Raw genomic sequence first — 142,372 nt, 5'->3', positions numbered from 1 at the left:
ATTACCAACTTATCTGAGATCTTCAGTGAGTTTAGTAAAATTACTGAAATGGATTATTGTGTTTTTTTAAAAAAAGATTTTTTATTGATATTAAAAGAGAGTGGAGAAAGGAAAGGGAGAGCGAGAAACATCGATATGAGAGCAAAACATAGATTGGCTGCCTCCTGCATGCCCCCAACCGGGAATGGAGCCCACTACCAAGGCATGCACCCAGACTGGGAACTGAATCAACCAATTAAGCCACACTAGCCAGGGTTGTATTTTCAATATCTGTAATTTAATTTAGAGGGAAGGAGGAAAAGGCATATTGGAAACATCAATAAATAAACATCACCAACATTTTTATCTAAAGAAATATGCAGAATCAAGTTGTCTGGAGAGACCATTTGAGTGATACCATCTGGAACATGGTCTTGCTTTATTAAGGCGGGGAGGGAAAATATTTGTAACCTTTTAATTTTTGAATGTCTAGGATTACAAAGTACCAAAACGAACACCAGACAGTAATTAAAAAATAGTAATCATTCAGGTTTGGTGAAATGAAATCTCTTATTTTCAAATAAAATTGTTTTCCCTTATTTCCTTGTTAGCCACAAGCTAACATGGTAAAGGTGTGGTTTGAAGATGTCAGTTATTAACTTTTTTAAAGAAAATATTAAAATTCCATTTCAATCGAGTATGCATGTTATATGTTCCTCTCTGTGGTCTATCATTGCCAAAGATGCTTGTTGACACAGAAAACTGCACTTTTATTTTTTAGTCATTGAAAACCACTGAAGACTTTTAATCAGGGGAGTGAATGAACAGGTTGTTTTAGGAAATAAAAAACAACCTCCGGGAGCAGTAGAAAGGAAAAACTTAAGGATCAGGGTGCTGAAGGGATGGAAGACAGCTGAGGAAAAAGAAGTGTACACGTGACCGTGAGATGGAAAGAGCAGAAGACGTTCTAAATGACTGATATCTTTTTTTTTTTTAATGAGATGTAAGAGATAATTGGAGAATAACTGTGAGATTTCAAAGTTGGGCATCAGTGTATGAGTTAGAAAAGCAGAGAGAAAAGGCATTGGATGTACCTGCAAAATATTCCAGGGGATGTCCTATGGGACAATGCAAATTGCAAAAGAGCAGTCAGGTATATGACTGCACAGAAGTGTGACTGACATGACGCGGCATTTGATGCTTATAGAGAAGAGACTTGGACCCTGTCCCACACTGCTGGTAAGTTTCATACAATCATTCTTGAAAGCAATCTGGCCACAAATATCAAAATCCTTAAAAGGAGCAAACTCATTATACCAGGAATCATATTTCAGGGACTGTATAGTAGAAAAGTAATGGTGAATGGTTCCAGAGAATGAACTAATAACATTAACTTAGCTTGTTTATGGTAGCAAAATAATAGAAAATTACCAAATGTCCAGAAACAGGAAACTAATAAACTAAGATCCTGCCCGGAGCAGTGTGCTCAGTGGTTAGAGCGCCGGCGTATGCCCTGAAGGGGCGCGGGTTCGATTCCCGGTCCAGGGCCTGCATCTGGGGTGTGGGTTCGCTCCCCACTCCGGGTCGGGATGTGTGCAGGAGGCAACCAGTGATATATTCTCTCTCTCTCTAAAAAGCAATGGGAAAAAATATCCTCTGGTGAGGATAAACAACAACAACAACAACTAAGATCTTTGCATACTGGAACACTTTGCTACTATCTACACTAATAAAAGAGAAAAATGGTAATTGGCGTACGACGCTACCCTTTTCATTGGCTAATCAGGGCTATATGCAAATTAACTGCCAGCTAAGATGGCGGTTAATTTGCATATGTAGGCACAATGCAGGGAGGCGAAAGGGAAAGCAGGAAGAAGCCCCCTGCCACTGACAGTGATGGAAACCCAGGGGGGAGCTAAGAGTTGGGGGGCAGGGCAAAGGCGGCCCTAGGCCAGTGATAGCAGGAAGTAGGCGTGGAGCCAGCGATGGGAGCTGGGCACGGTCGAAGCTGGCAGTCCCGGGAGCTAGGGGTCCCTTGCCTGGGCCTAAAGTGAAGCCCACAATCACGGGGCCGCTGCCACTGCGGGTCCCCGCTGCCCGGGCGGACGCCTAGGCCAGAGGCGTTAGGCCTGGGCAGGGGCGGAGCCTGCAACCACGGGGAGCTGGGGGTCCCCTGCCCAGGCCTGACACCTCTGCTGGAGGCCTCAGGCCTGGTCAAGGGGCTGATCTGGTGATTGGTGATCGGAGGGTGATGAGGGTCAACTCCTCTGGCCGAGGTGTCAGGCTTGGGCAGGGGGTGGAGCAAGCGATCAGAGGGAGATGGGGGTCCCCTGCCCAGGCATGATTCCTGGGCCAGAGGCCTCAGGCCTGGGCGGGGGTCAGAGCCAGTGATGGGGGGGGGGCGGAGATGGGGGCCCCTGTCCAAGCCTGACACCTCTGGCAGAGGCGTCAGGCCTGGGCAAGGGGCCGATCGCGATCAGGCGATCGGAGGGTGATGAGGGTCAACTCCTCTGGCCGAGGTGTCAGGCCTGGGCAAGGGGCAGAGCCAGCAATCGGAGGGGTCTGGGGGTCCCCTGCCCAGGCCTGACGCCTGGGCCAGAGGCATCAGGCCTGGGCTGGGGGCAGAACCAGTGATGGGGGGAAATGAGGGTCCCCTGCCCAGGCCTGACACCTCTGTCAGAGGCGTCAGGCCTGGGCAAGGGGCCAATCCTGCGATTGGAGCGTGATGGGGGTCAACGCCTGAGGGCTCCCAGTATGTGAGAGGGGGCAGGCTGGGCTGAGGGACACTCCCCCCCCCCCCCCAGTGTACGAATTTCGTGCACCGGGCCCCTAGTTTAAAATAATGTTATAAAAATTATTCCCATATATGGGATGTGCCCTGAGACGAAGGGCGAGTAAGAGGAAACAGGGCCGCGGAAAGACCTCCACGCGCGTCCGAGCCTTCACACAGAGCCTGCGTGGCAGACTCGGTGGAGGGGCTGAGCGCGGAGGCGGGATCGGGGTCACAACTCCGCGTCAAGAACCCACCTGCCGCCGCCGACCCCGCACGGCCGAGAGGGGGGAAGACTGATTCCGTGCGGTGGACGGGGCGCTAAGACCGCCTCAGGCGAGGGCTTGAGCGTCCTCCCCTCCGCGTCCCGTCGGCCTGGCAACGAAGCGACGGTTCAGCGCTCGCGCTCAAACGCCGCGGGACTCGGACGCGCCCCATCACGCGCCGAATCCCGAACGAGGGGAGGGACAAGAAAAACCATAAACCAATCATAATGTAGAGATGAAAGGCGTTTACCTTTCGGACCAATAGGAGTGCTGGAGGGCGGGGCCGGGAGCGCCGGTTGGTTCTAGTGATTTAAACCTCGGCGTCCGACGGTTGGGGCGTGCGCCGTGCGTGAGCAGGAAGTGCGCCTGCGCAGGCTGCGGGACGCCAACTGACACCTGCGGAGTTGAGGACCCGGGTGGCGAGCGGACCTCGGCGGGGCGGGTAAGCGGGACGGGATGGGAGCGGTGGAGTGGGGCCCGGAGGGCTGCCCGGCTGCTGGGGAGAGGTCGGGGCTGAGTACGCGGAGTTGACTTCCCGGCCCGGGTACCGATGCCTTGGCGCGCAGTCCGGAGCCCGGACGTACCGTCTGCCCGAGTTCGCAGCTTTCTCAGACGCTCGTCGCGGCGACGCAATGGACCCTCGGCAGCCGGAGCCCCCCGATGTCACGGTGGCCGGGGTTCAGCGAGGTGGACGGGCCAGGGGTCGGGGGCCGGGCGCAGCGAGGGAGCCGGCCTCCCCCGAAGCGTCACAAACAAACGACACCCAGCGTGGGCCAGGTGGTGGCGACTCGGTCTCTGTAAACTTGAGTGTAAAAGGCTGCTCACCCCCTCGTCACCCCTTTTTTGAACCAATAGGTGTCGCCCTGCGAGAAGCTCTTGCCCAGATGTATTCGGATCTGAAATCCAACCCTACAGCCCTACCCTAGCATGAAAATAAACCTTCCCTCCGCTCCCGATGATACAAACTTCACAATCTCATTGTTTTCATAAGTAAATCAAGCAATATTAGGTTCGTATAAAGAAGAGTAGAAGAAGATACTCGAAATTCCATCAGCCAAAAACAAAACAAAAAGCCTCACCTTTGGGTTTATTGCAGATGTATTCATTATGAATATATCTTTACGTGGCCATCCTTATGCAAGTATTTTTATGTAACTGCATATTTTGAATATAGTAAAGCATATTCACTTAAAAAGCAGATTGCGCCTTAGTAATGTTTTAGGAACACGTGTCCGTCAAATGTAGACATGCATTTTCCCCTTTGATGCATGCGTGGTAACTCTTGGCGTGAATTATGTAACCAAATATTAAATAACCAGTCCTGAAATGATGGACATGTGCTTTTTCAGTCTCTTCATCGTCATAGGATGGCATGATTATTCCTACATATACTTGTTTGCATCCTTATCCCGTGTGTGGCCTTAGAATAATTCCCGGAAGTGGATGATGGCTTAGAAATTATGGTGCAATTTAAATTTGGATTCATAATGTCACATTTGCCCTCTAGAAACATTGATATACCCCTCCCCACCCCACCCAAACACATACAGAGGGCGAGGTTGCTTTTTTCTATCTACACTGACCAGCACTGGGTACTGAAAAATTTTCTAGAAGGATGTCTTTTAATTGCATTATTAATGAGACTAGGGGCCCATCCAGCTGGGCTGGGTGGAGAGGGGGAGCATGGTAGGTTGGCCACCGGCCCTGCCCCTGCTTGGGGTGGGGGGGGCCCATCTGGGGCTGGGCCAGTGGCGGAGAGGGGCCGATCAGGGCCCAGATTGGGCTGGTTGGCTGCCACAGTGCGCGTTATAGCGACTGGTTGTTCCAGTTGTTCTGTCTTCTGGCCGCTTGGCTTTTGTATATATAGATTAAACATCTTTTCCTGTGGTTATTATTTTTTTGGTAAATCATTTATCTTATTTTGCTGGTGTATATACCTTTTTATTTATTAGCTTTCTAGAGGAATTTCAATGAGCAATTTTGAACCTGGTACAAATATTTTCCCCAGTTTGTTGTCTCTCAATTACAGTTCTTTCTTAGGGTATTTTTTTGTTTTGTTTTGTTCTAATTTTGTGGTACATAAAGCTGCATGCTTACCTTCCCGAAAGGTAGAGGAATTTGATTTAACTCTGCAGTAGCCTCCCTGTAATAGTTAGAATACTGACCCAATGTACCCCATCCACCCTTGGAATCCTTTCTCTTGACATTAGCTAAACCTGGGACACCAAATTGCTAAAGATTTTTTAAGAGACGATACCTTGGGGTATTCTGGTTAATACTGTCTGTGATTCTCGTCCTGGCCTATGCTTTCTCTGCTCGACTGTGCTCAGCTGTAACAGGGGAGTCTGGCAGGACACACAGCAACCTCCTCTCAGTTTAGGAGGGCTGTCCTGAGTATAGGGCTGCCCTTAAAGGCACGAGAGGACAATTTAAGATGAAGAAAAAAATATATAGTCTGTAATTTTTCAAAATATAGGGTGTCTGGCCTCTATATAAGTTTCCTTATAAGAAAAAAGATTATCAGGTCTTTATATTACAAAGAGTTTCTCTTTGATATAAAGAACTGGCAGTTACCTGTGGGCCTTACTAAAGTTTGATTTTATTATTTGCAAATACCTACCCTCATATGTTCAAAAGGAATGGGAGTGTGGTATAATTAAAATGCAAATAAGGTAACATGTTAGTCACATGTTAGTTAGCAGTGATTTTCAACTGCTGTGCCACAGCACATGGTGTGCCACAAGAATTTTCAAAACATGCAATACTGCTTCCTCAGGGGCACTGACCTCTTTTCTCTTAGATTAAAAAAATGAAAAAATGACAACAGCCAACACAATAGCAGTCCAGTGCGAATGAATAAAAATTAGACCTATTTTTGTCAGATCAGCAAAAAATATATTTTTTGGTGTGCCGCAGAATTTTAGTAGTTAATGTGTGCCAGGAGATGAAAAAGGTTGAAAATCACTGCTGTATAGTATAGCACACAAAACAATCTCTTTGGCCCTGACCGGTGTGGCTCAGTGGATAGAGCATTGGCCTTCCAACTGAAGGGTCCCAGGTTCGATTCCGGTCAAGGGCATGTATCTTGGTTTCGGGCACATCCCCAGAGGGGGTGTGCAGGAGGCAGCTGATCGATGTTTCTCTCTCATCGATGTTTCTGACTCTCTATCCCTCTCCCTTCCTCTCTGTAAAAAATATCAATAAAAGATATTTTTTTAAAAACCAACAAAAAAACCCCAACAATCTCTTTGGCTTTAGTGTTGGAACCCCCCTCACCGACTCCTATCCCATTTCTGCCCTGCTTTATTCTCTGCGTATCTTTCAGAAGGTAGGTCTGTATTGCATAAACGTTGAGATGGTGTATTTCTCACAAAGCCCCATTTTGTTTATGCACTTAGTGACATAAAATCTCACTTAGAGCTCAGAACCCATTGAAATATTCCTTCCATTTTGTAGTGAAGAAGGTAAAATCTAAGCCCCACTTGACTTCTGACATTTATTTCCCCACCATGGGTCAGAGACTGAATTTATGCAAACATTTCCTTATATAACTGAAACAGTTCTGCAAAGTTACAGTTTGGGATTTCTCTCTTGCGTCTATGATGATTGTCCTGAGTTTTTTCCCTGTGGGAACCACCTAAAATAATGTCACTAAAAGCTTATTCTAGATTTGATATAGTATCACCTACTGGAAATGATTCACTTAAGACCCAAGACCTTGATCCTCTACTCTTTGCTTCTATAGACTCTCCCAAACATGACATTTTATTTACTGCTTTCTGTCCCATGTATAATTTCTTTAGAGTTGATTTTTAAAAATAAGGAGTAATTTATTTTAATTTTTCTTTTTGTTTTTTGTTAATCTTCACCTGAGGATATTTTTTCCCATTGATTTTTAGAGAGAGTGTAAGGGGGTGGGGAGAGGGAAGCATTGACTTGTTGTTCCACTTACTTATGCATTCTTTGGTTGATTCTTGTATGATCAAACCTGCATCCTTGGCGTACTGGGACAACACTCTAACCAACTGAGCTATGGGCCAGGGTTCTTTCTTTCCAATTGCAATTGATGTTCAATATTATTTTACATTTGTTTCAGGTGTACAGCTTATTGGTAAGGCAATTATAATTTACAACGTGATCCCCCTGATAATTCTAGTGCCCTCCTAGTACCACCCATAGTTATTACAATGTTATGGACCATATTCCCTATCATCCCCGCAACTGTTTTGTAGCTTCTTAGCCCCTTCACCTTTTTCACCCCGTTCTCCCACCCCCTTCCCATCTGGCAACCCTTAGTTTGTTCTATGCATCTATGAATCTGTTTTCTGTTATGTTGTGTTCTTTAGATTCTACATAAAAGTGACATCATATGGTATTTATCTCTCTGTTTAACTTATTTCACTTGCAAGTAGTAAGATTTCATTCTTTTTCTATGGCCGAGTAATATTCCATTGTATATATAATTTTTTTAAAATCTATTATTGATGGGTACTTGCATGGCTTCGGAATTTTGGCTATTGTAAGGAACTCTGCATATATCTTTTCCAATTAGTGTTTTGGATTTCTTTGGATATATTCCCAGAAGTGGAAATACTGGGTTATGAAGTAGTTCTATTTTTAACTTTTTCAAGAACATCCAGTTTTCCATAGTAACTATAACAATTTGCAATCCCATCAACAATACAAGTTGACATATACTTCACTTTCTTATACTATTTAAATTCTAAACCCGGGACTCTTTCAGCGAAGTCTAATATGTCTGTAGCCTACCCACTACTAAGTTTGTGCACTTACACAGCATGTTTACTATTTATGTCAGTATTGTTTCTAATTGTCCCATATGTTAGTTATGTTTTAGCTACCAGCTTGAGGATATAGAGCATATTTTTATACCTGGAGCTTTCAACATAGGTAGGAACATGCTATTTGTTGGTTGGTAAATAAAACGTTGGATCTCATATAGTATAATCATAATTGTGGATAAGTAATACACTCTGCAATGATGAAACTTGTTATACTGAGGCAGACGGTCTGAGTTCATTTACTTGATGTTTATTATCATTTTGTTAATTCTCTGAGGATATTCTTTCCCATTGCTTTTCAGAGAGAGGGAGGGAGGAAGAGGAGAGAGAAAGAGAGAGAAACACTGATGTGGTGCCATGTCACATATAGAAATTTTTTGATCTTTGCAACCATAGTAAAACAAAGACTTATATTTTTGATATTTATTTTATATATTTAAATGCCATTTAACAAAGAAAAATCAACCAAAACAATGAGTTCGCGTGTCACCGATTTGCCATTGCTGGTCTAACCACTGAGCAAGGAGGAGGAAGAGAGAGAGATAGAAACATCAGTGAAAGAGAAACATCATCAATCGGCTGCCTCTTGGGGATCAAGTTCGCAACCCAGGCATGTGCCCTGACCGGGAATCGAACCTGTAACTACCTGGTTCATGGATCGATGCTCAACCACTGAGCCACACCAGCCCAGCTCAACTCCTTATTTTTGTTGTTGTTAATCCTCACCAGAGAATATTTTTTCCATTGATTTTTAGAGAGTAGAAAGCAGGGGGTGGGGGGGAGGGGGAGAAACACTTTTGAATAAATATTGTTTATAAGAAATATTTTGAGGGTTAATTATCAACTTAGAGAACAAGCAAAACCCTGCCTCATTTTCATGTCCCAGTGTGTCTTAGATGTGCTTTACATCTGAACGCTGGGAGTTCTGGCAGCCTCCCTACTTGTGAACCTCACAGTCATTCACCCAAAGTCCTTGTGCTTCTCTTTTCTTAATCTCAAACTAATGTTCTTCTCTCTGTACCCCTTACTACAAATCTAATCTAGGCCATCAATTTCCTTGATTACTCCAACAGCCTCCTAATTGGTCCTACTGTCTTGCCCTCTTCCAGTCCACAGTATACATAGAGCAATATTTGTGCTACATAATTCTGGCTTTTTAATTCCTCCCCACCCCCACCCCAGTGGTTCCTCAAGTTAAAAATCTAAGCATTTTTAGGAAGGCCTACAAGGCTCTGTGGACAGGACCCTTGCTTACCTTTCTAAACTATGCAAATGTCATCTTAACTCTGCTTCCATCTGTTCTACACGATTCAGCTTGGAGATCTCTATCAGAGCTTTCCTTAAATGTCTAGGCCAGGGGTTGGTAAACTGCATGGCCTGTTTTCTTTATGGCCTGTGGGCTAACAATGTTTTATATGTGTAAAATATTAAAAAAAAATACATACAGCAAAGACCATTTGTGGCTCAGACAGCACTAAACTGATAAGCTTTATAAGAGATGCGGTGCCTCATTCAGTTAGGTCACTGTCAGGTACTATGGTGCCTGGCAGTGCACTCTGCACCAATTTATCAAATATTTGACTAAATTTTATTTTTTTAATTTGTCCTAGAAAACAAGACACCAGGGCATGCTCTTCACGCTAATTCCGATGGGTAGTGAATATCTCATTTGCTTTTAAAAAGGATACACACTTGCAGGATCAGGTTTAATAAATTTGAACATGAGGCACAGGTTTCCAGGTGTATGTAAATACATCTTTATTTTCCATCTCTTTTTGCTTCTTCCATCTCTTAATCCTTTTGGACAGGAATGAATGTTTGATTTCCAGTTGAAGCTTGAACATCCTTAAATAGAGCGGAAGGTCTTTTTGGTTTCCTTTTAAGAGCTGATCATCAGAATTCTAGGACTTATTGCAGTAAATATTGTATTTCCTTTTTACCCACCTACCATTAGCTAGTTGTTGCCTCCTAGGTCCTGGAGAGTTTTCTGTGGTTAAAGGATGCTTTTAATTTCTGTATCAACACAGACTCTCTTTGTTGGTTTCTCTGAAATAGTATTTTCTTCTTCTAGTGTGTCATTACACTCCCTTTTGGCTTTTGTTTCTGTCTCATTGAATAAACGTGGGTATTCAATGCGTCCCCTACGTACGCAGTGCTGGATCCGGGATTCCAGTCCTTGGCATTTAGGACGATCCATTAGGGGCTTATATGTGCGCATTTTCACTCCTTCTACAAAGGCACTGGTCTGCTTTATGACAGAGGGCTTAACATTTCTCCATTCTATTACTTCATCCGTCTCTGTTCCTATAATATGTACAGTCAGTCATTACATGAATACTTTACCACAATAGAATCACCTCCAAACTTTATATAAATCTACCTCCCCATAACCATGTATAATTTTGGCACTGATAATTTTACCCGTGGATTTCCCTATCATACCTGTCCCACGGGGCACAGCAACAGACTCGAGTCCTTGCAGCATACTGTACAACACGTGAGTCTTAACAGCTTGATTAGCCCACTGCTGTTGTAGGTAGGTTATATTGAACTCCTGAACCTCCTGGTCATAGAGCCACTTGATATTTTCAAACTTACAGTCATACAAGACTAGAGGAAATTCTACAGCCATACTAGAGAGGAGACAAAACAGCATGAGAATACATAGCAGCCATCCAGCAGTTCTTGAAAAACAAGGTTAGTTGGGTTACAAGGAGGGGAAAACTCTGTCAATATTCAGTATCTAATAGTTAAGAAAATACAGCACTATCCTTAACCTTTCACAACATTATAACTAAAAAACAAACAAACAGCAAACCATGGGGCAACTGCTTGGTCTGTACTGGGGTGCATCTCAATGGTAACAAGTCACCTACAGGTGAGTTCCCTTGGCTCCACCATATGGCTATAAAATTTAAAACAGCTGGTGGTATTTTTCCAAACTAGTCAATTCTGCATAGTATGAAGAAACTTAAACATTTCACTGCTTAGGAATGAGTTATTGGTTTGTCTGACCTCAGCCTGTTCTCAAAAGGAAAGTTAGCTGTTTTTCCTACTTTTCCTACCATTTCAGAAACTGAAAATTAGGAAAAATTCCAAAGTAGTAGTATGATTACTCCATAATACAAAACAAGCAAGATTTAAATAGGAATAGTTTGAATGCTTAACTGTTTAATGTTAGCAGAACCTAACAATACTTCTTAACATAAATTCAATGGGGGTGGGGGATATAGAAATGAATGTGCTTTTATTTAAGAGGCCTGCTCCAAACACCTATTTCTTATTCCTGGGATAGGAGTGTAACAGGAGAAAATTCAAAGATACCACTCCCTCTTACATGTCCATAACATTTTACAAGTTAGACTAAAAACTTCATGAAGAAAGACTCAGTGACTTAGTTATTCAGACAATTGTGGGAATAGAAAGATACATTAGAATATATTTCAAAATAATCTAAAAGCAATGGCTGTTTTTTAATATATATTTATACTTAAATTTACCTGTATTGAGGTTTCTGGGGATTTTTCTCTATGTTTAGCAGCTCATCGATAATCTCTGGCTTCTCCATTCCTTGGCCAATCAGAAAAAGGATAGCCATCATACAGCGGACTTGATGATAAAGGAACGCCTGGCCAGTCACTTCAAACTGACATAACTGAAAAGGTTCTTGCCATCTGTCCTCGGCCAGACTCTGGCCCACTAGCTGTACTTGAGCAGACAGAATAGTCCTCTGAAAATTAATCACGCCATTGGCTACATCCATTTTACATAAGTTCCTAAAATCATGTGTGCCGACATACTTCTGAGCTGCACAGTTCATGGTTACAATGTCTAAATCAGCACGAGGGAAAAAGTAGCGGTAAGTCCGCTCAAGACAACTGAACCTAGCACTGAAGCTGGGCTCTACAGGGGCCCAGGCCAATACCCGGATGTCTGGAGGGAGCACCCGATTGAGAATGTGAGTATAACGGATCTCTTTGGCATCATCGTTGACTTCATCTTTCAAATTAAAATCCTCTGAATCCCTGCCCTTCGGAAAGTGAGAACGAAGGTCAAGAGAAATCACCTGTGGGATTAGAGAAAGCTAATCTGTTAGAGATACAAATAATGAGTCCTCAGTGTGTTCACCTAGAATATATTGGTGTTGCTTGCTTTGAGAAACAGTTCAGTGGTCCTTACCTGTCCAAAGGCACTAACTCCTTTGTCTGTCCGCCCACACCGGTGATACTTGGATGTCTGTCTGCTTTCTACTAGTCGAGTCTTCGTTAGAGCCTCAAACAGTTTCTCCTCAATAGTGTTGTTTGTGTTTTCCTGACTGGCAAAGCCCTGGTATCCCCAGCCCAGATAGGCTACCTTTAGGGCTACATGTCTTTGACCATGAGCACTGAAGTCAAATGCACGCTTAGCTTTTCTAGCTCCTGAAGAATTTTCTCTAGCATTTGAGATCTTTGTGTTGGCCTGTTCTTTTTTAAGTCTTTCTATCTCCTGCTCTAGTTCTTGTACTCTTTTTAGGAGTTTGTCAGTCTGGGTTCTGTCTCTGTCATTTTCAGCCATGATAAGACAACTCCAGGAATAAATGAATCATAAGGGTCCGCACTACCTGAAAAAAGAGTAAAAAGGATACAGTTTTAGTGTTGGTTCCTTTGATCATGTCAGTAGCTTTCAATTATGTTCAAATAGAATCTAAGAGTTAATTTAATGCCTTAAGTAGACTTTTGCTTTGCCCAGGGATACAAGATTACCTTAATTATTAGGGTTGACCATCCACAGATATTCTTTTTCATCTGTGTAGCCAATTTAAAGGGGAAAAGGAAAGTAGTATTAATAAATGTTTGGCTAGCATTGTTAAGGTTTCAATCGTCAGAATTTAGGGAAAATGACTGTAAATTTCATATCTCTATTCTGTAGCTGAGATGATTAGGGACTGTTGTTACTGATATTTTCCCCCTTAAACATTTCCTTTTGACTTCTCATTACATGTGTTGAATCTTTCCCATCAAAATCTGTTGATATGGCCCTGGTGCTGTGGCTCAGTTGGTTGGAATATCATTCTGTACACCAAAAATGTGTCTGGTTTGATTCCCGGTCAGGGCACATGTCCAGGTTGTGGGTTCATTCTCTGGTCATGGCACATGTGGGAGGTAACCAATCAGTGTTCTCTTTCTCGCCCTTCCTCTCTTTAAAAGTTTTTAAAAAGAGAGATCTTTTGATATGGAACATATGTCTACTGTGAGTGTCTATCGCTTCCCAGTATCAGATAAAACAAGTAGCTTACATGTCCTGTCATCTAATACGAATTTCTGTCTTAAAGGTGGTACAGTAGAAGCTAGCCTGATTGAAGAAATTTGTCAATGATTGTATTTATATTGGAAGTAGAACCTGGAGTCAAGATTTTCCCACTTTAAACCATTTTGATGGCAGAAAGAAGGTAATTAAGCATTGTGATCCTTTTTTAAAGTCAAATTTAATGCATGTTCTGAAAAAAAAATTATCTGAGGACAACTGTACTACATCCTTAAAAATGATACTAGACCAGGGGTGGGCAAACTTTTTGACTGGGGGGCCACAATGGGTTCTTAAACTGGACCGGAGGGCCGGAACAAAAGCATGGATGGAGTGTTTGTGTGAACTAATATAAATTCAAAGTAAACATCATTCATAAAAGGGTACGGTCTTTTTTTTTTTTTTTAGTTTTATTCATTTCAAACGGGCCAGATCCAGCCCGCGGGCCATAGTTTGCCCACGGCTGTACTAGACAATCTATGACTGATGGCTATTTTAGGCAGTAGAAGATCATCTACACATCTGTACTAAGGCTGACTATGTAATTTAAGTCTGGGTAGCTCGTTTTGTTTTTTGTCCTTTGAGTTTCTATATCTATGATAGATTAAAAGTTTACATTTAAAACATATAACTATAAAAGTGCTAGAAGAAAACATGAAACAACTCTGTTAAAATCTTAAGAGTGGGAAAGGGCATTTATGCTTGCACAAGTATGTAAAAATGTAAGATACACATTGTAACATTCATTTTTTAACAACAAAAGACTGTAAGCCTACAATAAATCTATCATGGACTAGCTGAAAGATTACAGTACATCCATACATTGGAATTCTATGCAACGTACTAGCTGTGTAATCTTGGGCTAAGGTATCTCATCTCTCTGACTCTGTGAAAAGATAATCAGAGTACCTACCCAGTTATGAGGATTGCATGAATGAATACTAGTATAAAGCACACAGAACAGTGTTGGATACATAAGTGTCCTTCTCAGTACAAGTTACATAATGGTCATTGAGCCCAATGCCCATTATCATGTAATCTTAAGCTTTTCTTATCCTAAAACTCGCCTGTCCTGTCCTGTGAGCTACTAAAGGTGGCAAGGGCTAGCAGGCAGTAGAAAGTAGGAGTGAATAAGAGGAGGGTGGAAATGAAAGCAGGATTCTCCAGCCCAGCTGGTGTGGCTCAGTGGTTGAGCGTCATCCTATGAACCAGGAGGTTAGGGTTTGATTCCCCGTCAGGCACAAACTGGGGTTGTGGGCTTGATCTGATCCCCAGTAGGGGGCCTGTAGGAGGCAGTCGACCGAACATCTCTCATCATTGATGTTTCTCTCTCTCTTTCCCTTCCTCTCTGAAATCAATAAAAATGTATTAAAAAAACACACAAGAGACCAATATTTGAATGTTGTAAAAAATAAAGCAGGATTCTCCAGAACTCAGTTAATGTCCTGCAAACTGTTCCCGTACTATCTTGTACTAATCTGTAATTTATTATTTAACTATTACAGTTATGATTGCCTTAGCTATTTTTCATTTCACTGACAAAAAGGGAGTGAACAGTTTGTGAGATAGAAATTTATTATTAGAAAACTGATCAGTGTTTTCTCTTGCAGAAAGCCCTCCAATGTGAGGGAAGCAATGGAGGAACTCATGGGACCTAGTGGACAAAACTGGGCCAATATGGATCCAGAAGAACAAATGTTAGCGGCTGCTACAGCTTTCACCCAGATCTGTGCAGGGCAGGGTGAGGGAGATGTCAGGAGAGAAGCCTGGCCTACCCAATATGATCCTTACAGCAAAGCTCCAGGAACCCAATATCCCTACAGCAAAGCGTCAGGAACCCAATACGATCCCTACAGCAAAGCTTCAATAACCCCAGGAAAGCAACATGCTCTTCCCATGCAACTGCAGTACCCACATGCGAAAAGTAACGTCACCTCAGAAACAGTCTCAGAGGCCTCCCAGAGACTCCGCAAGCCAGTGATGAAGAGAAAGGTGCTGCGTAGGAGGCCCGATGGGGAAGTATTAGTGACAGATGAGTCCATTATCAGTGAATCAGAGTCTGGTACAGAAATTGATATGGATCTCTGGGCTTTAAGACAAAGGCTGATTAACCTTCAGTTCCCGAAAGACAGTGAGTCCCCTGTTGATACTTCAGAAAAACTTCATCTACCACATGAATACCAAGATGAGCTCAATGGCTATCTACAAAGAGAAGGAATGGGCCCTCCAGCTTATGAACAAGACCTGATAGTTGCCAGCCGACCAAAGTCCTTTATTCTCCCAAGGCTGGACCAGTTAAGCCGAAACCGGGGCAAGATAGACCGGGTAGCCCGCTATTTTGAGTACAAACGAGACTGGGACTCAATGCGATTACCTGGTGAAGATCACAGGAAGGAATTACGCTGGGGTGTCCGAGAGCAGATGCTTTGTCGAGCAGAACCCCAGTCCAAGCCTCAGCACATATATGTTCCGAACAATTATCTAGTACCAACTGAAAAGAAAAGATCTGCCCTTTGTTGGGGTATTCGTTGTGACCTTGCAAATGGTGTCATGCCCAGGAAGCTTCCCTTCCCTCTTTCTCCGTCTTAAGTCTTTTTTTTTTAAACCTCTCACAGGATTGTTTGGGATAACATGGCATTTTATATCTTTTATTTAAATAGAAACAACTAGAAAGACCATGGTACATTATAGAGTAAGGACTTCACCCATCATTGGTTTTTCCTAGGAATATATCACACTGGTGCCAGGTGCCACTTAACTGCCAAATTACCACTCTCAAGCCCAGCAATGCAAGAGAAGTCACACCAGAGGAAGAAAACACCTGGTCTCTCTACTGCCAGATTAGTAAGCAAAGTCAGCTAACACTGTTTCTGCTCTGTATTCTCTTTACCTTTGACCAGCGTGAGTTGCTGTTTTTAATAGTGTGTTTTTAAAGTTGCTGGGCATTAAGCTTATCCATTAAAGAATTTTGGAAATTTGTGGACTTGACCTCATTTTTACTTAAATACTTGCCAAAGTAAGACGATCTCAAACCTGAGTGACGAGTTTGCTTCCAGTTGTACTCCCCATCATACTCTCATCGCCTAAACAATGCGAGCCAGAGGGAAGGAACAAAACCTGCCCTTCACACACAAACCTAAAGGGAAGAAGAAAGGAACAGCACAGCTATCCTCTATTAGTAAATCCAGAGAACTGTGTTAAATATCTTAATAGGTGCTCAACAGCTGCACTATTTGACATACAGGATTCTAGCACAAGCTTTGTTTCAAAATTATTGAAATGTTTTGCCCAAACTTTTATAAGTTGCCATTGAGGTTGTCTTAGAAATATGCCTGTCACTTGAAGGCTATTCCCACTCTGCAACAGAACTTCAAACTGCTAACATCTGGAACTAGATGCAGACAAAAAAAGTGAATCTGACCTATCTGGGTACAAACCAAAACACTAATTCTGCTCGCTTAAATTGGATCTTCTTGTTCTTATTCTAATCCAATGAGGAACAACTACAAACTGAAGATTGTCCATTTTAACATAAGACAAGAGTAGTGATAGCAGGAATAGTTTGCTCGTTCCAAGAAAAACAGCTATGTGACAAAAATGAATAACCTCGACCTATCTGCTAAAATACATTTTCTCCATAATGTTTAAACTACACCATTCATTCATTCAGTTCCATCTCTAGGGCATTTTTCAGCAAAATAATCAGTAACTCAAAGACGTACTGCAAATAAGTAAAAACTAGTCACAATGGTGAGGTTATTGAGTAGAACATTAGTCATTGAGAATCATGGGAAGCTAATGGGAAATGCAAATTAAGTGAAAAATAGTTTGCAAATTATGCAGTAGAATCTCAGTCTTACACTCTCCCTCCTTTCCCCCCCACCCCCACCCCCACCACCACACACCCCCAACAGACACAGCACAAGGAAAGATCAAAACCTAACATTGGGTAGTGAGATTAAAGGTAGTTTTTATTTTCTTTAAATCTATATATTTTTAAGAGTTAAAAGCCACATACTTTTATATGCAAATTACAGCAAAATGCTCAAATGATTTACTTTTATTTATCTCAAAGCCCAAATCAGAAAGTTTTCGAAGTGATTATCTAGTTCAACCCTTTATTTAACCAAAGAACCAGTCCAAAGGGTGTAAGGGCGGAGTAATGAGATTTGTGGCTAGAGAAGGAGGAGAGCCCCAGTCTCCTGAGTGAGTACAGCGCTTTGTCCAGGACAACATACCCTTCTCTGGGTGAAGTGCAGTTCCCGAGCGGACACCTAACACCGGGAAGGGGGCTGCCAAATGACCACACACAGGTATTCGTGCGTGCGCCACGCATTGCCAGTAAGCGGTAAAGCAGTCATTGTGTTGAACTTTTTTTTAAAGTTAAAAAGATTTTAATCTCGAAAATATTAGTAACTAGTGGAGTAGTAGAAAGGGCATTCCCATGATAAATTTAACTCTAAACCAACGAGGGAAGGAGGGGTAATGCCCACAGGATCAGGAAACCGGAACCTCTGATCACTAATATCGGAGAGCAATCCCCCAAACGACCCGAAAAATGTCGCCATGCCTTCCTCCCACCCCACAACCTACCGGGATGCCGCCCAGTACCAGCAGTTTGTTTTATGAGCAAACAACTCTCACCGAGGCAGCAGAAGCTTCACTCCACAGTCCAAGGGCCCTCCAAGAATCGAATTCAAGTAACAGCTCCTGTGGCGAGTTTCCGCGAGGAGCTCCAAGAAGCACTAAACACACACACAGGTCCCACTGCCGTAAACCGGCACTTTCCTGGAAAGATCGAGGTATGAAAAGGGAGCGGGGAAGAGAGAAAGGTCCAACTACCTGTCCATTCGTCCGTTCCTCTTCTGTAGGACCCAGAAAAAAACCCACCCCCAAGCCCCACGTTTACATTCCGATCTTGGGCCAAGAGGCTTTTCGCGAAACAGGAAGCTGTCAATTTGCGTTTCCCGGGCGCGCTCCGGGGCTCATGGGAGTTGTAGTCCAGCTTTGTGGGAAATGTAGTTCTAAGAGCTGGGGTGCAAGCTTGACGTGGAAACCAGCCTAGTGTTTCCCAGTCTGACCACCGTTTCTCCACCTCAGGCCTGGCATAGTACAAGAACAAAGAGACAAATGGTAGTGCGCTAAAATAATAGATCAGTAACTATTCAAAGGTCTGCCACCTTTATACGAAAACTAAAAGAACCTGGCTCTGGCTCAATTACATACCTATTTAAATTCGTAGAAAGTTACCACTGCGAGACAAAACAAGAGGGGGAAAAAAAAAACAGACAAAAAAAAAGTTTACTGCTAGAACCCAATGTAAGAGCTGAACAGGATTTAACAGCTGGGAATCTGGCTTCAGCACCACGGAGAGAGTATAACTAGAGTTTTGTAGGTTTTTCCAGAGACTGGTCCAAATCTCAAGATTCCAGTTAGAAAAAAAAAAAAAAAAAAAAAAAAAAATCTGGTTCTTTTGTCAAAGTCCAGCAGTCAGTAGAAGGGTTATATCCCAGATTATGCGGTGCCGGGAGGAGGTGGTGGCTGTACCACGAGGGACAGGTTTCCCAGGACCGCTTTAGCTAGGGCTCACATCAGAATTAGCCGGTCTGTGCAGGCATCACAGGCATCTAGGAGCAGAGGCGGAAGTTAGGACCTGAAGGGCTTTCCTTCCCCCTCTGCATCCACCGCGCTGGACTTCAGTTGTCAGATGAAACGTACCCTTTTTGACTATCCATTTTCCCAGCAGTTCGCAGCCTTTCCGACTTCTTGTCACCTAGAAGCGGAAATTGGGGGGAGGGGGGGTGTCAAGGGAGGTGGTTGGGAGCTTGATGCGGGGCGGGGGTCCAGCCTGACCACCTAGGAAATGACCTGGGGAGTGAGTGGTGGGGTGAGGGACGTAGGACGCCCCCATCAGTACGAAGATTGTTGCTGCTCAGAACCTCAAGCCGCGGTGACCCTATCCGAGCTCAGCAGCGGGCGCGTGTCCCCTGCGACGGCGCCCCTCCCCGGCTTCAGCACCCGGCGCGGTGCGGGGCTGGCCAATCGGCACCCGGGCTGGCACTGTTCTCCCGCGGCTCCTCCTCCCGCGACCTCCCGGGACCCCCCAACAACCCCGCTCCTCCCGGGACACCGCCCCCCGCTGCTCCCGGGAGCCCAGGCGCCTGCGCCGGCGGTGGTCGCGGCACGTGAGCCGGCCCCGGAGGAAGCCCATTGGCCGCTGGGCGCGGTCCGCCCTGCCTCCCGCGCTGGACGCACGTGCTGGGGTCGGAGCGGCGATCGCAGCCATGGCGTCGTCACTTTGGGGAGGCGAACAGGGGGCGGCAGAGAGCGAGCACCTGAACAGCCACGTAACCGCCACTGACCCGGAGGGCAGAGGGGCGGGGGCCGGGGCTGCACTCCCAGGGGAGATCTGCGGGGCGGGGGGCGGGGGGCGGCGGGACTTGGGGGAGCTGTGGAGTGTCCAGTGGTGGAGGGGAGAGGTGGAGTGGCAAGGACTTGGAAGAAGACCCCGGAAAAGGAGACCCAGAGAGAGACAAGACCTTTGGATTGAAAGGGCAAAATGAAGACACCTGGCAGCCCCGGGAGGGCAAGCAGGTGGTAGTCCCAACCCGACCCCGAATTTTCTCCTCTCCCACTTGGATCCTTAAGCCTCGCCAGCTTCCTCCCATCCATCCACCAACGCGCTTTCCTGCCACCATCCTTGGGTCGGGTGCGATCCCCCAAGGGACTGTCCCATTTAGAGTGGAGGGGCCGCAGACAGTCTCCCCCAGTTTTAGGGCAACTCATGCAGAACTGTTCCTGAAAGGAATCTGCACCTACCATTGCACAGGAAGCAGTATTGGGTGGTCTTTCCTGCGGCCCTTCCAGCTCCTGTTAGGGTTAGCATGGGGCTTCTTGAACTCCTGCTTGCTAATAGCGGTTGAAATCCGTGTCTTTCGCTAGTTTTCAAACCTCATCCACCCCCGGAAGAACCTTCGGGGAGTTAAGAATACTACAGTCCCAAACCTAGGTAAGTGCTGTCGGGTAAAGCAGACTGTTCTCAGTGAAAGACAGATGCGTTCCTCGTGTCCCTGGCAACTGGTATACATTTGGCTCCCTTAATTTAGCATTCCAGCCCTCCAGTCTTTCTTTTTATGTAAAATTTTTTTTACTGATTTCAGAGAGGAAGGGAGAGAGAGAGAGAGAGAGAGAGAGAGAGAGAGAGAGAGAGAAACATCAGTGATGAGAGAGAATCATTGATCAGCTGCCTCCTGTATGCCCCCTACTGGGGATCCAGCCTGCAACCCCGGGCATGTACCCTTGACTGGAATCAAACTGGGACCCTTCAGTCCATAGGCTGACGCTCTATCCACTGAGCCAAACCAGCCAGGGCTTTAGGTGCTCCAGTCTTTTTACCAACTCCTCCCCTGGACAACCCTTGCTGCCGGCGCACGCTGTGGAGTCGGCAAGAGAAGTTGGGATAAGAGACTTCACATTTCTGCTCAGCACTTAACCTTTACACCTGTTGTTTCTCTTCCATCCTTTTCAGATGATTCTATGAATAACACAGAAGAAGATGAAGTAGATGTAGGTAGGAGATAAATTCATCTGCCTGTATCCACTGTCATTCTGCTTCAGCCACTCATGGCTGTCATAATGTGAACAATGTATTGGAGAACTGTCGTTACTTCTCTGTCTTTATAAGGAGTGAATAAAAGGAGAAATACTAGATTAGGAGCGGGGTCTATTTCTAGAGGAAGCTGCGATGGAAAATGTAGGAATGGGCTAAGTCTTAGTGGTTGGCAAACTCATTAGTCAACAGAGCCAAATATCAACAGTACAATGATTGAAATTTCTTTTGAGAGCCAAATTTTTTAAACTTAAACTATATACAGTGGGGTCTTGACTTACGAGTGTCCCGACTAACGAGTTTTTTGAGATACCAGCTGTCTCTCCGCCGATTTTTTGCATTGAGTTGATAGAGTAATTTGAGTTAACGAGCTCGGTCTCGGAACGAATTAAACTCGTAAGTCAAGGCCCCACTGTAGGTAGGTACATTGTTATTAACTTAATTAGGGTACTCCTAAGGCTTAGGAAGAGCCACACTCAAGGGGCCAAAGAGCCGCATGTGGCTCGCGAGCCACAGTTTGCCGACCATGCGCAGTTAGCCGCTAAGACTTTCCAGCTGGCAAGGAAAAATTAGGTCTGGTGTTGAGGGCTGTAGACTTGCTTGAAGTTAGAGGTTGGTATAGCAGCCGAGCATAAGAAATTGGGTCCTCGTGAAAAAAAGGAATTCTCAGTGCTGTGTCATTTTTTTTTCTTTTTAGAAGAAAGAGTAGGAGCAGTTGCTTGATATCCACTGAATGGAGGGAGCAATTATTAGCTGTCATTTAGGAAGCCTGAGTCCCCCCCTGCAGTATCCCCTTTTTCATTCTTGCTTTTGTAGTGGATTTGGCTTCCAGTTCACTCTTAAACAAGTTAATCCGACAGTCCTTAGTAGAATCCAGTCATCGAGTCGAAGTCTTACAAAAGGATCCCAGCTCTCCACTCTACTCAGTGAAGACATTTGAAGAGCTACGTCTGTGAGTACTTTCACTCTGGGTGGGGAGATGCTGGGAAGCATAGCACAGAACAAACTCACCTGCTACTAATAAACCCGCCAGGATCTCCTTTGTGTTTAATCAAATATTAAAATGAGACGCATACATTTTGAGTGCAACTAAAATATAGCTCAGAGGGGAATACCTGCATTGTTCAACAAATGGAGAACGTTTGTTTTTTAAAAAATATATTTTTATTGACTTCAGAGAGGAAGGGAGAGGGAGAGGTAGAAACATCAATGATGAGAGAGAACCATTGACTGGCTGCCTCCTGCACACCCCCTACTGGGGTTCAAGCCCGCAACCTGGGCATGTGCCCTGGCCGGGAATCGAACCCTGATCTCCTGCTTCATGGATCTGCATTCAACCACTGAGCAACACTGGCTGGATGAGAACATTTCTGATGGTAAAACATTTTCATCTTGCTGTGCTAAGGGAGACAGCTAAGCCATATTACTGCTTCTCCATAGCAGAATACAGATAGGGGAACACTGATGACCCAGATACCCTCCCCCACCCCTTTAGATGAATTATAAGCTTTTCTCTTTCTAATTATATTTAGTTTCAAATGGCATTAAAATGAATATCTTTCCCAAATGGGTTTGCATTTCTTAGGGATTTGTCAGTTGGCATTAAGGAAATGTAGTTTATCGATATGGACTTACGTAAAGAGGAAAACTCCAAAATTCCAGTGTCCAGACATTTTCTAAACGAGAGGAGAAGCCTACCTATGATTAAAAGCTGGCTGCCAGCCCTGGCTGATGTGACTCAGTTGGCTGAGCATCGTCCCGTGCTCCAAAAGGCTGCTGGTTCGATTCCCAGTCAGGGCACCCAAAAGGAAAAAAGTAATCTACCGACTAACCTGCCAGTTAAGCACATCAAACCGTGTGTGCTATGGAAGATGGAAGTGTTCCAGCCCACTCCTCTTTTCCTCTCTCTAGCATCTGTCATGAAACTCCAGGGAAAAAGCACTTAAAAATACTGGCTCAGAAGGACGAGGTGATAGTGTCTTCTGCTCTGAGACAGAATTGACAAAAGAACCACGTAAATAGCTGGCCAGCGTGGCTCAGTGGTTGAGCATTGACCTATGGGCCAGGAGGTCACCGTTCGATTCCCCACCAGGGCACATGCCCGGGTTTCGGGCTAGATCCCCCCTGGGGGACGTGCAGGAGGCAGCCAATCAATGATTCTCTCTCATCATCAATGTTTCTATCTTCCTCTCCCTTCCTCTCTGAAATAAATAAATATATATATATATATAAATTTTTTTTTAAATCTTTATTGTTCAGATTATTACATTTGTTCCTCTTTTTTCCCCCCCATAACTCCCCTTCTCCCAGTTCCCGCCCCACCCTCCGCCCTCATTCCCCACCCACTGTCCTCATCCATAGGTGCACGATTTTTGTCCAGTCTCTTCCCGCATCTCCCACACCCCTTTCCCCCCCAAGAATAGTCAGTCCATTCCCTTTCTATGTCCCTGATTCTATTATAATCACCAGTTCATTCTGTTCATCAGATTATTTATTCACTTGATTCTTAGATTCACTTGTTGATAGATGCATATTTGTTGTTCATAATTTGTATCTTTACATTTTTCTTCCTCTTCCTCTTCTTAAAGGATACCTTTCAGCATTTCATATAATCCTGGTTTGGTGGTGATGAACTCCTTTAGCTTTTCCTTATCTGTGAAGCTCTTTATCTGACCTTCAATTCTGAATGATAGCTTTGCTGGATAAAGTAATCTTGGTTGTAGGTTCTTGGTATTCATCACTTTGAATATTTCTTGCCACTCCCTTCTGGCCTGCAAAGTTTCTGTTGAGAAATCAGCTGACAGTCGTATGGGTATTCCCTTGTAGGTAACTGAGTTTCTTTCTCTTGCTGTTTTTAAGATTCTCTCTTTATCTTTTGCTCTTGGCATTTTAATTATGATGTGTCTTGGTGTGGTCCTCTTTGGATTCCTTTTGTTTGGGGTTCTCCACGCTTCTTGGACCTGTAAGTCCATTTCTTTCACCAGGAGGGGGAAGTTTTCTGTCATTATTTCTTCAAATAGGTTTTCAATATCTTGCTCTCTCTCATCTTCTGGCACCCCTATAATTCTGATGTTGGTACGCTTGAAGCTGTCCCAGAGGCTCCTTACACTATCCTCGCATTTTTGGATTCTTTTTTCATTTTGCTTTTCCGGTTGGGTGTTTTTTGCTTCCTCGCATTTCAAATCATTGACTTGATTCTTGCGCTCCTCTGGTCTGCTGTCGGGAGTCTGTATAATGTTCGTTATTTCAGTCCGTGTATGCTTAATTTCTAGTTGGTTCCCCAATATAACATCGAGGGTCTCATTAGTTTTCTTGTAGATCTCATTAAGTTTATCGGTGGCTTCTAAACAGTTCTTGAGAGACCTTAAAAGTGTGGTTCTGAACTCTATATCTTCCATTGACAATTTTGTCCTGTTTCTTTGTCTCCGCATTTTGTTTGTTGTAGCTAATACCAGGGAGGGTTTGACCTCCAGGCCAAGTGGCTATGAGAATCAGCTGTGTCAGCAGTGAGAGAACTTCTGTCCTCTAGGGAGGTGCTAATCTGGCCTTTGCCTGAGGCTATCCGGCAAATGCCTGTGTGCAGGGCTTGGGCGGGGCGGGTCACACAGGATCAACAGGGTGGGCCAGAGAGAGCAGTTATGGCGGCTCTCAGTCCTGTCTCCAGGGGCTCTGTATCTCTGAGTCCCAGCACCCGCTACAAAGCTCGGAGAGAAAGCTGCACTCGCTCTGACCGAAGCCAGACAGTCCCGCTTCTCCCGTTTGAGTCTGGGTCCCTAAAGACTCTCCCAGATCTGGAGCTCAGAGTCTGCGACTCCCTCCCGATTGAAAACGCCAACCTCGCCCTCCGCCGCCAGCCCGCTCCGCGCACTCCGCACCTCAGAATTTGACTTCAGCACTGCGCCTCCTCTGAGTGTCCGTATGCGTTTCTCTTTCCTCCTAGTTGTAGGACTTCCACTCAGCCAGCGTTCCTGTGGTTCTGGGTGACGTCTGTTCCGTCTTTTAGTTTCACTTTTGAAGTAGTTGTTCAAGGCAGCAAACTCCGGCGTTAACCTATGCCCCCATCTTCATAAATTTTTTTTTTAAGAATCACCTGAATAAATTTGTCTTCTCTGAAAATAGCGGTTAAAGCATCAAAACCTGTCATTCATTAAGAAGAATTAAATAATAAATGTCACGTAGTTTCCTGCTTATGTGGGAAAGAAAACTCTTTCTGGCAGATTGACATACTTCTGTCAGACCAGTTTTTTCTCTTTCACTTGTTTCAACGGAAGTCCAATATTAGGTCCTATGACTGTCCTCATCTTAGGCGTATGGCAGAGCTCCCTATTTTGGGGGGTCCACCTGTGCAGGCATGATTGTATATGTTTGGGGGTTGAGGTGTAAATGATATATTCCTAAATCTTTCGTTGGAAGCTCAGTTACCAGGGGGCTTGCTTTGAAGGGCACCTCTCAAGTTTGCATTTCTGAGGCTACTCACCGATCCTGGACTGTTAAGTGTTAGATTTTATTTTTTTTTGACAGAAAGGAAGAGTTGCTAAAAGGGATCTATGCAATGGGGTTCAATCGACCATCCAAAATCCAAGAGATGGCGCTCCCTATGATGCTGGCACACCCGTGAGTTTCCGGGTGCCGTGTTCCCGCTGGGTCATTGTTAGTCTCTGATAGTCAGTCTGTGCCCAGTTGTCTCCTCTTTCCTACAGACCTCAGAACCTCATAGCCCAGAGCCAGTCTGGAACAGGAAAGACAGCTGCCTTTGTCTTGGCCATGCTGAGCAGGGTCGACGCCTCGGAACCCTTCCCACAGGTAAGGAGAGGCTGCGAGAGAGACGGGATTGCTTTCATTGTCAACAAGATTTCAGTAACAGATGATATTGCTGCAACGAGATGATAATTGAGAATAGACATTCTTTCATAACATTACAGAGTATTGGGACAGCGATTGAGAGCACAGGCTTTGTAGTTTGGTTCCAATCCCAGCCCCTCTCCTTACCAGCTGAATGTCTTAGACAAGGTAGCACATCTCTCCGAGTCTGTCTCGTCTGTGACGGTAACATCTAGAAAGGCCTGGATCGTAGTTCTGTTCACCCTGAATCCCAACACCATGCACAGTGCCTGGCTCAGAGAAACCACTCATTAAACACCGAATGAGTTGAGCGAATGAGTGAGTGAGTGAGTGAATGGATGAACGAATGAGTGAATGAATGGATGAGTGAACGAATGAATGGATGAATGAATGAGTGAATGAATGAATGAATGGATGAACGAATGAGTGAATGAATGGATGAACGAATGAGTGAATGAATGAATGAATGAATGGATGGATGAATGAATGAGTGAATGAATGGATGAAGACTCACCTCACAGGATCATCATGCAGATTAAATGAATAGTTGCATTTTTAGCACCGTGCTTGGTAGGAGGTGAGTATTCTGCCAGGAATGTAGTCAAATCCAGCAGGGAACATTCTGGAAAGTGGCAGAATTTTCACAGCTGGCAGGAGGCAATGAGGACCCCACGCAAGCTGTGATTTGTTGTGTCACCCTCTTTTTTGATTGCCAGCCTCCTTGCATTCCATTCTCCCCCCACCAAAAAAGTGTGACCCCGTAACCCGTGTGTCTTCATGACCCTTCAGGGAGGGGGACCTTAAAGGCAGCCGTCTTTCCATCCTTCCGCTCCTTCTCCCCTCCCACACTCAGCATTCACCTCACGTCTATGAGTCGCTAAACTGGATTCGATTCAAAATATTTGTATCCAACACAAACCTCCAGTTTCACTTCTGTGCCCCTCTCGGTACACATTTCAATTGTGCGTGAAATTTGCGTGACGGCCTACAGGGACCCCCTTCGCTCTCCCTCACAGTGCCTCTGCCTGGCTCCTACGTACGAATTGGCTCTGCAGACTGGCCGTGTGGTTGAACAGATGGGAAAATTCTGTGTGGATGTTCAAGTGATGTACGCCATTCGAGGGAACCCAAGTATGTGCCTTGCAGCCGGCCTTGGCCGGTGGTGTCAGCCCCGAGTCCACCGCTAACCAGCACGTTCTATAACGTCTCTGCTTCCGTATCTCTAAAGTGGGGCCCGAGAGGCACCTGCTCACCGGGCTGGTGTCAGAGTGGAGCGCAGGGATATGGACAAAGCGCTGCGCACACGCCTGGCGCCCGGGGACCCCCGTGTCCGCCGTTCCCACCTCCTGCAGGAGGACGCGTTTGCATAGTCTTTTCTCTGACGTTCGCTTGTTTGGCGCAGGGCAGCTTTTACTGTTTAACTTTTTCGTTAGAGTATTGCATGTGGGTAAGCAGGAAAAATATCTTTAAGACACAGATTAGGTGGTAAAAGTGTAAGTTGTTCTTTCTTCCTTGTTCCCCAAAAACTTGCTTCCAAAGGGAACTACAGTTCTGTTAACTGTCCTTTGTGGTGGTTTTCTTAATATATTTTTATTGATTTGAGAGAGGGAGAGAGAGAGAGAGAGAGAGAGAGAGAGAGAAAGAAACATTAGTGATGAGAGAGAATCATTGACCGGCTGCTTCCTGCACACCCCCTCCTGGGGATGGAGCCTGCAACCCCGGCATATGCCCTGACCGGGAATCAAACCGTGACCTCCTGGTTCATAGATTGATGCTCAACCACTGAGCCACGCCGGCCGGGCAATTGACCTTTATTTTGTGATTTTTTTTTTTTAGAGTGATTACAAAAACCGGGATATTTTTTTCATAACAGTCACACACTTCCATGTTTTGGGCATCTTTCCATATCAGTCCATGTCGCCCTACTTCATGCTTTTGACCAGCTGCATAATATGTCATCATTTATGAAACGTGACCTGCTGATAGACAGGGTGGTGGTTTTCCATGCGGGGAGGCTGCGTAGGGTTTTCACAGCTGTGCCAGTATTTCTGCAGGGTGGGTGGGCTTGCTGCGGGTGGCTTTTGAAATGAATCAGATATGCAGGGTATTATCATTGCCATAAAACCCGGGAACGTACTTAAAAACTCTGGGCATTTCTAAAGCACAGTGACCTCAGGGCTCGCGCTTGGACAGCCCTTAGGCCAGTGATGGCGAACCTATGACACGCGTGTCAGAGGCGACACGCGAACTCATTCTTTTGGTTGATTTTTCTTTGTTAAATGGCATTGAAATATATAAAATAAATATCAAAAATATAAATCTTTGTTTTACTCTGGTTGCAAAGATCAAAAAATGTCTATATGTGGCACGGCACCAGAGTTAAGTTAGGGTTTTTCAAAATGCTGACACGCCGAGCTCAAAAGGTTCGCCATCACTGCGCTTAGGGCTCAGGCAATGCACGTGGGGTCAGAGTCCTGTGTGGCCTTGCCCTGCGCCATGGGCTGTGCCTCTGAAGGAGCCCCTGCAAACCCTCCTCTCCCAGTTCCCAGGAGCGTGGACATCACCCAGCAGATTATCATCGGCACTCCCGGGACTGTCCTGGACTGGTACTTCAAGCGGAAATTAATTGACTTGAGCAAGATCCGTGTGTTTGTCCTGGACGAAGCAGACGTGATGATCGCCACACAAGGGTTCTCAGATCAGAGCATTCGGATCCAGAGGTAATCCTCACCTCCACCCTCCCTCCCTGCGTCTTGTGTCCGGAGGAGAAACTGCCTCTGTCTGCTGCTCCTGCTTGGCTTGCTGCTCGGTTCCCCACCTCCGTCACCTTCGAACAAAGTCCCCGCCTCCTCAGGGCCTTCCGGCCGCTGTCATTTCCCACCTTCCTTCCCGACTGCTCTCCTTGTGCGCCCAGGGCTTACGTTATAGATCAATCCATAGACAGGGCTTTGCTCCAGAATTTGCCAGTATTTTTTTTTTTTTATTATTGGGAGCAAAGTCCTTAAGAGAATTTGTTGAAATCTGATAGAGCTACTGGAAGGTTGCGGTGGGCAGGTAAGGGCATAGAGAAGACATAACTGGGATCGGGAGCCTAGTAGTCTCGTTCCGACTTTGCCTGTAATGTCTGCGCTCTTTCTGCTACAAACGCAGTTGGTCGTGGCTGCTGCTCTTTCGTTGCTGAGAGCTGGAGGCCCTGCATGGATGACCAGCCTCTGTTCCCTCCGTCTCGTGGAAGTCTGTGTGAGACGAGCCCCATAGCGGTGCCGGGACTCTCACTCCGGGCTCCATGATTCTGCTTCCCCTAAAGAGAACATCGGTGTGAAAAACTCAGAAAGCACATGTAAATTTTGCTCTCGAGCCCAGCCGGTGTGCCTCAGTGATAGAGCGTTGACCTGCACCAAGAGGTCACTGGTTTGCTTCCCGGTCAAGGCACATGCCCAGGTTGCGGGCACCATCCCCGGCTGGGGAGGCGTGCAGGAGGCAGCTGATCGATGTTTCTCTTTCATCGGTGTTTCTATCCCTGTCTCCCTCTCCCTTCCTCTCTCTCTAAAGAAAAAAAAAATCAATAAAGATATATTAAAAAAATTTTTGCTCTTGAGCTTCACGCTCAGTCTACGTGGTTTTCCAAATTCTGGGTAGCAAGGGGGAGCAGGACACATTGCTCTGTGCGTGGAGGTGCCGCTGGCTGTGGGCACACCTATACGCTGACCCCCTGAGCAGGTGTGTCGGGGGCGGGGGGTGGCACTGGTGGCAGCAGGCACAAAGCGCTCAGAGCTGCCTCCCCGGGTGAGTAGCACGGGTGGCAGGTCACAGCCTCCTTCCCGTCCCTCTCACAGGGCTTTATCCTCCGAGTGCCAGATGCTCCTCTTCTCGGCCACCTTTGAGGACTCCGTGTGGCAGTTTGCGGGGCGAATCATTCCCGACCCCAATGTTATCAAGTTGCGGAAAGAGGAGCTGACCCTGAACAACATCCGGCAGTACTACGTGCTGTGCGAGAGCCGGAAGGACAAGTACCAGGCGCTGTGCAACATCTACGGCGGCATCACCATCGGCCAGGCCATCATCTTCTGCCAGGTGCCTGCCGAGACGCCTTCCGGGGCCCAGCCTCCTCCCTGCAGGCCGAGCGGGGACGGCGGCGCCCACAGTGCGGTGTAGCCAGGCTTCCTGCTCGGCGCTTTCTGTACATGGTGTAGTTCAATGTCCAGAGCAGCTCTGAGTAGAAATGATTTGTGTTTTGTGGGTGGAGCTTAGGAAGAATAAGTAATGGGGTGGGACTTCTGTATGTTACAGCGAGGGCATCCTTGTGTTAGAGGGGTGGCTTCTGCCCCTCCCCCATGTGGGTTGATGTTGATGGTGGGGTTTTCCCAGACACCCTTTGCCAGATTAAGAATGTTCTCCTCCCTCCCTAATGTGCTGTGAGCGAAGCAGCCACTCAGCTCCTCACTGCTCACATCACGTCTGTCTTCATTTTTATCTTTTGCTCCCTGACATCCCCAGCGTGCGTGTGTTCGTTTTACTTCCTCACTCCCACGTGGACACTGAGCCCCACGACAGCAGGGCCCCATCTGTCTTGCTCCCCTAACCCTGCCCTAGAGTGCCCGCCGGGCCCTGGCCCACACGTTTGTAGGATAAAGGAAAACTCAGCTCTGCCATGGGCCAACCATGAACCTGGGGCAGGGTCCTCATGTCTTCAAGGTTTTGTATTTTTTTTTTTAATTTTTAAAAATGAAATTAGACAACTACTTTGTCAGATTATTGTGTGTAAATTTTTTATTTTATTTTCAAATAGATTTTTATTGATTTCAGAGAGGAAAGGAGAGGGAGAGAGAGAGAGAGAAACACCAATGATGAGAATCCTCCATCGGCTGCCTCCTGCACGCCCCCTACTGGGGATTGAGCCCGCAACCCGGGCATGTGCCCTGACTGGGAATCGAGCCATGACCTCCTGGTTCATAGGTCGACACTCAACCACTGAGCCACGCCGGCTAGGCCACGGGTAAAGATTTTAGAAACATGCCCAGCGTGCATGGAGCACTTGGAGAGTCTGATGTAGTCATTACTACGTCATCTCATGTTGTCATTGCACCAGGATGTGCAGGGCATGTCTCACATCCGTTTCGTGGCTGAGGAGCCACAGCTGAGAGGCTGAGAGGATGAGACCCTTAGAAGCGCAGAATTCCGAGCCACACGCTTGTTCCTCCAGGCCAGCCCTTCCCGGCTCTGGCCCGCACCCATGGGCATGGTGAACATAGCCCGTCTGCTTTAACTCGGGGGGCTGTGCCGGGCTCTGCTTTCTCATGTAGACTCGTCGAAACGCCAAGTGGTTGACTGTGGAGATGATGCAGGATGGCCACCAGGTGTCTTTGTTGAGCGGAGAGCTGACCGTGGATCAGCGGGCTTCCATCATCCAGAGGTTTCGGGATGGGAAGGAGAAAGTTCTTATAACCACCAATGTCTGTGCCCGAGGTACGTGTGTGTGTGTGTGTGTGTGTGTGTGTGTGTGTGTGTGTGTTTAAAGCCAAGTTTGTAGAGGTATAATTTATATCTGATAAAATTCACTCTTACGTATATGGTCCAATACATAGAATACAGTGTACGGTTTACAATATATGAGTTTTGACAAACATAGAGAGTCCTGTACCCACCGCTGTAGTCAAAATACGGAACATTGGCCGTCTACCCCTCAAAACTGAGCTGCTTGGAAGTCAGTCTCTGCCACTACTGGCCCCTGGCAACTATAGGTCAGATTTCAGTCTCCCTCTTGTCTCTTCCAGATACCGTACAAATTAAATCCTACACTCGGCAGCCCTTGTGGCCCACTCCTTCCACTTGCCATAATGCTTTTGAGTTTGTCAGTGCCATTACAGGTATCCGTGGTTCATGCCGTGTTCTTGCTAAGTAGTCTTCCACCGAGTGGATGTACCACAGTTAGCGCATCCATTCATCCGCCAATGGCCATTTGGATGGTTTCCGGTTTGGGGCTACTTTGAATAAAGCTGTAATAAACATGCATGTGTAGGTCTTGTGTAGACATATGTTTCCACGTCCCTTGGGCAAAACACCTAGGACGAGGATTTCTGGGTCATGTGGGAAGTGTATGTTTAATTTTACAGCAGTGGTTCTCAACCTTCTGGCCCTTTAAATACAGTTCCTCATGTTGTGACCCAACCATAAAGTTATTTTCGTTGCTACTTCATAACTGTCATGTTGCTACTGTTAGGAATCGTCATGTAAATATCTGATATGCAGGATGGTCTTAGGCGACCCCTGTGAAAGGGTCGTTCGACCGCCAAAGGGGTCGTGACCCACAGGTTGAGAACCGCTGCTTTACAGGAATGTGCCAAGGTTTTGTTCACGAGTGGCTGCACCATTATTCATTTGCGCCAGCAGTGTAGGAGTGTTCCAGTTGCTCTGCATTCCTGTCAGCACTTGGTGTTGTCTTTTCCATTTTAGCCTTTCCAGGAGACGTTGTGTGGTATCTCGTGCTTCTAACTTGTGTTCCTAGTGACTAATGACGTTCATCTCTATGTGTTTTCAAGAGCAGGGACTTCCAACTTCCTTCATCCCTCCTGTATCCTTGCCTAGACCCCCCTCCTCAAACCCTGCTCCCTAATTCATTCTTAGTTCAGTAAACAGAACGGAGGACCTGCCCCGAGGGCTGAGCTTGGTGCTTTGGAAGAGTAGCCTGAGGAAGGCTGAGGTCCCTGCCTGGACCCTGGACTCTCTAGGCCAGCGTTGTCTTAACAGAAACGCTGGTATTGCTGGAAATGTCCTGTTCTGTGCTGCCCACTGTCTTTCGTCTTCCAGGGATCGATGTGAAGCAGGTCACGATTGTGGTGAACTTTGACCTCCCTGTGAACCAGTTGGAGGAGCCCGAGTATGAGACCTACCTCCACCGCATCGGGCGGACCGGACGCTTTGGGAAAAAGGGCCTCGCCTTCAACATGATCGAGGTCGAGAAGCTGCCGCTGCTCATGAAGATCCAGGACCACTTCAGTGAGTAGCATCCCTCGAGGAAGGGGGGTGGGGGCTGGGGGCCGGTGCCCGTCAGCTGTGACGACGCGGGGCGTGGACCCCAGTCCCGAGGAGGGGACGGGAGGGGACAGGAGGCTTCCGATGCAGAGCTCCCGCTGTGAGACAGTCGCTCCGCACGTGGTCGTTAAGTAGAACGTTTTAAATCTGTGTGAGCTCAGGTCTTTAGACGCTATTGCTCATGCTGGGATCTGGAGCGGATTTTCATGTCCTGGAAAGAGCCAACCTAAACCAGGTAGCAACGCCTTGGAGAGCATAGTCTGTCCCGGCTTCCTCTTTTACATTTTCCCTTTTTCTCGCCCTACCTACCAGCTAGGACAGCCCTGCGTTCTGAGGTCGGGGGCCCGTCTCAACTAGGCCAGCTCTGGGCTGGCAGGGTGCCCTCTGAGGAAACTCCAGGGGTGATGTCCCTGAGATGGCCCCTTGTCAGTGACCCCCCCCCCCCAGGCCCCGAAGCCCATGGGGACGCTGGGGAGCAGGGGAAGAGGAACCTCTCACCGTTTAGGACAGCGCCCCTGACCCTCGGTGAGAAGCAGGGGGCACCCCCCGGGGACACGCACAGAGGCACACGTGTGCAGTTTGGAATATTAAGTGTAAAGGGTTTGCAGACGGCCCTGGCCGGTCAGCTCAGTGGTCAGAGCACCAGCCCAGGGACCAACGGGTTTCGGGCTGGATTTCCAGTCAGGGGCGTGTACTCGATTGCAGGTTCGATCCCTGACCCCGGTTGGGGTGCATGTGGGAGGCAACCAGTCGATGTGTCTCTCTCACACTGATTTTACTCTCTCCCCTCCTCCCTCCCTCCTACTCTTTCTCTAAAGATCAATGGAAGAAAACATTCCCAGGTGGGAATTACACACACACACACACACACACAATAAGGGTTCGCAGACTGGCCGCAGCACATCCGTGGACCCTCCAGGGACGCTGACTCAGCACCCTGTGTTAGGGTGGGGGCGGGGAGAACCATTCAGATCCACCGTTGCTGTGTGAGCTCCTGCAGACCTTGTCTGGGGAAGTGACTCAGCGGAGGAGCCTCAGTCCCTCTCCCTGCGGCCACCCACTGACCCCTGGGGCTCAGCAGACCCCTTCCCGCCCCTCGCATGGGCACGGCCTTTTTCTGCCCCTGCCCCCCCCCGCCCCCCTGGTACCCAGACCTGGCGCTCTGTTGCCTGGTGCCTAGGATGCTGCTTCAGGGGGTCCCAGTGGCTGTTTAGATGCCACCCCCTCCTCACCTGAGCTAGAGAGCGCTCCTGCCCCCAGGCTCTCCACACAGGGTGTCGCAGGAGCGCACCTTCCCGGGGGTCCCCGTCTTCAGAGTCCAGGTGCCGTCCCTCCTCAGTGCTGCAGTGGTCCCGGAGCGGGATGGGGGGACATGGCGTGCGGCCCGGGGTCAGGCTGGGGTGCCCCCTTGTTCTTTCAGACAGCAGCATTAAGCAGCTCAACCCGGAAGACATGGACGAAATCGAAAAGATCGACTGCTGAAGGGGGAACCTGGTCGTTTGTGACAGAGGCTTTATTAAAGGCAGCTTTTTATGTTGAGGCTTTTTTCAAAGTGAATTTGTTACCTTTGGCAAAATAAACAGGCAGCCTTCCTTTTAAAGACCCGAAGTCTTTTTGAAACCACGTCGATGTGAAACACTGGAGATTTTTTTTTTTTTTAATTTAAATAAAAAGGCAGCAGTATCTCCTGCTCTCATCTTTTCCTAAGGCAACCGCCCTTGTGTAGGCCCCTGGGGTGTTTCTGGATTTCGTTGCAGTGGTTCTCAACCTTCCTAATGCCGCGACCCTTTCATACAGCTCCTCATGTAGTGGTGACCCCCAACCATAAAATTGTTTTCGTTGCTACTTCATCACTGTAATGTTGCTACTGTTAGGGATCGTCATGTAAATATCTGATATGCAGGATGTATTTAGGCAACCCCTGTGAAAGGGCCGTTCGACCGCCAAAGGGGTCGCGACCCACAGGTTGAGAACCGCTTGTTTAGAGCTTGAGCAGACAGATCATCCCGCTTGTGAGCCTCACATTACACCACAAGGAGGCGGCAGAGCTCTGTTTGACTGTGCTGGGGATTGGAGCTGGCAGCGCATGACAGGCTGCACGTGGTCAGTCCCCTGGGCAAGCTCGCTGGGCGCCCCCCCCCACCAACACACCACACGCTGAAACCTTTACAAAGTAAAGCAACGTGGAAGCAAGAACATTCGGCTTTTCTAATGTCTTAGCTGACATACACAATTCAAAAGGTTTTCCTATTTTTGCTCCTGAATGCCTTCCAGGGTAGAGAAGGTTTCACCCACCCTCGGTTACTTAATGGTCCCTGGACTGTGGCCCCTCAGAGGCATTGCTTACAAGCAGGCAGGTGGGGTGGGGTTGGGGGGAGAGGGGGAGGAGCCTTATTTAAAAAGTAAGGTTTCAGGGAGCCCGAGGTTTTGCTTTTAAGGACTGTATTACAGGGTGTGTCTGGGAATCCCGGACATTTCCCTGCAAGCCCCATCGCGATGCGTTTTATTTCTCACATTTGCTCCTCAAAAGCCAACACGGACGCTTGAGAAAACGGGGACATGGGTGCTCCCCCAGCAAGACCGCCCCCGGCAGCCTCACCCCGACGCGGAGGGTGCTCCCGGATCTCTCTCTCGATGTATTCCACATGCACGTCTCCCTGCCTAGGTTTTATCCCCACGAGCAGGACGCGGGAATACACGGAAGTCCCTCCGCAGCCCTGTTGATTGTGTGCCCGCCTGCTCCCAAACGCCAGGGAAAGGGAGATGCAATGCTATCGTCATCTCAGAACTCGGAGTCCGGCAGCAGAGACGGGATGAGCCAGGGCTACCAGGGTCGGTGTGCAGGCCGCAGTGGAGCGCAGAGGAGGGACGCCTGCCACCCTCCGGGCAGCTTCCAGAGGGCACTGCATCTCCTTCCACAAGGGGACCGCGACTCATTGTGCCTTCTCACCACGTGGGTGCCACCCTGTTACCCACCACGGGTCCCCCAAGGCGGTGCTCCAGATCCGGCTCGCAGCCAGGGTTGCCTGGAGAGCTCGGGAGAAGCACAGAATCCTCCCCCCCCCCACCCCACACGCTAGGAGGGCAGAGCCCAGACACGCCCGCCTGTGACAGCCCCAAGCGCAGGCGGAGCAGCAGGTAAGAGAGGACCCTGATGGAGTCTGCAACCAGCGGGGCCGCCCCTCTGAATGTCCACCTGGGTTCTCCTGACACTGCGTCTCTCGGCCGTGGTCGGCCTTGTCCACTCAGTACGCACCCCGGGCCCTGTGCCGGGCACACAACAGGCACTCAGGGAATGCTGTTCTTTTAAGAAATAGATATTTTTATTGATTTTACTTTTTTTGTTTGTTTTTTTAAAATATATTTTATTGATTTTTTACAGAGAGGAAGGGAGAGAGATAGAGAATAAGAAACATTGATGAGAGAGAAACATCGATCAGCTGCCTCCTGCACACCTCCTACTGGGGATGTGTCCGCATCCAAGGTACATGCCCTTGACCGGAATTGAACCCGGGACCCCTCAGTCCGTGGGTCAACGCTCTATCCACTGAGCCAAACCAGTCAGGGCTGATTTTACTGTTTTGTTTATTATCCTGACTCTTCCCATCAGAATGTAAGTCCCATGAAGACACGGGTCTTTGTTTTGTTTTTCTACGGTGTCTCTAGTTCCCAGACACATAGTAGACATTTGATAAACATTTTTTGTTAATATCTTTATTGATTTCAGAGGAAGGAAGAGGGAGAGAGATAGAAACATCAATGATGAGAGAGAATCGGCTGCCTCCTGTACACCCCACACTAGGGATCAAGCCCGCAACCCAGGTATGTGCCCTGACCGGAAATCGAACCATGACCTCCTGGTTCATAGGTCGACACTCAACGCCTGAGCCACCGCAGCCGGGCATGAATGTTGCTCTTGAGTGATTATTCCTCGGCATCTTCGTCCACCACCGTTCTCCCCGGAGGCTGTCCGTCCTAGAGTTGAACCCCAGTTACATGGTGCAGGATGAATGAACTTAGGAAGCGTGTTGGGCTGCTTTGCAGCCTCAGCCTATGAGAGCGAAGTTGGACTTTTCCATCACGCTCAGCTCAGCTCGGCGTTGGGGTGGCGGGGGGTGAGTGTCCTAAGTAAAACTGTCCCCCTCCCTTTCCCATTCTGATCTGAGAGACTACCAGTCACCCTCACAGCATCTTCGCTCATTTCCACTGGGCAGCCGTTCCCACGGGGTCTGCAAACAGCGGGCATTCCTCCGCCGTGCCCTTTGCCCCCTCCTCACATCCCTTTGTCTCCCGGCCCAGGAGCCCCAGAGCCCCATGTCCTGGGTGCCACAGCTGTCTCCACACCAACTGTCCACTTTATGTGTCAACAACCCGAAGACCGCTTTGCAGGGGGCAGCTCCTGGCTCGGAACTGCAAGGGCTCATCCGACGGCCTCGATGGCCTGGCCCAGGTCTTCTCACCCCATCGAGGCCGCCCCAGGAAGGAGCCCATGGAGACGCGGAAGAGCCGATGACCTCAGTGCATCTGTGTGTGGCTTCATCAGCTGTGTGTTCCTTGGCACCGAGCCCTAAACAAGACCCATCGGGTTTGTCTTGGCCCGTTCAGCACTGTGAGCGCATTGACATTCACGGTGACGTGGAGCAGGCTGTGATTCCCAGGGGGAGCTGGGAGGGAGCCCCTGTGCCATGTGGGGCGCTGGCTCTGCAGGAGCCGTGAATCATGGAGAAGGCCAGGCATCGGCCCTGGCCTGGTAGGATGTCTGACAGCCCTTCTCAAGAGGCGTCACTGCTTCTGGTCGTGAGAATGTGCGGACCCCCTCAGCACAACTCGGCCCCAGAAAGCTGCGAGCGATCTGCACATGGGCTCCACAGAGGATTGGGGGGAGGAGGGGTGAAGGGAGCAGCACCTCTCTAGACACTGGGGAGAGAGGCCCATTGTGGCCAGTCTTGGTTTTGCTCAATTCCTTTTTTTAAAATAATTTTTTTTTTAGTGATTTCAGAGATGAAGGGAGGGAGAGAGAGAGAGAGAGAGAGAGAGAGAAACATCAATGATGAGAGAGAATCATGGATCAGCTGTCTCCTGCATGCCCCACACTGGGGATCAAGCCCAAAACCTGGGCATGTGCCCTGACAGGGAATTGAACTGTGACCTCCTGGTTCATAGGTGGACGCTCAACCACTGAGCCACGCTGGCCAGGCAAGTCTCCTTCCCTTTGATTCAAGGAGGGCCCGGACCCAAAAGAGGACCCGGACCCAAAAGAGAACCCAGTGGAGATAGCACAGCCGCTGGTACAGAGGCTGAGGTGCCAGTCTAGAGCAGGGACCGCTCCCCGGGCAGCACTCTGCCCTCTGAGATCCAGGGCCTCCGTCACTCTCGCCTGCTGCTGTCCAGACAGCCGGTGCCTGCTGACCCCGAGGGCACCTGGCCCCAGTGGGTGGCCACATGTCAGTGTTCCAGAGCGACCAGCTGAAGGGTCGGGTCCTCTTAGGTCACACGCCTCGCTCCTACCCTCCAGCACTTTATTTTGTTGCCTCCTGATACCTCTTTTATCGTACTACATACGCACACCTAGGCCCATATACTAGGGTTCTGTGTCTACTTAATTCCAGCTTATCCTTGTGCCAGTACCACAGTTTTAAGTACAGTGGGGCCTTGACTTACAAGTGTTCCGACTAACGAGTTTTTTGAGATACCAGCTGTCTCTCGGCCAATTTTTTGCATTGAGTTGATAGAGTGATTTGAGTTAACGAGCGCCTTAACGAGCTCGGTCTCAGAACGAATTAAACTCGTAAGTCAAGGCCCCACTGTATTCTTGTTATGTGATGCGTATTAAGGACTTCTTCCTCCTCTTGGTTACTTTAATTCTCTCTTTATTTTTTAAAAAGTATCATTGCCATTTTTATTTCCCGAAGATTGATTGCAGGTCCATGTTATCAACTTCCCAAACCCTCTGGATTTTCATTTGACTGCATCCACTTGGCAGGAACCATGTATTCAGTCCAGACGTTAGTTTGTGGGGAAGTGATTGCTTTAAATATTTAATCACCTGGTAGGCTCTTTCCTGACTCAAAAGTCAGGAGGCAGCCTGGGAGCAAAGGCACAGGGGTTGGCACGCGGGGCCTGGAGGCCGCGGGCGGAGGGGAGGTTCCATGGTGAGGCCGTCTCAGCCCGGTACCGGGGTGGGCCCTGTGGCCCACGTGCTGCCTCAGCTCCCAGAGCGAGGGCAGTGGTGTGTCCGGGAGGGGCCCAGAGACCGGGTGCCAGCCCCCCTCCAGGCTGTGCCGGGACAAGGTCAACCCACCTGCCATGGCCTCGTCTCCCAAGGTCCCTCCCAGCCCTCAAACCCCTCTCATCTCTGCTTCGTCTGGTGGAGCCACAGACGTGTGTTCCTGCCTCACCTGTAACAGACCCTGAGGTGGGAGCAGAGACCCTTCCTGGTCCTGCTCTCGGCCAGGCCCAGCACCCAGCCCCTGCCCAGCACCACAGAGGTGTCCCTGCCGTGGGGAGAGGGAAGGAAGGGATTGTGCACCGGCTTCTGGAAGAGCCGTGTCTTGCGGAGGTGGCTCAGAGTGCCTACCTCAGCCTGCAGTGTGCACACAACGCGGGGGGTCCAGTTAAACTGCAGCTTCGGGGGAACTGGCCTGGGCAGCACAGGCTCATCGCCTGCAGGCCACACTCGGTGAGAATTCTTGGCTGAAGAAAAGGGGAGGTGGGGGCACAGGGGCCACGAGAGTCCTGTTCACAATTATGCTTTAAACGTATGTGGATAGCCCTGGCCCGTTTGGCTCAGTGGATAGAGCGTCGGCCTGAGGCCTGAAGGGTCCTCGGCTTGAATCCGGTCAAGGGCATGTGCCTTGATCCCTGGCCCCCATCGGGGTATGTGCAGGAGGTCAACCAGCCGATGTGTCTCTCTCACTTCAATGTTTCTCTCTCGGTGTCTCTCCCCATTCCCTTCCACTCTCCCTAACAAAATGAATGGAAAACTATCCTCGGGTGAGGATTAACAACAACACAGATGTGTAGAGACAAGAAACTTGGAGGCACAAAACCATCTGACACATTAGAGAGACAGGAAGGCGGTGGGCGACTTTCTTCCCCATAGTTGCCGCTTTACAGAGTTTGCAAACAATAAACACTTAAGGAAATGTCTCCGTGAAGGGACACCCACACACACTGCTCCCCATCCTGCCGCCACTCGGCCGCGATGCCACCGCCCCCTGTCCCTTCTCCGCGTGGCTCTGCGGCCTCAGGCAGGGATCCTCTCTGGCTGGAGAGTGTCCGGCAGCCGCTTGGGTTTGCTCTGGTCTAGAAACATCTGAGGCTGTACCCACGACCCAGGGGGTGAGATGCGACCAGCGGCCCCACCTCTGGTGCCGATGCCACCTTCAGAGAAGCGAGAGAACCCTCGTTCCTCGCCCAGGGTCACCCCCAGCCAGGCCAAGTGGCCGGGACGCCCACCGAGCGCGAGCGCTAAGGCAAGCTCTGGGGTAAAAAGTTTGCCTTTCTTACTGGAAGAATTCTTATGAGGCCGCAGCGTTGACACGTTTGTCATTCCCAGAATCTGCTGACACCCTCCCCCACGGCCTTGGATTTCCAGTGCGTCCCCCTCCTCCCGGGCCTGGGCCGAGGCAGGAAAACTGTCCTGGGCAGGCAGCGAGGCCTGTCCAAGGTGTTTGGCACGACTCTGTGCCGGGAAAGATTTATGTCTCTGTTCTCTGGCACTGCCTGGCGTGAGCTCACTTAAAACAACCGAATAAATGAGTTCACTTTATCCTGTCAAATGGAGGCGAGGGCGGCCCGGTACCAGCTGGGGTCCCCGGGGACCCCGAGGCCGCGCTCATGTCTCCGTCGCTTGTGCTGAGCTCAGCGGGTTTTATGTCTGTCTGAGGTCATCGGAACGGGAGGGCAGTGGGCGGCCGCGGGATGAATGGCGCGATGGGGTCTGGAAGCCTGGCTCCAGGGCTTTACTGAAGGCCCCCGCCCCCCCCCCCCCCCCCAGCTCCCCCTGCCAAGGTCGGCCTGACCTCCTGGGAGGGGCTCTCCCGGATGGACAGGTTCTCAGGTTCATAGGGTGTGTGTTTTCCTTTCTTGTTAGGTAGACTTTGTCTCTCCTGCTCCCCCACTACATTAAGACTAGGCGCATTGCCCGGCCAGCGTGGCTCAGTGGTTGACGCACCGACCTATGAACCAAGAGGTCACGGTTAGATTCCCGGTCAGGACACATGCCCAGACACATGATACTTCCTTCTCGTCCACGTTTCTGTCTCTCTATCCCTCTCCTTTCCTCTCTCTCTAAAAATCGATAAAAACATTAAAAAAAAAAACAGGCCCATTCAGACAGGGCCTATTGCTCTGGAAAAAGGAACATGCATTCTGTCCTGCGTGGGTTTTTCTGGGCCGGGCTGCTCAGAGGGGCTCGGTCTCAGGATTCACCCGGAGGCGTGGTTCTTACCTGAGCAGCGTGATTGGAAAGTGACAGCTGCCCCAGAGGGAAGGGCTGCGTGCCTTCCCGGGGCAGAGGGGAGCTGGCAAGGTAGGCCTCACCCCCCACCCCCCCACTCTCCTACCTGGGACTGTCTTCTTCCTCCCAGAGCCTTGGCACCACGCATGTATGGTCATGTATCCTGAACACAACAGTTCAATGTGCTGGTTATATTTTTTCAACATGCACTGACTAAAGCATAAACGTTAGGAAGACAGACGGTCACCCATGCATCCTGTTGCATGCGCCCGACCGCGTGCCCCTTGGTCAGGGTGCTGCTGAGGGAGAGGCCAGGTTGAGAGGCACTTAAGTTATTTTCCGTGTTTGAGTTTTGGTGATTCTGTAGCTCCGGGAAGAGTGGCGTTGTGGACAGATGCCTTTTTTTCTGGTGTCCAGAGGGGCTCCTGGTACAGCTGAGAGGTGACAGGAAAGAGAAACTGCGGCCAAGTTTGGAGCTGGGGGGTAGGGAGACGCCCCATGGAGGACGGGTCTTTTGGGAGAGGCGTGGAGACGGGAGAGAGAAGATATGGTCCGAGAAGACGGCAGACCAGCGGCCCTTGAAGAATTCACTCGGCCCTGCCCTGCCCTTCTCCCCGCAGCAGCCCGAGAACAGCCCCATCTGCCCCAGGGCTGGCGAGGGACTTCCCCGGGGCCCCTCCGCCCCCAGGCCCCTGTCCCTCTCGCTTCCCAGCCTAGAGCAAGCTCTGCTGTGATGGCTGCTCACGCAGGCCCTGCTGACAGCCCAGGCTGCGTGGACTCCTCAGGAGGAGCTGGGCCTGGGGAACGGCCCACTGGCTCCTCATTCCCATCAGGTCTGTGCAGAGATTGGAAGCAGCTGTGGGCCTTGGCTGCCAGCGCAGAGCCCGTGGGGATGTGGTGTTTGGTGGAGGCGGTTGCGATGGGGGCACCAGTGCAGGATCTGAGGGGCTTTGCCACCCGAAGGCTGACAAACCAAAGAGCTCAGCTCAGGGCTGGCTCCTGCCTGAAACGCCGGGCTTGGGGGTTGGGGGGTAGGGGTGGGGGTTTGGGGGGTGGGGTGCTCTGGAGGAGTGGACTCAGGTCACAGCACAGGGGGTCGGGGTCACCAACAGGCACCATTCATATGCGTTGTCACCGTTTCACGAAGATTTCTCTGCGAGTTGCTTTCTCACTTAACATCGTGACAACCCCCCTAATTTATTCATTTTTTTTTTTATATTGTGGTGAAAGATACATGAAGTAAAATTTACCATCTTACCCATTTTAAAGAGTGCAGGTCAGGGGTGTTAGCTGTATTCCCAGAGCATTCTTCATCTCGCAAAGCCGCAAGGCTGTACCCATTTCAACAGCTCCCACCTTCCCTCTGCCCCGGCCCCGGGCAACCAGTATTCTTTCTGTTTCTATGGGTTTGACTATTTCAGAGGATCCCAAGTGGAACCAATATAGCCTTTGTCTTTTCGTAATGGATCCTTTCTTATACTGGTATAGCATTACAGTATGTGGATATACGTGTATCACGCAACCATTACTGGTATTTTTGCCACCACAAAACATGCCGTGACATTTTTTTTTTTTTGGCATATTTTTCCATACCGAAGTTTGCTGCTTTCCCCCCCCTGTAGGATAAATTGCTACGAATGACAAAGCAGGGTCACTGCGATGCGTGTTGTTAGTTTTCCTGTTACCAGATCCCTTTGTCAGAAGCCTGTGGTAATTCATAGATGCAGCCGCGAGGTTAAAAGGTGCTCTTCCTCCCGCATCTTCCCCAGCCCTAGTTGTCATTACGCCCTGTCAGTTCTGCTACTCGGACCAATGAAAAGTGGTGTACCTGCACTTTTAAAAACCTGCATTTCCCTGGCCATTAGTGAGGTTGAGCATCTTTCTGTCAATATATTGGCCATTTGGATTTTGTCTCCCATGAGTCACCTGTTCGGAGGTTTTGTCCCTTTTCTACTAAGTAATTTTGCTGATTGTGTGGAGCAGCTCTTCATAGATGATAGATGTTAACTCTTTTTTAAAAAAAAAATAATTTTAATTGATTTTAGAGAGAGGAAGGGCGAGGGATAGAGAGAGAAACATCGATGAGAGAGAAACATCATTGATTGGCTGCTCCTGCGCTCCCCGTACTGGGGATGGAGCCCACAATCCGGGCATGTGCCCCGACTGGAAATCGAATCGTGACCTCCTGGTTCATGGGCTGATGCTCCACCACTGAGCCACACTGGCCGGGCTATTAACTCTTTATCAGTGCTATGCGTCGGAACATTTTCTCCAATCTACAATTTGTCTTTTGACTGTGTATGTCATCTTTCACCCTTTTAAAATTTAAACATGTTCTGTCTATCTTTCCTCCAGAGCTTCTGGATTTTCTGTTTTGTTTAGAAAACTCTCCTCAGACCTAGGTTGTATAAATGTTCTCCTAGTTTTTTTTAAATTAAATTATTTTAAATATTTAAATTGTTTTACATATTGTTTAAAATGGCTTTAAATATTTCCTTAGGAAGTTGTTTAAATATGAAAACAATATTTAAATTGTTTTAAATATTTAAATGTAAAGGCATTTCAATCTTTCATCTATTTGAAATTTAGTTTTCATCACTTGTGAGGTGGAGAGCTTCACCTTCGTTTTGCAGACAGATAGCCAGCCGTGCCTATACAGGTTGTTAAATAAACTATCCTATTCCCCGGTGGCTTGCAATACCGCTTTTATTGTATGCTATACTACAATCCGATGTCCTGGGATGTATTCCCGGGCTTGGTTCCAATTCTGTCCCATAGATCTCTTTATCTAGTCCTTTAGCCTTAATATATGACTCGATCACAGTGATGTATGGTTTTCCTAAGGCCACTCTTACCTACATATTTCTCTTTTTAAAATGTTTTTTATTGATTTGAGAGAGAGAGAGAGGGAGAGAAACATCAATGAGAGAGAAACATTGATCAGCTGCCTCCTGCATGCCCCCTATTTGGGATGGAACCTGAAACCCAAGAATGTGCCCTGACCAGGAATTGAACCGGTGACCTCTTGGTTCACAGGTCAATGCTCAACCACTGACCCACACCGGCCAGGGCTTACCTACATATTTCTTCGCTGCTGTTTTCATTACGACTGAGATACAAAAGCCTTCCTGCTCTCAGAGCTTGGGAATGTCAGTCACTCTTCAAGAAAAGCCAGAGAAGGTTCCAGAAGGCCTGCCCATATGCCCTTGCAGGAACCAACCAAGGCCGAGGCCAGACGATGATATTAGATGAGCACCTACTATGCGCCTGCCACTGCTCTTTCCACTAGAGCTGGGCTGGAAGACAGTGACTAACCCTTGAAGGTTCTTGCTTTTCAGCTCCAGGCCTGTCCTCTCTGCGCGGCTTTGTGATGGAGTGGCCCCCATTTCTGCGTTGCCATCTGCTTTCTATTAGATTCTCCCGATAGGGGGCCCTAGAGGGAGGCTGCGGCAGGAGGGAGGGGGACACGCTCTTTCCTACTTTCGTCCTTTGTCCCTTGTGTTCCCTGCAAGTGAGCATCACCCCACAGCAGCGGGCCCGTCCAAATCCAGTTTGCACTCTTTCCAACAATTGCAGCAGCTTCATCATCGCCACCCACCCCACACCCCGCCCCAGAGACCCCAGCACTAGCTGGCAGGGACCCTGGGAACAAGCCACTCAATTCCGCTCAATGCAGGAGCTGCCCGCCTTCTTGCTCAGAGCTTCTTCTCCGAGGCCTGGGTTCCAGGCTCCGGGTCCCTCCTGGGAATGTCCTGTACGAGGCTGAGTCAGTCCACCCTCTTGCTCTGTCCCCAGCCCCGGGAGGGGCGCTGCTCCTGCAGCTGCGGCTCCCCTTCCGTCACCTAATTAACAACTTTGTACCTAGTTGTCGATTCTTTAGATTAAATTCTTTCTTTCCAAATCACGGGAGTGGTTTCTGTCTCCTGATGGGCCCAGACTGACCCAGGTGATAAGGAACTGGGGGCCCAGGGCTGCTCCTCTTGGCTGCCCTGCACAGAGCTCCCCTCCCGCCTCCGTTCCCAGAACTATTTGGCTGCTAGTCGCCAAGGAGACTGCTGACAATTTCCAGTTGCCAGGCCTCCCCCTGGAGCTCTGCGGAGACATTCCAGAAACTCCCTACTCCTTCCTGCTCCCCAGCCAGGGAACTTGGCGAATCGAGCCAGGCTGGGGGTGGGGGGAGCAAAGCATTGGGAGAGGGTCGGGGAGAGGGAAGCTGACCAGGCGGGAAGATGGAGAGGAAGGCCAGAGGTTTCCTTGGGCCCCGGCTTCCTTCACCGACCTCAGGTGCCCGGTCTGGCTCCTTCAGCCCCGTACACAGACACCCATTGGGTCCAGCCAAGGCCGAGTGCTCCTCCAGACCCTCACCCACAGAAAACAGTCCTAGCACTGACACTCCGCACACAGTGGAGGCCGCAGTGCCAGCTGGAGCAGGGAGGGGCCTCCGCCTCGAGCATTCCTCTCCTGGAGGCTGCATTCCTCACCCCAAACCTGTGCTGCGGCCCCAGCACCAGCTGCTTCCTAAAAATCATGACAGTGCCCTGGCTGGTTTGGCTCAGTGGTTGGAACGTTGGCCCGTGGACCGAAGGGTCACAGGTTGATTCCCAGTCAGGGGCATGTACCTGGTTTGCAGATTTAATCCCCAGTCCCGGTCAAGGCAAGTGTGGGAGGCACCTAGGGGATGTGTCTCTCTCACATCGATGTTTCTCTCCCACCACCTCCCCGCTCCAGCCCCTTCCCTCTCTTTCAGAACGCGGGCATGTGTCCTGACTGGGAATCGAACCGTGACCTCTTGGTTCCTGGGTCAACACTCAACCACTGAGCCACAGCCGCTGGGCAGTGGTGCACTTTTCACTGTCCTCTCCCACTCTCCCACCCTCCAGCTCTGAGAGTGGCAGGGCAGGCATTGCAATCACATGTTGAACTGACCAGGAAACTGGAGGCCCAGTGGAGTGTCTTGCCCATGGAGGCCCAGGAAGGACTGGTTGTGAAAGGGCTCCTAGGATGTTCAAGCAGATGGAAGGAGGGCAGTTACCAGGCAGAGCTGGTGCAGAAGCCGGCCTCCTGCCCCGGGGTCCCCAGGGGGCTCCAGCCTCCACATAGTACCTTGGCCTCCTCCTCCCCGGCCTCCCCTCCCCTTCCTTCCCCTCCTGATCTTCATTCTCCCTTCCCTCACTCTCCTTCTAGGACCTCGTTCATTTCCTCACTTCCTCCAAGGAGCAGTGACTGAGCAGTGACCCCTGCGGGCCCTCTGGCCCTCCGGCCTCCTCCCTCCTCCTCTCAGCCAGCAGGAGCCCTGTCGCCTGGACTGCGAGCCTTCCCATTTCCTCTCCAGCCCTCGGCTCGTCTCCCACCGGGTCCCGAGGGCCTATGGCTGGCCTCCAATAGGCAGCGTGGACACACATGGAAAAGCCATTTACTTCCAGGAGCGTCGCTTCCTCCGCTCCGGCCCAGCCATCCCCCCTTCCACGTTCTGCTTCTCCAGAGCCCGGGCTCCAGAATCAGGACTCGAATGGTCACAGCTGGCAGGAGAGCTGGGTGACCCCCACAGCAGGGAGGGAGGAGGGAGGGTCCTGGGGGTCGGCTCGGGGGCGCGGATGGGAGTGCAGGCAGGAAGAGGCCAGGACCAGAGTCACATGGCCCCGAGCTCCGCGCAGTCAGACATGCTGCTGCCCATTGCCAAGCACAAGGTGCCCAGGTGTCTGGGTGCCGTGGCAGCCTCACCACCGCCTGGGCCTCCGGCCCAGCCTCCTCACGGCCTCTGGGAGGCAGGGTGACCACACCCAGGGGCCAGGAAAGAAATGTAACTAGCTGGCTAACATAGCACGCAACTGAGAAAGATTCCGAGCCTTCTTTTTTTATTAAAATTTTATTTTAGAGAGAGAGGAAGGGAGAGGGATAGAGATAGAAACATGGATGAGAGAAACATCATTGATCAGCTGCCTCCTGCCCGCCCCCTACTGGGAATCAAGCCCACAACCCAGGCATGTGTCCTGACCGGGACTCAAACTGGTGACCTGTTGGTTCATGGGGTGATGCTCAACCGCTGAGCCACACCAGCTGGGCTCTGAGCCTTCTTGTCAGAGAGAAGGGACTGAGCAGTCCACAGGCGCTGGCCAGCCCGGTGAGCGCAGCCTCAGGCGGATGGATGGGGACAGCTAGAGAGTGACGGGGTGGGTGGAGGGGCGCCTGGGGCCTGGGTAGTCAAGTCACTGGGGGACCGTGCAGAGTAGCTGAGCTGAGGCAGGGCCGTCCGAGGAGTATTGGGAACACCTGGCCCTCGGAGCCCAGGCCGGCAGGAAGTGGTCGGTCACCATTAGGTGGAGAGAGAGCGCTGGCTATGCTGTGGGACGTATGGGACGAGCTTCGTTCGCAAGGGAGGTGTGAATGGTTTCCTAAAGCTCCTGGAGAAGAACGCAACCCCAGGGTGGGCGTGTTAGGGAAGCAGGTCCCAGGTCACCCTAAACAGAGAGCGGTCAGGAGTGCACATTCATCCAACGTGTGCCACGCGCCAGGTGCCTACGAGGCGCTGGATGTGTGTGGTTGCATCCTACCCGTCCAATAGTGTGACGAGGTCGTCATTAAAGACGAGGGCGGTGAGGCATAGAGAAGGGACGCTGCTTGTCCGGCTGGTGTGGCTGGTGCAGCGCCCGCCATGTAGGTCCATGGGGAAGGTGAAGGGCCATCTCTCCAGGTTGCAGGGGGGCCTTCCTGGGCCGCAAGGGAGGTTCCTCGGACCCACTCAGAGCCCTCAGCCTGGTTCTTCAGATGTCAGCTCCAACTACTCCAGAAACTGGGCCCCCAAGTCCATCTTATAACCTCACTTTCCTGAGTTCCCCGGGAAGTCCCCCCACGGCTCCTGATTCCTCACCATCTCCTCTCCCTCTTCCCAGGTTCTCGCAAAGCAATGAGTGCGGGTGCTGATGGGAGTCCGTGGGACCCAGGCAGGCTGTGGATGCAGGCGCTCACAGGGCCTGGGCAGGAGGGCGGATGAGAAGCACGGAGCATGCCCAGAGCAAAGGGCAGTGCTGGGTTGCCCGTCTTGGCTGACGATGCTCCTTGGGGAAGAGGGGAGGGGAGGAAGGGGGGCGCCCAACCACATACAGCGCTGTGCTTTGCAGTTAGTAGATGCTCGAGGAAATGATTGCTGAACTCGTGGTTTACATTCCGCAGGTCAGGGGTATAAGTGATTTTGATGGGCAGGTGCCAGAGATGCATAACCTCACTCACTCTTCCTAAGAAAAATGCCGTATAAGTGAAGAAACTGAAGCTCAGAGGGGGTAAGCAACAGGCTGGGCGACACAGCAATAACCAGGGCAGCTGCGTCCTGACCCTTGTCCTCTCTTGCCTCTCATACATGAAGGGCGCTCCCCTGGGCTCTCCTGGCCGTGGGCCTGCTCTCCCGTTCCTGTCCCGCTTCCTCTCCTTTCGGACGGGGCCGCAGTCCAGCCTGGCAGAGCTGGGCTGCAGGATCGGGGACCCACTCACTTGCCTCTATGATGGTTAGGTTACGTGTCACTTCACGAGGCCGCGGGACCCGGAGATTTGGTCAAACCTGATCCCAGGTGTGTCTTTGAAGGTGCTTCCAGATGAGAGTAACGTTTGAATCGGGGGACCGGGTCAAGCAGATGGTCCCCACCCCGTGTGGGTGGGCCGCGTCCAATCAGTGGAAGGCCTGGAGGGAACGAAAAGGTCAATCTTCCCCCAATTCACCAGCCTGAGCCTCACGTTTGATCTGGAGACTGAGCTGCTACCCACCCTGAGGCAGACGGCAGTCAAACCCCATTCCTTGCTCCCAGAGGAACATCGGAAGATCGTCCCAGTTTAGGGTGGGGGATCAAACAAGGGGGCCACATGGCCTGGACAACAGGGCCAGTCAGACATGTGTCAGCCCCACATCATGGGAGCCTGACTCCCAGGGACCACCTGCCCTTCTGCTTAAAGCCGAACGGGGGCTCAAGACCCCAAGGATGGCATGGAGGGACCTTGGCCGTGGGTTGAGTGAGAGTGGCACAGAGGTCTGTCCACAGTCTAAGGGCAAGTGAGAGGCCGGAGTGCCCTCGCGAGCACCCCTGGGCGTGGGAGGGGCCTGCCTGGCACTGAGCTCTGAAGTGTCCTGACCCTGCTCAGCCCCATGAACCTGACACCTGACACCAGATCCCCAGCCTCAGTGGGGCCTAGGATTCTCACCCTCCTACCTCCCTACCTCCCTACCTCCCTACCTCCCTACCTCCCTACCTGCCGCCAGAGGATGGAAAACTCTGACCTCATCTCAAGTTGTCATGCAAAGAGCGCTAAGGCAGCAGGATATCAAGAGGAGGAGGAGGAGGAGGAGGAGGAGGAGGAGGAGGAGGAGGAGGAGGAGGAGGAGGAGGAGGAGGAGAAAGGAGAGAAAGAGGAGGAGGAGAAAGGAGAGAAAGAGGAGGAGGAAGAGGGGAGAGCTGGGATTCAGAGCCCTGGTTAGGAGGATGCCAGCTTCAGGGTCCAGACTTCGTAGGTCAAATCCAGATAGAGCAGGCCTGATGGTGCACCAACTACACACTGGTACTGCTCAGGCGTGGTGTGGTGTGGTGTGTGGTGTGCGGTGTGGAGTGGTGTGTGTGTGTGTGTGTGTGTGTGTGTGTGTGCGTTTTATCAAGCATATGTAACAGTATATACAAATGAATGTACAGCTTGATGAACGGTAACCCCTGCTCAAGCCAAGAAATAGGACGTTACTAGCACCCAAGAAGCCCCCTTATGCTAATATAAGTTTTTTCATTTAATATTCACAATCATCTTTACTAGAAAGAGTTTTCCCTCCATTTCTCTGTGAAAAAAACGAAAGCTGGAAGAGGCTCAAAACCACCCCGAAGTTCCACAGTTCACCGGTCAACCCCAAGCCGGACTCCAGAGCTCCCGTCAGGGTCCACGTGCTCCTGACAAGACGTGAGGCGAGCGGAGGGCGCGAAGGCCACAGAAGGGGGAGTCTGAACCTCGGATCCCCGGTCAGGAGTGCTGCACGGGGGGCCTTGCCTCCTGCATTATGGATGGAGTGAATCACCTGGTAAATAATTCACCCATAATCGGGGCAGGGAGGTAACAGGAGAGCAGGGGTGAAGGTGCCAAGGGCTGAGGTTGGCAACCCGAGCCAGGACCCCATCTTTCTGGCGGGCTTTGCCTGGGGAGACGGAGCCCGCAAGTCGGGCAGGCTCCGCGCCAGACAGGCGGCCACGCAGGCGATGGGGGCCGTGGACAGCCGGCGGGGCCTGCGCAGACCACCCAGCCTCCTGCTGCTGCCACCCCTCTGCCTGCTGTGTCTCGGGGCCTCAGGTGAGCGATACTCAAACCACCCCCACAGGATCCCATTCCCACTCGCGTCCCATTATTTCCTCCCCTTTCTTTCTTTTGTATTTTTTTAAAAAAAAGATATGTTTATTGATTTCAGAGAGGAAGGGAGAGGGAGAGAGAAATGTCAATGATGAGAGAGAATCATTGATTGCCTGCCTCCTGTACACCCCACACTGGGGAATCGAGCCAAAAACCAGGCAAGTGCCCTGACTGGGAATCGAACCATTGACCTCCTGGTTCATAGGTCGATGCTCAACCACTGAGCCACGCCGGCCAGGCATTTCCTCCCCTTTCTTCCTCGGGATCCTTCTTTCGCACTCACGTAGCCATCAAGTCCATTCGTGTCATTGACCTGCTAGCCATCAGCCAGCGTGCTCTGAGCGGCTTCTGCCTGTCGGGTGGGGGAGGCAGGGCCCAAACAGGGCTCTGCATCACCCTAGAAGCGCGGGGGGCGCGGGGGGGGGGGCATCCCGAGGACCACTGCCCCGCTGTGAACATGCGAGTGACCTGGTTTCACTCTTTCTTCCAAGCCTGGTGGTCGTCAGGGCACGGGCAGCTGGTGGGACGGGAGAGAATCCGTTTCTGGGTTCTTGTCCTTCTTGATTAATCGAACCTCAGAATTTTGCCTTCGATCCCCCCCTCCGACTCCAGGCCTGTCTTTTCCTCTCTCTGGAGGAGCCGACAGCCGAGGAGAGTCTCAGCCGGGGTGTTGGACTGGGCTCCGCTGCAGCCCCACCGCCTCCCGTGTGGCTTTGGACACGCGATTTCGTGTTTCAGAGTCTCGGGATGTAATTATTGTAACAATTAGGGGCAGCGGGTCCCGAGGGGAGCGTGCAGGACAGAGCCTCGCACTCAGCAAAGGCAAGCTGGCGTGGCTTGCTCCTGTGGCTCAGTTTCCCTGCGGCCCTTATGCCAGTCCCGCGCGCTGGGGCTGTCAGCATGTTGGAGCCGCCTGGCTGCAGGGGCAGGACACCCTGGTGCCCCGGCGGATGCTGGGGTCCGTGCCAGGCCTGGGCAGCCTCGCCCCGTGACAATGAGCTGATGTCTGACTCTCTGATGGACTCTACGGGAGTCCCCGTGGGGTGGCTCATTTGTCACTGCCACCCTGGTGCCTGGCACGAGGCAGGCACTTGATGGTGTAAACAGCTGACACGTGAACGGATGATGGATGGGCCGATGGCAGGCAGGCGGTGCCTTCCCTTTGCCGCTGGGTCTGAAACCCCTTGGCACCCTTCCCTGAGGTCCCCGGAGCCTAGATGGCCAGTGGCCACACAGCTCCCCTGACTCTTGAGTCGTCACCTGGCTGGTCCCCAGCCTTCTGCTCCTACAGCACAGCCGGGCAGGAGGCTGCAGGCTCCCCCTGGAAACCGTCTCTGCCCCAACTCCCCAAGGGCTTGTGCTGTCGGATCCAACCTGGATCCAACCTGCCCCGTCTGTCCCGGCTGCAGAGCAGGCTCTGGGCAAGGAGGGGGCAGGAGAGCTCGGCAGCTCAAATGTCCCGCATGTCACTGTCCCCAGGGCAGCCCGACGAGGAGGTGGCGTCCGTCCAGGGAGTGCGGGGCGGCTCTGTGGAGCTGGCCTGTGGCTCCCCGCCCGCCCCCGTGGTGGTCTTCTGGAGCTTCACCCCCCTGGGCTCGCAGATCCCCCGGCCGGTGGCTGTCACCAGTGGAGCCGAGTTCAAGGTGGAGGCCGGGGCCTCGGCTCTGGGGACCGTGAGCCTGCGGAACAGCAGCCTGGTGCTGGGGGAGCTGCGGGAGGCTGCCCGCGGCCACTTCCTGTGCCAGGCCCTGCACGCCACCGGAGGCCGGCTGCACACCGCCTACTCCCACTTCAGCCTGGCCGTGCTGGGTGAGGGCACGGCAGGGGCCTGGGCTTGGGTGCTGTGCACATGGCGTGCGCCCCTTTGCATGCGCTGCCCGCTGGGTGCTGCGGGGCCCAGGTGCTGCAAGGCCACGCCCGGGGAAGGAGGACGCCTGGGTGTTCGGGAGACTGTGGGCCGGCCAGCCCCCAGCCAGCAAGGGCTGGGCCACCGGGCACAGCGGGCACGGCCTGGGTCTGCGATGACCAACACAGGGCCTCTTCTTTCCTGGCAGTGCCTGTGTCGAAGCCTCAGGTGCGGCTGAGCGAGCCGTCCCCCGTGGAGGGGACATCGGTGGTGGCCACGTGCACAGTGCGGGAGGGCACGGAGCCCGTGACCTTTGCCTGGAAGCATCAGGCACCCAGAGGCCACGGGGAGGCCCCGCTGGGGGTCAGGGAGCGAGTGCTCCTGCTGGACCCAGTCAACCGGACACACCTGGGCTGGTACGTGTGCAGCGCCCACAACGCCGTCAACCAGCTGAGCAGCGACGGGGCCTTCCTGGACGTCATCTGTGAGTCTGACAGGTGTGGGGGCAGGTGGGCAGGGCCGGCACCCAGCTACCCACTTCACTCGGCCTCCTGACACATTCCGGGTCCCCCGGGAGTGCCCCAGCCTCGGGGTGCTGCACCCACTGGTGCCAAATGCGGCTCCAGGACACTGGGTTGTAACCTTGTCAAGGTCACGAGCCCCTCTTCCCAGGAAAATGCACCTAGATTCGCAGTCACAAGTTTACCCACTGTTCAGGGGTGGCCCCGAAAGCCTGCCTTTGGGTTAAGCCTGAAGGACTCGCAGGGACCACCCGGACCCGAGGAAGCAGGGGGCATTTTGGGTAAAGAGGGCACAGGTGGGTCCCTACAGGGACTCCTGAGAGCAAAGGAGGGGTTAATTGCAGAACAAAACTCCAGCGCAGCCAGCGAGGAGGAAGCAGCCAGCGAGGAGGAAGTAGCCAGCTGTACAAAGTGGAGGGGAGACCAGGAGAGTTGGGTCAGGAACGAGGAGAACACAGAACGGGAATGAGCTTCTGAAAGGGATGGGAAGTTTGTGTGAAAGATGAGGACCAGACGGTCTAGAGCAGCGCTGCCCAGCGTGGTGGCCACGCGTGGCCCTGAGCACGCACACGTGACCAAACCAAACAGATGAGCTTGGAGTGTCAGGTGCACACAGGATGGTGTTGCTAAAGAAAGAATATAAAATAGCTCGTCTTTAATTTTTATATTGATTATACACTAACATGAGAATATTCTGCATGTATTTGGTTAAATAAAAAAAAAACCTTAAAGTTATTAACACCCACTGATGTTTTCTGCGTGGTTGAGTTCGGGTGCTTTTCCTTTTGAAGATCTGGCTACTGGGGATTTAAGCATCTGTGGCTCACATGGCTGCTGGCCAGTGCTGGCCCGGAGGCTTTAAGGAGCAGGGACTGACGGGGTCTCGTCCGTCTTGTTTGAGGTGGCTTGTGGCAGTGGTCAGCAAACCGCGGCTCGCGAGCCACATGCGGCTCTTTGGCCCCTTCGGTGTGGCTCTTCCACAAAATACCGACTTCTGCGCACGGGCCATGGAGTTTCAATCACACTGTACGTGCGCGCCCGCACGTGGTATTTTGTGGAAGAGCCACACCGAAGGGGCCAAAGAGCCGCATGTGGCTCTCGAGCCGCGGTTTGCCGACCACGGTCTTTCGGGAACTGTAGGGTGAGGACTGTGGAGGAGACAGCTGAACAGTTCCTGGGAACGATGCAGAGGCAGAATAGAAGCGGGAAGATAATTCCGTCCTTGCCAGGAGTCAGGGAGAAAGGACACAGGAGAGAGGGGAAGGCGGAGACCCCAAAGAACTGGAGAGAGCTGGCTGCTGGGATCATGCCCGGGCACTGCCCACCCTGTTCTCTTCCCTCTCATCTCGAGGGACCAGCTGGGCCAGTTCCTCAACGCCAGGCAACGTGAGAGGGCTGGGCGCCCTCTTCTGCCCACCCAACTCGGGCCTGTCCCCTACCTCAGTGCAGCCCAGCCCAGCCCAGCCCCAGCCTGGGGCTCACTCCACAGATCCCCGTCTCCCACACTGCGCTGTGCCTGTGGCCCCTGGACTCTGGCTCCTCAGGGGCCTGGCAGAGTGGTTGACGCCATTGGTGCGTAAGATGTGGTGGCTGGATGGTGAGTAGGTGTGGCGGTGGTCACATGAGCAGATTCAGGAATGCAGACTGGACAGGTGTGACGGCCTCCCCTGCCCCCCAGACGGTCCGGACAAGCCTGTGGTCACCATGGAGCCGCCGGGCTTCACCGAGGAGGGTTTCTGGGCCAGTGAGAAGGAAGAAGTGACTCTGAGCTGCCTGGCTGCATCCAACCCCCCTAGTCACTATGTGTGGCTCCGGGACCACACGCAGGTCCACACCGGGCCGACCTACACCATCGCCAGCGCCAGCCGCGCCCACACTGGCCTGTACACCTGCCTGGCCCACAACAGCCGCCTGGACACCCGCACGCAGACTGCCATCCAGCTCAGCATCTACTGTGAGTGTGTGCCAACCCCACCCCCACCCCCGCCACCCTGTGCTCCTGCAAACTGCACACGCCCTTGGGGAATGGGGCAGATATTGGGGGGAGGCAGGTCTGGGGGACCAACTGGAGTTGCAGAGCAGGGGGAGAGGCTAACAAACCTTGGGGAGGGCAGGGAGAGGGACTGCCCCCCGCCCTGTGCAGACAGCCCTTCTGAGGGGTTGTCCCCATGGTCCCCGGACTGAGCTGCGGCACAGAGAGGGGCAGAGTGAGGACAGTGAGACTCGGTGCCCAGGTGAGGATGGCAGTGGGGCATGGGAACACTTCCTGCTGGGGCTTCCATGGGAGCCCCCGGGGTTGCCCAGGGATTCTGACCTCCCGCCCAGCCCCCAAGCCATGCCCCTTGACCTGAGAGCTCAGCCTTTTGCTCACCAGCCCCTCAGAGGTGTCGGTCTTCCCAGCTCACCCACTTCTCCCCACGTCACCTACCAGGACGCCTCTGGCCCCAGGGGTGCTGGCGCATGGGCAGTGTGGCCTGGTCCAGCCCCATCGGAGCCCACTTGTCCCCAGATCCCCCCGAGGGGCAGCCCTCCTGTGCAGTGCTCCCCGCCCCCGGGGCTGTGACTTTGGTCTGCGCCTGGCCTGGGGGGCTTCCAGCTGCCCAGCTGCAGTGGGAAGGGCCCCAGGGAACGGGCCCTGCCGCCCTCAGCAATGTCACCTGGAGCCACGCAGCCACCCAGCTGCCCAACGGCAGCGTCTTCACCTGCACCGGCCAGCACCCCGCCCTGGCGCTGCCCGCCCCCTGCAGGACTGCGCTGTGTGAGTGGACACAGAGATAGCTGGGCTCTGACACCCCAGGCAGAGGAGAGAGGAGGGCTAGGGGGGAGGATGGAGGGGCCCTGGGTCTGGGTGGGACTCTGACCACAAATTCTGAGACTTTCCACGTAACAGGGAGGTGGCAGTACTCAGCCCAGACCCCACCTCCCAACTTCTCTCCACCCCGGCTGGTCTCCACCTGCACTGAGGCCCGTCCTCCTCATCTCAGGCGTGGGAGCCTGTGACCCCCTCCTAACTGTCTCCCAGCCTCCAGGATCAGCAGGCTCTCACCTCCCACCTCCTGCCTCCCCCCGCCCGACTGCCCCCTCCCCCCCAAACCCCACATACAACTCTACGGCTCTACTGCATGTTGTTCTTGAACTGTGCCTGGAACTTTCTCTCCAACTTGGAAACTCCTGTCCATCTACCAAAGACCAAGTTCAACGTCAACTTGTTTACCAAGTCCTTCTCCCCGAGGCTGCAGATAGCTGTCTCTCCACCTGCACCCCAGCATTCATCAGGCTGTATTGTAACTCTTTGCTAGCGTTTGTTGCCACTATTTCTCTGGCACATGGTCAGCCTTCAACAAATAATAAATGAAAAAATAGATGAGTTGACTGAGGAAAGGGAGGAATGGGCGAGTGAACCAATAATGAAGGAGGGAGGGACGGGCTGGGCCTGTTGGGTCTCCTTCCCCCTGGAGGGTTATGCTGAGCTGTATTCCCTCCTCAGGGGAACCCCACCGGAACCCTGCGTGCTGGACCATGGCCACATCGGGGGAGCAGTTCATCATGCTGAGCTGCGAGTGGGCTGGCGGCGAGCCCCCCGCCCTGCTGAGCTGGCTGGATGGGCAGCAGCAGCCGCTGGGCAGCAGCAGCGCCTCACTGGCGGTCCACCTCCTGCCGGCCCTGGGCGACCTGGCTGGCAGGGTGTTCACCTGCCAGGGCACTCACCCGCTCAGGGTCCCCGGTCCCCACTGCCGGCTTCAGCTGGGTGAGTGGAGGCTAGGGACTGGGTTCTGGGATGGGGTGGAAGGAGCACCCCTTCGGAATGGGGCCGAGGGGCTGGGGGCAGCTGTGCTGGGGCGCAAAGTGAGTCCAGAGACTGGTCAACTCACCTCCCAGGGACTCAAGTATTTTTGATCCATAAAATTAGGGGGTTTAGTCTATGTGTGTGTTGACCAAAAAAATATAATGTGAGCCATATATATACTTTTATTTATTTATTTTTGTTGTTAATCCTCACCTGAGGATATTTTTTCCCATTGATTTTTAGAGAGAGTGGAAGGGAAGGAGGGAGGGAGAGAGAGAGAGAGAGAGAGAGAGAGAGAGAGCGAGAGAACCATTGATATGAGAGAGACACATCAGTTGGTTGCCTCTTACACCTGCCCCAACTGGGGGAGGGGAGCAAACCTGCAACCCAGGTGTGTGCCCTTGACCAGGAATCAAACCTGCAACCCTTTGGTGCATGCGCCGACGCTCTAACCACTTAGCAACACCAGCCAGGGCCATATATAGAATTTTGAATTTTCTAGTAGCCACATTAAAAGAAGCAAAAAGAAATAGGTGGAACATTTTACTCAACTCAATATATCCAATATAAGATTATTTCAATGTGTAAATTACTAAGGAGGTATTTTACATTGTTTTTTGGACTGTCTTCAAAATCTGGTGTATGTATTTACAGCAGCAGTCACGTGTGGCTGGGCAGCCCCCATCTAGCCAATGAGGGGCTCTGACTGTCTGCCTCATTTGCATCAATTTGCATGAGAGGTGCCCGATTGTATTCCTGACTTGAATTCATGTTTCAGGTGCCAGAGGCCTTTACCTCTCTCACTCCCTCTCACTCAGCTTCCTTTCTCTGTCTCCTGGCCCTGCCAGTCCCATTTACTGTTTAAAGAAGCTATACATTAGAGTAAAAAATGCGAGAAAAGCAAGCAGAGGAGCCGTTATCGATAATCATTCTCACAAAATGAGTTACATCTTAGTCCCCAAGCAGCCTGCCTCAGGGGCTCTGAGAAATTCCTCAACCAGAATATGTCCCTCCCTTGTTACTCAGTCTCAGGACTGGGCTCCCTGACACCTGACCTCTGGGTTGTAGGAATCCTCCCCTAAAAACCAAGCACCTGCTATGAGCCCTGCCTGGGCGGGGCGGGAGGTGGCAGCCCCTGGGGGGCCCCTGGGGGAAGGAGGCCCTGAGCCAGGTGTGGAGAGGGAGGAGGTGGATGCCCAGGTGAGGGAGGCAGGCGCAGAGCCTGGGGTTGGCAGGAGGAACACTGCTATCTATCATCACCTAACTTTGGAGCAGGTGGCGATAGGAATCTGCATAGAATTTCAGAGGAGACGGTCTGGCCCAGGACAGCTTCACTGTCACCTGCACGGCCCCCCCCCCCCCCCCCCCCGCCTCCTCTCTCTCCCCTCCCCCCACCACTGGCCAGCACCTTCCCCTGGGCCTTCCACACCCCTGGCTCAGGGGACAGCTCCAGCCTTGCTCTCTCTCCCTGCAGAAGCCCCACAGCTGGCAGTGGCTACGGCCCAGGTGTCGGTGCTGGAGGGGCAAGAAGCCTGGCTGCGGTGTGTCCTCCTGGGGGGCACACCACCTGCCCACCTCCTCTGGCTGGGACCCCAGCGGCAGCTCTTGGAACCGGGCGATTCCGGATTCATGCTGCACCCCGAGGGCTCCCAGCTCCACCTTAGCATCCGCGGTGCAGACCCAGCTCGCCACGGGGGCACCTACCAGTGTGTGGCTCGCAACGCCGTGGGCAACAGCAGTGGCAGCATCCTGCTGGAGGTCCTCCGTGAGTGTGTGTGCATGTGTGCACGTGTGTGTGTGTGTGTGTGTGTGTGTGTGTTGGGGGGGCATTTGTGTGTCCAGGGAGGTGGGAAGCCTCCAGCCCCATGTGGCCCTGCAGGTGGGAGGCACTGGAATTCCTTTTAGCATGTGGGCCGTTAGCTCCCGCAGGCAGACAGCCCCTCACAAACACGACCCTCCAGGGCTACTGGCCGCGAGGCACACGCACACTAGGACACAGGCCAACAGCTTCAGGCGGGCAGAATCATCTCCTTTTCCTCAGTTCGTAGGCGAGGAAACGGGCCTAGAAATGGAAGCCAGGGCAACACTGGCCCCACGACAGAACTGAGCGCGTCTGCACCTTTGCCAGCTCCCGATGCAACTGGAGCAAATGGGGCGCAGAAGCATATGCGCACCTGGGCGCACATGGACACACACACGCACTCACACATGCACACGTGTGGTGGTGCACATGCCTGCATGTGTCCCACCCTCGCCCCCAGGGTACCCAGCTCCCCCCAACGTCACCATCAGCCGCCTGACCTACGGGAGGCACCGCAGAGACGTGCAGCTGCAGTGGGCGGTCGCGGGCCCCGGCAACCTGACCGGCTTCCTGGTGCAGCGCAGGGCGGGCGCTCCGGGCCCGGGAGCTGCGGCCTGGGAGACCGCGGCCGGCGACATCGAGCCGGAGAGCAGAGCCCGGCGGCTGGGGGGCTTGGACCCCGGGGTGCTCTACACCTTCCGCATCCTGGCTCTGAACCACCGCACGGCGGGACATCCCTCTGAGGGGAAGATACCAGGTGCTGGGCTAGCGCCCTGCGAGGCTCGCCTTGCCCCCCAAAGCGAGCCCTGCCCATCTTCCTCCTCACAGGGCACCCCGGCTCCATCCCTCTGCTCCTTCCTGCTGGATCCCTCCCGCCCCATCTCTGTCCTCTCCCCCGCCTTCCCTCCCGGGGAGGCCCGAGGTGTCAGCCGAGGGGTAGGAGCCATAGTTCAGCTCTAATCAGAAGCAGGGAAGGGGAGATGGAGGAAGGAGAGGGCCGCCTCTGTGCCTCAGTCTCATCCCGGGGGCACACGGTGGGCCCCCGGCTTCCCATGCTCTCCCCGTCCTGGGGACTCCTCATGACACGGCAGCTGCCGAGATAACTGGCCCGCTGCCCCCGGTGCCAAGCACAGGGACTCGGCTGGGGATCCAACTCAAGAACACGGGGCACACAGGCGCTCTGGGTCCGGCCTCGCCCCTGATCACCCACCGGGGGTGCAGGGGGAACTGGCACCCTCTGAGCCACTGCTGCCAGGTTCAGCCGTGGCTCTAACCTACCCTGTGCATCCACTGCTCTCCCTCCCAGCGGACCCGCCCTTGAGCGCCTACCCAGCTGTGCTGGGCGCCGCGGGCACAGGCATGGTGGTGGCGACGGTGGCCTCTCTGCTGGTGTTCCAGTACGCGGCCCGGCACCCGGAGGCCTTCCCCTGTGAGTGGGAAACTGAAGGGGGTGGTTGCTTGACCCCAGAAGGCAGCCAGGTCTCCATGACCCCAGGGAGATGCAGGACCATCCCCCCCACCCTCCCATCCCCCCCCATCCCAGGAGTAGGACAATGTGAGATGCTCCTGGGGCCAACCCCGGCCTCAGGCACCCCCTCGGGCTCCTGGTCTCTGCGGGAGCCTCTGGGGAGGAGGGCTCTCCTGCGACCTGGGCTGCTGCTCACTAAGGCGCCCCTCCCCCTTGTCTGCAGGCCTCGGGCAGCTGCTCGTTCCCACGTGAGTGCGGACCCCATTCGGGGCTCGGGAGGAATCGAGGCTGGGACGGTGTGGCTGTCACTAACCTCGCTGTCCCACTTCGCCCTCAGGGAGCAGAGCCACCCACACAGGGGCTCGGCGGAGGGCCCTGAGGCGCAGGCAGGTACGCGGCATCTTATCCCAAAGGCGACTCATGTAAAGGGGGCCGGTCCCGGGTCTCATGCGTGATGCATGATGTCTCTTGTCCTCTAAGGACCACCTGGGACTCCTCCCCCCACCCCTCACCCCCCAGGCACCTCTCTGCCTGTTCATTCTGCTCCTCAGGCACTGAAACGCCACCTGCCACCCCAGCTTCGGATCCGGCGCAGGAGTCCATGGATGCGCCAGTGAACGTCACCATCACAGTGACTGCAACACCTTGAGGCCCAGGAGGAAGTGGGGGGACAGGGAGAGGGGCCCCCACTGTCACACTTGGTCCTAAAAGCAAGGTGACACCAAGGCCCCCTCTCCGCTTCACGCCCAGCCTTACACCCTGTGCGAGGCCAGCCCATGGCCGCCAAGGACTCGGCTAGAAGGGAAGTCCTGGCCCCGTGGTGAGACAGACAGGACATGGGTCAGCAGGTGCCTGTGGGCAGCGAGACGCGGTGCGGGAGGCACAGCCTGGTTCCCTGAGCAGGCCGGGCGCCGAGCAATCCCTAATAAACCTGCTGACACTCTCACCAGCGGGGGTTGTTCCACTGCAACTCCCACAGGGAAAGGCCACCCCAGGCTCAGGTGGGCCCCAGTTCTCCAGCCAGGAGGAGGCTGGGAGATGGGGTGCAGGATGTGGAGGCACGAGTCCCCGTCATTCACCTGCAGTGACACGGTCTTCTGGCTCTTTACTCTCCACGCCTCAAATCCCTCCCCGAGGACACACCCGGTTACAGGACCAGCCGTCAGCGCTGGTGGCAGAGCAGGAGCAGGGCCAGGGCCAGGGCCAGGGCTCCGTCTACTCCCTGTGGGGGAGGAGTGGCCCCAGGCCTGCAGGTGGTGAAGAGGGACAGGATGCAGGTGCCAGGCCCCCGGGTCTGTGCCCACAAGGGGAGCAGAGGCCACTCCTGCCCCAGGCGGGGGCGCTGGCTGAGAGGGGACCCAGGCTGTTCCAAAGTCCCTCTCCGCCAGCCGCCAGTGTGACTCACTGGCTCCAAGTGTGTGTGTGTCTGAAACACTGAGAAACACAAACCGATGCTTGTTCGGGGCTGGCCCTGCAGGGGACACGGAGGAGCAGCCAGGGCCTAGCCAGCTGCCAGGAGGAAGGCAAGTGGCCTCGGAGGTTCTCACAGATTCAGGCTTTATTAGAAAAGGGGTGTTGGGTCCCCTCCGAGCCCTCAGGACAGGGCTCCAGTTTAGGGAAGCCTTATTTAAATGTGGGGGGTTGGGGAGAGCGGCTACAGTGTTTGGACAGGTTCAAGCCATGGACTAATGAGAGGGCACAGTCCTCTCATGGCCACGTGCAAGTCCCAGCTTGGAGGGCAGAGCCCTCCCAGCACAATGATAGCCAACAGCTAGAGTTGTAAGCTTGAACCTATGGTCTGAACACATGGCCCCATGTGTCTGAGTGATGTGGGCTTGACAGAGTTCAGGTGCATGTAGTTGAGTAGGATCGAAACCCACGAGAATGTTGTAAACATCTTGACCACGCCCTTACTTTGCCTCGTGGAATTTGGCTATAAAATAAAGACACGGCTTGTAGTCCGTGGCACTGTCTCTCTCCATCAGAGAGGACAGCGTCCCACCCAGACCCGGCTCATTCTCTTGTCTGTCTTTTCTCCATCCTTCACCGCCCCCAATCGGGCTCACCAAACCTGGCTGAGCTGACTCAGCACATAAGGAGCCCGATGTGGGGCTGAGTATTCCATGGCCGTGCCGGCTCGCCACAGGGAATAGATAGGACAGGGCCCCACTCCATGCAAAGGACCCTGTTGGCTTTTGGGTCAGCAGCACAGACCCTGATTTTGTAGGGCAGGAACCAGCTGCTTCTAGCCCAGAGCTCACAGCACCATGAGGAGGGACCATCCACGCCCCCTCTCTGCCCTGCCTCCCCCTCCTCATGCTCCTCTCCCACTCTCCACCCTGCCTTACCCTCCTCATGCTCCTCTCCCACTCTCCACCCTGCCTTACCCTCCTCATGCTCCTCTCCCACTCTCCACCCTGCCTTACCCTCCTCATGCTCCTCTCCCACTCTCTGCCCTGCCTCCCCCTCATGTTCCTCTCCCACTCTCTGCCCTGCCTCCCCCTCCTCATGCTCCCCTCCCACTCTCCACCCTGCCTTCCCCTCCTCATGCTCCCCTCCCACTCTCTGCCTTGCCTTGGGAAGGAACACTGCATCCCCTAAGGGGGCCTGCCTGCCTCCACACAGCTGCGAGGCTCAGGTATTTCCCCAGCTTCCCCCCACTCCCATTTGTCCTAGATCCTGTTCCTTCAGAACAGAAGGGATGAACTCACTGGGCTCTTGGCCGTGTGCAGGGGGTGGGTGGTGGTTCCAGGGAGGGCAGGGTGGAGGTTGCAAAGAATTTCAGAGTAAGAGCCACACCCCCCCCCCCCCCCCGCAATCACAGCTACAACAGCTTTATACACACAGGGAGCAGCTGAGGCCCCTGCACCGCGGTCTCCATGGAAGCAGCATTCTCTTTTAATATAAAATCATATCCACCAATAGAACCTGTCTAAGCTACATCCTTCAAAATATGTACAATCTCAGACAGGCTGTTACAGCTTTTCAGGGAAACAGAACATACTTTCCAACAGGATACAAACACGGGCACCTCCAAGTCAATGCTCTAGCAGGCAGCAACGCAGGGGGGTCCCACCATAACGGGAACCTCTTAGCTGCTCCGCAGCTGGAAGGAGGTACGGCACAGACACGGTCTGCTCGCTGTCCCGGACGCTCCAGCCTCCAGACTCGTTCAACAGAAACAATAGGCGGGAGAAATGTTTGAAAAGACCACGTCACAAGGTTCAAAACCTTGCAGTTTAACTTACACCCCGTACACCACCAGCCTGTCACCTGTCACCAGACTACCAGTGCCTGATCGAGAAAAGGGGGGGGAAGGAGAGAGTGAAATGATGTAACAGAAATGGGGAAGTTTAATGCTAAAACGAAGAATCACAGAGAATTCTAAGACGAAGAAACAGGAAGAAGCCTGAACCACTAGTGTCACTAAGCCAAGCCAAGATCAGATTCTGGTGGGGGACAGGGGAGGTGGGCACAGGGGAGGTGGGGGGTGGGGGGATCAGGGGGAGAGAGTGGACTCTGGGAGCTGGGCCCCACGCCCCACGTGGGCAGAGGCAGCTTCCCTGGCTGTGAGAGCGGCGGCAGGCGGACGGGAGCAGAGCGGCGGCAGGCGGACGGGAGCACGTGGATTGGACGGGTGCCATTGATGAGGGAACCACAGTGCTTTGGAACGCGGCGTGGAAAAGTGGAAGGGGCTCAGGTTACGGCTCCACCCCAGCCGGGCTCACGTGCGGGCGGGCGCTGTGAGGCCTGTGGGCTTCAACACCTACTTTGTGGGTTTGCTGTGAGGGTGGCGAGACAGCGGTAATGAGCTCCAGCCCGGTGCCCAGTGCCCGCAGACGGGGATGCCACCTCCCGCTGTGGGCCGTGTCCCTGGGCTTCCTGGAGAAGTGACACCAGGCAGAACCAGCTTTGGGGACTGCGCGGGGCACGGCAGTTCAGAACAGCTCATGGTCAGGGAGGACTCAGAACTCCTAAACATACAGGCAATTATATATATACTTATATTTATATTTATATATCTCCATATATAAAGGCATTTTTATAAATAAAATACAATAAAGGGATAACACTTAAAACAGCGTCACTAATCATATAAATAAGGCGTCCGCAATGAGGCTGCCCTGAAGGTAAAGTTGTCTTCCTTCCCGGCGGGCAGGTCCCATGTCCAAACTCCATCTCTCAAAGCCGTTCAGGACCTGGGTCTGGGCCAACACCTGCCTCCTGGTGTGAAACGGCCACCTTCCAAGAGCTGTGCCCCGGTCTCCTCCACTTGCTGCTGCAGCTCGACTGGCAGCCGCGGCGCAGGCCTCATCGTGTCCCATGATGTGGTCCGCAGACGTCGGGACGCAGCCCTCCCTCCAAAGCTAACTGCATCTGTGCAACGTGAAGGAATCCTGGACGGCGCGGCCGTGGACTCCGGGGCAGGGAGCTCGCTGCTGGGGCGCCCTGACACCTGGCCGCGAAGTGCCGTGCCTTACACTTCCTCGAGGAATTTCACCAAAGTTCTATTTATAAAACATATAAACGTGTGAGGGACTATGATGCACTCGTATAGACAGTAGATTAACATAGTATTCTAGTCTGTGTCACTGTAATTTCTGGGAAACTACCTTTTTTTCACTGAATGCTGACACTGCTAGACTCGAAAGAGAATTATTCTGTTTCTTTCCCCGAAGGGACGCACATTCCCAAAAGGAGCGATGGCCCATTAAAGCTGGGCTCTGTGTGTGTTTTCAGGGGCGGAGAAGGAAAGCCTCCATCGGCAGCTGAGGACGCCCTGCCACTCGGGCAGCATAACTGATGGGCAGCTCTGCTACCCAAAGCTTAGGTGCCAGTTTACTCTGACACGATTCTGAAAAAAGTCAGGGATTTTCAAACCATACCCTCCTCACCCTCCATGTGAAGCCTTTTCTAACAGCCACCCTGCCCAGGTGTCGCCCATGCTGGGAGTAAGAGGACGATTTCGGGTGTAGCGGCACCGTGAGCACAATCCTACACTAACGGGAGCTGCTGCCAAGAGGGCTCCCTGGAACCCGCCCCTTTCTCCTTAAAATGTAAATCTTTCTCCTAAAGTCATCCATTTAAAGTCTCATTTGGTTCCTACTCTTAGAACACTCAACAAGAGGCCCCGTGACCATTTTATAGACACATGCAAGTTTAAAGCCGTAGGGCTCGGCGGCCTTCTCTGCCCTGGCTGCCTTCTGTGGGCGGACTGCCCTGCGACAGCCCAGCCACGCCTCAGCCCTCCCCGCGACACTGCACGTCAGTGCCCGGAAGACGGACGTAACTGTGCCCACGTGCAGAGAGTCAGCGGCTCAGCTGTCACTTTGTGGAAGGCACTCACGGCGATCATGAGATGTGCTATTGTAAACAGCAGGTTACAGCTGTGGTTGCTTCAGAATGCTCTCCGAAAGTCTGAGCAGACAATACCGAAGGACAGCTTCCCACCCGAAAGCTGCAGGCGGCCTGCAACGCCCTCTCAGCTGAGGCAGCCCATCGGCCGGGCCTTGCAGGAGGCGCTCTGACGGGCACTGAGGTGCTTGGAAAACATGGAATGCTGAGATGATCGAACACTATGCAAAACTGGGTTGTTTCCTACTGAGGGGGGAGGGAATATTTTCAGGCATAAATAATATAAAAGGGCACACATTTTAAGATACATTCATATGACATTACTGCTACAAAAATAAATAATGCTTTTTCTCTGATTTGAATTAATGTCCTTCACACAGCCCATTCCCAGGCCTGTTCTGTCAGTGACTGGCTGGAGTGGGAACCGGACGAGTCCCGGGCACATCCTCAGGTCTCCTGGGGCTGCTGAAGGACCCCAGCGGGGCTGTCTAAAGGAATGCCAGGAGGAGACCATGTTGTCTTTTCAGTACAGTCCTTTGAAGCAGGTGGCAAGATAAGAGGATTCCAACTTAAAATTGTGTTCTCTGTTTCTGAATGGACACAGCTGTCCCCTGAAAAACACAAAGATTTGGAGCACCGTGAAATCATAAAGGCTGGTTTTCACAGAGCGTCTCAACACGTTACTTTGAGCAATAAAGGAAGAATAATGAGCAAAAGCAGAGCCCAGGTTTGTTTAGTTTGAATGTGAGGGAGACAAAAGGTATAAAAGGTTTAAAATTAGGTTGAGCTCTGATGAGCAGTCATACAGTTCACCTCAGGGTTAAAGCAAAAACCCTTAAAAGCCCCAAAATAACCACCGTACATAAAAGCTACAACTCCAGGATCAACTCAAATGAACCAGAGGTGCATGGCCACAAAAGGCATCCTTTGGTCCAGGTGCAAACAGAATCAAAGCCTATTTGGGTTTCTTTTCCAAGATGTAATGGGACTGACAGCCTGAGCTGAAGGAGGTGAATAATAACAAAACATCAAAATCTACCTAGTCAGCTTTTCTGGAAGTATCCAACACCTCCACCCAGTCTTTTAAGGAAGATGTGAGGGATCACAGAGAGAACACATCTGCGTCACCTTCCCGTATCCATAGCTACATGAAGACCATCAGAAGCTTAGGTTGTATGCCTCCCTGTACCTCTGTGGCATCCCGCTGCATCCTCTGTGGACTCAGAGGTGACCTCGCTGCTGCTGTCCTGACAGCACATCTGTGGAGCAGGTCTTGCTGCCACCTCGTCCCCGATGCTCTCTCCAGGTGACGGGCCACCGTCGGGGGGTGTGGAAGCCTGACAGGCAGGCGTCTTCGTGTGACTGAGGGGCTTCATTTCCAAACCGTCCTGAGCACAAGGCGCTGCCACTGGGACCACAGAAAGGGGGCTGCTGCTGAAAGTGCCGTTCGTTTTGGTGAAACACCTACAAGGTATAAACCAAAAGGAACAATTTTGTCTGGAGGAATTGACAATTAAAACACATGGATTTTGAAATATCATGTGTATCCCAGATTCTTAAGAGGCTGGTGCTTAAAAATAACGAAAGTCTTTACTATGATCTGATACATCAAAAACTCAGAAATAACAGTGAAAGTGGAATACAACAGGAGAATAAATCAAGAGGCAGACAAACCACTTAGGAATGGAACCTTATCTGATGCCTCCTGGGCCTCAGTCCACTGTCAGAAGTTGTTTCCTAATTCATAACTGGCTCCTGAACACAGGGCACAGCAGGAAAAGGCCAGGAGCCACTGGAAGAATGGGGGGAGGGGACTTAAAGCTAAGCAACTGATGCCCCCATAAGAGAAATGACCTTATGCAAACCAAGGAAAATATACTTCTTTAAAGTCTGATAACAGGTTCCCTCTCTCCCTTGGAAGAAACACTACTGAATCAAAGCCTATAAGGATTAGATATTCAAAATCTAGATTTTGTTTCTTTTTCAATTTTTTTCTTTGCAGAATTCACTTCAATTCTGCCACACTTTTATTTCTGGTCTTCATCTAAGACACATGTTTTGTTTTTCTTTCCATTCTTCAGACTGCCTAGTTTCTATTGATCTTCTAGTTCATGACTCTTTCTTCTGTTGTTTCTAGTCTGATGACAAGCCCATTCCAGTTATTGTAGTTTTCTGCTTTGGAATTTCCATTTGGCCTTCTTTTTTACAGTTTCTATTTCACAGACAAAAATTCCCCATATGTGAATTCATGTGTGTACATCTTCCTTTAAATCCTTGGATGCATTTTTGATAGCTGCTTTAAAGTCACTGTCTGCTTATTGTGACATCTGAGTTACCTCAGGGTCTGTTTCTGTTGACATAAGATAATGAAGACTCGGCCATGTAGAGCTTGTACTTTTTTCCCAGATGGGATATATACATTTTTCCAAGCTGATCTTTACTTGGCTACTTCCTGTCCATTTCTAATCTCTCTAGGGCCCTTAATTTCTTGTTCCTTCCTGATGGGACCTCTCAGTTCATTCATCTGTGAATTTCATCAGTGTCCTCTCTCTACCAATTATCAAGACTGATGATAAACAGACCAGATTTAATGCCAATTCCTTCCCATTAAACTCGCCAAGCAGCTGACAAACCCCATTTGATTACATATCCAGAACGGCACTGATGCCATTCGAACTGAGGAGAGGAGAGAAGAAGGGTAGAAAGTTCTTATTTGACTGAAATCTGTTTAACTCTTGAAATGCCCATTTGCACAGGGTTTCTAACTAAGTCTTTAGTGTAGGGGACTGGAGCCTGGAAAAGCTTATTGGGTATGCTATTAGACAACATAGTAAACTACTTATTATATATGACTCTGAACACTGAAAAGGGTTCAAATGAACTGGACACAGTGAGGTAGTCATTTACAATGTGCCCCAAGCCCTAGAATCAAATTAAACTCCACAGATGGCTCCGCACGCCCCCTCCTACCTGTTCCGGAAATTTCAAGTCAACACTACAGTTTAGACAGTAAGGGCAACATTTCCTAAGTTTATTATTCAAACAGAGGGATGATCAAGGGTCTGTGGGTGACAATGACTTTTTCTTACAAGTCCACTCCAAGAATGCATTTAAGTGTCACCCTAAGAAGGCAGAGATGAGAGTATAGAGGGGCCGGTACAGAGCAGGAAAGACTCCGCATGGAAAAGGCCCACAGCGAGACCCCTCCAGACCTTAGGAGAGCTGCCCGGCTAACATGAGTGTGATGAGGCCTGACAGGCGTCTGACAGGATGATTCCCAAGTTATGCCGAGGGGCAAGCAGTCTCTCTCCATCTCCTACAGTGATTCCCAGCTCAGTGACGGCACCGCCACCTGGACACCATCCCTGACACCTCCTTCTCAGACCGCCTCATCAACCAATCACTCATGTCTTTGTTTTCTCTAATCCTCACCCGGGATATGCTTTTTTATTGATTTTTTTTTTTTTTGAGACAAGGAGGGAGAGAGATAAAGAGAAACATCAATTTCAGTAATATAACTACGAAAAAGCATTACTATACACACAGCGGTTTTCCCTAATAATCAAGCATACTCTCATCATAACATAGAATAGAAACACCCCATAACACAGGGTTGAAAATAACAGGTGAGAAAAGATAAAGTCTGTACAAAGAGAATGACTCTAATTTAAAGATTTCAAAAACCTCAAACCTTTTAATACCTTAGAAACAAAGTCTTTAATATTGTCAGTATTGCTAAAGAAACCAAAGCACTGAAAGATAAAAATTGTAAAACAGGGGTAAAAAAAATTGTAACAGCCTCCCCTATGCAGAGTTTTATATCTTAGGTAAAATTTGAAGAACTTGTTTGCTAAAGGGAAAAAATAAAAGGAGTCATACGCCCACTCACAACAACCCATGCAAATACATATCAACATACCTATTGTTATTCCAGCAATTTCGACAGGTGACGCACTCCACCGGCTCAGTCTGAGGAACTGCTGTGTACATTCCACCACCCTGGTCAGGACCAAGTACAGGGAAAAGAAAAGAAGAAACAGGGCTGAAGGGGCCATCGACCACTACCTCAGTACTCACAAATACAAGAGCCAGGCCAGCAGTCCATGGATGCAAGGCCTATTTTAACCGACTCCCTAAGCAATGCTACGCTTACCACTGCTCGCCTATATTCACAAAGGAGTTCTGCACAATATTAAAGCCACTCCAAAACCTTAGCTGCCATGTTTCCCATGTATTTTTGTACTGGAAGGAGGCAAATAAATGGAGGTTAGTCACTTCCCCTCAGTGTTTCAAACCTAATGAGCTCACAACGCACTATACATTCTAACCTTCGAGTCATTTTCACGTCCAGCAGCCGCGGAAGAGCTGCACGTGCTGCGAGCTGGAGAAACGGGGAAACGCCTGGGTGATGTCATAAGATAACCCATCCTCATTTTCCTGTAATTATTCTGAGTGGGTCTGTTCACTTGACTACACTACGGCTTAGAACATGTTATGTTTTTCCAGATGGAGCAGATTCTCAGCCAGCAATGACTTGGAGGGGACTATTAATATTTTGATGTTGCTTTTGGCCCAAACTGCCCAGCAATTAAGAAAAATGCCCAGATTAACACATACCTCATTGTCAAATGTTCACTTGACATGTACAATGGCAAGAGTTCCTAAAAACTGAGTTAAGAACTGAAGCAGCCTCACGGTCAGAGTCAGAATTCTGCTCGCAGAGGAGCAACAGCAGGAGGGAACTTGATAAGGGTGGGCGAGGCTGTTGTGGCACCAGGGCTCGGAGCAGGCCTTCAAGGTTAGGAAAAGTTCAGGCAATTGTTTTTCCCAGAATACTTTCCATTTCCACTCAGCTCATACCAACAGCCAGAATCCGAGCAAACCAAAAACACCGAAAATTTCTCTCAATATTCTTGATCCAACTAGCAACAGGAATTTTTAAAAAAACATTGAGAGAAAGAATATTCCAAGGCCATATTCAGCTCCTGGGCTTAAACTTAAAAGCTTCAGACAATCAAGTCAGCAATCTACAGGGGAAGGTACTTGGTTGAATCACTAACCATATTAAAGTGAATTAATGATTTTATGATGGCCATCATTTTTTAAATTTCCAGACTGCCTCCCACCCAGAAGAGCAGAACAAGAAAACAAATGAGTTAAAATCACAGGTGATAACCTCTATAATTTTACACCTAGTGGGGTGACAATTATTTAAATAGCAATTCATTGTTCAAAAAACCAAAGGACTATGTTCAAATACTAAGAAAACATCAGACTTATTTTTCCTCCTATGGAAATAGCATGTGCTGTTCAGATTTCAATGTTCTCTCCTTCGGTTTCTTGGACAATGTTCATAGTTTGGATTAGGAATGGTGACAAAAAAAGTTTAGGGAGTCTGAATATAGGCCATGTCTTTCCACACGAAATAATGAGATCATTGTTCTCTTTTGGTAATGAGATGCAGTAAAGCAAATAAAGTATTTTTTCTACAACATACTAAAGCTAGGTCACACGACAGCCATGAGATTTCTAGCTTTAAGATAAAAATATATGTCATTGCTTTATCCTCCAAATATTTAATAAATCTTTATAAAAGTCGATGATAAAAAAAATTCTTCAAATTTTAGCACATTGTGGGTCATGGCAAACTTATCTGTAATCAGAACAGTGACAAAAGTTTAAATTTGATAAACTAAAATTATCTATTTGGTTGAAAAATAATATGGATGCGTATCCAAACCATGTAGTAAGTCAACCGTCCTGGTGCAGAGACCCTCTGGAACCAAAATACATCTAAGATATTCTCTACTCATTCTGTTCCCATTTCAAAAGGTGAACTGTATCAGCTAGTTATTCCTGAATTACAGTGGTTTTAAAGCTTTATCCCCTCTTGTGGCTCAGAATATTAACACTGTGAAATGCAGGCATCAAGACTACCACACATTGGGCAAAAGAAATGAAGGAATCACAATGTGTTAGCAGTCGGTCTTGTGGCCCTTAGACATGTTCTGCGTGGCCATGCAATGACTTTAAAAACTGGAATGAATTTCCAACATGTAAAAAGTCTGGCAATTATGCCCAACTGACGTGGCTCAGTGGTTGAGCATCAACTCATGAACCAAGAGTTCACAGTTCGCTTCCCCATCAGGGTTGCAGCTCAATCCCCTATAAGGGGCATGCAGGAGGCAGCTGATCAATGATTCTATTAGTCACCGATGTTTCTGTCTCTCTCTCCCTCTTCCCTCCTCTCTCAGAAATCAATAAAAACATTTAAAAAACACCTGGCCATTTCACCTGTACTTACAGGTGCTTTGCAAAAGCAGGAAATCTGGCCACACTGGGTCCTGCATGCCAACAACAGGAGGGGAGCTGCCGTGCCTCTAAGACAGCGCGTGTGCTGTGCCTTTGCTGGTGCCCGCAATGCCTGCCCCGCCCTGAACGTGCTTCGCTCAGTGTCATGATCGGCCAGACTCCTCCAGGGATAGGAGTTCTCAGGCTTTGCTTTGAGTCAAATTTAAAGGGTCTGGACCAGCCTTCACCCAATGATTTTTCCATTTCATCTCAAGAATAACTTCCATTTATTTGCTACATGTTCTAGTTTCAGTGTGAAATAATTTAAAAATATAAACCAAATTGGCGAATATATCTATTACCTGATAATAGAAATCTTACAAAGATTACGCTGGATCGAGGGGTTGCTAGTTCCATTCCAGGGAACCAGTGAGGTTCCCACAGTGAAAAGAGCCAGCATGCCCACCCTGCTCTTGTACCTGGGCACCGGGGGGGGGGGGGGGGGGGGACAGGGACAGTGTCATTTCTAATTGGGTCTCTTACATTCACTAGATGACGAGGATGTTCAAAGTCCACACGTGTCCTGGCTAGAGAGCTCGTGTGCCCAGGGTAATGCCCTCCGTTTAAGCTCCCGTTCACGAGCCCACGGACCCCGTTAGGGACCTTGTGGTGAAGATGGGAGCAGCCGTTGCTGAGACCCCCACTGCTTAGGAAGCTCCCGTGCACATTTCCATTTATCCGGGTGGTGCCGGGCAGGGGGGCGTATTCCACCATCTGCCCATTGATGTCCGAGCCTTGGTACAGATATCCTGGTGGGTCGTATTCTGTCAAGAAAAAACAAAAAAGAAGAAAAAAAGATACTGAAAAGGATGACCTTCTTGCTTAGGAAGGTGTATTCACAAAACCATCAAGAAACTGCAAACACACGAAAAGAAGACACTCTGCAGGTGCTCAGCGAGAGCCTGCTTGTGAGCTGTGCTCCAGTGAAGTCACTGCTGCCGGCCCCTTTACCTGGGCGAGTATCTAGGACCTGAGCTAATTATGACTCTGTTAATGAGAAGAGGAATTAACCAGGGGGCAGTTACACAAAAGAATAAAATAAGGAAGGAAAGAAGGAAGGAAGGAAGGGAGGGAGGGAGGCAGGGAGGAAGGAAGGGAGGAAGGAAGGGAAGGAAAAGAAGACAAAAAAGACAATTACTGAACTGAGCAGGCTGAAACTATCCCAGGAATGGCAACACGAAGTGTTTCAAGTGCCTTATACTTCAAAGTACAGAAAGTGTATAAAACAACAGAAGGTTAACTATAGGCAGGATATTTCAAATAGCAATAAATAACATTTTTAAGAAGAAGTATGGAGTTGTGTATGTATTTACTAACTATCCATACAGTTCCTTGGCTATGTTAGCACTTTGGAAATTGTGGGGCATTAAAGGCAAAAGGCTAATTATCCCATTTTCTTATATTAAAACCATTAACAACGGCCTCACAATTCTGATTTCCAGAGGCACACCTGCCAGGTTCCTTTAGAAAAAGTACAATATCCCTTGGAAAGCACAGCACCAAAACTGCACAGGTTTGCTGTCCGAGTTCTGCTAATGCTGCAGCCGTGAGAGTGCCCGGCTGGGTGAGGTCCCCCCTCATCTCGCTGAGCTCGAAGAGGTGTGTGGTGAGAGTCTGCCTGCTTCTCTTCCCCAGGAAATGCTAAACTGAGGGGGCAGAGACCACGCTTCAGTGATTTACCTCTATCACCATGTCTACCAGTGCCAGGTGCACAGAAGACAGTCCATGACGACCATTTGAATGAATGACTGCATCAACATTACTACTTTAAATGTCCATCTTTAAACATTATCAAGTCACACAAAAATGACTTTAACCAGATTAGTCTTGTCCAGGCAACCCAATCATGACTTTCCATTTAATAATTCAGCACAACCTCAGCAATTAAGGTCAATGACATTAACACCATTTAGAAAAAGACCCAATGAAACGCTCTCCAAGCCTTTCAGTCTGGTTCCATCATCACCACCACCTCCCTCCCTACCTATCTCCTGGAAGGCACCACGCCAATTAAATCCCTTTTCCCCCTGAGCTGTCAACGACAAAGGGACAGTATGTGGGAGGTGGCTGACAGAAGCCAGAAGTGCCTGTTGCCGCTGCTGTCCTCCTTTGCTTTTCTGTCATTCTCTTACTCTTGGGCCAAAGGGGAAACCAAAAAACTGCCTCCCACCAAAGATGAAGTCTCTGATGACCCTGAGCAGCTGGGGGAACAGGACAGATAGGAAGAGAACTGGGGGAAGAAAAGGGAAAAGAGTTCTAGTTTATGTGTTTAAATACAGTGCCAACCCTGACCTAGCTTAAGCCCTCCTCTTACTAGATGCATTTAGGGGAGGGATGCACTTGAGTAGTTTTGGTACAACAGGTACCAAAACAGGACCATGTTATCTTAAACTGTGTCATTCAGGGATGGTAACTTAGAGAAGTCTTCACTCCCTTCCTTCCCATCATGTCTCTTCCCTTCCCTGTTGACAGGTGTGTACAGCCTGGAGGCGCTCCTGCAGCCACCACAGAGTTCCTGCTTCAAGCACTCGTCCCCTCTGCTGGTCTGACAAAGCCAGTGTCTCCCAGCGCGGAGTCAGCTCTTTGCTCAGAGCCCAGCTGAGCTTTGGCTTTGCTGTTATATCTACCAGGCAATTTAATCTGATGCTCCACTTACTCTGTTGACAACTAACAGTTTTAAAGTCACTTCTGACTGAAGAGGAGCTAGTGGATTTTATGCCACGACACTACTACACAAACTGTGAGAAGTCAGTATTCATTCTGACTGTATTTCCCCCCTCGCCCATCTTCTTCAAACAAAGAGAAGAAACTACTGGGGTGCCTTACTCTGCGCGGTGTTCTGCTGGCGGTTCTTCCACAGGCACATGGCGATGAAGACCATGAGGATGAGGACCATGACGCCCAGCACACAGCCCACCACCAGGTACAGCATGTCGCTGCTCCTGGCGGGGCTGGCTGCAGGCCCCACGTTGCCTCCGCCTCCTAAGGAGCTGGGAGGGGTGCTCAGGTCTCTGCCAGGATCCTCCGAAGCTCCGGGAACGCGTTTCACTGCGTGAGATACAAGGAAAACATGATGTCAGGGCGAATACAGACTATGACGGTTTGCTCTCTGCAGGAGGTCTGGCTAGGAACTCAGCCAGTCTGTTTATACTTGTTACTGAGATGATCTGACCACCAATGAGTTATAAAGAGGACTTAAAAGTTTCAAAAATCTGGTGTGCCAAAGATTTAGTCCACACATTCTAGAGAAAACAGACATCAGAAAAACATACGCGCTTGGTCTAACCCAAACTCCAGGTTATCTGCCCAATTTACACTTTCAGAAGACTCCCGAAGAGTTGAAATAGAAGTATTTCAACTATGGGTGGGATAACAACTCCTTTCTATCGGGTATACTTTGGGCTGAATTACATATTTTATGCCTCTGCCATGTGATGAGTATTAGAAGATATGACTTTGGACTATAAGAACAATTACATACAATCCCAACAACCTCACACATAAATATAACGCATTCCACACCAAAACCGTTTGGAGTCCACGTCAGTACAGTGCTTTTACCTAGTTCACTGGTATAACCGTGAGAACGAAAGCTAACCACAGGTGGGACTCAAACCCCATTTTTCTGTCCCCAAACAACATGCTCTTAATGCCTTAAAGGTCGTGGAAAGGCAGGGGGCTCAGTGGCTGGCAGTCGACTGGCTAGGTCTAGATCCCGCCCACCACTTGCTCTCAGCTGCCTGGCTTTACCCTCCTGCACGTGGGAAAAGGGGATAAGAAGAGCAGCTCCATCACCGGCTGTAATGGAGAGTGAATGAGTCAGCCCACGTAAAGCACTTAGAACAGAGCCTTCCAGGTGGCACATGGTGCTCAATTCTGTATGATTATTACTTATGACACCACATGTCATGTTATGCCACCTAATGGCCCATATGAGCAGAGTGGTCTTTTAAAAAATTAACTTCCACATTATATCGGAGTTCAATATTCTAGCAAAATTAACAGACAGAACAGAGCGGGGGATGGTAAAGGAGAGGCCACCTTGCGAAGGGGAGAGCTCTCCATCGCCGAGAGCTAGCTGAATGATTGGCAGAGACTCGAAAGGAAAATGGTATGTTGGATCAAAGAATTCTCAGGTCCCTGCCGATTCTAAAGAGAACAAACAAGTTTCTGAGGCAGAATGGATGTTACAGACTCTACAATAAAGATCAGGATTACTCATAGGGAAGTCCTTCCAGTTTATTCACTCTTTATTTGCCCTTAATTTATTCATAATTCTACCAAGCTTGATGATCTGGTTGCCAACCTCTTGTTAAAGTTAAAAACTTTGGCGGCAGAAGGTGAGTCAGACAGACCCACGGACATCACTAAGAGGCAGCTCAGAATGTGAAACAAGAAAGATGGCATGAAACACATGAAGATCCTGGGACACAGTCGCACACCAAAAACAGAGGGAAGCAAAGAGCCATGGACGAATCCTGCCAGCCGATGATCTCTGAGGGTGGGGACTGGGGGCCTTCAAGCACCTGTCATTCCTGAAAACCTTCCTGAATTACTGAGGATAAGATGATCAGTGTTCAGAACTTTGAGTCATTTCTTTAAAAGGTGCATTTGTATAGAACATGTTCTATTTAAACAGGCTAGGAATTGCAATACATTGTAGAAAGTCATTCAACACGAACAGTTAACATTTTAAAGATGTTTTTTCGGCCCAGCCAGAGTGGCTCGGTTGGTTAAAGTGCCATCCTGTGCACCAAAAGGCTGCCCAGTCAGGGCACATAAATGGGTTGCGGGTTCGATTCCCAGTCAAGGCGTATGCAGAAGGCAACCAATGTCTCTCTCTCTCTCTCTCTCTCTCTCTCTCTCTCTCTCTCTCTGTCTCAGCATGTCCTTAGGTGAGGATTAAAAAACAGCAACTTCACTTTAAAAAGAATTCTTTCATTTTGCACTGATCTGAAAGTCTGCAGGGAGGACCTTTTACTCCCCAGTGAAGTCAATGACTGCGAGATGCTATTGCAGACACAGCTATACTATCATCCTATTTAAACAACAGTTATTACATTGCTGGCTATGTATTATGTTTTGTGTGGCTAGATTCCTAAATGTCTGGGGGACTGAAATGATAAATTTCATTTTTAGGTAACTTCCCTCTGAGCATTACAGCATTTTAGAGGGGGATAAGAAGTGCCCAATAACATATCAGAGTGCCTCATACAAGAAGGCACTTAAATCTGTGCTCACCAAATAAAATTCAAGGTAAATCTAAAGGTCTATGCATATATATATATGTTTAAACGTTGATTCAATATATGCGTTTTGCAGCAGGAAGATGTGATTTAGAATTAAAAGATGGAACTGAGTCAGTCTTTTTGACCCCTTTTATTATCTTCGTTTAAATTGGGGTAATAACATCACCTGTACAGATGCTAAAGGCTGCCTAGCATCCTTCTCCCATGCAGGCAGGCCCCCAACTCTGTTTAGGTGTCTGCTGAACACCCAGAACTCTGGAGTAGGTCCTGATCCATCAACCACCCCAGGAATGATAGGGGCATGTGAATGAGTTCTGGCTAATGAGATGTGAGGGGGAAGAATCAACTCGTTCAGTGGTTCTCAACCTTGGCTGCACATTAGAACCACCTGGGAATCTTTTTAAAATCCTGATTTCTGGGCCTCATCCTCCGGAAATTCTGTTTCTTTGTTACTAATGTTGTGGCCCCACCCCATAACAAAGAAACAGAATTTCCGGAGGATGAGGCCCAGAAATCAGGATTTTAAAAAGATTCCCAGGTGATTCTAATGTGCAGCCAAGGTTGAGAACCACTGAACTAGAGGATTCTGGGAAGTTTCCCCTGGTTCCTAAAAATAGCACAAAGTCCTAACTGGTTTGGTTCAGTGGATAGAGTGTTGGCCTGCGGACTAAAGGGTCCTGGGTTCGATTCTGGTCAAGGGCACATGCCCAGGTTTTGGGCTCGATCCCCAGTAGGTGGCGTGCAGGAGGCAACTGATCAATGATTCTCTCTCATTGATGTTTCTATCTCTCTCTCCCTAATTCTCTGAAATCAATAAAAATACATTTAAAAAAATAAAAATTGCACAAAGATGCCTGTTCAGTTGGTTGAGTGTCATCTGGCACACCAAAAAGGTCTCGGGTTTGATTCTGGTCAGGGCACATACCTAGGTTGTGGGTTTGATATTCAGTTGGGGCATGTCTGGGAGGCAACCCATTGACGTTTCTCTCCCCCCCGCCCCCCTTTCCTCTCTCTCTAAAATCAATGGAAAATATCCTTGGGTGAGGATTGGGAAAAAAAAATAGACAAGAAAAAAATGTTTCTTTTTCTGTCAGATTGAGACGGAACACAAGTGTTTTTGACCTATAAATATCCACATTAACTGTTTCTATTATATCTTCCTTTTTAAAAGATGGTAATATTTCAGTTAATCTAGGTATGTAGGCATATTGAGGATTTCAATTTAGAATTAGTGACTGCTAATTCTGAACTTAACTACTATACTTAATTAAACAAGTACTGTTATGAACATCTGTCATTCCAGAAACTACTTTAAACATATGTTGCACTTAACCTTTAAATTCTTATACGTTCTGTTTAGTATTCTAGTTCTCACAGCAGTCAGTAGTAGTCAGCAAATATTTCTGTTCTCTTCATGGAGAAAAGAAGTGGCTTAGAGTGACAGAGAAATTAATAAATGTGATGGATACTTATGTGAATTGTTTTTTAGACAAGTGCTCTAGCCAACATAGTATACCTTCTATTTGGACAGTCTAACAGAATGCACCGAGAAAAAGGCCCAAAGCAGAAGCTTCCTTCGGTAAACATATCAATAGTCAGAAGGAATAATCCAGAGTTTGGAAAAAGCACAAATCCTCACCCCTCCCTTACCTTTAGTCTCACAGATCATCACATTACTAAACTCGCTTTCTCCTCCTTCGTTGAAGCACTGCATTTTTATATCATAGGAGGTTTCTGGCTGCAGATGCCCAATTGTGTGCCATTGCTTTGAACCTAGAAAGAAAGATAAGAGATAAGCTTTACATGTCATACAACCTCAGTGATACTGTCAAGATAATTACTTAATAATTTCAAAATGAGGTGGGAGCAGCATCCATTACCATATAGTCAGTCTGTATAATAAAAATGTACATGATATAAGTATTTTGGTAATATACCACAAATAAATTGTATTTCTATTCCATGGCATGGAGAAAAATGATAGAGATAAACTGAATTAGAGATATACCTGTGTGTTGGTGGCAATACTTCGTTTCAACACAAATAATTACTGGCGAGTCTTTGTAAAATACATGTGAATTTCACACACAGGTGGAAAACACAGCCCTTTGATCCACCTGTTCAGCCCAGCAAGTCAATCCACTCTGCCCACCCGTCAGGGAGCAACACTGCATGTGAGATCACAAGTGGTGCCTTTCCCAGAACAAGTGACCATTTACAAGACAGGCTTAGTTAGCAAAGCTCTCAACTGCACTGCAAGGAACTCAACATACACTGACATATAAACAAATGCCTGAATAAAAGGCTGAGGATAATCCGAAAGCAAACCCACCACGGAAACCCTTGCCTACTGCTCCACTGTTTCTCCTCTTTTGGGGCAGGGTCTCCAAACCACGTAAGTATCTCTAATAGACCGATTCTGTTACCCGTGGCACACAGCCAGCACTTCCCTCAGGAACACTCCTGAACTGAACATTCCAGCGTAAATCACTCTCCATTTTTACTTCCATGGACCTGTGACAAACTTTAATAAACAGGACGCTTCTACCAAAGTTAATTAACTCTTCAAGCACCTTTAATCCCTCTTCAAACTGGTGCCACTGTTTCTGAGAAACTCAACTATACCACCAACTGATGTAAGAATTAATCGAAGGTGGAGGAAAAAAACCAAACAACCCGTACAAGTCAGAGCGATTTGGCTGACAGACCGATAGCGCCAGGTTCCTCTCTAATTCAACACAGACAAAAATATTTCACTCTGAAAGCACAACCCCTCCCCCAGGACACTAATACAAAACCCCTCATTTATAAAGGCCCCTGTTTTATAAGATGAAGAACCTGTTTGTTCTAGGATCAAGGGACCCTGAAGGGCTCAATAAGTGAGGAAATCTGTGACCTGATTATAAACGTAAAGAGAACCTTAAAAGAAACCAAACTCAAAATCTGGTTGAGATTAGATCAGACCTATTTCTAAATTCCAAAATCTTTCTCGTTTTAAAATCCTCGCCCAAGGATATGTTTTAATGATTTTAGAGAGAGGAGAAGGACGGGGGGGGGGGGGGGGGTGGGACGACGACATGGAGAGGGAAAAGGCGAGGGAGAGGGAGAGAGAAACATCAATGCGAGATCAGTTGCCTCCCATACACCCCAATCTGGGATCGAACCCGAAACCCAGACAAGGGCCCTGACCAGGAATCAAACCCACACCCTTTCAGTGCATGGGAAGATGCTCCAATCACACCAGCCAGGGTAAAATTCCAAAATCTTTCTAAAAAAATGTCTATTTTTTCTCTCTACCCTTAGGCCTTTCCTAGCCCAGTCCTGCACTCACCTAACTATACACATTCTCATGACTGTTTACTACACTAGATCTGAAGTTTTCCTTTCACAGCAGTAGCAAAAATGGAATTAAATTAAGCTCCTGATATGTTACTAATAAGAGAAAACCATTAAAATAACAGATTCATATCCCATTGTTACGGTAATTATCCCAATGGCTAAAATTACAGGAAACATCAGCAGAGAGAATGAGTTTTTACTGATCCCTGATGAATAAGACAACCAAGTGCATTACTAGGTTTAAAGTCAACGTGCAATTTTTTTTCCCCTGAAAAGATATTTTACAAAAGATGAGAAACCAAAAGCACAGACTTAAAGATCAAATGACCAATTACTCTGATTTACTTGGAATGCAGCTTAACCTGGTAAGATAAAAATATCCAGCAAAAAAGCAGTGGTATGCTAGAAACGTTCATGGTTTATCTAAACGTGGAACTAATTCAGAAATAGGATCACTTAATATAACTGTCCTCGTACTGTATTCTTTAACAATGCGAGTTTCCATTTTTCCCCCAAAAGCCGGAATGACCTGAGTCGCAATGCATACGTAACCTAAAGCTTCACTTTAAAGACCGCTTTACGCACAGCGGGTAAACACTTGTGCTCCTCGGCTTGGCAGGGCTGGCCACTAGTTAACTGCCACAAAAGGAATTTCAAATGCATAAACTTGAAAATAAGAAATAAGCAAATTACACAGCACACTGCAGCCCACTTAAACATCTAGCTGCTTCGTCTACCACGTTTATAAACACACTCTCCGTGAGCCGTGAGGCAAACGCACACTCACAGACTCTACTACTGGATACGAAGGCTCCTTTAAAGCGATCTCCCAGTTCCACACTCAGTATTCACATCACACAAACTGGTAAGAGTTCAAAGATGTAACTACAGAATATAGTTTAAAACTGTTTTCCAGTGGATATTTCCAGAGAGGAGAACTAGGAAGGGTGGGGGAGAGAGAGAGAGAGAGAAGAGGGACAGAGACAAAGAGACAGGGTGGGATGTTCATTTTATTTACATTTGCCTTGTTTAAAACTACTTTATAACAAATGTTTAACCTCTGTCAAAAGATTTTAAAAATAAATATCTGACAGCCTTACTCTCCTAACCCAGCTAACGTAAAATGAAGACCTAGCTAGGACTGAAATGTAGAACAGGCACTAATAATTCTTTCCATTTCTTTTTTAGTAGTCTTTTAATGTGTAAGGAAAAGTGCCCATAACTGTGCAGCTCACTATGTTCATACCCTGAACAAGGTCAAGAGAGAATATTACTGCCATGCAGAGGCCCTCCTCTTGCTTTTCCCAGTCATTTCTCCCTCAAAGCTGCTACTACCTGGACTTCACAGAACTGTTTGGCTACTAACAATTATCTTTCAACATTTCCCCAATTCTTTATTCTTAAAGCAAATTTTAGGAACTAATTTCTTTCCAGATTAAGAAAAGAGAAACAATTTCATTCAACAAATATTTACTGAGCACCTATTATGTGCCAGGTTTTAAAACTCAGATGGTAAATTTTTCATTATATTATAAAAGTAATTCCATTGGACAACCATTAAGAGAAATGTTACAATATTTAAAGAAATGCGATTTCATAGCATATTTAAAGTATTTTATTGTAAGACTACATATAACAAAAACTATACGCAGTATTAGATGTCAAGAAGTCATATGAAAATAAGCTTGGCGTAGGGCAATTTTCTCACATGGTCCGTTAGGACATTAATATTTCAAAGAGTCAGAATCTTGGAATGAAAAAAGACCTGAAAGAAGCCTTGCTCCCAAAGCAAGAATCCCTTCCAAGATATTACTGAGAGCACCTATGTTAGAAATGCTACGATAGTGCTGAAAGCACCTATGTTAGGAATGCTATGACAGTACTGACAGCACCTATGTTAGAAATGCTATGATAGTGTTGACAGCACCTATGTTAGGAATGCCATGTTAGAGAATGCTTCCTTTATGCTACTTCCTTTTAACTGCCCCTCCCCCAAATGACTGGGCTCTCTTCCACACAATCGTCTTTAATATCTGAAGACAACTATCACGTTGCTTGCTAGTCATCTTTTTTCTCCTGTTAGTTGTGAAACAATTCTGTGATCATCCTAGACATTCTACTATTCTTTCTGGACTTCATTCATTCATTCAATAAGTAAATACTAGATACTTCACCATTGTATGGATTGGGGAAACCGTATTGGAAAAAGGTCCCTTCTCCACAGGAGGTTAACATTTAGCGAGGGGACAAACTTAAAGCAAATAATTTCATGTATGTGCACACACACATACACCTATGATGAATTTCTATGAAATATACATGAAGGGTGTGATTATAAATTAAGTGGGAGGAGTTTATCTGAGGAAGACATACTTAAGCCCACAACAGAGAAGAGCACCTAGACAAAGCCTTTGGGAGGGGAGCACACAGGGGGCAGGAACTGGGCCGTGCCAAGGTCCTGAGGCAAGGAAGGTCTTGCTGCACACAAGGAAGCTGAAGGAAGGCCCGGGTGGGACAGAGGACACAGTGAGACAGCAAGAGGTGCCTGAGGCATGGCTGCAGGTGCAGTCAGGGCTGGCTGATCCTGTGGTGCCTCCAGACCAGATGCAAAGTTCTAAGTTGTATTATAAATGCAGGAGAAAGGCAGTTTCAACACCCTTCACCATATATATATATATATTATTGATTTCAGAGAGGAGGGGAGAGAGAGAGATAGAAACATCAATGATGAGAGATAATCATTGATTGGCTGTCTCCTGCACGCCCCCTACTGGGGATCGAGCCTGCAAACCTGGGCATGCGCCCTTGGCCAAAATCGAACCTGGGACCTTTCAGTCTGCAGGCCTACGCTCTATCCACTGAGCCAAACCGGTTAGGGCGTCCTTCACCATCTTGGCTATTTGTTGTTGTTTTTTCTCTCTACGTATATTCCAATTTTTCAGCATCTCTAAAAGTGGATAACATGCTCAAGATGTGATCTTTCTAGTGCAGACGTCAATGCAGCTGCTGACCGAGACATTATTTTTTTTAATATAGCTAGAAGTTGCAGTGTTTTATACACAGGTTACTATTCATTTAAACAAAACAGGAAACAAAAATTATTTTCAGATGAACTACTGATAAATCAGACCTCCCCCATACTTTTGTAACTGACAGATTTTACAACCAAAATGTAAGCTACTATATATATTAAGTTAAAAAAATTATCCTTCTCTGGGAAAAATTCAGAGTAATAGCACATATACCATTTCAATTTTTTACACTCTCTTAATCTGGGATTATGTTTTTTATAACATTCCTTCCAAAACTCTTTACTGGGACCCCCGCTTGCCAACGGATCTTACCTTCTACGATGTCCCTCTTGTAATCGCTGTCATTGTCACTGTCAGTTGGCCGGTAATAGATATAAAATCCTTGAATGGGAGTGTTATTGTTAATTGACGGGATGTACTAAAAAACAGAAGCAGAAAACTTGTCAAAAACAAATTTAACTTCCAAATCCATTAAGACTTATTTATCTGCATAGCAGTATTTCTCTGGATTCATTTTGCAAACATCCTTGACAACCATTTTAAATTTAATTCAAAGGTATTCAAAGGTATTAAGAGCGCTTAGCTTACTGCAGGGCTAACCAAAATTAAAGCAATATATTTCACAAGGTTCAAAGGCATAAAAGTACATTTGGTTCAAAATGAATAAATCACGAAATGGCAATTAAGTCAACACTTGGATTAGAGCTGAGGCAACAATAATTTTATTTTTAACCCTACCCCACTTATAATATGTGCTTTTAGACAAATATCTGTGCCCTTCAATTTCCTCACTTAAAAGTTCAGAAATCTGCCCGGCTGGCATGGCTCAGTGGTTGAGCATCGACCTATGAAAAGGTTCGATTCCCGGTTAGGGCGCAGGAACTGGGATGTGCCATGGTCCTGAGGCAAGGAAGGTCTTGGGTTGCAGGCTCGATCCCTGGTATCAGGTGTGCAGGAGGCAGCCAATCAATGATTCTCTCTCATCACTGATGTTTCTATCTCTCTCTCCCTCTCCCTTCCTCTCTGAAATCAATAAATACATATTTTTTAAAAAGTTCAAACATTTGCTGTTCACTGTATCACGTCATGAGGACATTAAACTATTAACATGGCCAAACCAGACAACCTCCTCGTTAGAGAAGACGTGTTACTTACCGTCCACTTTAGCATGATCTGCGTATCGCTGACGGCTTCTGTGTACACAATGTGAGGCCCGGCTACTGGACGGTTAGAATAACGATTGGGGAACCCAGCCACCTGATAAGGACGAGACGCTGAACTCCGAAAACTCTCCCCATGATGGTTGATAGCAATGACCCTAAATTTGTATGTTGAACCTTTTGCGGAGAGAAAAACAAACCCAGAATTTTTAAAAAGCTGTAATACGACAACTGAAGGTACAATACTCAAACTATGACAACTGTGCTATAACCACATACTCTGAAGCCTGTGTGGTAAATAGGTTTCTACCCACGTGACAATTTCTAGCAACTGGTAGTAGCTGCTCAGGGCAGTGTGTTCACAATCCCAAGATGCAAACACCCCGGGAGAGGAATGATCTGTCCCCGAAGGGGGCGGACAGAGAGCAGGGAAGAGCACGTGCTCCTTGCACCATCCAGTTCCAAAGTCACACCCATCACAGACAGTATTAGTGGGGGGTCTGTGCCCAAGACCAGGTTCCTCTCTCTTGGAGAGGGCAGCTGAAGAGTTAGTATGGTGAATGCACTTACGCAGAGGCGCTGTGGGCTACGTCACTCTGATCCCAAACAAACAGCACCTGGCCTTGGTGCGCCCTGTGCCTCTTGCTAAGTGGCCCCAGGCCTGGCGCTGGAGGAGCTGGGCTCAGTACACAGCCTGACCTCTTCTGGGCACCTCCAAGCCCATCACCCTGCAGCTCATGCCAGGTGGGTCCAGGCAGGGCACAGGCAGTGGCTAACCTTGGCCTGCACCTCTCAGGAAGCCTCAGAGCCGATGCACCTGATGGCCAGCTGCAGACCGTGCTGGAGCACCACTCCACCACTTCCATGAGCGATACACTCAGAGGGCTCACTCGGCGCTCGCTGGAGCCCCTCTGAAGTCCGCTCTGCTCCACGGGGAAAGGCCCCTGCACGGCAGCTCTTTCACTACAGTCGTAGCCTCTTCTTTATTTTCACATTTTCATGCAATAAGCTTGCAATACTCTAATTATAACTATATGGTTAAAGAAACTATGCACCTATGGTTGGTCAGCATGGATGGCATAGAAAGGAAATGTTGGAATATTAATACCTGGCTCTAAACTACGAACTTCCACCGAGAGTCTGGAAGGAGGGATATCTTCAGCTGCCACCAGCCAATCACTACTCCTCATCCGTTTATATTCGACCTTGAAGGCAGTGATTGGAGAACCCCCATTGGCCCGAGGAATCCAAGTGACGTAGACGGATGTCTCTGATGCAGTGGAGATGGTGGGCCGATCGGGGGCCTCTGGAACTGAAAACGGAAACATTCGCTTCAGTAACCCTCAGTGTTAGAGACAAGAATAACTCAAACCAACTAAAAGGGATAACTGCCAAATATTTAATGAAAGGTTCTTCCAACTTTGCCAGAGTTAATAATATATCTTCCTGTTAAAAGGCAATGAAATAGCCAAATACAGGAAATAAAAGAAGGAAGTAAAATTAACCTACTAACTTGACAACTGTCTCTGAAAAACTGAACGTTAGTGTGATCATTGTGACCAGGCTCATTTGGATTCATGGCTAAAACAGTGTATGAGCAATTTTACCATTGGCCGCTTCAAGTCTGATTGTGCTTATAATTTACTAGAAGCCCGTTGTACGAAGAGATTCGTGCAATAGGCCTTCCCTTCCCCTGGCTGCCGGCACCGGTTTTCCTCCAGCACCTGGGACCCAGGCCTTTGCTGCTCCGGCTGGAGCCGGCTGGAGCCTTCAGTCTTCGCTCAGCTGCCTCACGCCTATGTACGCACATTAACTGCCATCTTTGTTGGGTTAATTTGCATACTCTCCTGATTGGCTGGTAAGCATAGCGGAGGGAGGGTCAATGTACATGTTTGTCTATTATTAGGTAAGATAGTAAATTTACAGTAAAATTATGTGTTACTGAATTTAGATGTTTTCTTTATCCATCCAAGCTACATAAAACACATTCAGCAAACAATCTACAGATTATTAAATTAGGTGTTACTATCCTATCTTACACACCTCAAGGCTATAGGACTGCTACTCCAAAACACGGACTGCTAGGCATGAATAGAGATAAAATTTGACTAATAAAATCAATACTGATAAAAACGGAAAGAGAACTTGCTTAGGATGAAAGTAGGAAGGGGAGGGGATGACCTAACCCACAGGTGAGACAGTCTAGATTCTATGGAAACATCAGCCATTGAAACTGTGTACCTAACTCCTCTTACTGACCAAGCCATTGTGTAACCCTAACTGGCTCCCCACTTTGCTCCTACAAGGAAAGAATGCTGCTAGAAACAGCCTGGTAGGTATGACAGATACATCACCAATTAGCCCACTGCCATTCCACTGTGAGTTCTGTCAAGTGAGCTAGCTCTGAGCGGAACAAGGAGGACCCACTCCGGCCAGGGTGACATTGCTCAGGTGACGTCACCAAGGGAGTCCGCCTCTGTCTAGTGGCACACCGCTCAAGCAACACCCTCTGTCTCAACACCCCTCAACCCAGATACAAGTACATGAGGACAAAACACTGTAGCATATGGTACTTGTATGGAGAAAGCGTGGCATTTTATAAAACAAATTGATTCATGGGTAAAAAGGAATCTACTCAAAGCGGGCAACTCTGAGGGATACTTACTGTGTTCCTTTCAAGTAAGAAAGCAATGGAAACAGAATGAACAGAACTGTTAGTAAATCTCTTTAAATACTACATAACCAAACAACTTCCTTCTGTCGATTCACTTGGGGTTAAAACTCATCATACTTACTGGTAGATATAGAGTTATTAAAAGTTCATCAAGGAACACCACAGTTTGAATAGAAAAAGAAAGCTATTAGGGGAAAAAATCTCCACAGAGAAGAATATCTTCAATATCTAAAAGAAACAGCATGTGACAGTTAAAGGATAAAGGAAAGAACGCTGCACTTGGAGGTAAAAAATCTGAATTTGAATAGCAATTCTTCTGGTTTTTAGATGTCTCAAGCAAGCTGCATAGCTGCCTGAGTCTCAGTTTCCTATTTTGTACAACAGATATGCTACCTTCTTCATCAGGTTCCTGTGATGATTAAATACATTATCTAAAAACCGTAAGATTGACAAGATATAGCAATGAACCTGAGTGCAACTTGTAATCATTCAATTCAAAAAAGATCTAAATCTTACTACAGGTACCACCATATATTTTGATAAGTCATCAAAAATAAGTAAGACTTTTAGAGTTCAAAATATAAATGTGGTTTCCCTGCCAGAGAGGAGACAGGAAAATCCTTTTTGTGAGTTATATAATCTTAGTACCAGATGTTCTGAATCTGCGTGTATTACCTTAAACACCAATCATGGCACTAGGTCCCAAGATTTGAGTGCTACAGGGAATTTAAGAAGATGGTTGAAATAGGACCTAGAAGAGTGCATGGTGGCTATAACCTGAATAATAAACAAATACCCTGTCCCATTCTGCTCCCCAATAATCTGAAACAGGTCAGCTACATTTATAAACGAACAGAGTAGGAACATTGGTCTCCTCACCTCCGCTGTGCCTGGAGGAGTCGGTCAGGACCACTCCAAAGTGGTCCGCAGCCTCCGAAACCACAGGGCGCTTCGGAATGCCCGCTGGAGGGGAGGGGGCCTGGGCATTTTTCGATGAGGGTGTTTTCTCTAGAAATATTAGAAAACATGCTGTAACATGAGCTTCCCTATATAAGCAAAGTAAGAAAAGATACCATGACATTCAACTGGCACACAGATGCAAACATATGGACTAACCTCTCACAGGTCTAAATTTAAGCCCTACATTGTAAATACCTACCTCTCAGAGGCACTGACTTTTAAAATTATTTTTTCTAGTACCTTAAAGGGAAAACTAAAATGAGTCTTTCTGCACAAGCTAACTTTAATTTACACACAGAAAAAAAAACACACACAAAAACGTCAAATGACTAGGGTAAAGATTTTCAAACTGTCCGTTTTTCTTTTTACTGTACATATTTCTTAACTCTAAAACATAAAATTCATTATTAAAGAGATTCTGTTAAGTTTCTTCACAGAATAACTGTTGTACTAAGTTTTAAAATTTCAAGAGGCAAAAGGTGAAACGGGGTGATTATTTTAAAACTGAAAAACATGCTTATTCAATATTTATAGGTCAGACTCTGTAAACAACTGAGGATTAAGTATAAAAATTAACTCAAAATACATTTCAAGTAAGAAATACTCATTATTTTTCTGGCCATCTCAGTAGTTAGATGAAAAGGTCTTTTTCAAAAGCCAATTGATAATTTCTTCTCAATCATCATACCGTATCCTTTCATTATTGTGCCCCAATAAACTCTGTCCCACCCAAACCCCATCTCCGCTCTTTGAAGTCTTCTTCGCGATCATCTGTGGCTGAGCTATGACAGCATCTTTTCCAACAAGCCTCCCCTCACAAGCTCCCCACAGAAAGAATACTCTTTCTCTGCACACCCTGGCGTTTTCTCTGCCACTTTCCTAGCACTTACCAAGTCTGGTCTCTGCCGACACCCTTGCCTTCCTCCTGATCCTACAGCTAGAACTGTCCGTTGAAACATACATCAGGTTGTGTCACAACTCTGCTCAGATCCCTACAAAGCTCCCAACTCACTCAAAGTCAGTGTCGACACGGTGCTGTGTGATGTGGCCACTCGGTCACCTCCCTGCGTGTTCTCCTCACTTACTCTGTTCCCATCAGAGGCTCCCTCAGTGTTCCAAGGACACACCAAGCACACCTCACCCCAGGACCTTTGCACTTGCTATTCTCACTGCTGGGATGTTCTTTCCCCAGATAGTCACATGGCTTTCCACTTCACCTCCTTAACATTCTGCTCTGCTGTTGACTGACGACTTCTCTGGCCACCTCCCTAAACTGTGACAACTGCTACTCCATACACTTCCCACATCCATCCCCTAATTTCTTTTTCTTGCTAACAGTCACCGCTTCTAATATACTTGTAACCTAGGTATAAATCTCTCCCAACTGGAATGTAAGCTCCATGAGAACAGGAGTTTTGTCTATTTTGTTTATTGCCGGGCACACAGAAGCATTCAGTAACTATTAGCTGTCCTGAGCTGTTACCTTGTAGTTGGTATTTATGCTTCTGTCTCACCTTTCTTAGCAAAGTGGAAGCTCCAACAGGATGGATGTTGTCTTGATCACCTCTGTTCTCCCTGCGTCGCCTACCCTACGGCCTTACCTATCATAAGCTCTCAAAAATATCTGTGGAACATTGGGTGGAATGGAATAATATAACCATCCAATGTGGCCAAAAAAGAGGTACCATAATAGGCGTATTTAATGAATTTATACATAAGACTCTCTACTAGCCAAAAGGATGCTTACTAATAAAGCGACACAAGACAGCCGGCCATTCCTCTTACAGCAGATTTGCTCACCTTTGCTGGTTCGGAAGGTCAGCATGGCAGGCTGTCCTTCGCCTGCTGCGCTTCTTGCTACCATCAGAACTTCATAGAGACTTGATGGCTCCAGTTCCGTTAAATGGAGCTCATTTTCACTGCCTGGGACTCGCACTGTGTGCCAGCTGCCCACCATGCCAACGCCATCGTCCAGCTACTCAAGAGAAAATGGGCCATTAGAAACAGGAGATAAAGGATAGACAAAGTTTCCATTCAAATTTGATAAAAACTACAAGTTATTCAATTCCAGGTGAATTTTGGGAAGTGGTGTACCACGTTAAATAAAAGAGACACAATATTTCTTCATATTAAGAAATATTAGGACTATAAGGAGGCCTGCAGCAAGAACCCAGGAATTCTCACTGTAAAGACTCCTGGCTCTGCTACCTCCCACCAACTACAGCCTCAAGCAACTGATTTACCTCCCAAAGTCGGTTCCTTTTACTTGTAATGGAAACAATACTGTTTCTTACTGGGCTAATGGGAGAATAAAGTATCTAATAATGTGTACTAATGATAACATACACTATACATAATAAATATGATAAAGTAGGATATGTATGCTTGTGTATATATGGATTATATAATTATGGGTCATATATTTCTAGCATTCTTGCTTCATTCTTGACACTGTTCAATGTGTGCTGGATGAAATAAACGTAAGAGATCCAATCCATTATGTCTTCATTAATGGAAACAAGAGACAATCTCATATGGGAGTTTCCATGTGGCTAAGAACACTTCCTGCATCTAGAATCATCCAGTTAGGAAAGTAAAGAAATGCTCAAATCTCATGATGCTAATTTTTCCAGATATTAAAAATATTACTATTAAAAGATGGATACCAAATATCTTGAACAAAGAAAATGATTTTTAAGTGTGAGGGTCTCTCTTCCCATTTCATTCATCTGCTAGTCTCACTAAACAGAAGAGACTTTTTAATTTTGCTTTAATATAAGCCTCTGGAGGGAAAACATCTAGAAAAATCAACAGTTTACTGTGATAAGTAACCAAACAACACGAGATTCCAATACAATGAAGAAGACCACTTGAGATGCAAATGCTCATCAGAGATTACGCCCGAGGACTTTGTTCAAAAAGTGGTTTTCAATAAGAAAATGCGTTATTTGGTAAATAAACTGTATGTGACTATGTTAGACAAGGGGGAATGACTTCTAAAGGTGGTTTATAGCGCTTTATCCCCAAGAGGTTAAAATGTTTGATAAAAACTGCTGAGAAGTCACGGGGTCCTGAGAATGCCCACTTTGGGGAAACTGTTCATGCCTCGTTCTCTCTCCTTTATAAGCTGGTGAGTGCGCTGGATGTGTCTCCGGGAGCGCCTCTCCTGCCGCTCCCCCAAAGGCAAGGCCGTAAGCACATGCTACACACAGTGTGCGGGGGAGGCGGTGGTGCCCGAGGAGACAGTACCTTCCGATACTTCACGAAGTAGGCGTTGACGGGCAGCCCGCCGTCCTTCCCCGGCCTCCAGAGCAGGCTGTACGTGTCTGCCGTGGGGGTCTGCGGGGGGCTCAGGATGATGGGGGCCTCGGGCACTGCGGCGCCGCTGGCGCTTTTCTCTGCCGGTGACCCCACTGCGCTGAGATGTTCCCTCACTGGAAGCGAGCTCGCGAGCCCAGCTTCGGAGCCCTCTCTCTTCTCACTCTGGGCGGCAGCAGACGTGACGACTCCTGCTTTTGTATTTGTTTCCAAAGGAACTGCAGAGAAAGGGGGCAGGGAGAGAGGGAGGGAGAGGGGAGACGGCTTGAAGAAATGCATGACTCAGGGTCTTCCACACAGTGGCTTCGCTGCCTGCCCACACTGATACAACGTGAGCCCTAAAAGGTAGAGCCGGTAACATGCAATGCAGAATTCATGGAAACCTCTGGCCTCCAGTAGCTACCACTTATTCGTGAAGGAGCAAATTAATTGTTTGAAAAATCAATGATATGATGCAGTAGGTCAGTGGTTTAGAGGATGCTGAGCACATCTTGTGCACCAAGCATGGTGCCAGATATTAACAAACATAATCTTATTTAATTCTCAAAACATTCTTAGACAGTAATACTCCCACTTTACAGATGAAGAAATCAGGGTTCTGAGGGATTAAGTGACAACAGCTGGCAGACGAATGTTAGTAGAGCTGCTAGGAAGAAGCGACAGGGCAATATATTAAAACAAATATATTGCCAGCACGAGACAACTTAAGGACTGACAGCCCAGATTCTCTAAAGCAGCGGTTGCCAACCTTTCGGACCTCACAGACCACCAGTGATCTGCGGACCACAGGTTGCTGACCACTGCTCTAAAGTGCAATTAATATTGATCCAAAAAAGTCTCCTTTTTTTTTTTTCTTTACTACTTTTGTGGAGGAAGGGAACACAGGAAACAACGCTGGAGTTTCTTTTCCACAGTGAAGTCAGATTTCTGGTAAAAGGAGGGTGTGTTTTTAGGAGAACTCCTGCAGTTTAGTAGAGAAGCAACGAAAAACAGGACTAACAGTGTAAGGTCAGTTCTCTGTTTGTTTAAAAGAGAGAAAAGGTGTCCCAGGAGCATCCTCCATCAAAGAACACAAGAAGCTAATGAGAAAATAATAGAGGAGAAAACTAATTAAGCTCACTGAGACTGCAAAATATTGCTCCTGGAACGGCCATGTTTACCTAGTGAGTCAGAACGTGGGCTGATGGGAAGGGTGGGATCTGGTGCCTGCTAATGCAGATTCGGACGCAAGCAAGTGGGGTGATTAGCTGTGGCTCACGGTATGGAGAAACCTTCTTAGCAATAGCAGTTTCACGGATCCTCTGGGCAGGTTACCACAGGGAAGTGGTGTTGGGTTGTAGGAGAGTTTCAATAGCGCATGCCTCAGTTTATACAGAGGCGTGAGAAAAAGTGCGTGCTCCATCCGGCCTGTGTCTCAAAGTTCTACTCTGTTCCTCAGGATGCAATGCGACTGTCCATACCCTTCTATCCAGAGGATTCAACCAATCTTCATTTACTATCCCAGTCATATAACTTGAGCCCTCACCAGATACTAGATACAATTTATAAGCCTTAACAGTACTTTCAAAATTTTTTTCATATATGTTATTTCAACTTATCTTCAGAGCAACTCTGTGAAATGCCAGAGTAGATATCTAGTACTTTGTAAGGTGGAATGGTTTTCTGCACTGGAAAACAGATGGATAAAACTGTGGTTTTCTAAATACTGTAACTATGGCAATGAATTTAATGACTGAGTTGAAACTAATCAAACAGGGACTATAACCATATCTGTCAAAGTTGTTCCTACTGTGACCACTCAGGGCAGCAACCCCACCCAACACTCTAGGAAACTCAGGCCAACTCTCATAGGGGTCTTGAAGAGCTACAACTCACTACAAATATCTGCACATCCACTACCCCAAAACTCAAGGTCTCTGGAAAGAAAAAAACCAGGGATGTGTGTGTGGGGAGGGGGTTGGGGGAGACCGTCCTCTCTCTCTTTGACCTGGCCTACTCCCCTGTTCACAATAAACAATGTAAATTTGCCTGTCAGAACACTGACATTTAATAAGGCTCAGATTCCTGTGGAAAGAGGCGGACTGTGCTGTTCTGAGCATTAATGAACTCAGCTGCAGCTCAATAATTATTAGAGAGCGTGTAAAAGAGGCAATGCAGGACCACTTAGGCAGGATGTAGGTGATGGCGTTACTATACATAAAATGGTATTTGTCAAGACGTTAAAATCGTGCAGAGGGCCATCTTAAAGGTCTAAGAAGATCTAATCTAAACAAGGCAGCTTATGTATCTTTTAAGGGCTTCAGGTCATATGTAAAGTGAGGCATTTAGAGGAAATATCTAGTTTCACAGCTATGGCTATGACCTCTACAGCTCCCTCTACCCTACATTTACATAAAGCCACCACTTCAGCTAAATGCTCCCCAAACAGCACCTGCATTACACCTGTCTTACAGCTAACAATTCTGTGAAGAGACACTCTTACTTTTGCTTAGCAGAACCGATACATAAACACACACATAGCATATTCATATATATTTATACACTTAGACAGCACTCAACACCTTCTTTACTTGAGGATTTGTAAAGGTACTAAAATCAGTGACTATTCCTTCCTTCCTTAATCACCACATGGGTGATTATAATTGAATAAAAAGTAGATGGTAATAGCCATACCCTAACACTCAGTATTTATTGGAGGATTTCTGTTACTAGACACAATTCTTTGCACTTTACACCTATTAACTCCCTGAATGCTCACATGGACCCTAAGAGTGGGGCATGTCACTACACCTGTTCCACAGGCGAGGAAACAAGCAGAGACGAGTTCAGTAACTTGCCCCGGGTACAAAGCTCCTGCGTGGCAGAGCCAGCCTCACACAGCCTGCGAGCTTACACTCACACCATCCCCGCCTCTGCATGCATGCAGTGAGGAGCACAAAGTGGCAATGGAGTCCCTGGCCTTCCCCTCTCTTTCCACCTCCAGCCTCACCCAGAGCTAGGGACCTTGCGTACATGCAAATGGAAAGACAGGGCGCATCCACCCTCTATCTACCTCACTATCACTCCTATGCAGACGACCAGCCCCTGGCCACTCCCCTGGTGCAAGGAACCTGCACACCACTGGCCACTCCCCTGGTGCAAGGGACCTCACACCCCGGGGCCACTCCCCTGGTGCAAGGGACCTCACACCCCGGGCCACTCCCCTGGTGCAAGGACCTGCACACCACTGGCCACTCCCCTGGTGCAAGGGACCTCACACCCCGGGGCCACTCCCCTGGTGCAAGGGACCTCACACCCCGGGGCCACTCCCCTGGTGCAAGGGACCTCACACCCTGGGCCACTCCCCTGGTGCAAGGGCCCTCACACCCAGGGCCACTCCCCTGGTGCAAGGGACCTCACACCCCTGGCCACTCACCTGGTGCAAGGGACCTCACACCCCTGGCCACTCCCCTGGTGCAAGGGACCTCACACCCCGGGCCACTCCCCTGGTGTACGGGACCGGCACACTGGTGGTGTGGCCTACACTCTGGTGGATGGACCAGGGGAAAGACCTGCGTGGAATCAGACTGTTCACTAATTAAAGCAGGAAATTCTGAAGCCCAGGCCTGTTGTACAGGAGAAACAGGGCACCAATTTCTGGGTAAGCAGCCCCTTGACCCCATGGCCTCTGACCTGTGGGGCCTGAGGACCCGAGGACCCAGGCAGAAGAAAGACCACTAAAGCAGAGGCCCAGGGCAGGAACCTCGGGTCCAAGAGTCAGGGCAGCACTGCTCTGTGATCGTCTTACTCTCACATGAGAAATATGGTGACAATCTCCACTCAACTGACTACCTGCTGGGAGTGCTGCTCTAAATATATACTGAGGACCCTGGCTGGGTAGCTCAGTTGGTTAGAGCGTTGTCCCAATACACCAAGGTTGTGGGTTCCATCTCCAGACAGAGCCACATACAAGCAACCAATGAACGCTCGCTCACTCTCCCCCTTCCTCTCTCTCTCTCTCAAATCAATAAATGAAATTTTAAAAATTTAAATACCTACTGATGTAAGGTTTGAATTTGAATTTAGTCAAATTTAAATTTATTTTAATAATATTGATATTCTATTACCAGTACTTCAAAAACTAGATGTTAAGTCACCACCAAAAAAAAAAAAAAATCAGTAAAATATACAGAATTAATATTATACACCCCATTAGAAAAAGAACGAGTAAGATGGGGGAACACACAGGCAGGCATCGTTTGAGAGTACCAGGACTACACTTGCTTTATGAAAGCCAACCCTTCAGACGGTGGGTGCTGTTCTGATCAAGGGCTCACCTTAAGAATGTCTGCAACGGCACTTTCAGTAGCTTAGAAAACCAGACGCATTCATCACGAAAAGAGGTCTGTGGGGTCTAGAATGAGTCTCCCCACAGTGTGCTCAGTGGCATGCAGACTGTTTTGAGCTAAAGGCAACGGTAGCTGCAGGCTCTCGAGAAACCTCTGCCCCTGCCTCACTACCTGGAAGAATTTTATCAGAGGCCTTGCCCAGGAGGGATGAGCAGAGACAACCTCTTCTGACTACCTACAGGGCAGGACAATCTTGGGTTTATTAAAGGTCTGCTCTTCTTATCACCTGCCATGTCCTATGTACCTATGTTCCCTTTCTATCTCGGAACCTCCCCTGCATGCGGGGTCTCTGGCTCTCTCATGTATGTGGGGTTCCCATACACATGTATGTATTAAATTTGATTCTTTTCTCTTGCTAATCTGTCTCCTATCTATTTGATGATTAGACCAGCCTTGAGGATAGAGAGAAATTTGTTCCTCCCCCACAGGTCATATCTGGAGCTTCCATATGACAACTACAAGCTTAGCAAACACATCAGAAATGGAGACCAAAGTTCAGCCAGTTCATGTTAAGGCCAAATATCAAAAACTACCATTCTACATATCACTGTCATCAGGGGAAAATCTATCTTTAGAGATTGCTGGATTCATTAAACTACCACTTTAAAGTACCTTATCTCCTATTATCAAATATTCACCTGGAAAAGAAAACACCAATGGCAACTCACCCACTGTGAGGACAGCTTCCGACTGCGTGGAGCCATGCTCATTCGTGGCTTCGCAGGTGTACTTCCCAGCATGCTCCTGAGCGACGGCCTGGATGTACAGTGAGCTGGAGCCACCTCGGGACATGACGAGGTAGACAGGCTCTGCGTCAAAGCCCCCGGGTCTTAGCAAGTGCGACTTTCGGGATTTCGATTTAAGGACTTGAGACGGGTGGCTGGTTATCAATCCATGTCTGTCATACCAGCGCATGACTGGAACTGGCACTCCGGTGGCATTACAGGACAAAGTCACAAAGTCTCCAGCTGCCACCTTTGTGCTTGCTGGGGCTGTAATTATTACTGGCTTGAGTCCACTGTCTGTTAAAAAAGCCATTCACATACAAAAAATTAAGAACATTATAGTATCCCAGTGCAAAATAATTCCATCCTATTGTGTAAAAGTTCTCAATGTCGTGAGCAAATGGCAGTCAGAAACATCTCTTTTATAAATGTTTCTAAACAGTGTTTTACATGCAGAACAGTGTGAAGAACACGATCATTCACTGAAATAGTGTTTGCAATGTCATACACAAGTAGTGATACAGTCAGGATAGTAATGATTGGAACAAAGACAATTCCCTGGTTAGTTCTCTTCTCAACCTGCACCAAGTAAAGCATCAATAAAAAGTGGGATTTTTCATAGTTGTCGGGTCCCACACATTTCCTACACATATTTCCTGTCCTTCAGAAAGAAAGGAATGCATATAATATGCAGAGAGCTTTCCAATAGGTATCCTATACACACGTGACCACTAAAAATATAGACCATGTGAAGCCAAAACCTCAGACTTTAACATGAAAAAGGTGTAAAGTGGTAAAAAACTATTCCTTCATGAAAATAGTCAATTTCTGGTAGTGGGAGATAGGATTAGGCAATCTATAATAATAAAAGTGTAATATGCTCATTAGACCGGACATCCTTCCAGACAACCTTCAGGACGAAGCCAGGGCTGTGAGGGAAGCCCGGGTCCCGGGTGCCAGAGGGAAGCCAGTGCTGGTAGCTGGAGGAAGGCAGGCCTACTCTTGCACAAATTTCCTGTATCAGGCTTCTAGTCTGATTATAAAAATCCTGTGAACCCTGACCAGGTGCCTTAGTTGGTTGGAGCATTCTTCCATACACCAAAAGGTTGCAGATTCTATCCCTGGTCAGGGAAGTGCGGAAGGCAACTGCTTAATGTTTCTTTCTCACATCAATCTTTCTCTTTCTCTCTGACTCTCTCCCTTCTTCTCTCTAAAAAAATCAATGAAAACATATCCTGGGATGAGGATTTTAAAAACAAAAGCTTGGGAGAAAACTCTGTTCTGAGTACAAGTTGATAAACATGCTTTCTACCATATCATGAACATTTTTGTTTCTAAAAGTGGCACCAACTCTTTGCTTTTGGTCCCCAGTATTCTCAGGACTATTTTTTTCTTTTTTAAAATATATTTTTATTGATTTCAGAGAGGAAGGGAGAGAGAGATAGAAACATCAATGATGAGAGAGAATCATTGATCAGCTGCCTCCTGCACAACCCCACTAGGGATCGAGCCAGCAACCCGGGCATGTGCCCTTGAACAGAATTGAACCCGGACCCTTCAGTGCACAGGCCAACACTCTATCCACTGAGCCGAATCAGTTAGGGCCTTGGGACTATTTTTAAGTATGCCTACAATGGAATACTGGTGACAAATGACATTTTCTCCAGCATATCTTTCTCTTTCTCTAGTCCAACTCCCTGCATTTGAGAAACCAATCAACATTTGCCACTATCAGATCTCTGACTTGGGTACTATCAGATCTCTGAATCTCTTATGTGTTAAATGCTACATCTCACTAGTCATAACCTGCGTTTCCCTGAGCACTAACGACGCTGAATATCTTTTCACGTGTTTATGTGTCACATATTTTTCCTTAGTGAAATGTCTTTTGTCCATTCTTCTACTGGATCATTTATCTTTTTTGCAATGGTTCAGAGTTCTCTGCATATACCACATACTGTTCTTTTGTTAGTTACTATGTTACTGGTATCTTCTCCCAGCTTCTTTTCATTTTTCATGGTATCTTTTAATGACTAGGATATTTTAATTTCAATAGTCATCAATCTTTTAAAAATTAGCCTAAAATATCTTGTTAAAAAGTTTTACTGAGATCATATAGATATTCTTCTACGATTTCTTCAAAAACTTTGCCATTTTGCCTTTCTACTAGTGTATAGATCTTTAACCCACTGGGAATTTCTTTGGATACAAGATGAGTTAGAGATTTACTTCCTTCTTTTTCTCCACTTGGACAGCCAATTATTTCACATCAAAACTTGACCTGGAGGTCCTCTCCCCTCCCTCCCCCGGGTGCTCTGCAAAGCCACTTAAGTCAAGTCCTTAGTGCAAGTGTCTTTTTGAAGATCTCTGCCTCGTTCCAAGAGTCTATTTTTCTGTTCCTGCATCAATACAACTGTCTTAATTGCTCCAGATTTTGGAATATGTTCTAAAATCTGGTGAGGCAAGGACCCCACATTTTTTTCTTTTTTAAGAATGCCTTATCTATTCTTGGGCCTTTGATCATCCATATAAATTTTAGGATCAGCTTGTCAAAGCCCTCAAAATATTCTGTTAGAATTTTAATTGAAATTGCAAGAATCTACAGAAAGACCTTGGAAAGATCTGTTGAAAAATATTTTTTTTAAAAATTGTTAATGAGCTGATTAAATAAGGCTGCTTCATGGACATGCCTATCTGCAACTAGGAAGGACCAGGGAACATGGAGGAGTTCTGTGATGGTGATGGGATCATTCCCTTTAGTTAAATTTCAACCATAACAAAAACTTGTCTGAAAAGTAGAATTTTCTATAATTAATCACATGACGAAACACTACCTTTTTGAATGTCAAGTCTCCCAGTAGACTGCATAAATCCAATCCCATTATCCGCGACACACTGATACAGGCCAGAGTCTTCCATGGTAACACCACTGATTTTCAATCCATTTTCTGCAGTTAGATGTCGTGGGGAAGGAGGTATGGGCTGTGCATTATGAAACCAGGTACGGTTGGGGGATGGGTTCCCACGAACCTCACAGGTAAATTGCACTGTGGCCCCCAGAGACACAGTCTGATCCTGCAGTCCTTTAGAAATGGAAGCATGTTCTGAAAACAAAACAAATTATCACACGAGTCAGATAAAATCTTCCCCACCAATAACTAGTTAAAACCAAACTGGATTGTTTATTCACATTCTCCCATCTGCTGTGGTCAAGAAAAAAATTAGAAATGTATTTTAACTTTCCTTTCATAGGGTAAACCATATGTTACTAATATGTTATAATCTCTTTTTATAGCTCTCTCCACCCACTTAACTCCCTCAACACACACACATACACATAAAGTTTCTAATTTGGGGCTTCTCTTAGCATTAGTTTCAGGTGATTTGTTTGAAATAAAATAATAGTTTCCCTAGATTTCAAATAAGAGCCAAAACAGAAAAACTCTTATTCAGAAGTTAAATTCTTTTTATAGCCAATTCTTAGGTGTATACTGGCCAAAAAACTTCCTTTAATATCCATCAAGTGAGTTTTTACCTAAACAAAGTAAATCATGCACTGACATTTGTAATATATGCCCAAATTAAATGATTAGGCATATTAATCTAGTCCTAACGATCATTAAACCTTAAAGCCCATTCGCCATACACTTACATTAATTCCAGTGTAACCTACATCAGGCCACTGTTGCAATTACACTCGCACAGGTTTACAAAAACTGTATTAAGTATGAAACCATTTACTATCTATTTTTTCTGGTTTTCATGAAAACCTGCTTTTATAAAGGCAAACCTTTCTGCTACTACACATGACAGAGAGACAGGTAGCTGAGAGAAAGGAACAGCTTTGAGATAAAGAGTAGATATAGAAATGTAGATAAAACTAATGCTAATTCTATGAGCCAGATACAGTGAAAGCATTGCAAAAGGGAAAATGAATGAAATAGATTCCTTTTTGAGATGATATTTTCCAGTCAGTTCTCTGCCTTAGTTACTATTACTGGACAGTACACCTGATAGTAGCCCAGAATATTCCATCCTGCTGAATTCCAGTCTCGTTCCTCCATGTCATTAAGAAAAACAAGCTCTGTGCTATGTAACCGGGCTGGGATGAGGTTCCTAAGAACGTCCAGGTGAAATGTCCTGTGACACCCAGAAATACTCCCTAATTCAGGAGTCCATTAGGAAAATGAAGTTCATTCTGTCTACTGGTGTAGGTGTTTCCTGATAGGCCTCATTTCATTTATAGTTCATGAATAGATCTTCCATTCAAACATCAGTTAGATCAGGAAAATAGCTTGACTTGAAAAAAGTTCAGTAAGTAGCGTCTTACCAAGTACATTAACCATGTAAGTCACGTGCTTGACGTCTCCAGAATTGCTTCCCACCATACAGGAATAGTTTCCAGCATCCACTGGGTCAATGCTATCTGTGGCAAGATGAGAATACAACCTCCTCCAATTGCTTCCCGCCACCGCGTCCTGACCGTCCTTCAGCCAGTGCACTTGAGGAGTTGGGACCCCACTCACCACACACTCCAGGGTTATAGGACTATGAGAAAGCACAGATAATGCCTGTGAAAGGCGGGGGTGAAGAATGTGAAAATCATCTGAAGAAGAGCCTGGAAAAAAGAGAAAACAAAAAATTATCACGTCCTGTCTCTTCCTTAGCAGTTCTGTGAGCTTTCCCACCTTCCCATTTATTCTTCTTTACACGACAAGGTCCTATCTGGTAGCTAAATCATTTGTAGTTGAGAATTAAAATGAAGAGAGTTTGTGATCCTCTCAGGCTACTTCTAAATTAGCAGTTTAGAAATGAAGGACAGGAACCACTACTTCACTAAGCTTTGGCTATTGGTGCTACCTCAACTGAAACACCTTATTGTAAAAATTAGGCATGAAAGCTAAAAATCAGGTAGGAAAAAGGATATATACCTATTTTTCATAATTCACAGCCACAAACTTGATCACCACTAATATCAAGTTATATTTTCTCTATAATTCATTTTTTTTTTGAGCAAAGGGCAAAGTTCTCTACATGTATTGCACTCTGTCATCTTAATCAAAAGTCTCCTCTAATAATCATTAAAACATGTTCAATACTATTCTATTATACATTTATGTATTTAATTTTTTATAAGATTTCCTTATGGTAAACAAACACGATCTGAAAGAAAAATGAACTCTCATTTCCCAATGAGGAATGCTCCCAAGGACTCTTCCTCATTACCAATATGCTCCCAAATACTTACGACTCACAAGGAGCTTTTGGCCAATGGGTTCGACTTTTAATTCATGTGTGACAGGATTAAAAGCTGCACATTTATATGATCCCTTGTCCTCTACAGATACGTTCAAAATCTGAAGGTTTCCTGATGGAAGGATTAAGTAATTCTCTGAGGAAGGAAAGGAATGCAGTTAGGCCTCTCTCTTTACAAAGGATACCAATGAAAACGAATCAATTTTGATAGTTCTGCTTTAAATTTAGACAGAAGACTAGCAGCAAATACACAACTGAGGAGAATTCCTGAATGAAGGAACGGAAAAGTCAAGGCAGAAAAGAAAAGGTCAGGAGTACTAGGGTAACAGAATCAAGCCCACTGGAAACACTGGACAACAGATCACTGGTTGGGAACACAGGCAGGAGAAGCAGTTAGACAAAGACTCAGTGACCAGCTACACCGCCACCCTGGGCAAACCTGCGCCTGTAGCACTGATCACCGGTGTTCAGTCATGGCTATTCAGTCCTTGTTTTCCTCAACGAACAGGTATTGAGTGCCTATTTCCTGCCAACGATGGCCCAGGCACAAGTGACAGAGCAACGAAGAAAGAGGACAAAGGTCCGAACTCATGCAGCTGACAGTCCAGTGCTGAGTGGAGGCGGCAGATAACCAACCAGCAAACAAAAACATGGAGGACACAAGGCTCTGGGGGAAATGAAGCTGAATAGAGAGGACAGAGCAGCAGGGCATACAACTTGAGAAAGGGCCCAGAGGGCGGTCTTCTCAGAGGAAGGTCTGTCTGGGCAGAGACCTGAAGGAGTGGAGAGGGTGAGCACAGGGAGTGCAGACTGTAATCATTTCTGTCAAGTAACCATTTCTTCTAGTCTCCTCCCTTGACTTCTGAGAACACGTATGCAATGCAGTTTTTGTACCCACGATCCCCAGCACGCAGAGCTTAATAGCAGGTTCTTTAATGAACATTTGACCTCTGGGTGCCACTGGCTTTTCATGAAAACTCTCACCTGTAGAGTGCCTCAGCCACTTCCCGCGGATTTTATAGCGCACCTCGGCTTTGGGGTTGCTATCTGGTACCTTGCAGCCAATGAGACCAGCACTTTTTTCTTCTGCTGTAATTACATGCTTTGTGGATGAGTCAAAATCACCAAGAACTAAAATAAATAAATACACAGAATAAATAAATGTGAACTCTCCATCCCAAAGGAAACTTAAAAACTAAAAACAGCATCTGCAGCATGGCTGATGGTGGCAGCGAACCCCAGGTCACAGGGTAGCAAGCTCTTTTTACCCCACAGAGCAGTTGGGGCAGAGGTGCATGGTTGAGGCGGGAACTAAGCCATGGCACCCTTTCCTGAAGATATCGAGAAAAGCAAACCGCTCTTAAAACATCAGGGAGAATTATAAAGCATAACTGTTCCCATTTTGTCAAGATAGACCAGGGGTGAGCAAACTTTTTGACTCAAGGGCCACAATGGGTTCTTAAACTGGACCGGAGGGCCGGAACAAAAGCATGGATGGAGTGTTTGTGTGAACTAATATAAATTCAAAGTAAACATCATTACATAAAAGGGTACGGTCTTTTTTTGTTTGTTTGTTTTATTCATTTCAAACGGGCCGGATCCGGCCCGCAGGCCGTAGTTTGCCCACGGCTGAGATAGACCCTTCTCAATCCAGTCCCTCATCAAAAACTGACTTCCCCCTGCCCAGCCAGCATAGCTCACTGATTGAGCATCAATCCCTGGTCAGGACACATACCCGGGTTGCGGGCTCGATCCCCAGTAGGGGGCGTGCAGGAGGCAGCCCATCAGTGATTCTCTCTCATCACTGATGTGTTTTGTTTTTTCTCTCTCTCTCCCTTTCCCTTTCTCTCTGAAATCAATAAAAATATATTAAAAAGAAAACAAAACTGACTCCCTATGCATCACTATTCTGTTTGCAGCTACTCATACTCAATGAAATGGTTTATGAGGAACCTAGGACGTGGAAAAACAACGCTGGTGTCATGTGGATTATCTGCACATGCCGGCTGGGTCTCAGGCCCTCTCCGTGTAAGCTACCACTGACGCAGCCTGCAGGGAAGCCTGTTACCTCCAGTGCTGAGCGCAGTCGGCAGCCTGCCACTCGCCTGCTCTCAGTTGTGCGTCCTGGGGCGATCCACGGGTCACAGCTCTACACAAACATTTGCTCTTCTCAGTTATGACAAACTCACTACTCCTGGGGAATCCACATTTGCTCTGTAAATAGGGGTGCCCTTGCAGAGACGGTTTCCCTTGCTGGAAGCCATCGCCGTTTGAAAGGCAGATGGCTCAAACTTACTAAGAAAACTGCGAAGTCCAGATTTTCCCTAAGTTCAACACTCAACATTCCTTTCTTTACAGTCAGTTATTATTTTCCTGTTTCTTTAGCCTGGTTTCAATTAAATAAATTAAAATCACTCAGTGATCAGGCAAAAATAAAACAATTAGATGTGAAAGAAAGATAAAGAACTGCATAAAATAACTGAGTATCAAAGTAGACAATAGGTCTTTTGTTGTTGCTCATATTAAGGACTTTTAAATATCAAGAAATTCCGAATTCACTTTAGAAAACTGTCCTATCTGTGTACAAATCCACCTCCATACCCTTGTTACAGATGAAGACAACTAGGCTAGGCTCACAGGTTCAAATGCATTTCCCCCACGTTAAACACAGCAAGCGTCAAGGCAGGGAGGAGAACTCATGTGTGTCCTCCTCCAAAACCCATGCTCTTCCCACAACTCCAAAGTGCAACCACTGACAGTAATTTCAGGAAAACCCATGTAAAACAGGGACAAAATCAAACTCACCTGCAATGGATACTGCTGCAGGGCCACTCACAACTGCACCGACGCTATTGTTGGCAATGCATTGGTAGTAACCCGAAAGGGAGGGGTTGAGAGAAAGAATAGTCAAAGTGCCCTGATGAATCTTGATCTGCTCCAAGTTTCTGTCCAATCTTTTTCCATTATGCAACCACGTGATATGAGCGGTCACAGGTTTAGCAGAGCAATGTAGAACTACAGGTCCACCAGGTTTCTGGACAGCAGACAGTGGCTCAGAAATAAAATAAGGTGCCAGGTCTACAAAGGAACATTCCCCGTGTGCAAAGGAAGGGGAGAATGAGAAAGAAAGTACATTAAAGACATTTCCTCTCAGTCCACCTTGCTTTATCTATATATGTTATGGTTCTTAATGCTTGTAAACGTTTTAGGAAGTCTTAACAGCCCATTTTTGGAAGAAGTAAAGGCAACATGTTAACCTACAACTTAACAATCAGGGTACAATAGATAAGAATCCTTAAGCTATAAATGAGAAATGGCAAGTTGCTCATTTAAGGAAGTAGCTTTTAAGAAATGAAAGTTGATTGTCTGAAAAAATGGCGATGACTTTCAAACTAAAAAGAAATCTCTACCATGTGACCAGCAGGGTTAGACTTTTAAGAGCAAGTTATTTTATAACTAAGGCTACAGTACTGCTCTACCACTTCCCTTCAATATAAAATAATGTTCAACTTTTAAGGAAGCGCAAGTAGAAAGTTAGGAAACCACAATGGACTACAAAGTCTATCCTTTTTTTTTTTTTTTTTGGGTAGAAGTCTCAATAGGGCATCAACCTTACTATTTTTATTTGGTTTTGGAATAGTTTCACTTGTTATGTCTATTCTCCCAGAAATTGGGGGGGAGAGAGGGTGTTCACACACTTAAGTATCAAAACAGAGCTCTCTCTTCTACCCCCCCTCCCCCGCCCCAAAAGAGGGCAGAGGGCAGGAATGCTATTACTCTGGCAGAATAAAATACTTAAAAAAAAAAAAACCACACCAATATATTATTGAATCTGTTTTTACAGGATATTTTATCAGAAATGAAGATTAAGTGCCTCTCTACTAAATCTGAGGTTGTTGTTTAGCAAAAAAAAAAAAAATGTAATAAAATCATTAATTCAATTTTCCCTTACTAAATCTAATATAGTTGTACAGTGTATTTAACAGAGGAAAAGAAATATTATTTAAGGAGTAAACATCAATGTATATCATAATACATCTTTACACAAATCTAAAGTAAAAAGAAATGCCTATGGGCCATTGTTAGGCTTAGGCTTACTATACACACTTAACACCAAACACATTTAAGCTTTTCAGTAGCACACAGAGTTAGGTAACAAATTAGACAAGGTCATGAGAGCTGGGTTTTTAACCAAATTCTCTTACTCCAAACTGAATACTATTACATGCTGATACTAAAATTTCTTTTTGGTGGTATGTAGTCAGCATTTTATTCCTGTTATAATTTCCAAATTCAGAAATTTGAAACATATCTTTTTACTGAAAAAGGCACAATTGCAAAATATTTATTTTTAAGGCAATAAAAGGCATAAATTACAAGGACAATGATGGGAAGGCCTGCTAATGCCCAAGAAGCACTACTAAAAGATTCTTAAATTGCGAAGTTAATCAAAGTTTTAAAATTTGGTCAAATTTTATAAATGTCTTTAGAATCCATCACCACCAGCAAAATACTGAAGTCAAGGTTGTTGTTTTAAGATTAAGAAGAGGAGACGCTTCGGTTAAAACACTACGGTTCTTCTATTCTTACCTGAACTCACAGAGGAGCACAGAAAGGAAAGAGTGACATACAGCAGTGTCTGTAAGGGTCCAGGATCCGGATGCATAGCGCCAGATTATGGACGCGGCAGGACAGGTTTCCAGAGCAAAATCCAGGCCTTGGCTCACTGAAACACATTCAAAGAAAAGAAAATCTAAACCACAAAAACAGTTGGCCTCATTGATCTGAGTCATCAATAGAGTTGTGAGCATGATTCATATCTTCACAACTGACAAGCTAATCCCTGGGTTCTAGATTACAGTTAGAAGGTTTGCTCATTCTTCCAAAGTATTGGGAATACCTCTTATTATGCAGAATCCATCATTCCAAATGAACACACTCACCGCCTGTAGTGAGTTTGTTTTATGTCTCACACACATCTACAACTCAACACAATCAAAATGCATGCCTCCTCTACTGTCCTTAAAAGCAGAAATAACAACCAACAAAATAATAGCAAACATTGATATAGTGCTTAGTATGTGTCAGACACCATTTCAGTGCTTTTTGCTACATTAACTTCATCTTCACAACCACCCTATGAGATTGGAACCAGTGGTTTTCTTCCCTTCTTTCACATGGGGACTCGGGCTCATGGATTGTTCAAATTGAACACCAAGTGCAGGCCTTGGGGACGCAGTTTACTTAGCAAATGTACAGAACATCCAAAGACCACTATGGTGAGAGTGGATGAGCCAGGTGAAGAGCACAGAGTGAAGCTGGTCTAGATCCCATCCAGCTTTGAAAGCCAAGGGACGGATTTTGGAATTGAGTGCAAAAGGAGAAAGGGAGTAAGAAGAATAAACTGCTCGTTCTAAAAAGTTCTGAGGATGTAATGAACAGCAATATACATTACATATATTATAGGAAAATACAGTAATAAATATAGTGTAAATAACTATATGCTGTCAGAAGGGTACTAGACTTAATAGGGTAATCAGTTTGTAGGTGTATGTGTCTAATCACTATGCTGTATACCTAAAATATAATATGACATGTCAACTGTAATTAAAAGATGAATTTTAAAATGATTTGGGGATTTATTCCCAATGTGACGGCAAGCCCTTAGAGGACTTAGAGAAGGGGAATGATGAGCTCTCATTTAAACTTTAGAAAGATCACTGGCTGGTAGGGACGAGGCTGAAGTGGGCAGACATGGAAGAGGGCGACCAAGTACAGTAACGTAATCACTCAGGAGAGAGGGGAGAACATGGTGGGTAGAACAGTGAGTCAGCTGTGGAGGTGGTGAAAAGTACGTGGATTCAGAACATATCCTAAAGACAGAACCAACAGAATTTGCTGAAGGCCTGGATATAGAGTGTGAGATAAAGAGATGTGCCAAGAATAACTTAGTTGTGGTTTAACAGAATAAATAATAGCTCTCTGTTTACTGAAATGGAGAAGACCGGAGAGAGGGAGATGACAAAGAGGGGTACGGTCAACAGTGCTGTTGTAGCCCATTAGGCATCTCAGTACTACCGTCAATCGACAATCACACGTAGGAGTCTGGAGCTGTGGAGAGAGTCAGAGCTGGAAATGTAGATGTTAGACCTGTAAAACCCATGGCACTGCATGAGCTCTCAAAGGAAAATGGGAGAAGAGGTGACGAGGTAGGAGCTTTGGGACATTCCAACCGCTTAGACTGACAAGGGGAAAGAAAGGAGCAATGGGGATTGAAGAGAAGTCATCAGTGAACCTGGGAGAAATCGAGGAGAATATTATATTCAGGGGAAAAAATGGGGAAAATAATTATTTCTAGAAGAGTCATTAACTCTCTCAATTACTCTGAGAAGTAGAGTAAGTGGGATACCACCAGAAAGGCTTCATGGAAATACTGGTGATACTGACAAGAGTGGTTTCAATAAAGAAGGAACTAAAGACTGATGGTGGGTTCACAACAGAATGGGAAGGGAGGAAACGAAGCAAGCAGGCACAGGAAACTTCGTAAGAGCATTGCGATAAACGGGCAGCAGAATAACAGGGAGAACTGATGGAGATGAATGGCAGTCAAGGGAAGGTTTGTTTTTGTGGGGGTCCTCTAATAGACAGAGGGTACAGCAATTCAGCAAAGCTAAAAATGCCTACTTCTCTATGCCAGATACTCTAAAATCTACAAGTAGCAATTTCAACTTTATCCCAATCAAGGACTATCAGTTCATGGGCTGCCTTTCCAATTTTTTCTTGCCGACCTCTTTTTACAAACGGGAGAGGATATTTTGGTACCACTCATGGGAAGAAGGGGCCATCTGTGTGAAAACATTTTTGGTTTATTTGAATTCTCACTTGGTTCAAGGGTAAGAACTGACACACTGCTGCTCAGCAGTCAAGGCAAAGTAAACATTCAAATAACTTGTTAACAGGAGCCACTTTCCTGAGAGAATGAGGACAAGGAGGAGTGTTTTCTTCCTTTTGCCAAATCTTTCCTCAACTATTTATTTATTGAAAAGTAGTAAAAAAAATTCCTGAGTCAACTTTAACCCCAGCCCATGATCTACTGAGTTCTACAGCTGTCCTTTAAAATTTCACAGCTCATTATTGCTGCCTAAATATTAGCACACAGGAATACCCTTTATTGACTCTATCTTTCTATTAGGTTACTCATAACATGCTGTTTTTAATTATTTTTTTTAATTTTTCAATAACAGTTGATGTGTATTCGTTTCAGGTCTACAACATAGTAACTAGATACTATATAACTTACTAGGTGATCACCCTGATAAATCTAGTACCCATCTGACACCATACATAGCTATCACAACATTATTGATTATATTCTCTATGCTGTACTTTTCCATCCCCAGGACTATGCTGTAACTATCAATTTGTACTTCTTAATCCCGTCACCTTTTCACCTATTCCCCCAGCCCTCTGCCATCTGGCAACTGTCAAAACGTTCTCTGTATCTCTGAATCTGTTTCTGTTCTGCTTGTTGGTTTATTTTGTTGCATAGATTCCACATATAAGTAAAAATCATCTGGCTTTTGTCTTTCTCTGTCTTATTTCACTCAGCATAAACCACCTATGTACATCCATGTTGTTGCAGAGGCAAGATTTCATTCTTTTCTATGGCTGAGTCATATTCCACTGTATAAACTCACCAAGGCCAGACACTGCTTCTCTGGGGTTTTTGAACCTTTGAGAGATTTTAGGAAACCATGAGCCAAGACAGGCTGTTTGTATGGAAAAGCCAAAAGTTGGGTGGGTTCAGGCCTCCAGGAATCACCAGGGCAGAGTGGAAAATGTTTGCCAGGTTGATAGAGACTCAGATATGGTGCCTGCCTGCCGGCTTTCTGGGGAGAGGGCTCGGCAAAGTAACAACAGCCTCTGGCAGCACTTGTCGGAGAAGAAGCTAGCCCTTCAGCCCTCACCAGAAGCCAGATAATTCAGTTCTTCCCCATCTGTCCCTGATGCACCTTTCGAGCTGCTATTTTAGCGCTGGAGCTCAGAGCAAGTGAGTCGGAGTAAGTCCACGCATGGGCTCTTTAAGAGGAACACTTGGGACCCAGAAGCCCTCTATCTCACTCAGCCATAATCTCTGCTGGTCTTCAAAGCCAGAAGTTAGGGGGACTTCCCTTCCCAACACTGGAACCCTAGGCGGGGGCCCCGGTGTGGGGCTGGGACCACTGCCCTCAGGAGGACCACCACAGTCAGTATATCCCTTCCCATTTTTTTTTTTTTTATATTTTATTGATTTTTTACAGAGAGGAAGGGAGAGAGATAGAGAGTTAGAAACATCGATGAGAGAGAAACATCGATCAGCTGCCTCCTGCACATCTCCTACTGGGGATATGCCCGCAACCCAGGTACATGCCCTTGACCGGAATCGAACCTGGGACCCTTCAGTCCGCAGGCCGACGCTCTATCCACTGAGCCAAACCGGTTTTGGCTCCCTTCCCATTTTTAACCACCACACGTGGGTTTGGGACCAGCCCGTTCACGTCCCTGCCCCTCCAACTAGTTTTGATGTGGCCTCTTCTTTATATCTTTAGTTGCAGGGTTTCTGTTCAGCTAGATTTCAGGTGGTTCTCAATGATGATTGTTCTATAATTTTGATGTGGTTGGGATAGATTCCAAGTACCACGTTTACCCATCCGTCATCTTGACCAGAACTGCAACACACTATGTGTTGATTTTGGAAGTTGGAAAGAACTTATGACCATAACAATCACTTACCAAATATTTATTAACTTGGTTTATGTTTATGAATGGCAACCTTGCTCAGTTTGTTAAAGAATTATGATAATGAGAGGAAGGCCCTGAGTTCTATTGCACTACTGGAAAATTGCTCAATGATATGTCATTTTTAAAAGTATTCTTTGTCAAAAAAGGAAATTCGATATTAGTATAAATGCTATTTGACTAGCAAGTTTATATATATATCACTTATATGTAATATATAACTACATAAAATGTACATATTTACGTTTTATATATTTATAATTTATACATAAGTATATATGTCTTGCACTGCCCTACTAAATGAACAATTTGTTTGGTCAGTTTACCACAACTGAGCAAGGTCCCTGCCATTTCACATAGATCTGTGGCTTTAACATGCATGTCACCTTTCTTACCCATAAAAATTTACCTTAGCAAGGAAAACAACAATCCTAATTCCCCCTGCATAAAAGCTGTCCCATCCTTCTCTTGTCCTCTTTTCTGACTAGGAAACAGCCATGGTAAGTGCACCTCAGCCCACCGCACCACTCACCACTTTAGCACATAACTTGCTGTTTGACCTCTGTTCTAGTGCATTTAACATTCCAATATTCTCAGCACAAATTAAAAACAGAATTCTGATTTCAATCAACCAGATAGAATAGAATTCTGATTTAATCACACTTTCATTGTTTTAGACTTCAGGGTTTTTCCCACTTAGAATTTTTTTTAAAGCACCCAATGTGGTTAACATAATGCCAGGTATATAACATAATATTCAAACAAAATATTCTAGTTTTTTCACATATTCTATAATGAATATGTTACTTTTACAAGCAAAAAGTTGTTAACATGTTACTACAAATACTCATTGACAAAAAATCACATTCAGCATAGAAAATGTGGACTACATAAATATACAAAAAAATTAAACATGACATTTTCATCACACAAAGATAACACATCAACATTTTGTTGCTTTTCCTTTTAATCCTTTCCATATGTGTATATTTACATAACTGAGATCATAACGTATATACAAGTTTTAAATCCTGCTTTATTCATTTACCTAATGATTTTTACTTATTAAAATTATTCTTAAACATAATTTGTAATAGCTATATTTTATTGAATGTAGTTTAATTTACTTAGCTATTCCCTTTTGAACAGTTAGCCTACACTTTTTAATATATCTGTATTTTTTTTTTGCTAATACAGATAATGTCACTATGGATATCTTTGTCCATAAATCTTTAACCACTTTTTTTTTTTAAGTGGCATTACTGGGTCAAGAAGCACAAACATTTTTAAGACTTTTTTTATATAGTCAAATTTTTTTCCCAAAAATAAAAAGACAGCAACAATGTACAACCCTATCCCCAACAACCACCATCAACAGTGTGAAGGGACTCCCACTCACCGGCATATAGTTTAGATCCCTACACTGTGGTAAGCAAAGAGTGAATATAAAATATGAATTTGAGCCGAGACCGGTTTGGCTCAGTGGATAGAGCGTCGGCCTGCGGACTGAAGGGTCCCGGGTTCAATTCCGATCGGGGGCATGTACCTGGGTTGCGGGCATATCCCCAGTGGGGGATGTGCAGGAGGCAGCTGGTCGATGTTTCTCTCTCATCGATGTTTCTAACTCTCTATCTCTCTCCCTTCCTCTCTGTAAAAAATCAATAAAATATATTAAAAAAAAATATGAATTTGAGCAATTAATTAAAATATTTGATTGGTCATAAAGCAACATTCACTGTCTAATCTAACAATATTCTAAGTTTACATAAAAGTAATGCAAGGCTCTGGCCAGGTAGCTCAGCTGGTTGGAGCACTGTCCTAATATGCCAAGGTTGGGGATTCAATCCCCTATTGGGGCACATACAGGAATCAACCAATGAATGCTTGGACAGGTGGAACAGCAAGTCCCTTCTTCTCTAAAATCAATAAATAAACTTTTAAAAATGTAAAAGAGTAATACAAAAAGAATCAGCACTGTCCGTGCCACATTTATCAAACCCTGTCAATCTGAACATTCAATTACAAAAAATATCATGGATAACAAAAATCTCTGCTTTTTACCCCAGATTTATTTTAAAGTAGGATAGAAGATTACTGTTATACTGTGTGACTTTAATTTATAATATGTATTTCTCTAAAAAAAAAAATTTGTATGCAAAAACTGCTGACACTTTTGGCAATATTTGCTAGCATTCAGTCTTGCCTTGCTGTTGCACTTCGGCAAAGACCCGATCAATTCCCCATGTGAAAACAGAACTGTTAAGACTTATCCAATTCACTGGTTTCAAAGGAAATGAACATGACCATGGGGAAGTTCTGCTGCCTCCTTCATATCTGCAGAGGAAGTTAATAGCCAACATAATTCTATTATTTCACTGCAATTCTTTTTTTTATGTTTTTATTGGTTTTAGAAAGAGAGAGAGGACAGGAGAGGGAGAGAGAGAAACATCGATGAGAGAGAACCATCCACTGGCTGCTTCCTGCATGCCCCCTACTGGGAGTCATGCCCAAAAGCCAGGCATGTGCCCTGAAGGGGAATCTCGCAGTGCACTGATGATGCTCAACCACCTGAGCCACACTGGCCAGGGCTCACTGCAGTTCTGAGGAGCTGATGTAAGCGTCTGAGAAGAAAGTATATGGTAGTCCAGTCTCTCCAGAAAAGAGAGTAGGGAACCAAAAAATCAAAACAAAATGAAACAGCTAAGTGTAGTGCCCATTAAACCTACAGATCAGGGGACAACTCTCTCTGCATGCTGGAAAACATTTCTGGAGAGCTCCCCACCTTCACATGCCCCAAGCACTGCTCCTTGAGTCCTGGCCTGAAGTTTCTTGAGAATAGCGGGCATTTCCTAAATTATGGGCCTGTAAGTCTCCCCCTCACACCCACATAGAAGGCAATTTGTCTTCTACAACAAACTATACTCTTATGCCATCCCAGGCTCTGAGGCATTTCTGTTGGCAAAGGGAAGCTAAAGGTAATAAGAAAGGAAACACTTCCCTAACATTTACTTAACTTATTGTTCAGCGGTGAACTTAATGCTTTTATAACCCTTCAACACGCTGCCAGAATAATCCTCTGGGAAAACTCTTTCCTGAATTTCTAGATTTGATTCCTTTGTTTTTGAAGCAGTGCCTTGGCTTTCCTAAGGACAATCAAAGCTGTCTCTGAATTTTCCCCTCCCTCTACTCCTATATCAAACTTTCCTAGTTTTCTTTCAGGCTTTGGAACAACTATGATTAACTTGTGAACAATAACTTGGATTTGGGATTGGGATTGTTCTTCAAAATAGAGACTTTAAGTTAGTTTCCTTTTATAAAGGCATCCCATTCTGTATAAAACAGTAATTTCCTTCTTTAAAAGAACTGATCCTTATTTTCAGACCGTATTTCAAACCAGGCTACTTCTTAGCTGTTGAGAAAATATGAATTTTCTGTACCAACTACAAAAGAAAAAAATAAAACATGTCTACTTAAATTTTTTTATTAAGTACTGATTAATTCAGCACAAGTTCAATTAGGGAAGTCAAACATGCCATACATTTCTTAACCCACTGAACAACCTTGATCTTAATCACATCCAACTTTACATCTCCTGTCGACGTTTTCTTCATTCTGAGTATTTGAACAATTTAGCGAGGAAGCTAGTATTTCCTGCAGGCTTCTCCAAGAACCCTAATTTTCCCAGGAAATATTCACTCAATCAATTAATTCCATACATAGGTAATCAACTTTGGCCGAGAGCCTGTGAGGGGTCCAGAGATAAGATGAAAAAGTCACAATGCCTGAACTCGAGGCTACCGCAGACTTAATTGAGAAAAGAGGGTGTGAACATAACTTTGGAATAAAGAAAAGTGCCACACGTGCAATGAGAGGGTGAAAAGTATTAAAAGAGTTCAAAGCAGATGAATTCACCTTTTATTCCACACACTGCACTTGGTACGGGCCTACTATGTGTCAGGCACTGTGCTGTGCTGGGAACTCGGCCATGAACAAATCAGACGGGACCTCTGCCTCCCTGAGGATCAGTCGTTTGTATGGCTCCTTTGGGCAAAGATACACCCACCAGTTTACATGACACTGTGGTATTTGGTCAGAAACCACAGGATTGGAGTGGCCTGCTGTGTGTGGATGGGCCCAGAACATGGTGCTTCCTGTACAGATGCCAAGTGAGGGGCACAGTGAGCATGTTCTCTCATGTCCCATGTGACGTGCGTGTGAACATCTCCACCAGCTGGGAAGCACTCCCAATGTTCAGCCTTTATTTTGTCATAAAGGTATTTTTCTGTACTGTAACTTTGTGTGTTTTTGTTTGTTTGTTTGTTTGTTTTTAATATGTTTTTATTGATTTTTTAGAAAGAGAGGAAGGGAGAGGGACAGATAGAAACATTGATGAGAAAAAAACATCGATCCGCTGTCTCCCCCAGGCATGTGCCCTGACTGGAATCAGACTGGTGACCTCCTGGTTCATGGGCCAATGCTCAACCACTGAGCCACACCGGCTGGGCTGTAACTTTGTTTTTAGGAGCATGTGAATGCACGAAAACTATGTGCCTTAAAAGGACTTCCCGTCTGCAAGTCAGGAAGATTTCCTGCCTTTCTGCCCCCTGGGAAGGACTTCCTCACCAGCCCTCCTTCACCAGTCATCACCCCCAAGTCTTCTTTCTCCTTCCTGAGCACAATAAATTCACTGCAATGTATTTAGAACAAGCTGTATTTATTTACTTTCAAAATACTGTTTACCACCGATACAAAATTGGTTTTATTGCTTAGTTGATTTCTTTTTCTATCTGGGAAACTGCTTCACGTTCTTGGGTTGGAACGGACCACATCATGACTTTTTCCATCAAAATCAAAGGAAATGGTTTTTGCTAAGAGGCAATGCTTTTAGGAAATAAAGGTGTTCAGGAATTAAAGTAGTTACCTGAGGGAGGGATAGGTGAGCAGCAGAATAAAGCAAGTACAGGTGCTGTAGGAAAAACAGAAGGGTCATTTAACCTCGGCTGAAAGGGCTGAAGACTTCTCAGAGGACACAGCAGCGAGGTGAATCAATGGATAAGGTCAGGGCAGGGTAGAGGGGATGAAAAGCAAGGGGAGGGGAGCATTCCAAGCAGAAGGAATCGAGTGTGTGCAGAATTAGAGGTAGAAGCAAGGAAATGTGGGCTGGAAAGTAGAGTAAGAACAGGAGGATAGGAAGTAGTGAGAGTTAAGGTCACAGAGGTGAGTGAAAGCTTGAGTATAAAAAAAACATTATAAATTAGGTTACGGTTTGGTTTTTATCCTCAGGGGATTATTGACGGCTTGTAGGCAGGCAAGGGACAAGACTGGACTTGTGGCTTTCCACAATCGTTTACGCTGCAAGGTGAAGAGTGGCCGAAGAGGGGAAGAGAGGTTCAAAGGCTGTGGGGAAAGAGGATGGGGACCTGTGCTAGAGAAGTATCAGGGGATCCATTTAAAAACTTAAAAATTACTTTTTAAGACATGGATATATTTAAAGATGTTTAAGAGGTAGAACTGACAGAACTTGGATAGTGAATGAGTTGGACTGGGACAGAATATAATCTCTTACACATCTTTGGAATCCATTATTTGCCCACTTCTCTGTTTCCCCAGTGCCTCTGCCATAAATAAAGGAGGGAAGGCTGCTGTCCAGATCTGTGACTTGTACAAGCGAGGAAGTGACGTTTCCGACGACAGGAAATGCATGAGGAGCAGCAGGGCTTTCCGTGGTTTGCTGTTGCTGGTTTTTTGTTGTAGTTGTTTGGTTTATTTTTTAATCCTCACCCGAGGATCCTTTTTCCATTGATTTTAGAGAGAGTGAAGGAGAGGGAGGAGGGAAGAGAGAAAGAATCATCACAGTGAGAGAGACATGGATTGGTTGCCTCCCCGCATGTGCCCCAATGGGGGCGGGGATAGAACCTGCAATTGAGGTACATATCCTTGACCAGGAATCGAACCCTCGACCCTTCTGCCCGTGGGCCAGCACTCTAACCAGTAAGCAAACTGGCCAGCACTGCTGTTGCTGTTTTGAGGGTGGCAAGGGATGGAGGGAGGGTATCCTAAGGTGTGGAGCTAATGAGCTGGGGTGGACATAAGTGGAACTCGAAGAAAGACGTCTAGTAGGCAAGCAGCAAGAAGGCCGGATTGCTTAAGAGAGGCTTGGGAGGCAACAGCAGAACTGACTCGAACAGACTGTCAAACTACAGCAGGAAGGCCGGGAAGGGTTGGGGCGGGGGGGGGGGGGGGGGTCATAAGAGATCAACCAAAGGACTTATATGCATGCATATAAGCATAACCAATGGACACAAGACACTGGGGGGTAGGGGAGGCCGGGGGAAGATAAAAGAGGGGGGGGGAGACATATGCACTACTCTTTGTAATATTTTAAGCAATAAAACCAAATTTTTTAAAAAAAGAACTGACTCGCTATTGAGAAGGGGCCTCAGGCTGAACCCTAAAAACACCACATTTGAAGGGGTAGCAATTCCTCATTCAAAATCATTCACATTATCAATACCACTAAAATATAAAAAGCAAAGTTTAAACACAAAAAGAAAAGACCGAAATTGATATTCCAGGGATGGAATCGAACAGATTTGTTTTAAATGAGTTTCAGAATGTCCCTGCGTTTCACACACATCTATCTTTCAACTGCAGTTTAGGGCAATCAGACACATTCCTCAACTGCCGACTCCTTCGCGATCACGGAGCCTTTGATCAGTGACAGTCTTCATGCTGTCCACATGGGGTCCTGAAAAATGAGAGGAGCAGCTGGCATCCATCCTTCAGGGATTTTACCAGAATGGGCAGGGGCAGGAGGAGGGTGAAAGGAGAGGCAAAGAAAGTGCTACCATAAATCTAGTTCCAACAAATACACCATCCAAAGTTAGCGTATTCATCTTGGGGTTCTTCCCAGTTCTTTCGGCAACTGAAGAACCCCTTCAAGCAGCCATGTGCAACTGACAGCTCAGAGGGGTAGGAGGTACAGACAGAAGTCGAGCTGCAGGACACCAGCCCCCCAGGCCCAGGTCAGTAACCTGCGGAGCTCTCTTCTTCCAGAATTCAGAGCCCTCGGGATGAAATGCAGCTCTCCGCAGTACCCACGTTATAGCACTTAATGACGGTGCAATCATTCAGATCAACTTAAAGAACGTTGACACCTACAGGCTTCACAACCCTCCCCCACTCCTGGAGTCTCAATCGGGTCAGTCAAGCATACAAACCGGTCCTGCTGCCGGCAAAGCGCTTCCCTTCACTGCGGAGCCTCAAATGTAGAGAGGAAAATGGAAGTGACTGGGAGTTATGGCACCAAAAAGGCCAAATGAGCAGAGAAATAATCAACTCCACATGAGCCACTTCAGCCCCAACACAATGAAGGGCCTAGGACTAACCCCAGGAAAGGTCGCTGAGATCAAAGGTCACGAGCAGAAAAAGGCAGCAGGGAAGGGCTGCTGGCTGCAATAGGAGTCAATGTGGTCCCAATTACACACCAAAGAGGAGGTCTGGGCGAGCGTGGAGTTAGGGCCAGTCACAGTATTTGTATGTTTCACACAAAAAGTCAAGTGTTCCTGTTCCACTCTCTTTCAAGGAGATATTTCCTCCTGCTTCCAGAGCACAGGAAACCAAGAACTGTGGAGATAAGATAATTCTGGAATCCACAGTGAGTCGTACAGGGGCCTTACAAATATTTACAAGCACAGCTGCACACAACCGGGGAAATTCTACAAAGTGCTTTGGGAGCAATTATCAAAAAGACAAAATGCAGCAAGTTGCAAGGGGATTGCTTTGCAAGCATCACAGAGGCAACACTTGCCACAAATCCAGCGCTCAGCAGATTTTCCAGTTTGTCATTGGAGTTGGTTTCCTGGGGAAAAACAAGAGTTATGGTAACCACAAAACAAATGCTAAAAGCAACATTTTTAAGTTTGCTAAGAACTAGTGAAACCTGAACAGACAGCTAAAGAGCCAGGCAGACACTTGGCTAAACTTCTCTGATGAAGAATGAGAAGAACGCCAGAACCGGTTTGGCTCAGTGGATGGAGCGTCGGCCTGCGGACTCAAGGGTCCCGGGTTCGATTCCGGTCAAGGGCATGTACCTTGGTTGCGGGCACATCCCCAGTAGGGACATCCCCAGTGGGGACGTGCAGAAGGCAGCTGATCGATGCTTCTCTCTCATCGATGTTTCTGGCTCTCTATTCCTCTCCCTTCCTCTCTGTAAAAAATCAATAAAATATATTTAAAAAAAAAAAAAAAAAGAATGAGAAGAAGGAATATGAAGACACGTGAACAGAGCTCCCGGTGAGTGTCAGGTTGTAAAATTAATACAGCTGTTAGTAAGCCCAGTGCTTTGTTTAGAGCTCACCAAGTGAAGCACATTTTCCCCGGGCAGTTACGAAAGGGGTTTGGTTTTAATAACAAGGAAAAAAAACCTCAAGGAGAAACTCATTTCCATGAAGTATATTCTAATACACCCAAATATTTAGGAAAAAGCAAAATGAGAAGAATTAGAAATTTCTAATAAACTTGAGTCAATGCTGGTTGAGCAGTGGACCCGTCACAACTGTTATGATACCTGCTGAATTACAAGGTCCCTAGAGACCTGAAACATGGCGATACGAGTTTCCTAGCTTCTTCCATCTTTTAACCTGGCTGCATATCCCAGGTTCGATTCCGGTCAAGGGCATGTATCTGGGTTGCGGGCACATCCCCGGTGGGAGATGTGCAGGAGGCAGCTGATCGATGTTTCTCTCTCATCGATGTTTCTAACTCTCTATCTCTCTCCCTTCCTCTCTGTAAAAAATCAATAAAAAATATATTTAAAAAAAAATAACTGAAAGCGTCTAGATTTCATTGGGGCCCCTGCTTTGCTCAGACTGGTGATGGGTATTAATTAGGTCAGACACACTTCGTCGCGGCTGCTGGAGCACCATGAGGAGTGGGCCTGCATTGATAATGGGGCTCCACGCCCCTTTATGAGCTGACATACAAATCAACCACAGATGACTAGTTGGTCAGTACATAATCACCACAAATGGATTCATAAGTCTAAAGGTAAGTAAAAACACACACTGGCCTGTGTGAAGAAAATTTGCATCCCAGAAAACTTTGATAGGAAGTTAAAAATCAAAGAAATGATCAAGATACAATGTCTTGATGAACTAGGAAGTAGAAAAACAAATCAACTAAGATCACAGGATCTCTGCAAACAGCACAATACAGCATGAAGGTTTAGTCCAACTGGGGGAGCCTGAGAAGCAGTTTCGGCCTTAGTTCTAGCCTGTCTCCCAGAAATGAAGCAAAGCTCGCTGGAACAGCTCTGCTGGGCGGCACGTTGCTACGCTGTGACATTACTCTGGACCACAGTAAACAGGATGGCCGAAGGAAGAATTCAATGACACACTCATCCAGGAGATGCACAGCTACACTAGTACACACCACACATACACACACCATGGGAAAAAACACAGCAGCAGAGGGAACCAACCTAGAAGAGGCGCATTATTCCACGGTTGCTCCTCTGTGCAAAACTTTTCTGAAAATCCTTCGTTAATTATTTTCAATGTCAACGTATAAACCAGGTATAAAAGCCATTCTCATTATGTTATGGTAACACCTGATTTTTAACCCCATATACAGTGGGGCCTTGACTTACGAGTGTCCCGACTAACGAGTTTTTCGAGATACAAGCCGTCTCTCGGCCGATTTTTTGCTTTGAGTTGCGAGCTAAAATTCGGGTTACGAGCCAGCTTCAGATACCCCACCGCTAGCTGGCGCAGCGAACGTCACAGTGAACGCCACAACATCACTGTGTCTCACTCGTTCACTTTTGATTTGACATACGAGTAATTTGAGTTACGAGCTCCATCATGGAACGAATTAAACTCGTAAGTCAAGGCCCCACTGTAGTTAGTCTTAACTCCAACATTATTACCTGATATATTCATTAATGGCTATTTCCAAAAACAAACAAAAAATCAAGAACACCAAAGGAAAAGTGTTAAGTGCCATAAAATAATCCCAAAAGAACTCCAAATTTCTAAGCACAATAATAGCAATGTGAGATTAACCATACAGCTTCGAAGGTGACAGACTTCCTGAAATATACAATGCTCATTTAGATATATGTCCTTATATATTTCTTAAATTATTCACATTGCACTATACTCATGTTTCCTATGTACACAACACTAGCCATACCTTAGTCTGTAAAATCCATTTCCATACGCTGATACATCCCTACCTCCTTGTGGCCAGACCCTTCCCTTAAGACTTGTCAGCATTGGCTTCCATGCACAACAGGAGGGGGTTGTTTTGGTTTTTTGGTGAGATTTAGAGGAGAGTTTTAACTTTATTCTTTATATAATGTCATAAAACTTGGGTCTTAGACTTTAAGAATGCCATGGGTTGGATCCTTTGCTTAATTTTCTAACATCTCTTTTTCCAACTCATTTTCTGAGATAGATGATGAGCAGAGTTGGAATCTGCAGCCTACTAATACAAAAAGCAGTTTCTCATGCACTTAAACAACAAAAATGCATTGAGTGGAGACAAAGTAAAATACGAAAATAGAGACTTTGATTTCATTTCCTAAATCTCTGACATCTTAACTCTTGGAGTATCTACATCTATATCGATATAGATACATATATTTGAATTTTAAACTTTTCTGAGATATAAAAATGTTTCACACAGGGACAGGGGTCCCAATTTTTAAAAATATTATTTTAAAATATATAGTTAATAATTAAATATGTTTAAAATATTTTTTAAAAATTTATAGTTGGTGGTTTAAAGTTTTTGTTTTGATAGTCTAAATTGATATATTTCTTTTTCCTGGAGAATGTCATGTAGAACATTTGCTAATTTAGTACGGCTTACGTTCTGCCTACAAGCTGGGGGGGGGGGGGGATGCTATAATTTTTTTCAACTTTAGAATTCCATAACAAACATTTTACAAGTGCTATGCTTAAATGAAACACACACACACACACACACACACACACACACACACACACTTAAAAGCTTGTATGCATCTCTTATCCTAGTTTTGCCTCATCTCTGGTAAACTCTAAAAAATGACTGCACTAATGAAAGAGGAAAGGGGAAAGGACCCAGCAATGGTATCCAAAATTAACAAAATTTCAGCTCTTGAAATTAAATCAAAAGCAACTAGTTCAGCACTTCAGTTTGCAAGCAATAAAGAAGTGTTCATTCAAAAAAAAAACACCCTAGCTGGTTTTGCTCAGTAGTTAGAGCACCGGCCTGCAGACTGAAGGGCCTCAGGTTCGATTCCAGTCTACAGTCATAGGACCAATAGTGGGTAAATGGAAATCTCTACTTTTAGGATTATTATAAGGAATTGTAGCTAAAACAAATAATATAGACTCCCTTCAGACATTTATGACAAGAGATTAGCATTACAGACTAAAATGTCAGGGTTGTTTTTTTATAAGGGGTTCAGTATACTGAAATACTACTCAGCCAAAATTTATAAAGAACTTATAAAACTCAACACCAAAAACAACAACAATCCAATTAAAAATTGAACAAAGGACCTGAACGAACACTTCTCCAAAGAGGACATATAGATGGCCATAGACATATGAAAAGATGCTCAATGTCACCAATGATCAGAGAGATGCAAATTAAAACCACAATCAGATATCACCTCACACGTGTCAGTACGGCTGTCATCAATAAATCAACAAACAAGTGTTGGTGAGGATGTGGAGCAAAGGGAACCTTGTGCACTGCTGGTGGGAATGCAGATCGGTGCAGCCACTGTGGAGAACAGTATGGAGTTACCTCAAAAAATTTAAAATGGAACTGCCTTATGACCCAGCAATTCCACTTCTGGGAATATGTTTGAAGAAATCCGAAACACTAATTCAAAAGAATATAAGCACCCCAATATTCATTGCAGAGTTACTTACAATAGCCAAGATTATTTGGAAATAGCCCAAATGCCCATCAGATGATGAATAGATAAAAAAAAAAAAGTTGTTGTACATTTATACAATGGAATACTACTCAGCCATAAAAAAGGAGATGTTACCCTTTGCGACAGCATGGATGGACCTGGAGAGTATTATGCTAAATGAAATAAGCCAGTCAGGGAAAGACAAATACTATATGATTTCACTTATAGGTGGAATCTAATGAACAAAATAAACTAGCAAACAAAACAGAAACAGACTCATAGATACAGAGAACAGACTGACAGCTGTCAGAGGGGAGGAGGACGGGGTCTGGGTAAAAAAGGTGAAGGGATTAAGCACCCAGCACCCACCACACAAAAACTTATAGACAACAGTATGGTGATCACCAGAGGGGAAGGGGGGGTGGTGTGAGAGGAGGTAGGAGAAGATAAAAGGGGGATAAATGGTGATGGAAGGAAGACTGGACTTGGGATGGTGAACACACAATATACAGATGATGTATTATAAGACTGTACCCCTGAAACTACATAATTCTATTAACCAATGTTACCCCAACAAATTCAATTTAAAAAAAACAGAAATATCAGGTTTTTTATGGTCCATAGTCATGTTTCCTGCTACATGACATGAACTTTTGTGTCGTCAAAATCATGGAGTAGCAAGCTGTGTTAAAACAAAATTCTACCACCTAATGCTATTATTGAGTGGGAAGATAACTCTCAAGGAGGGGTTTTAAATATCCATGAAGAGAATTGGTTAAATTAACTGGTAAATAGTTTTATAGATGTCCTTAAAACCACTAAGTCATCTGTCCCACCTCTTGCCAACACTTTTTTTTTGAAGTCCTGAATTTGGTATATAAATATCTAAGAAAAATCAAGCACATTTTTAAAGCAATCTGCCACAAGGCTAATTTAATTTATACATACATGTGAAGTAAATCCGTCATTCCCTGTCAATCTCAGGCAATATAAATGTGCTCATTACTTGGATAAATAACTAAGTTCATCTTTATGGTAAGTAGATATAAAGCAAAATGTTATGCAAGTATTTAAATCATAGCTCCCAGAGAAAGACTCAGTGTTTCAGTCAGTAGGCCTCCACACAAGACAGTAATGACACATCCCCAGTGGTAACAGTGGGTCACGTGGGATTGACTGGGGGAGGCAGGACTCTACATGCAGCATGGAAACCCTGGCCAGTTAATTCCGACACTCGACTCCACCCTTGCCTCCTGCTTCCACTGAGAGAATAATTGGTTTGTTTGGAAATATATGTATATTTATGCATCTTACCAAATATCTGTCATGAGATTAAATATTCAAAGAACAACAATAGCTACCAAGTAATAAGTTTATGAGTGAAAGATTTTACATATATTGCTACCAATCCTCACAATCTTAAAGACATATTATTTCCATTTTACAAATGAAGAAACAGAAATGCAGAAAGCTCCGATGGCCTCTCCAAGACTACCCAGCTAATAAATGACAGGGGTGAAATCTGAACACGCAGTAATCCCCCTACTACACATGGCTTTCTAAATAAAAGTCCTCTTCAGGGCTTTTACAGGTTTGTTCATTTATGTCCATTGATTTCAGTGTGAATCCCCAGCCACTTCTCATTCTGAAAAGATTCTCAACCCTATCAGGTTTTTGTTTTTTTTCTCTATTTCAGTCCACAGATGGATTTTTAGAGGCACGAAAATCGGGGTTTTTTAAATGTCATTGTTTCTGCACTGCTGAAACTCAAATTAGTGTCAGTTTACTCTGAATCATCAGGCAAACAATGAAGACACGCCATGAAATTTCAGTGCCCAATCTCATCTGTGTTTTGGGATCATATATACGATATGTGAAGGTCTAATGATGTTACAGAATACTGTACAAATAAAGTTTTGAAACAGGTAAAAAGAAAAGTAGGAGACGTGAATTACCCTAGCTCATGGCAGCACAATGTGCCAAATTTGAAAAGCACGTGACACAGCAGATGGTTATGCAACACTAGGAACACATGTCCTGCGAAGATCCCACAGTACTATGGTTTAGCGACAATTAGTAAAGATTAATACACACATACATTTCATTGCATGGTTTTAGTTTTTCAGCATTATATATCTGGGTAGATTTCTAAAGGGATTGGCCCACAAAATATTGGTCCAGTAGTTAAAAACAAGTTCATTATTAAAAGGAAAAATGTTAATCATACTTAAAATTAAAACACTCAAATCAAATAGACAAGTGAAATATAAGATAAGCAAAGTATCTTCCTACTATTAAACTCAACATTTAAAATCTTAAAAAATTTTAAGATTATTAAAAGTTTGCATCTAGTTCATTTTGTACATAATTAAATGAGATTGTAATAAAACTTATTTAATAGATACTAGGAATTTACAAGAAGTTTTCCCTTTGAAAAAGTTAGCAAAGGGTTACAACGACAGTTATCCCTTGCTTTTAAGAACATGTTAATAAGGTGAGTTAGAAAATACATCTCTTATAAATGAAATTTTATTTTCCTGGTATTAAACTGAAGTATGTTTATATTGAGTTTGAGGAGATGAGACAGAGACAGTAACAAAATTGAAATCTAGGGCAAGAAAGTTTAAGATGGTGTTTAGTTGTTTGGGGATCCAAGAGTTTATCCAAAAGTTCACTATTAGCTATGACATACAGCACTCAACCTAACTGCTCTCTGTGCTGGGAGCCACATGCTGGCCAACCCAAGAGCACAAACATAATCCTAGCTTACTCCCACATTTATAGCTCCCCCAAAGTTTAATCCATACTCATTTTGACTCGACAGTCTCTAATTCAGCTATATCACATTTTGTCAATACCAGCCATCTTGTAGATAGCAGTAGCAACAATAGGAACAGCAGTTGCTCATCTTCAAGAACACCTACCAAGAGCCAATCACTATTTGTGGGACTAAATGAGATGACCCACCAGCCCGATCAGTTACTATCCCCATTATACAGATGCGGAAACTAAGGCAGAGAGGTTGTATCACTAGGATATGACGGGGTTGGAATTTGACCCCAGGCACTCTAACTCTAGAGCTTACTCTCATCTAACTCCTTAGGATACACTACCTGAAAATTCCCAGGTTAACAAAATTCCACTTACAGGAAACTAATTCATTCTCCATTCGATCTCTTCATTAATCAGGAAATCCCATATGCTAAATTTATTTCAAATGGGGGAGTGGTCTTCCAGTCCTATACTCATTTCTACTAAACAGCATATGAATAATAAAGAAGAAATGGTCTTCTTTCGTTGGACTCAGTCCTGTATGTAGACTGATTTAAAGTGTTGCCAAGGTGATGGCCCCTGTGAGGTTGAGACGGCCCCTGTGAGGCTCAGACGGCCCCTGGGAAGCCGAGAAAAATACCACATGATCTCACTCATTTATGGATAATAAGGACCATTATAAACTGATGAACAAAAATGGATACAGAGGCAGAGCAGCATTGAACAAACTGTCAAACTACAGTGGGAAGCCTGGGGAGGTTTGCGGGGGTAGGAGATCAACCGAAGGACTTGTATGCATGCGTATAAGAATAACCAATGGACACAAGACTCTGGGGGGTGGGGGAGGCCAGGGGAATGTCAAGTGGGGTGGGGGGGAAGGAGACATGTGTAATACTCTTTGTAATACTTCAAGAAATAAAACAAAATTAAATTTAAAAAAATAAAATAAAATAAAGTGTTGCCAAGAACAGCTGGCATATTCCAGTCACACACTCAGTGGCGCAGATATGCCATTACAAATATGCAAATCAGTCATATAGTTAGAAAGCAAGGGGTTAAAAATGCCTTAAATTAAAGGCAAGGATTTCAAAGAACTCAGAGAATGAAGCGAAAAATTATTTATAGGATAAAAATTCTACTATACTAAATATACAACATCAAAGAAAACCAAGTTCAGAAATATGTTAAAACATGAATCAAAATCTCTAAAATTTCAAATTTTAATCATGTAAAGGCTGCTGACACAGAAATATTATTTAAAAACCATTTAATTATAACCTAAGAAAACAGCATACAAATGAATACGTATCAGTCACTATAGATAAAACTACATTACAGACTTGGTTTATATTTGGCAATTAGAGATCTGAACAAGTTTTCATTCTTGTCCAGTTTTTCTCCTTTCAGATAAAAAAAAAAAAACCCACAAAACTTACTGACAAGGCTCATCAATCAGTAAGAGGGCCTGGTTCTGATATTATACGAGCTCTGTCAACCTTAATCAAATCGCCTGCCAGGTCGCAGATAAGTAATGATTTGCTTAGGCTTAGCGAGGCCAGAGTTTCCCTTCTGTAGTATATACATCTCCAGAGTGAAAATAAACAGTCTCACACCTCGTACTGGGAGCTGGACTCTGTTGGTATTACAACTCAGTCTTCACTCCAACAAAAGAGGAGGAGCAAAACGTGCCTTTAAGAATATCTACTTTTCTTTCTTTCCTTCTCAAGCCAGCCGTCAAACTGGTCACGAAACCATTTTTAAACTATTTCACTGAACAGTTAACAACAGTTCTAATCTACACTGAAACACAAATTAGCTATCATTAAATGCTTTAGGATTGGCATTTAGTTTATTCAACATATAGAGTGATATAAAACAAAAGAGAAATAGCTAACAGTTGCCAAAAGTAATACTAAAAGAATCACTGAAAACTGCAAATCTTGTCTTCCTTTTCTAGCACCTCTGGGAAATGAAAAACAGACTGTGTTTCAGCATCACCTGTCATGTTTGGGATACAGGGGTACCATGGAGCAACTGTTAAGACAAAGAGCATATCAATGTTGATTTTATATTCATCCCACAACTAAAGACACAAATGGAAAATGAGATTTATTTCTAAAAAGCCATCTTTGCTATTTTCCTTACTCTACATATAACTGGAAAGAAATTTCAAACTTCATTTCAGCTGGAATATACTGTTAAAGAATTTCTAAGCATCCAAGTACCTGCTATAAAGAAAGGTGTTAGGAAGGATTCCCATAGCTAGGAAAAAATAAGGAAATGACCTCTTTAGAGGAAAGAGAGTTAAAATACAAGACATCGTGGCTCAATTGTACCTTAGGCAAAATTCACTTCGATATTGTCCATTAGGTCAATAGAATCCAGAATGCAGTTGTGGTTTACAAATGGCAAAGACAAATGTGCAATTTCAAAGCACAAATGTGCAATTATAGCCTAAATTACGTTTTAGAAAACTACCATTTCAAATAGCCTGCTTTTCCAATCATAGAGAGACTTTAAAGTCGACCTCACTTTGAGCTGCATTAAAACTCTTGTATCTGATACCAATGCTCAATCATTTATCTTGTCTTCCTTTTCTAGCACCTCTGGGAAATGAAAAACAGACAAATTGCACATTTGTCTTTGCCATTTTCATGAAAATTTTACTATCTCATGCATTTATGGTAAATAGCAAAAGGTGGGGGGGGAAGAAAAATGCATGTAAAACACTCTGCAACATACAATGGGCTCTATAAAAGTTATTTAAGAAATGATCAATATCAGAAACAGAGAGAAGGAGGTTCTATCTATCACCTAATATGTGATAAATAGAATCATGAGACAGGAAGTGCAATTGGACTCATAACTGCTCTCCAAGAAACTAAGTGAGCACAGGGAATGTCATGGTCCCTCGGGTGCCCGACTGTGCATGCCACACAGACCAGGGCAGGTGCTCCTTTCCCAGGCCTCTGGGTGCAACACCTGGTAAGTCTGAAGGGCACCCAAATAGGCATGGGCCCTGCTTTGCAAAAACTATAAATATGTCCCTCCTTTTTCACCATATTATTTCTTTATTAAATTGCCCAAGGATACCTGCAGCACAGTCACTCCGGTACTAGCAACTGACACAAAAGATGCTAGTATTGCTCAGGGAATTAAAAAGAACTTTTACACGTGGACGGGGACTTTGCCTACTAAATGTCACGTGAAAGGATGTTTTTCCCAGAAAAATCACATTTCGACACAAATGGGAGGAAAACCCTAACTTGCACAAGTAAAAAGATTCAGCACTCAGGGCCTCTTTCTTGGCTGTTAAAAGCCTCAGGAGTTGGATGTGTGGTGCCTGTTAATTTGATTCCATGCTCAGCTGACATCTGTAACCACAACTAAGTATTCTGTTCATGGTCTAACTAGCTAAGAAAACATGGATCTGATCAAGCATTCAAAGGCTTGTTTACAGATCTGATCATGTCCTTACTTTCCCCCTAATAATCTACCGATCTGGAAGAGAAATCCCCAAATAAGTAAACCACTGACAATTTTTCTTTAAAAGAATTTCTACTGATGTTTGCACGTGGGGTGAAATGCAGCCTGGACTTACAAGGCTCACATTTAGAAACCCACTCTGGGAGTTAGCTGCAAGACTCCTGCTAACAGTAGTAAGATGTATGTAGTCAAATCCCTGAGCTAAACTTTACTTGATGCCACAAAGCATTGCTATCGAATGCCTGTACACACTGTATTGTATGATTAAAAACCCCAGTGTGGCTGCTGTCATAGTAACAAATGTGAAATTATTTTAAGGCCTAACCACTATGACAATAGCTCTTTTAAAATGCATCCTCGAACACAAAAGAAATAACAAATAATGACAAGTGTGTTTGCTAGCTTAATAATGGGAGACCACAGTTAACAACCCATCTTGTAATAACTCAAAATCGCCTTGAGTTAGCCATGAGATGAAATACACTTAATCTAAAATGCATGATAAAAACTCTATGAAAGTCCTATATAGGCTACAGTCAAAAAATGAGAACTGCAATTTCTTTTAAAAGACAAATCCAACTAAAATACAAAATAACCGAAAACATGAAGATTAGAGCTTAGAATTGGGAGCTCTGGATAGAAGTTTGATGTGTTTTTGTTTTAATTTCAAAAAGGACTTGACCATAAAAAAGAAAGTATGCCCAATTTTCAATAAATAGGAAACAATAACTGATTAAGAGATCGGGAACTTTCTAATCAGATTATGACTTGACAATATGTTCTTAAACAGAAGTATATATTTAAAATTAGGTTTAAAATAATCCTCTTCACTGCAGAACAAAACCTGTAATTTCATTTTAGATGAATATCCAAGATTTAATGGAAGAAACAATCAAACGATCTTGTTCAAGAAGGCGATCACACTAAGATGAACCACTGAGGTAAATCATGGAGACAACGTAATAGTAAGAATTTACTGTGTTTCTACTCAAGAGTGTAGTAATCTATTGAGAATTATAAAAATAACTTCTCAGTATTCAGCAGTCCCAGGATCTGCTATACTGCTCAGATACTTGGACACCAAATTGAAATCCTAATATATGAATTGTCCTTAAAACATGCTAACATCTAAAAATCTAATTTCACGGCAAGGGTGAACAGTGATTTAGATTGGTAATATGATGTTATTTTACTGGTGCTTAAAAAGAGTCAAGAGCACCTTTTCTACAAAACTGTACTGTCGCATTCATAGTTTCATTCAGACATTCAGCCTCACCTGGCCATCTTATAAGCCAAACTTCAAACTTTTTCCCATATATTGCAAGCTATGTAATATCCAGGCAAACAATGAAGTTTAACTCCATCTACTCCTAGTCAACAATCTGAGAGGGACCGTTTACATGACTGGAATGGAGGTACGTGCTAAACAGCACGCCCACCCCAGCTGAAACTGTTCTCTAATGCTTACTGCCTCTTATTCCCTGTGTTGTTATTTTGTTATACACCCGCCCTGAGGCCAAAACCATGAAAAGAAGCCAAAATAAATGGGCAGGAAAAATGTCTTATCCCTAGCTTATGATGCTATTTTTCTTTTTATTGGAATAAAAGAGGCTGCCAAGTTCTGATGTCACTGCAGTAATTTTATGGCCTGATAAAAGCAGTATTTTATCCATTTGAACATTCGTCTCTGTTGCCAACTTTACCTCCAACCAGACAGTGTGTAGGATTACTCAACTGAACAGATATCAAATTATAGTAAAATAGAGAATAATAATTACTTTTACTCTGATACCATAAAAAGCCAATAACTGTCAGACGTTTCCCTGGCAAGAGACAGAAGCCAGAATGTACTTTTCAGTCCCTATATATCCAGGAGAACTCCTGTAATTCTGAGTGTTTGAAGACAAACACACGAAACATGACATCAGCTCTCTGGAGACATTTAATGTTGCACAGGACAAAAATGCACATTTTAAATATATAAAATTGTTGCAACATCAGTCAAGCGTTCCGGTAATAATGGCACAGATGTCCTGGTAGCTGCAACAGTTAACTACTTTCCCTTCATCTCTAGTTTTCTTTTAATCTTCGTTATTTGCAGCTGTGGTATACCTGAACTTGGCATGGAGAATCACCGATTTCACTGGATTTTTTAAGAACAAAAGTGTGTGTTGAAATCATCCATGGATCTAGAGGAGACAGTTTAGCATCTTGCTACTCAATGTGGGCTGCCCAGTGTCATTCGCATCATCAGAAACTTGTCAGAAAGGGAGAATCTTGGGATTCATCCTAAACCGACCAAATCAGCAGTAGAGAAAGCAGGGTCTGGTCACGGGAGGAATGCACTGTAGCTGCGGACTGCAGAAGCACCAGGTAGTAAGGAACCGTGTATGCCTAGCGAAGACCTGGGCTTTAATCAATGAGTGATTCGGGGTCTTTGAAGAAATCGGTTTTAAGAGCAGTCACATGATCAGATTTATGCTTTAGGAAGGTCATTACTCTGGCAAAATGTAGAATGGATGATTTGGAAAAGAGAAAACCAAGCCTGGAGACAGGGGGATGAGGCAGTAGCAGGTTAAGCAGGAGTTAGGACTATCGTTTTGTCTCACATTCTGAATCGCCTCTCAGCCCTCTCAAATTTTGAAAAGAAGGCTGGAGGGGTAGGATAATGGAAACAGAAGAGAGAGAGATCTTAGAGGTTACAGGGAGGGTACAGAAGGCTTTATGTGTAAACAGAAGTATAAAACAGTGAAAACACAGTCTATTTTTCTGCTTTATAGAGAAATTATTATTTTGATTTGGGATTCTATACTCCTTTCAATCACTCTAAATATCAATTGTTAATATAAATAATTAACATATATTTACAGACACAAAATGTGTACATGGTTAGATTAGATAACTATGATTAGATTATATCCTCAGAATATAGTTTCACTGCTTGGATAAGTCACTGACATAGGCTTTCTCTTCCCATATGAATTATTTCTCGCTCTTGAAATTCAAGTGTAGAAAAGTTTGGATGGAGGAAAAAACAGAGACAAGAGGTACATTTATTAATTTTTACTTTATATATAACTTGTTGTAGGGGAGAATAAATAACTAGGTCAACAGAGGGCTTGAAATAAATTCTCAGATGTACCTATATACAAAGGGGGCAAATACCAAACTTGTCAGTATCATCATTTCTGATACCAATATACTTAGAATGCTGGGAAAAAAGAATCTCCGACATTTACTTATGAGTGAAAAAATAAAGAATTAAATTAAAGTGAAAGAGCCGGCAAGTAGAAGCAGTCCTCAACTTTATACCAGGGTTGGTTTGAGAAAATGTATTGACCTAATGGCTATTTGAAACGTGTTAAAACATTTTCTCCCCCCTTATGTATCCGGTGGCTACGTAGACTCCCATAAAGCCTATTTCAGGGAGTCTTAGCACTGCAAAGGCCCTACAGGTCGTGAGGTCCAATCCGTCACCGAAGGAAGCGATGCTTTCCACAGTCTCTTTGGCAAATGCCACTAGAACATGTCTAGTTATAAGGAGCTCATGCCACTTCCAGCGTGCAATTTCTGTCATGAGGCAGCTCTATTTGACAGACAGTTCTTCCCTCTTTTGAAACAAAATCTGCACTTTTGAGCGCCCTATGGAACAAAAGATGCATCATATATCACTATTTCAACTCTCCCCACCCCCACTGAAATCTTGGCCACTGGTGGTCTGATTTAAGAAGAAAGGGGGACAACTCGCCCCTCTGGAATGCAGGGGGACCCATCCCTGCATATGGCTGGAAGTGAGGAATGGCCTCGTGTCAAGGAACTATGAATAATAGATTTAATAAAATTACAAATGCTGAGGATACAATGTCTCCTGAGAGAGAAAGTGGCTTGTGTTCAAGCAGACCATCCAGAAAGTCCTTCAACATTTCCAAGAACAGAAATATTATTCATCTCAACCACGGCTCCCTCCAAAATTTCAGTGAAAACAAAAACTTCTGATTCGTCAACAGCATCCTGTATTCTTGTTTCGCTGTTTGGGGAAATAAACGGTATTTGGCATATTAGGGAATTCCAACAGTGCAAACAGAAATTTCTAAACACAAAGGCACAACCTGACAGTAACTGTGAAGGTCATACAGCCAGTCCGTGTAAGTGGGCAGCCCCAGTCTTCACACTCTTCCCATAGTATAGCATACTAGCTCCATTTGGGGGGGGATTTTTTTCAAAATAACATTGTGTTTTTCATTTTCTTCTAAAAGATATTACACTAATGCTGGGGTGATGGTCACGTCTGTGCAATTCTAACTATTGATTATTGCATTAAATCATAGAAATGAAGGACATAAGATGACGTAGATAGTCCTCTATTTTGAGGCTCCCTCCATCCCCTTCTAAAAACTAAAAATAAAATAAATGCAGTTATCAAAAAAATCTGATTTATGGAATTGTAACTGTAGGTAATGATATTACCTTCAACCTGTTTTTATGTATAAAAATAAGGTCATGGATATTTTTCTAAGCTAGCCACTGGGATCTGATTTTCTAATACTTTAGGCAGAAGTATTGTTATTTTTCCCCCACTGACCATGTGCCAATAAAATGAACTGCTATGGATTTCAAAACACAAAAGATGCTACAACAATGTAAAAGGCATGTCTCACCACCATACATGATGACAGATGAATCCCTCAGACACAATGAGCAGTGCAAGGAACCAGATATAAAAGAACACATACTGTCTGCATCCACTTTTATCAAGTTCAAGAACAGGCTAAACTAATCTCTGGTAAAAATCTCATCTGCAGAGAGAATAGTTGTTGCTCGCAGGGGACAGTGGCATTGTCTGGGAAGGGACCCAGAGAGCCTTCTGAGGCAAAGGAAAGGCTCTATATCTACCTGGGCACCGGTTACACAGGTGTGCGCGTATGTAAAGCCTCACCTAGCTGTTCACTTAGTGTACATTAAATGGATGCTTGTGTACATCTCTGTATTACACCTCGATTGGAAAAAAATGCAACACATTGCTTCTAGGTGTCTTTTAAGTTTCAACTGCAAAATTAAGAAAACTGTACCACATGAAAACTTACAGCAGTTACATATGTCCACACTATCACTAACTTCTGAGAACTCCTCATTAGTTAGTACTTCCAAGAAATCACTTCTGGATCGAAATAATAGACTCCTGTACAGGAGGAATTACTAGAAATACCAGCAGCTCCCATTCACAGAGGTTTTACCATATGCCAAGTGCTTTACTTTCATTATCTCTTGTAATCCCCCAACAGTGGTTAGAGATACTATTGTTATTATCCCCATTTTGTAGAACAGAAAACCAAAGCTTAGGTCAAGATCACTGTGCAAGCTTACATAAATAAAGAGGTGAGCCAGCCTGTAACAAGAATAGCTGAGCAGCAAGCTAAATGTCAACTTAATTCTCTTGTTTGTATTAGGGTACTATAAAAAACCAAGCACACAGTTACAAGCAACAAAACATGAGCAGAATATAAAACCTTAAGTTTAATAACATAATCTGTATTTTTTTTTTGTCTTCTCAAATAAGGTGTAAGGAATTTTACAGTTCCTTAAATTCTAGGGTTAAAGATACATCACTGGCTCTCACGAATTGAAGTCCCTACTCACATTCCAACTGATATGTAGAAAAAAAAAATATTCTTTGGGGTAGCTTTGTATTATCTGTGGCTATCAAAATACATCACACAGCAAAGAAACTGAACAACTTGTGAACCAAGACAGGCACAATGCTAACCATAGTATTTACTCCAATTCATTGAAGAGTCCTTTCAATTTGGCCATACTAGTAGAAGGCATGCCCTGGATTAAGATGGGAAAACATTTTTAAACATATTCTCTAAAAGGCTTCTTTATTTTCTAAACAGTGTATTGTGAGGAGAATTTGGTAGGACTACATGGTAATAGGACGGTAATACATGATATACAACATGATGTTAAGCAGGGACAAAATATCAAATTAACCATCAAATAAGCTACTGCACTCTCTGCATTCCATGAAATGTACAAACAGTGGAATTCAGATTCATGTTTATTCTCAAAAGATGAAAATCAATTAACTATGGCATCCAAGATTCAGAACTACTCTTCCTGGAAAAGTACACAAGAAACAAACTGGGCTAACATTTTGAAAAGTGTATCCAAAAATTATATTGGGGGTGAAGGGGGGCGAGGGAGGAAGATCCACTAATATTTCCAAAAAACTTTACCCCAAAAATGTTTACAGAATATTTTAATAGATATATTTTCATTTACTTGTGGCCGCTAGCAAATCTGCAAAGCAATTCCTTAAAAAAAAATACTAGAAATCAGAAAGGATTCTTAAAAGACAACAGAAAAGAGCTACACCCTAAATGAATTTAAACTCTATAACAGAACAGAAACACAACAAAATCATATAAAAACAAAAGAGCAAACTAAAATATGCCTATTCAAACAAGCATTTCACCTCTGCAAAAAAAACGATTTGCTTCCCATAAAAGTCAGATTTAGCTCTCACTTCAAAAAGCTATTGAAACAATACATCCACCCTGGCAGGCAAGACCAAACTGTAATACAATTTTACATGTTTATCAATAGATCATTCAGAGAAAACTTACCAAATCTGCAACGTGTGTATGCTTGTGCTTCGGAGGGAAAGCAGAAAAATGACTTTCTGTACTTAACAGTGACGTTCACTTCAGGGCTAAGAAACACACCGCCACAGTCCTGCTTGCAGGAAAGTCCTGACTAGCAATCTGCCTTTGGGTTGGGCTCTTCTCTTATGAGATAAGCTGTTAAGTCATGCCTTGATTTTAGATCTGCTAACATATGGAGTCTTCTAATGTAGCCTCTCTCCGCCCCCTCCCTCCGCTCCCCCCTCACCGCTGCTCCACTCCCTCTGCACACACACACACACACACACACACACACACACATACAAAAAAGGCACTGCAGGGCAGAAATTCCTCAGGTGCTCGCTAATGGAATTCCCAGGGTCTTGGAGCCGCTTCGGGGATCAAGAGATCTCATAGCCCCTGCTGGGGTAAGGAGCAGCGAGTCTGTTCCATTTAATCAAATACAGAATGAATTTTCAGCTCTATTCACTAGCTTGTCTCCAGGGCTCTCAAAAGGCACCAGGCAGCTAGAATCACACACATGTGGCTCTTTTAGGCAAGTATAATTAGTTTGATTTTAAAAAGCCACATTAATAATATCACCTCAGGACCATTATTCAGGGGACAGATGACAATGATACTGTATGTTTTAAGCCTGACAATGGGGGAAAGAGCACAAACAATGAGGGAAAACTTGGAGGATTAAAAAAAAAAAAAAAAAAAAAACACGCCAGTTTCTCATTGAATTGTAATCCAATATTTTTAAAGTGACATTAAATATATTCCATACACTTCATTTTAATTGAAAAATATCAAGTAAAGCCCTCCTCCCTATTATCTTGAAAGTGAATCAGTACCTTATATACAACAAAAATGTATAGATGAAATGTTTATAAATAAAGGGAATGTTTACACACACAATATAAAAATTTACATAAAAACAATAAAACATTATTCTCAAATGTCTTATCTGAGAATAATCCAAGATAACAAATCTTCTTAGGGAAGAGCACCAATCAAAAACTGTAAATCAAGTCCTTCAAAGCAATGTATTTAGCAACCAGACTCCAAATTCCCTTTCTAATCTAATTAGTTGCTATTAAGTGGTAAGATCATCTGCCTAAATACTACCTGGTGGGCAACTCATCTACTCCTCTGATGTCTTCTTACCTACACATCTAAGCAGTATAAGCGCTAATAACAAGGCAACGCTTAATGTAATTAAGTGTTATAAATAACAAATTTTTAAATTACTTATTTTTAATGTTCTATCCCCTGTCTGATTTCACTAAGATAATGTTAAATGCCTAAAAATCATTTCCCCTGGATTTTACTTAGACATAATCACCCAATTTTGGTCTAAATGTTTGCAAAAGAAACGTTTTCTAGAGAAGGAACATTTTACTTCAATTTTTATTGTGACAAAACCATAAATGACATCGTTTAGAAAGTCATGAAAGCGTAAAAGGTCAACGTGGGAACATAAGAGGAAAGCACAGCAAACCAGTCAACGCATTTTACCTGATCTCTTTAGACCCCCCTTTCCTACACACAGCCTCCCATCTCATAGACCTTGAGAACGGGGCGGGGGTCCTATCTGAAAGTGAGCTTAGTTCTCTTCATGCAAAGTCAAACCACCTGCAAAGAAGGTAAGACTGATGGAGAACCCAACCTGCACAGGCCAGATGGGTGTGCTCCGGGGCCTGAGAGTTCTCTGTACCTCCCGACTCCAGGGCAGAGCTGTTTAAGTACTTTCCACAGAGGAGGCTGATGCGAACCACAGCCATCAATCAAAGCATCCCAAGTGGTTTCCTGCACACACACACTACCTCGAGGAACTGATTTCCCTGGTTGACTACACCACTCAAACAAAGACAGATTTCCCAGATACTATATCCACGTTTTTGGGTTTTGTTTTGTTGTTTTTTTGCATGAAAGTTAAACAACATACAGGGGTGTTTTTTCTAGAACTATAAATGTTTCTGCTCTATACGCTGCCAAACACACACCCAAGGGCGGGTCTTCGCAAAATGAAACAGGTTTGCACTCCATCCTTCTCATATAACTTAAAAGTAGGAGGCAGTTTATATCAACATGTGCATAACAGAAAACTACGGTAGTGGGTGTCTCTCTGGGTTCCTAAGAATGCTTTCTAGTTAAGGACTAATTTTTTAAAAAGGTCCAGAACCTTTCTGACGTTCCCTTTCATCTTGTCCTAAAAGTTGCACTACTCCCCCTCCCCCATCCATTTTCAGCTAAAGTAGACTACTCACAACAACAACAACAAACCGAGCTCTAAAATGTAATAGGATGTTTAGAATCATCCCAAGAACAAACCCGTTTCAGCCCCAGCCCTCTCCCACCGCCTCCTCCCGGACACTACCCACTGGGTAATGATGCCAAGCGTCAGCTGACAGCCTGCGGGTTACGGTGTCAGTGAGGCATGGTATGGCATCGGCATCGCCGGCCACCGGACTGAGAACCCATCTGTTACCTTGAAGTCCGACCTCCCGTTCCACGAGGTGTCCGACGCAGGGCGCGGAGGAGGCTGCCTTTCTGTGAATGCGGTTGGTTCTCTAGACCCCAGATCTCAGCTGGAAGGCAGCCTGCCCTCCGAGCACCTGCCACCCTCGGGAGCCCGGCCAGGAAGGACCAGCTTTCCGGAGCAGCCTCCTTGCGGACAGACAGCCGTCCACCTGACTCGGTGGGGTCCGGGGGGGACAAGGAGGCGAAGACCAGAGAGTCCCTCCAACCCCCGCACCCCCCCACTCTGTGATTTATGACTGACAGTCCTAGAGGTGGAGTGGAAGCCACAAGGGTTGGGAGCTGCGGGCTGAAATAAAGAGCGAGCTGCAATGTATGGAGACAGGAGAATGCAACCCCAGGGAGAGCTGCTGGGGAAGGAGAACGAGCTCCGAGCTCCCGGGGCTGGGCAGGCACGGCGCCCGTGACAGCGGAGAGAGAGACCCCGTGCGGGACGTTCCTCCCGCTCGCCCCGCAGAAAGCACCGTCCCCAGGGCGCCCCGCGAGTGGAGGCTGAAGGGCGGGGACCCCCCCTCCCTGGGGACGTGCCGGCGCCCCAGCTCCCCGCCAGGTTCGTCCCACCTGCCGGGCGGGTCCCTGTCACTGACACCCCGCCCTCCGCCACCGGGCGGCCCAGCGGCCCCCGTCTCCGCCCGAGCCCCCGACCCCGCGCCCCTGGGCCCGCCGGCCGCCCGCCGCGACCGCCCGTCCCCCGACCCCGCGACGGGACCACCGCGCACCTCTCGGCGGCCCGGCGGAGCCCCCAGATCTCTCGCGGCAGCCGGCTCCCAGAGCCGCCCCAGGTCATCCCGCGCGGGCGGCTACGGCGGCGACAGCGATCCGAGCGGCCTCCACGCGCCAGGCGGGGGCGGGGCGGGGGCGCGGGTCCCCGCTCTCCTTGCGCCGCGCCGCGCACCCGGGCTCGGGGGAGGGGGCGGGGCGGAGTCACGGCGCGCGCCCCCGCCGCTGCGCCCGCCCGCCCAGGCCTCGGCGCGCGGGCGCGTGACCGGGCGCCGCGGGAGCGCGCCACGAGGCCGCCCCGCCCCGCCGGAGGGTGCGCGCGCAGCCGCCAGATCCACGGCGGGGGGCGGGACGTACCAATATGCGGGGGGGGACGCACCATGTGCAGGGCCACCTCCAGTCCCCTTCCTGCTTGTCCACAAGAGCTCCCCTCCAGTCAGAGGAGTTAATTCTCTGCTTTGGTTTAGGGCAGGTGAGACGGAGGTGCCTCAGCAGCTCCCGGAGGTTGCACTCACTCTCCTCCCCCTTTAAGACCCCCGGAGACCGGCGGTGGAGCGGTCCGCAAGGGTCCGCACGTCCGCCGGCGCCCCGCCCAGGCCCCGCCCCTCAGTCCTCGGCGGCGCTCCCGACCTGTCTGTTCTCTCCACTCGTTTTTTTAAAATTGTTGACAGTATTACAAATGTCCTCCACTCCCCCGACCCTTTGCCCCCCTTCACCCCGCCCCGCCCTGCCCCAGGCCTTCACCGCACTTGTCTGTGTCCATGGGTGATGCATCTCCGCACGTAAGGTCTTCGGCTCATCTCTCCCCGGCCCCCCACCCCGATCTGTCTCTCTCCACTCTTACCTGGTGGCTGTCTCCCGGCTCCAGCTTCCCGCCGCTATGGTTCCGTCGCCTTTTCATTACTTTCCATGTTTCGTTTCTTCCTGGTTCCACAACCTCCCCTCCTGCCTTCACAGTCGCGCCAAGCTGGCGGCAGAACTTAGGCTGGGAGTGAGCCTCTGTCCCGGTGAAACCAGCGTGGCCTTTGGGCCCAGAGTCTAACCAGCCCGTCCTTGGACCCGCCCCAAGTTATTTGATGTCACCGAACCTCAGTGGTTCAAACAGAAAAAGGGAAAAAATGATTTCTATACTAGGGGCTGGGGGTGGCGGGGCAGGTGGCGGGTGCAAGAAACCACTTCCTTCTCACCTAAGTTCTACCTGGGCTAATCCATTGAACAGACAGACCAAGAGGAGAAAATGCCCAAAGTTTATTAGGGATCCACATGCAGCGGCGCCATGAGATATGAGACCCAAAGACACCTTAGGAAGTGAGGTTTCTGTGCCATAAAAGAGAAGGAGAGGGTGGGGCAGGAGGGTGGGATTTCAAAAGGACCGCGGGCAATCCACGGGTGGGCAACATGTGGCAAACCAGTTCTTTCTGGGCACCCCAGGCCAGTGGGATCCAGAAGGGAGTTCGACCAACCAGGCTTTGCTAGATTTCTTCCTATCTGCCCCCCTTTTAATTCATGGGTGCTCAGGTGACATTACTAAGGGTGCCTTCCTGCAGCAGGTTTTTCTATCTGAATTCCTTTAGGCCAGTGGTTCTCAACCTCTAGCCCTTTAAATACAGTTCCTCATGTTGTGACCCAACCATAAAATTATTCTCGTTGCTACTTCATAACTGTCATGTTGCTACTGTTGTGAATCGTCATGTAAATATCTGATATGCAGGATGGTCTTAGGCGACCCCTGTGAAAAGGTTGTTCGACCGGCAAAGGGGTCGCGACCCACAGGTTGAGAACCGCTGCTTTAGGCAGAGAAGGGGAGTGTCAAAGATTCTAAGCTTTTTCTTTTTTTCTTCTTCCTCTTCTTTCACCAGCTTAAAATCAATATTCCGTAGTTTGGGGTGGCAAAACTTCAGTCCTCCTCAATACTTAGTGACAAGCACCTGCCACTGAGTGGCCATTCGAGGACTGTGACTTCTATATAAAATAATTACTATTAGCTGTTAGCTCATCTCTTTAATCAACATCCTTACTATCAGTTTAACTAACAAAAGGAGCCCTTAATGATACCTGAAATTCCAAAACACTCAGTCCTGAACTTCAGGAGAAATACGCCCTTTAGAGACCTTTTTACTTGATTTTCACAAAGAAACGCTGTGAAAGTGTGGTCGCGTTCAAACAGTTTAGCTTTCTGCTTTAGCTGGAACCCGGGTCTTGGTGAAAGCATTGGTTCCTAAGAAAGTCGGTATTGGAAGGAGGATGGAGAAAGAAATCTCATTCTATTTTGCTCTCCATTGTTCCATTTTTTACTTATTCAAACCAAGAATCTGTATGCTCTTAACAAGATAGAGTAAATGATTTTTCATTCAGCAAATAAGATGTCCTATAAACACTGAAGGTTTCACTGAAATGAGAGTTTTGTGGGAATGAATGGAATGGGAGTCTTGCAGTTTTGTCCCCGACCACAGCAGCACCACTGGGGATCAGCACCAAGCTGGCCCGGTCATGTTGAAGGTTTTCCAACTCATTGGTGATTTCACATGTTTTGCTTTTGGTCATGGCTTTGGATTTTATTGGATCTTATTTACATAAGGAAAAAAAAAACTATTTAAAACTAAAAAGTGGGGGAGGGAAAATGACCATCAAAAGTCAGTTGGGCCCTGCTGGCGTGGCTCAGTGGTTGAACATTGACCTGTGAACCAGGAATTCACGGTTCGATTCCCGGCCAGGATGCATGCCTGGGTTGCGGGCTCAGTCCCCAGTGTAGGGCATACAGGAGGCAGCCAATCAATGATTCTCTCTCATCATGGATGTTTCTATCGCTCTCTCCCTCTCCCTTCCTCTCTGAAATCAATAAAAATACTTTTTTTTAAAAAGTCAATTAGCTCAGGACCTTTTTTCTTACTCGCCGCTAAAGGTTCCAAAGCTCAAGACTCCTGCGACCTCCACAATACGTTGGACCCAGAGGCTTAAGCAATAACAGAAGTCATTTGTCACCATTTGGATGTTTTCCAAATTTACCCAACAAATATGCAGGAAGTTCTGATTATTTATGAGGTAACTTAATATTGACATGTTATTAAATGACCTGACCCTCCTCTGAGCATTTGGAATTGCATATCTAATGACGGCAGGATAACTCCCCTCCCACGGCTAGAAGGTTGGTAATCAACAGCTTTCCTCGGCAAGATTGATTTCCTTCAGAAAGAAATTGCAATCAATCGACTGTCTTCTCGCCGTCTTGTACGTTTCCTGAACTGCGTGCAAGAGGATTTCACGGAGAGCGAGATTTCTATGGCCTTTTTGATGCTGAGCAGGCTAAGCTCCGGAGACGCACTGCCTAAAACCATTACACACCGATCACCTAACGCCGTGACTGCGTTTGTGATGCTAGATTAATTTACCCACACCCCAGGTTGGGAGAAAACGACTTTACACATCTTCTTTGCACTAGCAAAGAATGTGGAGATCATTTTACAGGAAAGAGAAAGACAGGTCTGTACTGGAGGCCAGCCCTGGGCAGATCAGGATGCCACCTTCCCTGTCATTCAGGAGCCCCTGCCTGAGACATGAAAGAAAGCCAGAGGCCTGAAAGAGAATGATAGGAGTTGGGGATATTTACAAAGGGCAGTGACTACCGACAGTAATCTGAGGCTGGATGGTCTCACAGAGAAAGCATTGACGTGAGGGTTGGGAACCCTGTCCAGTATCATTTATCCCCAGATCCCTCGTTCTCCTGCTGTCTGCTCTGTGAACTTGCGCCAAGCACTTGGTCTCTACGGTAAAATTTCCCCTTCTTCCGAGAGGAAAAATGAGCGACAATGTGTCGAGGTCTCTAAGGGGCTGGCATTGTTAGAGTGAATTCTGGCAGCTTCCGCAGCTCTCACATAGGTTCGAACAAAAAAAA

At 46.6% G+C, this 142,372-nt stretch overlaps 5 protein-coding genes and 1 non-coding gene across 17 annotated transcripts; 4 read left to right on the top strand and 2 right to left on the bottom strand.

The window, feature by feature from the left end:
* Positions 1-3,351: 3,351 nt before the first annotated feature.
* HYLS1 (HYLS1 centriolar and ciliogenesis associated) lies at positions 3,352-16,079 on the top strand. 5 transcript variants are annotated; one of them, XM_036353943.1, is made up of 4 exons: positions 3,352-3,457; positions 3,871-4,024; positions 13,129-13,245; positions 14,711-16,079. In XM_036353943.1, exons 3-4 carry the CDS (start codon positions 13,232-13,234, stop codon positions 15,687-15,689), a joined length of 993 nt encoding a protein of 330 aa, XP_036209836.1. In that variant the 5' UTR covers positions 3,352-3,457; positions 3,871-4,024; positions 13,129-13,231; the 3' UTR covers positions 15,690-16,079. The 5 variants fall into 5 exon arrangements, with proteins under 5 accessions (XP_036209836.1, XP_036209835.1, XP_036209839.1 ...); XM_036353942.1 differs by lacking the exon at positions 3,871-4,024; XM_036353945.1 differs by lacking the exons at positions 3,352-3,457; positions 3,871-4,024 and adding an exon at positions 3,469-3,792.
* LOC118678694 lies at positions 5,307-5,444 on the top strand. Its single transcript, XR_004974978.1, has one exon.
* Positions 9,505-18,047, bottom strand: PUS3 (pseudouridine synthase 3). 2 transcript variants are annotated; one of them, XM_036353939.1, is made up of 5 exons: positions 17,745-18,047; positions 11,997-12,417; positions 11,318-11,883; positions 10,260-10,450; positions 9,505-10,121 (listed from the first exon to the last, which is right to left on the bottom strand). In XM_036353939.1, the coding sequence occupies exons 2-5, from the start codon at positions 12,369-12,371 to the stop codon at positions 9,811-9,813; spliced, it is 1,443 nt and encodes a 480-aa protein (XP_036209832.1). In that variant the 5' UTR covers positions 12,372-12,417; positions 17,745-18,047; the 3' UTR covers positions 9,505-9,810. The 2 variants fall into 2 exon arrangements, with proteins under 2 accessions (XP_036209832.1, XP_036209834.1); XM_036353941.1 differs by having other exon boundaries at positions 17,943-18,026.
* A 997-nt stretch (positions 18,048-19,044) lies between these two features.
* Positions 19,045-34,158, top strand: DDX25 (DEAD-box helicase 25). The gene is made up of 12 exons (XM_036354464.1): positions 19,045-19,447; positions 20,043-20,109; positions 20,629-20,670; positions 21,526-21,661; positions 25,231-25,323; positions 25,410-25,512; positions 26,568-26,682; positions 28,094-28,271; positions 29,388-29,625; positions 30,855-31,017; positions 32,359-32,547; positions 34,004-34,158. The coding sequence occupies exons 1-12, from the start codon at positions 19,385-19,387 to the stop codon at positions 34,063-34,065; spliced, it is 1,449 nt and encodes a 482-aa protein (XP_036210357.1). The 5' UTR covers positions 19,045-19,384; the 3' UTR covers positions 34,066-34,158.
* A 16,104-nt stretch (positions 34,159-50,262) lies between these two features.
* Positions 50,263-60,482, top strand: VSIG10L2 (V-set and immunoglobulin domain containing 10 like 2). The gene is made up of 12 exons (XM_036354395.1): positions 50,263-50,368; positions 51,884-52,219; positions 52,465-52,740; positions 54,456-54,731; positions 55,287-55,535; positions 56,265-56,525; positions 58,039-58,329; positions 58,826-59,122; positions 59,672-59,794; positions 60,057-60,081; positions 60,171-60,223; positions 60,385-60,482. Exons 1-12 carry the CDS (start codon positions 50,263-50,265, stop codon positions 60,480-60,482), a joined length of 2,391 nt encoding a protein of 796 aa, XP_036210288.1.
* A 3,341-nt stretch (positions 60,483-63,823) lies between these two features.
* CDON (cell adhesion associated, oncogene regulated) lies at positions 63,824-138,665 on the bottom strand. Of its 7 annotated transcripts, none has more exons than XR_004974865.1 (21): positions 138,480-138,665; positions 106,231-106,366; positions 104,446-104,718; positions 102,625-102,771; positions 101,633-101,776; positions 100,715-101,002; positions 99,219-99,488; positions 96,328-96,681; positions 91,203-91,489; positions 89,754-89,928; positions 87,873-88,001; positions 85,428-85,631; positions 84,315-84,496; positions 83,472-83,577; positions 78,439-78,561; positions 74,366-74,587; positions 72,023-72,303; positions 69,108-69,187; positions 66,378-66,652; positions 65,125-65,799; positions 63,824-64,341 (listed from the first exon to the last, which is right to left on the bottom strand). XR_004974865.1 is itself a non-coding variant. In XM_036353909.1 (21 exons), the coding sequence occupies exons 3-21, from the start codon at positions 106,304-106,306 to the stop codon at positions 65,636-65,638; spliced, it is 3,780 nt and encodes a 1,259-aa protein (XP_036209802.1). In that variant the 5' UTR covers positions 106,307-106,366; positions 137,711-138,049; positions 138,480-138,665; the 3' UTR covers positions 63,824-65,635. The 7 variants fall into 7 exon arrangements, 5 of the variants coding, with proteins under 5 accessions (XP_036209802.1, XP_036209801.1, XP_036209800.1 ...); XR_004974866.1 differs by having other exon boundaries at positions 65,181-65,799; XM_036353909.1 differs by adding an exon at positions 137,711-138,049 and having other exon boundaries at positions 63,824-65,799.
* Between the last annotated feature and the right edge of the window lie 3,707 nt (positions 138,666-142,372).

Source organism: Myotis myotis, unplaced genomic scaffold (assembly GCF_014108235.1).
Source record: "Myotis myotis isolate mMyoMyo1 unplaced genomic scaffold, mMyoMyo1.p scaffold_m19_p_20, whole genome shotgun sequence".
Taxonomy (NCBI): domain Eukaryota; kingdom Metazoa; phylum Chordata; class Mammalia; order Chiroptera; family Vespertilionidae; genus Myotis; species Myotis myotis.
The sequence above is the reverse complement of the archived record's forward strand: the minus strand, read 5'-3'. Positions and strand labels throughout refer to the sequence as shown.

What these genes read in the sequence shown, in the direction of transcription:
- PUS3 (XM_036353939.1), bottom strand. Translation starts at nt 12,371, where the DNA reads ATGGCTGAAAATGACAGAGACAGAACCCAGACTGACAAACTCCTAAAA. An exon ending in CCCCAGAAACCTCAATACAG is followed by an intron (nt 10,451 to 11,317) that starts GTAAATTTAAGT and finishes TCTCCTCTCTAG; the next exon opens with TATGGCTGTAGAATTTCCTC. An exon ending in TGCTGTGCCCCGTGGGACAG is followed by an intron (nt 10,122 to 10,259) that starts GTATGATAGGGA and finishes TACATATTATAG; the next exon opens with GAACAGAGACGGATGAAGTA.
- DDX25 (XM_036354464.1), top strand. Translation starts at nt 19,385, where the DNA reads ATGGCGTCGTCACTTTGGGGAGGCGAACAGGGGGCGGCAGAGAGCGAG. An exon ending in ACATTTGAAGAGCTACGTCT is followed by an intron (nt 21,662 to 25,230) that starts GTGAGTACTTTC and finishes TTTTTTTGACAG; the next exon opens with AAAGGAAGAGTTGCTAAAAG. An exon ending in CCTATGATGCTGGCACACCC is followed by an intron (nt 25,324 to 25,409) that starts GTGAGTTTCCGG and finishes TCTTTCCTACAG; the next exon opens with ACCTCAGAACCTCATAGCCC.
- VSIG10L2 (XM_036354395.1), top strand. Translation starts at nt 50,263, where the DNA reads ATGGGGGCCGTGGACAGCCGGCGGGGCCTGCGCAGACCACCCAGCCTC. An exon ending in CTCAGGTGAGCGATACTCAA is followed by an intron (nt 50,369 to 51,883) that starts ACCACCCCCACA and finishes GCATGTCACTGT; the next exon opens with CCCCAGGGCAGCCCGACGAG. An exon ending in GGGCAGCTGCTCGTTCCCAC is followed by an intron (nt 60,082 to 60,170) that starts GTGAGTGCGGAC and finishes CTTCGCCCTCAG; the next exon opens with GGAGCAGAGCCACCCACACA.
- CDON (XM_036353909.1), bottom strand. Translation starts at nt 106,306, where the DNA reads ATGCATCCGGATCCTGGACCCTTACAGACACTGCTGTATGTCACTCTT. An exon ending in TGCAGCAGTATCCATTGCAG is followed by an intron (nt 102,772 to 104,445) that starts GTGAGTTTGATT and finishes TATTTATTTTAG; the next exon opens with TTCTTGGTGATTTTGACTCA. An exon ending in GACCTTCCGAACCAGCAAAG is followed by an intron (nt 88,002 to 89,753) that starts GTGAGCAAATCT and finishes TAATATTTCTAG; the next exon opens with AGAAAACACCCTCATCGAAA.